The following is a 144,179-nucleotide window of genomic DNA, read 5'->3' on the forward strand; positions in this document are numbered from 1 at the left end:
TTAGGATCAAAGGAGTTGAATCACAGTGTTCTCTCAGGGTAACCCAGGGAGGGGAAAATCTGGGAGGGGGAAAGGAGGGGGAATGGTTTATTCTTCTTTGTTTTAAGACCAAGGGGTTTGGGTCTTGGGATCCCCAGGGAAAGTTTTTGGGGGACAGGGAGTGTACCAGACACTGGAATTTCTGGTTGGTGTCAGCTCTATCAGATCTAAGCTAGGAATTAAGTTTAGAGGGGTACATGCAGGTCCCCACTTTCTGGACACTAAAGTTCAAAGTGGGAATAAGACCTTGACAGCAAGCCATTCACAGTCTTTGTTTAATCTTGAGCTGATGATGTCAAATTTGCAGATGAACTGAAGCTCAGTAGTTTCTCTTTGAAGTCTAATCCTGAAGTTTTTTTGCTGTAGAATGGCCACCTTAAGGTCTGCTATAGTGTGGCCAGGGAGGTTGAAGTGTTCTCCTACAGGTTTTTGTATATTGCCATTCCTAATGTCTGATTTGTGTCCATTTATCCTTTTTCGTAGCGACTGTCCAGTTTGGCCGATGTACATAGCAGAGGGGCTTTGCTGGCATACGATGGCATATATTACACTGGTGGACGTGCAGGTGAATGAACCAGTGATGGTGTGGCTGATCTGGTAAGGTCCTGTGATGGTGTCGCTGGTGTAGATATGTGAGCAGAGTTGGCATCGAGGTTTGTTGCATGGATTGGTTCCTGAGCTAGAGTTACTACGGTGCGGTGTGCAGTTACTGGTGAGAATATGTTTCAGGTTGGCAGGTTGTCTCTGGGTGAGGACTGGCCTGCCACCCAAGGCCTGTGAAAATGTGAGATCATTGTCCAGGATGGATTGTAGATCTCTGATAATGCGTTGGAGGGGTTTTAGCTGGGGACTGTATGTGATGGTCAGTGGAGTCCTGTTGGAGAATACTTCAGCCTCCCTGGCCACATTATAGCAGACCTTAAGGTGGCCATCCTGCAGCAAAAAACTTCAGGACCAGACTTCAAAGAGAAACTGCTGAGCTTCAGTTCATCTGCAAATTTGACACCATCAGCTCAGGATTAAACAAAGACTGTGAATGGTTTGCCAACTACAAAACCAGTTTCTCCTCCCTTGGTTTTCACACCTCAACTGCTAGAACAGGGCCTCCTCCTCCCTGATTGAACTAACCTTGTTATCTCTAGCTTGCTTGCATATATATCTATATCTATATCTATATCTATATCTATATATATATATATCTGCCCCTGGAAATTTCCACTACATGCATCTGACGAAGTGGGTATTCACCCACGAAAGCTCATGCTCCAAAATGTCTGTTAGTCTATAAGGTGCCGCAGGATTCTTTGCTGCTTTCACAGACTAGACTCCTTCCTAGTGTGGGCCCAATCCTTTCCCCTGGTACAGACCTTGTTAGTTCCTGCAGACATCTTCGGTGGAAACTAGGGGTTTTCTCATGGATGGCAACCCCCTTGATTCTATTCCTCCCCCTTTTATAGCTTTGGCACAAGGTGTGAATCTTTTGTCTCTCTGGGTCCCCACCCCTCCTTCTAAATAGAAAAGCACCCTGTTTAAAATGGATTCTAGTATCAGGTGACATGTTCACATGTCCTGCGAGATCCCAGCCTCCATTCTTCCAGGGCTGGCCTGCATGGACCCAGGAAGGTTTGCAAATAAACAGAGCCATTTACAGGTCATTGATTCTGAAGCACCCATTATGCCTTCCATTTAATATGTTTATATCAGTAATACAAGTTTATATCTTATTCTCCTAATTCCAGACATGCAAATAATACATGCAAACAAATAGGATGAACACATTCAGTAGATCAGAAGCTTTGTAATGATACCTTACAAGAGATGTTTTGCCTAAAGCATATTCCACTTACATCATATTCATATCATAAGCATATTTCCATAAACATATGGAGTGCAACATCACAAATACTTTACACTATAAATGCTTTAACTAGTTTTCCTTCTTTTCTTTATTTTTAATAAAAGGTTAAGAAGGATATTAATGGTGTGTTTGCCATGCTGCTAAGCAAGCTCAGGTCTCTGTATACCCAACCTGAATCTTGTTTAAAGCATCTGACAAAGTGGGTATTCACCCATGAAAGTTTATGCTCCAATACATCTTTTAGTCTTTAGGGTGGCACAGGACTCTTTGTTTTTTTTACAGATCCAGACTAATACGACTACCTCTCTGATACTTGTTTAAAACTGTTGAATGTTGGACTGTGACAGAGTTACGTTAATACCTTTTGTCCACATATTCCAGCTAAATCAGTGGTTCTCAACCCGTGGGCCACTTGTGGCCGAATCAGCGCACAGCTACTACCCATGTGATATCCTCAGGGCCATACAGGTAGTATATATATTGTGTGGATGTGGCCCAAATAATGCATAGAGAGCTGCATTTGTGGCCCACAGTGGTAAACAGGTTGAGAACCACTGATCTACATTAATACAACATGGTTCACCTGCAATGCCAATCTCGGCCACAAGGGGGTGCACAGGGATGGCACAGTCCCTTGGGGTTTCCATTTTCACTGCAGGGCTGGAGTGACTCCTGTTAGCTTAAGTGGACAGAACTCAAACCCTGTGGAGACAGACAGTGGCTGTGGACAACACTGATGAGCAGTCTGGTCAGAGTATTAATAGGAACTGGTTACAACCTTGCTTTTGTTGCCTTTAATTTGACTCTGTGTGGAAGAAGAATATCATCATCACACTTGTGTCTGGTTAAAAATTCATAAGGAAACAGACCGTGAGCATGTTTATGAGCCACTATTAAATATGAGCTTAAAATAGCTCATGAGGTTAGCAGTGGGAGGGAGGCAGGGGGTGGTTTCCCTCCTCAAAGGGAGTGTGGATGATCTGTTACTGCAGTAGAGGTCCTAGGTGCTTATGACTCTTTCATAAGCCAAAAAATGCAAATATCAAAGTCACAAGGTTTGGCTTGCATTTCTGGGGTCCTTCTAGATTTCTTATTGTGTGAACAGGGGAAATTATAGAGGGAAGGTGTCTTGTCATTGGACCTCTGTCCGCTGTGTTGTTCTTGGTGCTCTGAGAAGTCATCTAGGCTAGAGTGCAGGTGATTTCTTCTAAGAAATGAGCAGACAGTTCAGTGTGGCAGATGGTGCTGCATTCTGGAGCTGTGTGGATACATAATGGGTGAATACGATTTGTCTGTCAGCCGTACATCTTTTAAGCAGGACACTTGAGGTGGCAGCAATCTGCTCTGTTGACCATAAGCATCTGAGCTGAGTTTACTTCAGCGATTGACATGGGGCCTGCCCTACAGCTCAGATAAGCTTGTGTGGGGTCTTTTCTTGCAGAATTCTCTTAGCAATGCGTATTGCTTTTTATGTAAAATCCACTCCCTTGTTGGTGTGGGAAGCTGGAAATAATATGATTGAAATCACACTATACCCCAAACAGTTTGATTCGGAGCTGGCAAACGGTGGCTTATTGTCAGTGATTATTTCCTCCAGAATGCCGAAGTGACAGAAGATTCCTTTCAACATGTGTATCGTGGTGGTGTAATCTAGAACATCCATTGCTATTAGGCCAAGGCATGTCACCTTTCTCCACAGGGCCTAATTAGAGCTGGTTGAAAGTGTTTGTGGGGAAAGGTTTCCCTCCAAAATATATGGTTTTATCAAACAAAATTTTTCTATCATAAAATATCAATTCTGATGAAAAGTTCTGATGAAAAATCCCACAGAAAAGATTAAAATGACAATTTTCTTTTCAATTTCATTTCAACTTAAAATGTCTTTGCATTTCATCATTTTGGCTTTAGAAAATAAAACAAAATGAAAATTGTCGAGTGTTGACTCAAAAGAAATATTTTTGCTTCAGATCAGTTTGAAACTGATGCCCTAGGAGCAGTCTGGGGAAGTGCAAGGTATCCCAAGAAGTCAGAGAAGCCAACTGCTCCATTTCATTTTGGATAAATTAAATAGAAACATATTGATTTTTCTGAAACAAATTTTATTCAGAATTTCCTTTCCTTTACACTGTCCTTACAATGGGTCAGCTGCCCACACATAGTGCTGTGACGAAATGAGCCCTCTGTGCTCATAGCCCTACAGTCACTGCTAGGGCTGAACTTCAACCCACACTGGTGACCTGGTTATTATCATTAGTGTCTAAGAGTCCCTCCAAGGACAGGAGGCAGTTTCTCATTCATTGGAACCAAGGCCAGCTCTCCTTACTGCCTGAGAACAGACACATTTGCATGTCAGTCACTGTGGAGTTACATTAAAATCACATAACTCTTGTATCAAAAGTGACACAATCCCCCTCCACAAATTGGAGAAAACAAAGGGATGGGGAGAAAAGCAAGGAATAAATGAAGCACTTCAGCTGTGGGAAGGGAGAGTTTCAGTCCCTCACCCCAAGCGCTGAGTAGGGTGGGGCTGAAAGGGGAGAGCAGAAAAAGCTCTGGGAAGGGGTCAGGAAAAGCCCCAGCCAGGGAAGTGGAGACAAGAAGCAATACAGGTAGAGCACAGAAAACTAAGCTCACTTCATTGAATCATTGAATATCAGGGTTGCACGAGACCTCAGAAGGTCATTCAGTCCAACCCCCTGCTCAAAGCAGGACCAACACCAACTAAATCAGGTTGGTCGAGCATGACTTGTCCTTGGTGAATCCATGTTGACTGTGCCTGATCACCTTCCTCTCCTCCAAGTGCTTCAAAATGGATTCCTTGAGGGCCTGCTCCATGATTTTTCCATGGACTGAGGTTAGGCTGTAGTTCCCTGGGTTCTCCTTGTTCCCTTTTTTAAAATGGGCACTATATTTGCCTTTTCCCAGTTGTCTGGGACCTCCCTCAATCGCCACGAGTTTTCAGAGATAATGGCCAATAGCTCTGCAGTCACATCAGCCAATTCCCACAGCATCCTCGGATGCATTGCATCTGGCCCCATGGACTGTGCATGGCCAGCTTTTCCAGATAGTCCTTAACCTGTTGTTTCACCACTGAGGGCTGCTCACCTCCGCCCTATACTGTGCTGCCCAGTGCAACAGTCTGGGAGCTGACCTTGTCTGTAAAGACTGAGGCAAAAAAGCATGAGTACTTCAGCTTTTTCCACATATCTGTCACTAGGTTGCCTTCCTCGTTCAGTAAGGGTCTCACACTTTCGATGACCACCTTCTTGTTGCTAACATACCTGTAGAAACCCTTCTTGTTATCCTTCACGTACCCTGTTAGCTGCAACTCCAATTGCACTTTGGCCTTCCTGATTACACCCCTGCGTGCTTGAGCAATATTTTATACCCCTCCCCCTCACAGTCATCTGTCCAAGTTTCCACTTCTTGTAGGCTTCCTTTTTGTGATTAAGCTCACCGAAGATTTCTCTGTTAAGCCAAGCTTGTCGCCTGCCATATTTGCTATTCTTTCTGCACATTGGGATGGTTTCTTCTGTCTGTTATAGCTATCCCCCTATTCCATTTTGTTTCTTACAACTGTCCCCATACTCCATTTTGTTTTTGTTCTCCTCCTGTGGCCGCCCTTCCCTGGCTGTTAAGTTGTTTACCAGGGCCACTGCCCTTCTCAAAGGGAGGGCCCCTTAAGTTGTTTACCAAGAGCCATTGCCCTTCTCAAAGGGATGGACACTTGTGCTGCGTGCTAAGTGGGACCACTACCCTGTTCAAAGGGTTAGTCCTGTTATCACCTTGTTGAACCTGGGCTTGATGTAGGGCAGGCAATGTCCAGAGCTGCAAGACCTAATGTGTTGTTAAGATCCTGGGCATGAGCCATAGGCCTCATGTGCTTTTGAGTCACCTATTGCACAGAACTCTGCCCAGGCATGTCTCTGTGCTCACCTACAGTTTTTCCCTGTGCCTTCTCCCCTGTGACAGAGGAAGCCTATCAGGGTCACTGGCGGGAAACTGCCTAAGTTTGCCTTTAAAAACAGACATTTTTAAAACAAACATCAGAAAGGTTCCTGCATTGCTGCCTGGTCTGATCAGCCAGGGGTTTTGAGGGATCCTTTCTCCGCTCTCATTTTATTTTTGAGCATACCCCTGGTTTTTAACCCCCCCCCCCCACGAAGAACGAATTGCTGCCTGAGAGATCTCCTGATTATCAAGACCGTACCGAGCCCTCCTTGCTTCTTCTGATGTTATTGCTGCTTCTGCCTTTGCTGCTGCCTTGGGGACTGGTAAGAATCCCTCTGTAAAACTTTCCATACTTTTATTTTATTACTTTAGCTGCTGGCTCTGTTTCCCCAGCACACAGACTCAAGCTAAACCTTGGTCTGTGTCTTAAAACCTCTATTAAACTTCGCGCACTTTGCTGCTAAAAATAAACTTGTGCCAGCTGCTAAGCTCTGCTCCCTGCTTTCAGCTGTATCCACTGCTGCAGCCACCATCCCTTGGCTTCCTTGGGGGCTGCCTTGGGAGCTGGATCCTGCGCACATACCACTCTGCCCTCTGTGACTTCCCCATAGCATAAGGTGCACTGTAGGTTTTGCTTTTTAGTTTAATACGTCATAGTTTGCTAAGATTGTAGAGCTTGTAAGTTTCACCTGCCTTGTTATAGTTTGCTGTTTTGTTGCTCTGTATAGTTGCTTGTTATAGTTTGCTTAGAATTGTGATATTTGTTGTTTTGCCTAGTCGTTGATTAAGATAGATTTTAAAAAACCATTGCCTGGTTGTATTCTGGACCTGTTTTATTACTTTGTATAAGCTGCTTGTAATTTATATAAGTTTAATTAAGTTAAAGGATAGATAAGGTTTTTACTGCTTGAATTCATCTTCCTGCTGTCCCAATCTCTCCCTGAACTTTCCTGTGTCTGTTTTTCCCCCGCTCCAATCTCCCCCTCTGTGTACTTCTCCATGTCTCCCTGTGGTAACCCCTTGCTGCTCCCTCCCCCATGTAACTTCTGAAACCCTTTGCCGCTTCTTTCCCTTTTTTGGGGGGTGTCCCTCTAGCCCTTCTCTACACCTCTCTGCTGCCTTTCCCTGTATCCCCTATGTTCGTGCCCCCACTCCTCCGCTGCCCTTCCCCTACCGAAGATCACCATCACACTGCTCCATTTGTCCTCACCCTGCTGCTCCGCAACTTCCCTGAAGTGCTCTCCGCTGCTGCAACCTGCTTCTTCCCTCAGCCATCTCCCTCATTCTCCACGTGCCTTCCCATCACTTACACGTTCAGCGCCCTCCCCTCTTGCTGCTCCCAGACTCCCCTTAAGTGCACTCCAGCGGCTCTTGTCTCCCGTACCTCCAGCCCGCAGGCTCCTGAAGACTGCTGCTCTGGGCTTCACCCCACAGGGCTTCAGAGTCTCTCGCTGCTTGCAGCCAGGAGTGGTGGCAGGGTTTTTGGCGCCCTAGGCAGGGGTCCTTCAACGCCCCCGGTCCTTGGCTGCAATTCTGCGGCCGGGGGGGGGAGGGTCCTTCCGCACTCCCGGTCTTCAGGGCACTTCGGCGGCAGGTCCCAGAGCGAGTGAAGGACCCACTGCAGAATTGCCACCGCCGATCCAGAGCGTGGAAGGACCCCCCGCCGCCGAATTGCCACCGAGGGCTGCAAAATGCCACCCTCCCAAATCCTGGTGCACTAGGCGACCGCCTAGGTCGCCAAAATGGAAGTGCCGGCCCTGCTTGAAGCTGCACTCTACTCTCGTTAGTTACCACTAGTCACTCACTCCCCTCCCCCTTCCCACTCTTGACCCAGCTTTTAGGTACACTCTTGCTATCACAGGCTCACAAATTAAGTCAGTAATTTTCTACATTGCATAATTTTACTTATCACCCATATTGTATTATTGCACTGTGACTCACATTTTATTTGTGGTTGTAACACCCTATTAGTTGCCTCCATTTTTCTAATATACTTTGTATACCATTTTTATATAGAAGCTACCATTTTATTTTGCATTCCACACTGTATCTAAAGTTGTTCCTATATAAAGTTGAGTTGCTTATTGACTGTACTGTATCCCATTGTGCTGAACTCCACTTACTGTACTCAACTGTTAAAACTCCCTACACTGTTCAATAAGAACCCCCCCTTATCATTGTTTATTGTAAACACATTATACACCCCATCCCATCGCATTTCATTGTTAAATTCCCACCACTTCCTTCTTCCTTTAATAAAGAAATTAATTGGCACCCCACCTGTGTGGTAATTGTTCCCCAAGATCCCATATACCTGCAGGCAGGGACATCTTCCTGCCCCCTCAATAAGGCTTTTTTAAAATTCAGCCAGGTCTCCTTTCTTCCTTTTGTCAGGGATCCTGAACTCAACTATCTCATGATCACTGCTGCCCAGGTTGCCACCCAGTTCTGCTTCCCTTACTAATTCTTCCCTGCTTGTGAGCAGCAGGTCAAGAAGAGCTCTGCCTCTAGTTGGTTCCTCCAGCACTTGCACCAGAAAATTGTCCCCAACACTCTCCATAAACTTCCTGGATTGTCTTTGCACTGCTGTATTGTTCTTCCAGGGTGATTGAGGTCCCTCATGAGAACCAGGGCCTGTGATCTGGAAATTTCTGTTAGTTGTCCAAAGAAAGCCTCTTCTACCTCATCCTCCTGGTATGGTGGTCTATAGCTGATGCCACCACGACATCCCCCTTTTTGCTCTCGCCTCTAAACTTAACCCAAAGACTTTCAACAGGCTTTTCTCCAGTTTCACACTGGAGCTCTGAGCAATCATACTGCTCTCTTACATACAGTGCAACTAATCCAGCTTTTCTCCCCTGCCTATCCTTCCTGAACAGTTTATACCCATCCATGACCATGCTCCAGTCATGAGAGCTACTCCACCAAGTCTCTGTTATTCCAATCACATCATAGTTCCTTGACTGTGCCAGGATTTCCAATTCTTCCTGCTTGTGTTTGTGTACAGGCACCTAAGATAACTAGCTGCTAATTGTCATCATCACAGCTTCCGCTGCAACTCTGCTCTCCTGCTCACCTGCAGACGCCATACCATGGCAAGCATGGCGCCCATTCATCTCACTGTCACTACTGCTGTTGTGAGCATTGTAAACACCTCACTCATTATCGTTGAGTATATGCAGAACTGACCTAAGAGATGCCAGCACGAGGAGGATTTTGATGAGGACATGGACACAAACATTCCTGAAAGCATGGGCTGTGGCAATTGGGATATCATGGTAGCACTGGGGCTGGCTGATACAGTGGAATGCTGATTCTGGGCCAGGCAAACAAGCACAGACTGGCAGGACTGCATAGTGTTGCAGGTATGGGATGATTCACAGTGGCTGCAAAATTTTCGCATGCATACGGCCACTTTCCTGGAACTCTGTGAGTTGCTTTCCCCCACCCTGAAGTGCTGGAATATAAAGATGAGAGCTGCCCTGACAGTTGAGAAGCAAGTGACGATAATCCTGTGGAAACTTGCAACGCCTGACTGCTACCAGTCAGTCGGGAATCAGTTTGGAGTGGGGAAGTCTACTTTGGGGGCTGCTGTGATCCAAGTAGCCAATGCAATCATTGGCATTCTGTTATCAAGGGTTGTAACTCTGGGAAATGTGCAGGTCATAGTGGATGGTTTTGCTGCAATGGGATTCCCTAACTGTGGTGAGGTAATAGATGGAACCCATATCCCTATCATGGTACCGGAGCACCTTGCCAACTAGTACATAAACTGCAAGGGGTACTGCTCAATGGTGCTGCAAGCACTGGTGGATCACAAGGAATGTTTCACTGACGTCAATGTGGGATGGCCAGGAAAGGTGCATGACACTCGCATCTTTAGGAACTCTGGGCTGTTCAAGCAGCTGCAAGAGGGGACTTACTTTCCAGACCAGAAAATTACCATTGGGGATGTTGAAATGCCGATAGTTATCCTTGGGGACTCAGCCTACCCCTTGCTTCCATGACTCATGAAGCGTTACACAGGCAGGCTGGACAGTAGTAAGGAGCAGTTCAACTATAGGCTGAGCATGTGCAGAATGGTGGTAGAATGTGCATTTGGACGTTCAAAAGCTCGCTGTGCTGTTTGCTGGCTAGGTCAGACCTCAGCGCAATCAACATTCTCATTGTTATTGCTGCTTGCAGTATGCTCCATAATATCTGTGAGACGTTAATGGTGGGGTGGGAGGTTAAAGCAAATTGCCTGGTGTCCAATTATAAGCAGCCAGACACCAGGGTGATTAGAAGAGCACAGCTAGGTGCTCTGCGCATCAGAGAGACTTTGAAAACCAGTTTCATGACTGGCCAGGCTACGGTGTGAGAGTTGTGTGTGTTTCTCCTTGACACAAACATGCCCCCTTTGTTGATTTTAATTCCCTGTAAGCTAACCACCCTCCTCCCCTTCGAAATAAAGTAGCTATTGTTTTGAAACCATGCATTCTTTCTTTAATAATTAAAAAAAATTAGATAATGGACAAGGTAGCGTGGGTAGGGTAGGGAAAGAGGGAAGGACAAGGCCACATTGTTTACTGTAGCCACACTAGGTGCCTGGAGCTTCCCCTCCACCCCTCCCGCACTCCCGCATTCTTGGGAGTCTGAGTGAGGAGGCTATGGAACATGGGGAGGAGGGTAGGTGGTTATACAGTGGATGCAGAGGGGGTCTGTACTCTTGTTGGCTTCCCTGCAGCTCCAACACAAGCTTCATCATGTCCGTTTGCTCCCCAACAGATGCTTCAGCATGTCTGCTTGCTCGCCTATTACCCTCAGCATTGTGTCCTGCCTCCGCTCACTCAATTCTTTCCTGGTCTCTGCCACTGAATGCCTCCATGCATTGAGCTGTGCCCTATCAGTGTAATAGAACTGCATCAGCTCAGAAAACATGTCACCATGAGTGCATTTTTTCAACTTCTAATCTGCAATAACCGCAGAGATGGAGATGATAGGAGGAGCATAGAAACATTTGCACCTGGGGGGAGATAAAAAGGGTGAGTAAAATTGGATTGTCTTCTTACACCTTCATAACATGTGGGAATGTTTCCAAACTGCAGCACCCACCTTTCCCAGAGGAAGCAATGGGTTGGGATTCACATTTAAAAGGAGGGGGTGCAGTATTTGGGTAGATGTGCAACACACAGCTACCCCCACGCCACCCCGTGGCTAGTCTCCAGAATGATCCCTTTTAGCCAAGCACAAATTGTCCAGCATGGATGGGATCCTTTCATTGTGCCCTTACAAAAATTCCACTATTTCAACCAAGTGACCGTGAACACTATTGCTTTTAAACCCTATACTGTAATTACAAATGTGCACTCACCAGAGGTGCCTTCTCCGGCTTCTGGGTTGGGGATCCCGCCTTGAGAGGCTATTGGCTCCAGGGTGATGAAAAGTTCTTGGCTGTCGGAGAGAACCTATTCACCACTTGCCTGCTGCACATTCTTCTCCTCCTCATCCTCCTCTTCCTCATCTGCAAAATCCTTCTCTGTCTTCCATGAGACTCCCCCTCTTGCAGATATTAATGGACAGTGGTGGGATAGTAGTAGCGTCCCCCCCTAGAATGGCATGCAGCTGTTCATAGAAGTGGCATGTATGGGGCTCTGACCCGGAGCAACCATTTGCCTCCTTTGTCTTTTAGTAGGCTTCCCTGAGCTCCTTAACTTTCACGCGGGACTGCTGTGTGTCCCTGGTGTAGCCTCTGTCCAACGTGCCCTGTGAGATTTTGGCAAATATATTAGCATTTCTTCTTTTGGATTAGAGTTCTGCCTGCACAGATTCTTCTCTCCATACAGCAATCAGATCCAGTGTCTCCCTTTCGGTCCATGCTGGAGCTCATTTGTGATTCTGGGACTGCATGATCACCTGAGCAGCTGAGTGCTGCTGAGCTCTCCATGCTGACCAAACAGGAAATGAAATTCAAAAGTTCACAGGGCTTTTCATATCTCCTGGCTAGTGCTTCATAGTTCAAAGTGCTGTCCAAAGCGGTCACAATGGAGCATTCTGGGATAGCTCCCGAGGCCAATACCATCGATTTGCATCTGCGCAACCGGAAATTCAATGCAGCAAGGTCAATTTTAGCACTACTCCCCTTGCCGGGAAGGAGTACAGAAGTCAATTTTAAGAGCCCTTTAGGTCGATGGAATGGGGTTTGTTGTGTGGACATGATCATTTTTAAATCGACCTAATGTGGTTACGTTTGACCTAACCCCGTAGAATCATAGAATATCAGGGTTGGAAGGAACCCCAGGAGGTCATCTAGTCTAAACTCCTGCTCAAAGTTGGACCAGTTCCCAACTAAATCATCCCAGCCAGGGCTTTGTCAAGCCTGACTTTAAACACCTCTAAGGAAGGAGATTCCACCACCTACCTAGGTAACCCATTCCAGTGCTTCACCACCTTCCTAGTGAAAATTTTTTCCTAATATCCAACCTAGACCTCACCACTGCAACCTGAGACCATTACTCCTTGTTCTGTCATCTGCTACCACTGAGAACAGTCTAGATCCATCCTCTTTGGAAGCCCCTTTCAGGTAGTTGAAAGCAGCTATCAAATCCCCCCTCGTTCTTCTCTTTTGCAGACTAAACAATCCCAGTTCCCTCAGCCTCTCCTCATATGTCATGTGCTCCAGCCCCCTAATCATTTTTGTTGCCCTCCACTGGACTCTTTCCAATTTTTCCACATCCTTCTTGTAGTGTGGAGCCCAAAACCGGGCACAGTACTCCAGATGAGGCCTCACCAATGCCAAATAGAGGGGAATGATAAGGTCCCTTGATCTGCTGCAATGCTCCTACTAATGCAGCCCAAAATGCAGTTAGTCTTCATGCAACAAGGGCACACTGTTGACTTATATCCAGCTTCTCATCCACTGTAACCCATAGGTCCTTTTCTGCAGACCTGCTGCCTAGCCACTTGTTCCCTAGTCTGTAGCAGTGCATGGGATTCTTCTGTCCTAAGTGCAGGACTCTGCACTTGTCCTTGTTGAACCTCATCAGAGTTCTTTTGGCCCAATCCTCTAATTTGTCTAGGTCCCTCTGTACCCTATCCCTACCCTCCAGCGTATCTATCACTCCTCTCAGTTTAGTATTTTTTATAGTTTTACTGTCAGGGTAGTTAAACACTGGAATAGATTGCCTAGAGAAGTTCTGGAATCTCCATCTCTGGAGATATTTAAGAGTAGGTTAGATAAATGTCTATCAGGGATGGTCTAGACAGTATTTGGTCCTGCCATGAGGGCAGGGGACTGGACTCGATGACCTCTCGAGGTTCCTTCCAGTCCTAGAGTCTATGAGTCTATGAGTATCATCTGCAAACTTGCTGAATGTGCAGTCCACACCATCCTCTAGATCATTAATGAAGATATCATTATCATTAATGGAGCAGCCTTGGGGAATCTGCCACCTGCCTACCATCAAGTGCACTTGGACAACATCCTGGTCCAGGCAGGGACCATAGAGCTAGCTCTGGAAAGGCTGAGGAATGTGCTAGAGCAGATCTGCTGAACAAACCTACAGCTCCCCCTGCAAAGTACAAATTGTTCCAAAGGGAAACTTTCCCTGGAGTCAAGTTGTCAGTGGCCATCTCATGGACCCAGGGAACATGGTTGCAGGGGCAGAGTGGCCGTACCCCATGATACCCATCAGGTCATTAAAAGAGAGTGATAGGGTCCAAACACAGCCTGAGGAGATGGGGTGTTTGTCCCCTGCTGACATGGCATTGCTCTCCATGGATTCAGCAAACTAGCCCATCAATCATGTTTCTGAAGTAGCAGATTGTTTCTCATTATGAGAACCCTCCAAGTGTGTTTTTGATGGCAGCCAGTGTGGGATGTGGGTCTTGCCAGCTAACTCCTCCCTTCTGTTTTGCATCAACCAGGGGTTCTGAAATTGGGGGTCATGACCCCTCAGGGGCTGCAAGGATATTCCATGGGGGGTCACGAGCTTCAGCCTCCACCCCAAAATCCTGCTTCGCCACCAGCATTTATAATAATGTTAAATATGAAAAAATGTTTTTAATTTATGAGGGGGGGGTCGCACTCATAGGTTTGCTGTGTGAAAGGGATCACCAATACAAAAGTTTGAGAACCACTGCCATAGACGCTGTTATAAATTCACTGTCCTGGTCTCTCTGGTGGGGGTGGGGGAGAGGTCCAGGGATGTAATAATAATATACTGACCTGGTCCAGGCTGCCTTCTCCCTGGGAAAAAAACTGGCCATTTCAGGCTACTAGGACTCAGGGCCGCTTGCTGGGGCTGCCCAACAATACAATCAGGTTTCAGGGCAGAGGCTGAACAAGTCTGCCTAGTCTGTCCAGGGCTCGAGCCCCCTAGAGTGGTATCCTGTAGGGAACCGCATGGAAACCCCTTCCAGAGCCCTGGCAGCCCCCAGTTCCTCCCTTGCCTGGGCAGCTCCATGGTGCAGGCATTATCTGCTGGAACATCTACTTTGGACCCCACCAGGGCTGCCCCAACCCCGCATAGAGCTGCTGAACAAGGCTGGGGTGCTGAGTTTCTGTGACTGTGAGGGAGGCTGAGTTCACAGTGGAGAGCTACTGGAGTGACACATGCCACTGATCCAGCATGGAGACCCCTGGCCCTGTGGTGGGGACTAAGAGTGATGAGAGGAGGCCGGGGCTGATGGGGGCTCAGGCAGATGATAGTCCCAAGAAGGGAAATCCCCCATAACTCTGTGCAATGGGGAAGCTTCCATCTGTGCCCCTAAGGAAGGGGGAATCTGTGATATGCCATTGAGCCCCCTTTGCCCAGCACAGAGGGAGCCTAGCTGCTGACCCAGAGACACTGGACACAAAATCCATTTCTGAATGAGCGTTTTAGGTGAACGTGACAACCCCAGGGAGACTCTCACACTTTCTCTTCCCCTGTGATGTGCTCAGCCCCAGGGATTCTTTCAAATGAGCCACCCCGGCCCCTCAGGAAAATTCTGGCTATTCTTCTAATTTCCTGTTTTGCTCTGATACTTAACCAGCTCAGTTTGATCCAGTTCACTTGGCCCCTGGGAGAACATGCCCTATAGCCCCACCCCAACTGCTATAAAATTGCCTTGCAAACTTGGGATTCCTGTCTCCTGACATCTCCTCCAACATGCCTGTCAGAACCCCAGGGGCCTCTGTTCCTCAAAGTCCCACTTTCCCTCCCCTGTCTGCTCCTAAATGGACTAACCCTACCTGAACCACCTGGCCCTCAGTCCCCACAATTCGAGAGATCTCTGTGGATCTCTTTAGCTACTAAAGTGCTGGGATAGGGGGTCAGGGTGGCCATACGCCCAGGATGCCCACAAACTCATTAAACCGGTGTATTGAAGATTTGTAGCGTATACTGTGTTTTACTAGAAGTGACACTGAATGGGGGAAATGAGCGGAGGGAGAGAAACCACTTTCTTCCTGGATTGGGCTCTGCTGGAGGGAGATCATGTCTCATGTTGGCAAGTTGCCATGCGCTGTGGTTTCTACACCTAAGATCTACATGTTCAGGAGCGTGATCACAACTTGAGGGGGAATATTTGGGACTTTCTTTTTAAATGCCTGAGGCAATGTCTCTGGCTCTGGGTGTTTTATTCCACCTATGTTGTTTCATAGCTTCCCGTGTGTGTGAATCAAGATCACTGGACAAACATCCCCAAAGGCTAGCCAAGGACTAGCCTTTGCATTTATTTACTTCATTTCAAATTTATAAAATACACCAAATGCCTGGTCTTGGGGGGCAGACCCAGGAATTAAGAGAATATAAATTATTTAACAAATAATAATGCACTGAGACTCTTGTTGCAGCAGACAGACCTTCACAGGCCCCACTAGCAGCATGTCAGGTAAACATGTGAGTAAACAAGGGGCCTGATTCTGTCCTGTGGGTCAGCAAATTGGGATTTATCCCATTAGTGTGAGGAATAAGCACTGGAGCTATGCTCTGTTCCCTGGGTGCACCCTGCCCTCAGACATCCAAATCCAGGAAAAGTGAGTGGGAGGATCTCAGATGTCACAAAGGGAGAGAGATGGGTCCATGATTTATCTAGGACTCAAACTACAGAAGGGTTTATAGAGAAACATCTTGACTCACACCCTGCTATGGATAAGAAGCCAATGCAGACATCAAAGAACTGGTGTGCTATGGTCTTATGACAGACAGCACTTGTGAGAGAGAAGATAAATGTAGGTCTGCAGTATGCCCATGTACAGCACAGGAAGGTAACTCAGGAGAAGATCACAGAGCCGTGGGCAACTGCAATGTGTCCATTTCACAGACAAATTGTTGCGGTGATGTAGCTAAACACACATGAATGGATCAAGGTGCTTCTTATTATGTATGCTGCCTGGGGATTTAGGAGTATCTGGGGACTCAATGGCCTGTGTGCAATCTTGTTACTGAGCCTGGGATAGCAGGACTTAAAGAAAAAAGCGTAGCTCATTGAATAAAAACAGGTAAAGCTCAGAGCTTACAGTGGGCAGCTGATTCCCCCTGTTGGTGTATGTGAGCTTGAAGTAAAGGAAAAAGGCAATGTAGAAAGAATAATGTTTGTAATTGTGCAAGAGAAAAGGGTAGCAATGCTAGGGTTGAAAATCTGTCAGACCCTGAGCCTTATAAATTCAGTGTACTCTTTAGAGAACCAGTTCTAAGACGTCTTTAAGGGGATTAAAAAGTTGTCAGCAAACTATAAGATGTAGTTGACTGAGCTCAATAGACCCACTATCCAGGAATGCAGTCCTTAGGCAGGAGTTTAAAGAGGAATTGGACATGATGTGCATGTGAACCTTCTAAGAAAATATTCCCAGTCACAGACAGAATGTGGACTGAAATTGCCAAAGCCACAGGTGAGGATAAGACTTCGCAGAGTCATCCATACTAGATGCACAGAGTGGCCTGGGCACTATATACCCAGACCATACTATCCATTTGAAGGAGATCTTTTTTTACTAGATGGAAATCTGTTCAAGGGCACCAGACTAATTGTTCCAAAAGCAGGGGTGAAAGAAACTTGAGGGACTTACTGGTATGTAGGGTGGCCAGGGTCCTGAGCAAGCTGGGAGTGTGGCTCAACTGGATGGGGCGGGGCCTCAGGCAGAAGGGCTGGGGCTGGGGCCAGACTCCCCTGGCCAGCCCTTTAGTGCTGCTGTCATGGTACAATTCCCCACTCTGAATCTTAGCGTCCAAAAGATGGGGTACCAGCATGAATTCCTCTAAGCTTAATTACCAACTTAGAACCTGTAGCGCTGCCACCAACCAGGAATTCCAGTGCCTGGTACACTCTGGTCCCCACAAAACCTTGCCCGGGGACCCCCCAAGACCCAGACCCTCTGGATCTTAACATAAGGAAAGTAAACCCTTTCCCTCACCGTTGCCTCTCCCAGGCTTCCCCTCCCTGGGTTACCCTGGAAGATCACTGTTTGATTCAAACTCCTTGAATCACAAAACAGAGAGGACAATTCATCTTCCTTCTCTTTCCCCCTCCTAGACTCTTCCTGAGACAAAGTAATCCTGGAACAGAGAGAAATCAGCCTCTCTCTCCCTCTTCCCTCCTTTCTCCCCACCAATTCCCTGGTGAATCCAGACCCAGTCCTCTGGGGTCTCACCAGAATAAAAAAACAATCAGGTTCTTAAACAAGAAAAGCTTTTAATTAAAGAGAGAAAAACAGTAAAAATGATCTTGTAAATTTAAAATGGAATAGGTACAGGGTCTTTCAGCTATAGACACTGGGAATACTCTCCCAGCCTAAGTATACAAATACAAATTAAAATCTTTTCAGCAAAATACCAATTTGAACTCCTTTCAGCCAAATACACATTTGAACTTCTTCCAACCAAATACACATTTGCAAATAAAGAAAACAACCATAAGCCTAACTCACTTTATCTACCTAGTACTCACTAGTCTGAACTTATAAGAGCCTGTATTGGAGAGACTGGAGAGAAACCTGGTTGCACGTCTGGTCCCTCTGAGCCCCCAGAGTGAACAACAACCAAAACTAACAGCACAGCACAAAAACTTCCCTCTCTCAAGATTGGAAAGTATCCTGTCCTCTGATTGGTCCTCTAGTCAGGTGACAGCCAGGCTTACTGAACTTGTTAACCCTTTATAGTCAAAGAGATATAAAGTACTTCTGTGCTATTAACTTTTCTTATCTGTTTATGACAGCTGCCCATCCTGGCCGCGATTTATAGGGCCTGGGACCCCCAGCCACCACTGCTGCTGGTGCTACCCTGGGGCTCCAGCAGTGATTTAAAGGAGCCCCAGGCCTTTTTAAATTGCCCGGCCCCAGGAAAGCTGCCCCTTTTGGCCCCCCTCATCAGTGGACCTGCCGGTGTGGTGAGTTGTGTACTGGCTATTACTGGTGTGCTATGCCGGACCGTACCGGCTTACTTTCACCTCTGTCCAAAAGCATTACAGAAAGATATGTTAAAAGACACTTCAGAACAGAAAAATGTAAAAGGAGGGTTAGCGATGTTTTATATTAGCCTCAAATGAATGCAAACATAGGAAAAAAAACATTAGAACTGGTGAAACATGCCAGAAATACAGACCTAGTCAAGTGAAGGACCTCATGATGATTACTTAGGAGCCCGTATATTGTATGAGGAGATCTAATCAATCACAGCAGATTGTGGGAAAGTAGGGAAAAAAACCAGAAACTGTCTAGAGGAATTTGCCTATGAAAATAATTTAGTAATTCTGAATGCTGGAGCAACTTCCTGGTTAAATGTAGCTGATGGAAGTTTCTCCTGTCTAGACCTGAGAAGATGATGTAGCTGGGATAGCTCAGTGGGTAAGGAGGGATAGCTCAGTGGTTTGAGTACTGGCCTGCTAAACCTGGGGTTGTAAGTTCAATCCTTGAGGGGACTATTTGGGGGTTTAGTTGGGGTTTGGCCCTGCTTTGAGCAGGGGGTTAGACTAGATGGTCCCTTCCAATCCTAATCCTCCATAAAGACTGGGAATGAGAAGGGGCCACTTCCCAACACTCAGTATATACCAAGAAAAGGATAGTATTGAAGGCAATGACTGTGTCCTTACTTGAAATCTAAAAAAAAACTAATTGGGACCTCTTTAAGTGTTGAATATGTAAATAGCTGTGTGTAAGAAAGACTATTGAAGAGTTCAGCAGAGATATCACAAAGGGAATTATAAAGGCAGCAAGCCTGGCTATACCTAGGGTACACACTTATCCTAAGCACAGAAAATGTGTATTGTGATAGACTATGAAGAGTAAAATGGAAATTATGGAAAGGAATAAGCCATATTAGATTGCAAAAAGTGCATGAATAGTGAGGATTTAATGAAATATAAAAGAAGTAAGATAGTTACACAAAGGACTATAAAAAGGCAAAAAGTGAAAGCTGGAGAAAATACTATGGAAAAATTACATAGATACCAATATATGGGAGGTGTACAAGCAAATTAGTAAACTGGAGTTTAAAAATGAGTTAAGAGAAGAATGGCAGGAAATATGGGCAGAAGAAACAAAGGGGAAAAGAGTCTGTGAAATATGCCCAAGAATCAAAAATGCTGGTATATTCCAAGGCCCTGAGAGAAAGAGTGAAGTGGATCTAGTTAGAATTGTAACTGGCAATTGTGGGTTGAATTTATGAGGGTTTTTTTCCAAAATACTTGCTGAATAATTCCTATAAACAGTTCTTGGTTTGTGAGCACTATATTGGGAGCATTCAATATATATTTGAGCTGTGTTGGTTAGTTTGAAATGTAGGATTAGTCCTCTGTGAGGTTGGGCACAGTGTCCACAGGGAAGGTAGGACTCCTGAGTTCCGCTCTGAACTCAGTCACTGAGTGGCCATTTGACCTTAGACTCATATCTTCACTTATCTCGGGCTTAGTCTCTTCATCTGTAAATGAGGGACAACAATCCTCCCTGGGGCGGGGGGGGGGGGGGAGGTGCGAAGGCAGTGACAGTTCATTCCAGAGTGTCTGTGCAGCCATTTCAACATGCTCTGCTTATAAGCAATGGAAAGCACTACAGAGGATGGACTGTTGGGAACACAGGCTTTTTCACAGCTTGTGAAGGAGATCAGGTGTAATGATTACAGCAGGGAGCTAGGAGTCAGGACTCCTGAGTTTTGGCTTTGGGGGGATTGTGGTTTCTTGGTTAGCGCAGGAATCAGGGCTATCGGCTTCTTTTTGTGGCTCTGCCATCACCTTGGGTACCTTCTCATACCTCAGTTTCCCCACCTGTCCAATGGGGATATAGACACTTCTCTACCTCCTGGCAGTAGTGCAACTTACTGAGGTAATAAATGTTAAAGTCCTTGGAGTTCAGAAGGACAATGGAGGATTGCTGTTTGGGGCACAAATCCAGATTCATTTCTTGCTGTCACCATCCAAAGACAATAAAACATCTTGGATTTGGAATCAAGGATTGGAATTTCCCAGGGATTCTCTGTCTCCTGCTGCCTTTCATTTTCTCTTGGATTTAGATGCTCTGTTGCTAACTGGACTGGAAATTGTTGTGGGGTTTCCGGTCATTGGGTGCCTTCGTGCTGTGAATCTCAGTCTGGCCTCATAGACCTGGATACTAGAGCTAGAAAGCTCTGTTAGCTCATCTTCCTACCCGGGAAGGGCTGATCCTTCTTGATCCAAATGCCATGGTTGGGCCCCTCTCTTTATACCAGGCTGAACTGAAAACCTCCAGCTCCAAACACTGCTTGCTTTGGGAATTTGGATCTAACCTTTACTGATCAGATACTGCCTAGCACTGACAGAGCAGATCTTATTGGGTAAATCTCACAGCACTTTGCAGTAGTGGGTAAGTATTAGGTCCCTATTTTACTGCTGGGAACTGAGCCACAGAGCAGGGGAATTGCTTGCCTGACATCCCACAAGACAATAAGAAACCCAGTAATAGAACCCAAGAGTCCTGACTCCCAGGCCCTTGCTCCAATAATGGCAGCCTGGACTCTCGGGTTCTGTTCAGTCTCTAGCCTGGGAGGGGGTGTTGCCTGGGCTAGAGTAAGGAGCTGCTTATGCAAATCAACTGAAGGTCCTTGTTATTGACCCCACAGCTCTGAAAGGATGGGCCCCCCGGGATCACAGCACTGGGGATGGCGAGGGGAGACTTTGGGAGCAGCTTGTCCTAGGAACTCCTGTCAGTGAGTAGTCTTCAGTCTCTCTGCTAGGGTTGCTAACTTTCTAATCGCATAAAACCAAACTCCCTTGCCTCGCCTATTGCCCCACCCCTTCTCCAAAGCCCCCTCCCCCCCATCGCTCACTCTTCCCCACCCACACTCACTTTCACTGGGATCGGGCAGGAGGTTGGGGTGAAGGAGGGGGTGAGGGCTCTGGCTGGGGGTGTGGGCTCTAGGTGGGGCCAGAAATGAGGTGTTTGGTTGCACGACAGTCTCAGGGCTGGGGCAGGGGGTTGCGGTGCAGGAGAGGGTGTGAGGTACAGCCTCAGAAAGGGAGTTTGGGTGCAGGAGGGGTTTCAAGGCTGGGGCAGCGGATTGTGGCGCAGGCTCCTGCTGGGCGGTGCTTACTTCAGGTGGCTCCCAGAAGTGACCGGTCTCTGTGCACTGTCCACGCCCTCAGGTGCAACCCCCACAGCTTGCATTGGCATGGTTCAAGTGAGAGTCACTGGCTTCTTCTTAGGAAGACTCTGAGATACAAGAGGTTCCTGGGGGAATAGACCCTTCTCTGCAACAGACTCTGAGGTGCTAGGGGGGAATTGTCCTCATAGTCACTACTTCTGCCTCATCAAGGCCTCTAGAGCTGGGGAGGAGGCAAGGGCAGTTATGGAGCCATGCTCCATACCCTGCTCCAGAGAGACACCCACCTCCTCTGTGTGTAGGGATTTTATCCCAACTGAGAAACTCCCCAACAGGGAGATGGGGTTCTAGCACAGCAGCTCCTGGGTGTCCCTATCCTGGGTAAGGGTCATGCATCTTTGGGGTCAAGGTCACACACTGGCAGGCAGAAGTAGAAAGGTCACTTCTAGGGGGCAAACTCCTGCCTCCTTCCCTACCCTAGACCCAACCCATCCCCAGAGCCCCTCACAAGAAGAATGAACCTCCTGTAGCCCTGGGAGCAGAACTGTGTCACCCCATTCAATAGGGGGAGTTGAGGCAGTCAGTGGACTGGCCCAGGTAATCCTGGTGCTGCAGGAGAGCTGGGCACTGATCTTCAAGTTTTCCCCCTGTAGCACCTTCCCCTCAGCCCTGCTCGGCCCTGAAGGCATTTCTCCTCTGCCCTCCTGCCCCTGGGCCCTTCTATGAGTCTCTGGGCAGGGAAGCATCTCTGTCCTTTCCCCCCTCGCAAGTGCTGGGATCTGTCCCAGCCCCCTGCACAGATGCAGCCTGCAGATGGCTTGGATCAGGGAGTAGTGGGGCCAGAGGACCTTTTCCCATCACACTGAGTGTGCTGAGGCAGGAGACTTGCCCCACATGGAGGTAAGAGCCATCCCCACCTGGGCAACTGAGGCACTAGGGATGGAGATCTGGGCACAAGTGCATGGACTGGCTGGGAGTTCCCCATCCCTGGATCCCAGCTCTGCTACCATGACTCTCTTTCTCATTGTGCCACCCTTGTCTTATTCCCAGGAACAGACTTTTCCAAGGCGCCTTGGACTTCTGAGAGCATTTCCTGCAGGAGTCTCCAGCCCCTCTGAGGGGAGGATACTGTCCCTGGTTCTGCTCAATCCTAGAGACCATGTTCATTGCCTGCGCCTCCCAGCTTTGCTCCCTCCAAGCAGGACTGTGGGCCCCTGAGCTCAGCTCAGATCAGACCTCAAACAAGGAGCACAGAGCCTCCAGTGTGTTGCAGAGGGGAAAGGGCCCAGCAGCCCTTTCCATCAGGCCTTAGTTGGGGGGAAAAAGAACTGAAGGAGCTTCCCCAGACGGGTGGGGCTGGGGGAAGAGGTGACAGACCCTGAGAGTCCTCGCTGTGGTCTGGGGGCCCCAAACAGGTATCATGCCAGGCCCCCATTGTGCTGCACCCAGGATGGAAGGGAACGCTGATCTAGACGGGAAACCAGGATTTGTGAACAAGCAGCCAATCACTACAGGAGTTCTGAGGGCTCCCTCATTGATGTGGCGGGAAGGCTGAGTCCAAAGTGCAGCAGATCACAGCAGGGCCTCAGCAACAGTGGTGTGGACCAGTTGTAGAGTGCCTGCTAGGCCAGGCTCAGCCACAAGGGGGCGTGCCAGCCAGTAAGTCACGTTTGGGCAGCCACACACAGCGTCTTCAGGTTGAATTTTACATGTGAATGGCCCTTCCCCAAGCCGCTTTTCCACAGGATGGAGGCAGTTGTTTCTTGGTTAATTTGCTGATGTCTCCACCTGGGGGGGCCTCATGTCCTTATGGCCAGTGCAGAGCTCTCCTCAGTACAGGAGAGTTGGGAGTCAGTTGCACTGACTACAGAACAGAAGGTCTAGTTAGACTGATGCAATCAGAAGGGACCCTGGCATTGCCTCTAGCTGCCAAACGGACTAATGCAGCTTGTGCTTCCTAGAGTTTCCGCACAGGACTGCCCTAAATCCTGGCCTGCACCGAGAGTCCTGGAGAAGGCTGCAAACTACACTACAGCTCCAGGCATGGTGACAGATAACGAACGTGGTCAAAAGTCAGAATTTTCATTCCACGGGAAATTCCCAAATCCTGAAAATAAATTGTTCTATTTTTGAACAAAAAGTTGAAATTTCCCACGAAAGGAAAAAAAAATCTTAAAAAAGAATCTGATTTGGAATTGTCTAATGGAAGCTGAGCCTGAGAGCCCAGTGTCCGAGGCTTCTGGCTCATCCATGGCTTCTAGGGCTTCTAGATGCCTGGCTCCTTGAGAGCCGTCTGGACAACCTGAAAGCCCTGCTTGAACCAAAGCTCCCAAACTCCCAGTTTAGCTGGGGCTCAGGGGAACCTGGAAGGCCTGGGGTCTCTGGCCCCAGGGCAGTCCGCATGATAGGGTCCCCCTGAGCCTTGGATCTTGAGGTTCCTGACTTCCTCCTGGTGGGGTGGCCCTGGAGCCACAGACTCTGGAAGCAGCCTGTCTGACAAGCTGGTAGCAAACCAGACAGGGTTCCATTGGAAACTGCTTGTGTTTGGTCAGAAGTTCATCAAAACTGAGACATTTCTGTAAAACACTTTGTTGCTGATTAATCAGCATTTTCTGACCCAAAAAACCCCAACCCCTGCTTCGCTGGAAAATACCACACCAGCTCTACTCTTAACCCAATCAGCGTGCACTCAGCACAAGCCTACAAGACTGCAACCACTGATGGTCACATCTGAAGAAGGAAGCTCTATGACACACTCCTACTACCAATGCACCCATGATCCTGCTCCAGTCAGGAAGCCCTGAGCAGTCTGAGTTCCACAACAGGAGCAGAGCTTGTTCTCTGTGTTTCTGATACCGATGATCCCAGAGATAACATTCCAGCTCTAGTGGCATGGCTGCAATTGGACCCGCATAGCTCGTGGGGTTGAATTTTAGAGGGTTTTTTCCCCTCAAATTTTCTAATAGGTTTATGCAATGAGCAGCATTTGAGGCTCTGCATTTATTTGCCTAATAAGGCACAACCAATTTTTGCACTGATCTGCCCTGTGCTAAGGAGGGTGGTTACATGATGATCTGAGATTGAAGCAAACATGACATCAGAAGCGGACTAGTCACTCATATATGGTTACAGCCGGAGTTTTAGAATTGTATTGGATGTTCTGGGTACATAAAGTTTTAGATAAACCCTTGGATAATGTCTAAAAAGGTGAATATTGTTTCTATTGGTTCCTTCTGGCAGCTGATGCCAGCATCTGAATCTATATATTTCCCTGCAACTGCTTTGTTGTCACTTGTCAGACACGGAGGAGCCCTGGCAGGGTGTGTAGGTGCAGCCAGGGCACTGTTAGTAGGAGACGGGGATCAGGATGGCAATGAAGGGACATCTCGCCACTCAGCTGCTTCAGCTGCTTCTCCTCTTTCTTCTGGTCACCCTGGGTAAGTGCCTGCTATTTCACTTACAGAACTGGGCAGACTGGAACTAGGAAGTCAGTTTCAGTTCCACTAGAAACAGGGTTTTAGTCCAGAAGTCAATGAGACAAAGGGCAAGAGTTAAACTAAATTTGTCTCTGATTATCTCCCGTGCATGATTCTTAGAGAGAGAGAGATTATACATGTGCAATAATCAAAGATTATTTGATTGTGAGTACTTCATAAATTCTCCCATTCTTGTAGCACTGTGAGCCCAGAGTTGGTTTTAGTGACACTAATAGCGTCAATGCTTAAAAATTCCTGATAAATAAGCCAAAGGAAGAAAAAAGAGGAGGAGGGGAAGGTCTCTGTATTGTGAACTCTAGCCTTATCCCCCTGGTCCAGCTCTGTGCCTCTGCATGGAACATGTGAATAATTCCATGTGCACAGCCCATGCAATTTAAAATAATGCTACTGTGCTGTGTGTGTTAAATGTGTTGGGCCAATTTCAGCAAGGTTTGAATGATCCATGCAGCAGCATATGTCTGTGAGTTGCTGCAGTGTGAGACACTGCTGTTCTTGAGCTGAAGTATAAACCAGCGAAGTTGAAGATGAGAATCAGATTTTAGAAACCTCAAATGCATTGCTAGAGCAAACCGTGGCATTACACCTGGTATGTACAGATCACAGATAGCTCTGCAACGTCTCTGAGCCTGGGAGGGTAGGAGCTGGGGACTTTAGAGCAAGGAATTTTCTGGAGCAGCTAATGTGGTGTTTGTATGTGAACTTCCCAAGAAATTAAACAGAATAAGATGGAGTTTGATCCCATGATAAAAGTGAATTTTTGCAAAAGAGAAACAGCAACGCATTCCACTGGGATTCCTGGGTAACCAGACTGACATGCTATAGGCGATGCTTCATGTGAAACCACGGGACCCTATTCTCCCTGCAGAGTGGAGCAAATCCAAGTAGCTTCAATGGGCATAACGCATACCCTACAGAAAGAGAAGGTGGCCACAGATTCCACTCATGAACAAGTTGTCCTGATTTTTTAGGGACAGTCTCAATATTCAGGGCTTTGTCTTACATAGGCATCTATTACCCCCCCACCTCATCCAGATTTTTCACTTGCTATCTGGTCACCCTAATCTCTTGTAACACCAGTGCTGTTTGCAACCATTGTTTCCAATTGTAGAGATGCACAGCTGGAAAGCTGGCAACTCTTTCTTGTCAAGTGTGGGGATTTTTACTTCTAAACTAGTAGCACTGTAGGGGAAGGTGGTAAAAGCCTTGATGGATTCAGGGAAGTCACTGAACTCTATTTCAAGGACATTTGTTGAAACCAGGGGCGTCTCTAGGTATATTGCTATCCCAAGCATGGAAAGCAGGCTGTCTTCGGCGGCTTGCCTGCGGGATGTCTCTGGTCCCGCGGATTTCGCAGCGGGCCTGTGGGAGGTCCGCCAAAGCCGTGGGACCAGCAGACCCTCTGCAAGCATGTCGCCGAAGGCAACCTGCCTGCCGCCCTTGCGGTGACCAGCAGAGCGTCCGCCCTAGCTTGCCGCCCCAGGCATACGCTTGGCGTGCTGGTGCCTGGAGCTGCCCCTGGTTGAAACATAACAACCCGTAAGTTCAACATCCCTTATGTGTGTCTGTGGAGACACCAAGATATGTCATATGGTGGCAATTAACGGACAAGAGATTCTTATGATGGGAGTACGGTTGAAACAACTCCTCAGTATTATTGGGGGAAAAATGTACCGCAGATTTTTTGGAGAGGGAAGGGGAATTTTCATCAGGTAGGGCCAGGGGCCACAGCCCCCCAGAAGCTCTTGGATTTTTTTGAAGTACAAAATGTAAAACTCAGTCCATTCCATAAACATCTGTTGTCATTATTTGCTATATTTTCTATATTTTAATAACAATTCATACAGTTTCACTACAACAAAATTACCAGCACAGCACAAAGTATTGGTGCATGGTATCTTAGAGAAGTAAATGGATGGTCATAGCCCCAGGAGCTTGCACTGCCAATGCCCTTTGGAGGATGATGCCAGTTCAGGTATAGTAGTAGAATTTATTTTTTGTATTTTGTATAATTTAAAATAAAAAAAACTAATAAGATAATAATGCAGCATGTATTAAATGTTTTGATGTATGTTTTGATTATATTTTTTTTAGCTTTTTTTGTTTTGTTTTTGGAATAGCAGAAAGGAATGGCTAACAGCCATTGGTAGAGATCCATCAGCCAGAAGTCCTTTGTGTCTGAACTGCATTCAAGGCAGTAACAGACCTTTGAGGTCACCACTTTGTTGCAGGTTTAGCATTTTAAAATAAGTAAAAGAATGCCATGATTGTTTTCTTTTGCATTGCAACTTGATATACTAGAGGCTGGTTCCGTGGATAGGGAAACCCAAGGAGACTGGTTATATCCAGACCTCTGGCAATATGAGACAGCCTCCTCCCAGCAATCAAAGGAGGGAGGTGGGCACACGGAAAATAAAGTTCACCGGATAGCCTGGCAAACCCTAAAACAGCACGGGGCAAACCAAGAACAGTAGCATGGAGCCCCTACATTAGAACTAGTCAGGGAAGCAATGAGGTTGCAAACACTACCAAGAGAAGTGGCTAGCATAACTCCTAGTGCACCACCCTCTTCTTCCTCGCTGCAATGCTTCCTGGATCCCACTCCCTTTTCTGGGGCAAGAATAGAGGGGCCGACTGAACGGGGAACCCCCACCACCAGTAGGGGCACAAAAGTGGAAGTTCATAGGCAAGGTCTCCTGGGATCCCGGGGGACGACCATGTGTGTATGTTCAGCAGGGTAAATATACCCCTACACTAGCTTTAATAGATACAGAAGCCACTGTATCCTTAATCAAAACAACCCAAAAAGAAAAAATAAAATAAAATAAATTAAAACAGGTAGCTTTAAAATCCTTTCAGGGAAAACCTAGTCTGGAGTGGGAATGGATCCAAGTCTCCTTTTCGGTGCAAGAGTTTGATTAGGAGATTTGATCCAAACTCCCGATATGGTTAATGAAATTATTCTGGGATCCGACTGGTTGTTCAAAAACAATGTGGTAATCAATATCCCTAATGCTACTCTTTAAAAGTTAGAAATTCCCTCTCCCCATTAAAAAAAAATGGGCAAAATGTCATATTAACAAAAGGGGGGAAAAAACCAGTAGCTGCACTTACAACTCAACAAGCTGAAAAGTGGTGCTTGAAATTCCCCTCAATATAAACTAAAAATAAAAAAAAAAACAGATTGTGGAAAAATTAATGCTTGTGTTAAAATTGTTGGGACATTTGTGCCTCCCCCAAAACAATACTCCTACCCGAGAGAGGCAAAGGCCCAACTGGTGCAAACCATCCAAAAATTAAAACAGGGGGTCATTCGAAAAATGAATTCACCCTTTAACTCCCCTGTGTGGCCAGTGCTAAAACCAAACAGCCAATCCTGGTATTTAACAACTAATTATAAAAGAATCAAAAAAGGCACCATCCCTATGGCTCCTATTGTGACTAATATAACAAAGGTGATAAAAACGTGCAAGTCACATCTGACTAGTTCTCAGTTATTCATTTGGCCAACTGTTTCTTTGCCATACTCCTACACCAGGACTCACAAGATCACAATAAAAAAGCAACAATGGGACCTTTTCTCAGTTGCCCCAGGGCTATCACAGCAGCCTAGCTATTGCCCATGGGCATGTTGTAAATATGCTAGACCAGTTGAGTCCACAGGAAAGGCCTTTTGTGTTTTTATATGTAAATGACATATTAATATTTGGGGAAACTAAAACAAAAACTCAAACACTAACGGAAAAAGTTCTGGCACTAATGGAAAAAAACAGGGTTCAAAGTAGACTCAGATGGGTTCAATTGGTGCTACCTTAGGGTACGTACCTGGGAATAGACATTAAACGACAAGAAGATAAAAAGTAAATTAAAGGAAGGTAGGGGCACTAGTAAAAATGCCGGCCTCTACCGAAGCCCACTCTTTAAAAGTACTGCTAAAAACACACATTTATAAATATGCTAAAATAACTCAACTTTTATAAAAACTGCTATAAAATAAAACAAAATAAAAATAAAAAAAGACAAAACTCTGCTTTAACCCTGCTAAAACAAAGTACTGTCACAGCTGCAGCCCTGCATTTTCCTAATGAATCACAGCCTTTTGCTATTCGTTTGGTGGCTAATAACATGGCCTTAGCTGCCGCGCTATTACAAAATAATAATAATAAAATAAAAAGCTAGAGCCTATAGCATATAAATCCAAAAAATTACAAAAAAAGCAAAAATAAATTTTAATCCCTGTGACTGTGTCTAACACCCGAATGGCTCAATGGACGCTTACTTTAGTTATCAAAGGGGTGACGACAAAAGCATTGTCCAAGCTAAAAAAAGAGACCCAACATAAATGTCCAGAGGTCACTCTGGAGCAAAAAATTGCCTTGGTAAAGGTACCCCCACTAAAAGAATTAAATATTGTGGGCCAAAAAAAAGCACATTTGATTTACTAATTAAAGTGCAATGGTGGTAAAAAAAATATGCGTAAGATACGCTGCCATTAACTTAAAAAAAAAGTCATTCAAAAGCATTTAAACCTTGAATTGGCCCAGCATGCCAAGCTCAATGTAATTTATCAGTTTTTAAAGTAATATAAAAATTCCCCACCGCCTGTGTATATTTATTCTATCAGTAATTTTTGTGTGACGGGAATACAGTTTTAAATACATGATTGTTATAAAAACAGGTAAAAAGCAGCAAATAAAAAATATTGCACATACAAAAAAATAAAAATACATTTACCCATGAGTAACAAAAAACCCTAAACAGTTAATGATGCAACATATAAAGGCACATAGTAAAAAAATAGGTATAAAAGCCACCTGGAATAATTGGGTAAATACAAAAGCCAAACAGCATAACATAGCAGTTGTAACCAAAAATAAATAAATAAATAAATAAGTCTGTGCTAAACACAGTTAAGCCAACAAATGGCACTACAGACCAACCTAACTAAGCTTCAAAAGAAAACAAAAACAATAGTTCCTTAATGTAGCACATCAGTTTATGCCTAAAAAAGTAAACATAAACTTTTAAAAGGCTAGAGCAAATAGCAAAATGAAAGTGTATAAAAAGTAATATTAAAACATGGGTGCGAAATTGTGTGTGGTGTGCTTGGGACAAGGCTCGTCCTTCACACTGGCAACCCATAATGTATCAACGAAGGCTTAGGCCTTAGCACGGGATTCAAATTACTTTAATTACTAAATTGCCAAAAAGTAAAAAAAAATCTGGTATTTATTGGTAATAACTGATTCCTTTTCAGGACGGGTAAAAGCATTTCCTACTAAAAATAATAGCACCAGGGTAATGGCCAAAAAGTTTTTTAATGAAATAGTATATATAAATATAGCACCTCCAAAATAATAGATTCTAACAATGGGGGAGACTTTATAAAAAAAAATCTTTGCAACAATAATAGAAGCCTTGGGAATTAAAGAAAAGCTCCACACACCATACCGGCCTCAGTCCCCAGGCCAAGTAAATCGCATGAATCGCACTATTAATAAAGTGCTCCAAAAATAGTAAATAACACAAAAAACGACTGGTCAAATAAACTGCCTCTAATTTTGGCTGCCATCTGCAGCAGTAATAAACTAAAAACAAAAATCCAGCCGTTCCAAATTCTGTTAGGCCATCCAGTGAACCTAATAATTAATCCTAATTACCTGGTACAAAATTAAAAAAAAAAAAAGCTGTAATATAACTCAGCATAATTATATTCAATAGCTCATATAGCTACAAAAAAATGAAACCACTCTCTAGTATAGGGTTAAGCAAGCCATCAAACACATAAACAATAAAATTCAAAAAGAAAAGCCCACAAAGGCAGTCTTATAAAAAATAAAAAAACCCAAGTCATGTACCTTAAAATAAAAAAAAGAGGTCACTCATTAAAATCAAAATAAATAGGCCCTTACTCCATAGTAAACCGCCTTAGCCCATTGGTATACCACATTATAAAAAATTAAAAACGGAATTGGTACATGTTTCACAAATGGAATTGTTTACATAAACAGTAATGTTTAAATTCTTTGCATAAAAAAAAATAATAATCCCCAAACCTAAGCACAAAGCACTGCTTAACCACCACAATATCAGTCCACAAACAATAAAACTCCAGTGTAAGGTCTGCCTATATCTGCTTCCAAAAACTTTTAGTGCCCAAATAATTAAAGCAATCATAAAAAAATGCAGCCCTCCTTATAAGCCAATATTTAAAAAATAATTCACTCCCCACCAACCAACCATAAATTCCTACCCATAATCCAGTAATCCTCATTAAATGGGATAATAAAAATAGTAGCCAACTCTTAAAATCCTTAAAAAATACCCAAAGTATGCCTAAAAAAAGAGTAAAACTTAAGGTTCACCTTATAAACACCACAAAAATATCAAACTACTAAAAAGTAGGGTCCCTATAAAAATACCACCTAAATTTCCAACTACTCACATTTATCATATCAATAAAATAAGCTTGTTAAAACAAAAACAATACTAACAGTTATTGTGGGATACTGTCCAATAACCCATAATAAATTAAAACTATGGTCCCCAAACACATGCACCAAAATCTAAACCAAAAACTGTGCATTAAAAAAGGTACCCCAATTAAAATAAAAAAAATTTTTTAACTCAAAATAATCCAGTAAAAGTCCTATTAAATTTACTATTGGTTAAAAATAAAAATTGGTATAAATTAAACTCAGTTAACCGTGTCTAAATTAAAACCCAAATGTTTCCCCTACTCCCTTCCTATTTTAACAGCCTAAATAGAAACACATCAATGCTCCAATAACAAAACAAAATAAAATGTAATAAACACCATATTTTAAAAAGTTAAATTTAAATAAAAAATATAAATACGGTAAACCTACAAGTAATTAAAAATAAATTAAGTTTCTTGTCACAACTGCAAAATAGTCTCATTCACAAGCAAGCAAATAATACTGTAAATGTAATAAAAATAAATCTAAAAAACCTAAAAGCAACATAAAATATGTGGCTGTGGCTAAACACCACCTCCTACCTGCTATATAAACAACAAATAAAATTAAAAAATAAAACTGCCTTACCCATAAAATGTACTAAAATACACATTCTTAATTTAGCATCACTAAAATATAAAATATTTTAAATAATATCTACAAATGTTCAGGTATTAACGCATCTTTTAAAACAACGGAAGAGGTCCTTATTTAACACCTACAGATATAAATCAGTGCAATATGTTTCCAGCATAGTTAAGCCTAACTTGTTATTAAATAAAATTATTATTAAAATTGCTCAACAACAATCTATAAAAACAAAAATATAAAAAATAAGCCCGCTCCCAAAATTGAATCTTTTAGCTTTACCCCGGGTTATGGGTCAATAAGCTTAAAAAAACCCCAACACGTTATTAAACAAGGGTGTACAAAATAAAGCCCTCAAAAATGTGTGTGTTTATCCCTACCTATCACCACAAAACCATGCAGCAAAAACACATAATTAAAAACGTATATAAAACAAACTAAAAATGCAACACGTTTTGTACAACAATGTATATGTGTTACATCCTAAAAAAATTTTTTTTAACAATGCAAATACTAGCCAACCACTGTAAATAAATGTCAATATAATTCCCGTGTATTACAGACTAGCAATCACAAGTACTATTTGCCAAAAATAAAAAAAAAAGCACAATGCACTATAACCACCATCCTGGTTAATTTCTCTGTTATCCTTGGCCTAAATTGGCACAATCTAACTAATCACTTGTTGTCAAAAATAAAGATGACTCAGTTTTTACAACAAACACAAAAATATAAAGAAATGTGTCATTCAGATATTACATGCAAATAAAAACATGCTAAAAATTGTTAATCTAAAAAAAACCTAATAGCCTATCACTGGTACATTTTTACAAGCTGATCTCCGAGCTCTAAAAGCATTTTGTCTATTATGTTTCACCTATTATTAGTTGTATTAATATCATCCTATGTTTGCTTGCTAAAAATGTGTTATATATGCTGTTAAACGAAAAAAAAAGTTTATTAAATTACAACCACAAGCCCAAATTGTCACTTTGTGTGTGTGTGTGTGTGTATGTGTGTGTGTATATATATATATAAAAATAAAAAATAAAGACTAATAATATAATAATGTAGCATGTATTAAATGTATTAAAGTATGATTTGACCATATCCTGCCAGCCACCCTTTTTGGATAGCAGAAAGGAATGGCCTAACAGTCATTGGTAGATATGCATCAGCCAGAATTTCTTTGTGTCTAAACTAATTTCAAGACAGTAACAGACCTTTAATGTCACCACTTTGTTGTAGACTTATCATTTTAAAATAAGTTTAAAAATGCTATAATTGTTTTCTTTTGCATTGAAACTTAATGTTCCTATTCAAAATGATCTATATAAATTAAATCTATTTTATATATAAATAAAATATATATATTAAGAATAAATATTAAAGCCATTGCTAAACCAAATATGGTAAAAAACAAACAAAGGCAAAAATGCCAAAAAGCTATATCACACCTCTATTAAAATATCAAAAAAGCAAATTAACAACTCTAAAAATAAAACAAATACCTATCAATTAAAACAAAATAGTTATAATCAAAGCCAGCACAAAATAACTCATTTAAAAACTTAATAAAAAAATAAAATAAAAAAGAGCTTAAAAAAACAAACACTCATCAAATAACAATGAATTACAACATAACAATGCAAAACTCATTAATCTCAATTAAAAAATCACTGTATAAACAAAATACCTTGCCATAAAACTTTGGGTCCATCCTACTTAAACTCCTGCAATTCATCATGTCACAACCAATAAAACCCAGCTCCTCCCTACCCATAATCAACCTAGCTAGCCATTAAATTAATCCAAACTCTAAACTAATAACTATAATATCAATTAGCAAAACAATGTATGTATGTATATAGTATAATTAAATGCATATGCTAATTGTTATATCTTCAATAAATGCAGCATATAGCTTTTTCCCCTAAAAGAAAATTCTATGTGCTTCTTATAAGCATAACAGGGTGTTGATGCTAAAGGGAGCAGAAGTAGGCTTTGAATTACTGGCAAAAACAGATCTTCTAACACCCGTGCCCAGTGCAGTGGCCTGAATGCCACATGAGGGGAAGTTATGAGTTTTCACCTGCCATATTCTGTGCATGTAATTAACCTGTCTGTGTCCAGGGAGCTTCTGTGGTCTGAAGTGTCTTTCTAACAATATACTGAAGTACAGTGCTATAAAGTAACATTTTATATCCTTGAAATTCCAAAAGGAATTTTTCTCTGCTCATGTGCTGAGACATTTCAGCAATGAACACCTGTGCCTTGTCTACTTCCATGCCCATCTGCCTCAACAGTGCATTCACACTCCAGTAGAAGCCTGTGTCATCATACTGTTGCAGACCCATTCAAGAGGAATTATATCCATGATGAACTTATGGTTGATATCCTGGACAGGGCCAACAAACAGGTCCAGTACCAAATAGAGAGGGACTTGCATCAAGTGGAAAGGCAAGATGAGAGGCAAATGGAAAGGCTCAGGCTGGCTATACAGCTTGAGGACAAAATTTTAGCGTGGGAGCGGACACGAGCTTTTCAGTTCCTGGAAGAGGAACAGCGTCTGAGGGAGGAAGACAGCAGAAAGAACTCTTTGAGTCACTGTTTTTGCTTATGGCTGCCACCCTGCAGGCTCCTGATGAGCCCATCCCACGGCATGAGTCTCCTGCTCAGTACAATGTGCTGCAGACCAGGAACAGTCTGGACAATTCCATGTCTGGGTGGGCCACGCAATTGGGCCCTAACAATAGATGTACAGGCCAAATGTTCCCCATGCAGTCCCCCAAACTGAACCCTTCACTGTGGATGACTTCTCCCGTCTGCCCAAGCACCCAGTGTGCAGGAAATATGTAAGGTAGGGAGAAGAAAACAGGGACTAGGGGACTCATCACAATAAGGAATTTTTTGTCTTGGAAATTGTTTCACTTTTTGCCCTTGTTCATGCACCTTGTGCCTGGTCTGGGTTTGCTGTTCCTGGTTTGGTGTGCTAATGGCAGCTGGCCTGCCCAGCAATAGTTTAATACTGTGGTTTTCTAATAAATGTTCAGAAACAAAGATTTTTATTTTATAAAGAAATCATACTACCAGACCTCATCACATCATATAATGTGTATTTCAAATAATAAAGATAAACACATAAGGGACAACTCTGAAGTTTTATAGAAATACCATTTATTTCTCAATACAGACATCTAAATTCACAGTTCATCTCCCCTCACCCACAATTCCAGTTTCCTAAGTGGTCATCTCATTCATAAGGTACAATTCATGAGAATCAATCCTGCTCTCCCTTACCTAATGTACAGGAAGCATTGCACAAGCACATTCGTAACGCTACTGTTCTTCCTCTTCCATTGGCCCCTGCAAATCCATTATGTGGGAGCAAAGAGCACCCCTAATTTCTGTTGCCTGGGTGCATAGCTGCAGTATCTGCACTTTCTGGCTGAGAGTACTGGCTCAGCAGGATGTGTTGGTGAACTGCTCAAACTACCTATGATGCACAGGGACGGACAGTCAAGTTATCTCACAGTGCACTGTGACGAGGGGTACACCTGGAGCGAAGCCTGGAAGCTGTTGGAACCACTGTGCCCCCAAATCATTCAGCTGGGTTGGCCTCCCACATTGCTCTGCTGGTGACCCACAACCAGATATCTGGGCCCTGTTGTCACCCAACATGATAGCAGGTGGCACCACGCACCCAAATGAGTCACTTGAGTGCTTTCACTCATGGACCAACAATGGAGGCACCAGCCAATTTCACAGCTCCCCAGCCTTGCACCCCTACTGGAATATAAACCCAAAATTATACCATCTTGCACAGCACGGGGATCTATATGGTGCAAGCCCATTGATTAGTCTGCTCCCCCCTCGATGTGGGGCAGATATGCACAAGCCTTTGTTAACAGAGCTAAGGTTCCCTAACACTTCACTCAAAAACACACTGGTTAAGATAAAACAGGTTTATTAACTACAGAAAGATAGATTTTAAGTGATTATAAGTGATAACAAACAGATCAAAGCAGGTTACCTACAAAAACAAATAAAATCCAATCTAACACTTACACAAACTAGATAGGATTTAAATCAGCAATATCTTATCTTGACTGATGATACAAGCAGAATTACAGATTCTTGAGGCACAGGCTGCATCTGCTTTGCAAACTGGGTTCCCTTCCCCCGTTCAAAGTCCTTTTTCTTCCAGAGGTTCTTTCAGGTGTTGAGTTGTGGGGAAGTGAAGACAAGTGATGATGTCACTACCCATCTTTTATAGTTTCTTCCAGCTTGCTGGAAAGTCTATGTATGTGATGTGGGGGTTCACCTCCATTGGCCAAACATTCTCCATGGTCTGGGTGCTCCTGCTGAGGAGGCTTCCTTATACAGAGTTCCTGAGCTAGTAGATTCTTCCTTTGATGAGTGTTGATGACAGCAATTAACACTGTCTGGTTACTCCATTGTTGTACCTGAAAGGCTGGTTTTGTGTTTCCAGTCACACACACATCACACTTTAGTAGCTCACACATAGCAAGGTTTCATGACTTCACATATAATGATAGAAAATACAATCCACTGACATATTAATGTTTAGCAGATCAAAACTTTTAGAATGATACCTCACAAGGCATACTTTGTACAAAACATATCATAATTACATCACCATGGTAAATATATGGTGTTCTGGGGTGCAGAATGTCACATGTATCACAAATAAAGAGCTAGAGTGGCCACATTTCAGAAGGGCACTAGGAAATCTGGAATATTATTAGTTTGACTCAGGACTGCGTGCTGCAATACAGGTGCTGGAGCCCCAGGTTGGGGCCCAGGTTGAAATATTCTCAGCCAGAGGTCAGTAATGAGTGTAGATGCTCAAGACCTGGGTTCTCATACCCAAAGTTTGCTGACTCCAATTCCACTAACCTTGGGCTTACATTACAGTGTACATATGCTAAGTGGTTAAGGGCCACTGGCATCCATATAGACAATGTGAAAGAAACTATGGATGTTGCTGAATATCAAAAGAAGACATTATCATCAGACTTTCTATAAAAGGCTGTCTGAGGAGGATCTTGGTCAAACTTCTGCAAAAATTTTATTTATTAAGAAGGAGCTGAATGGTGTCAGTCCTGCCCAGAATGTTAGATGGTGGACCAGAAACAATAAAAACAGACATCAGTTGACTTAAGTTCTTATCATAGGTACACGATTTGAAAGGATTGAAATGAGTATCATGAGTCCATTAGAACAGAATTACCAAATGACTCAATACATTTTAATTATTTGTGACTACATGATTCAATATCCAGAGGCAGTCCCTTTACAGTGCTACTGCCATGAGAATTGCAGAGGAAGTGATGATACTCTTTAGTAGGGTGGACATCCATAGAATGTTCCTGTCAGATCATGGAACTAATTTCCAAGCATCCCTATTAAAAGAGTTTTACCAACTCTTAGGCATTAAAGCCATCTGAACTATCCTTTATCCAAATGATCCCTAATCCACTGGTGGATGGGCTAGTGGAAAGGATGGACAAATCCCTGAAATGAACATTAAAAATATATGCATAGTCTGTACCCAGACAGTGGGATTTTATCTTTCATTTGCTTATTGAAAAACCACACAGGCTTCAATGTAATTCTCTCCATTCGAGTTGTATGGCTGACAGCCTAGTGATCCATAGATGTGATCAAAGAAAGTTTGCAGAAATGAACCACTGATTCCCTCAATATTACTGATTATATTATAAACCTAAAGGACAATTTGCGAGGTCTCTCACATAGCTGAAGAAAATCTAGAAGAGGAGGCATAAACAAGATGATATAATAAACAAATTCAGGAATGGCAGCTTAGGGTGCACCCGATGAAGTGACTATTCACCCATGCAAGCTCATGCTCCAATATGTCTGTTGGTCTATAAGGTGCCACACGACTCTTTGCAGCTTAGGATGAGAAGTAAAGTTCTCTTATTGTTATCCACCACTACGAAAGATAAGCTGCTAGCCAAATGGCACGGTCTGTTTGTAGTATCAAGGCAGGTAGGAGTGACATATTGTGAAATCGAATTATTTGAAGAAAAGAGAAAGAACTTTCATATGAATATATTAAGACCCTGGATTGAAAGGAAAACAAGGAATTTATCATTGACCATGCCCGCAGAATTAGGTAATAATGTATCAGAGGAGGCATGTGCCAGAAAGTCATTTTTGTTGCCCTCCACTGGACTCTCTCCAATTTGTCCACATCCCACTACAGAAGCTCCCATTGGCTGGGAATGGCAAACTGCAACCACTGGGAGCTGAGAATGGCCGTACCTGTGGATAATCAGGTAAAAAAATGTCTCACGGCCCGCCAGGGGCTTACCCTGAACAGGCCATGAATCAAGTTTGGGAAATCCTGATCTAGTCTGAGCTCCTGTATATCACAGGCTGCCAGCACCCACACACTAAACCCAACAACCAGAGTGAGATTAAAGTATTGCAGCCCAGTATAGAGGCATCTCTGTGACAAGACTAATCAAGTCATCTCTCAAACTTCTTTCTGATAAGATAAACAAATGGATCTCTTCAAGTGTCTCATTATAAGGCATTTTCTCCAGCCCCAAATCATTGTAGAGGCTCTTCTCTGCACCCTCTCCAGTTTTTCAACATCATTTAAAATATATGGACAACAGAACTGCTATATACAAAGGTAAAATCAACTCCTTACTCCTACTTACTACTCGTTGTTTACCACTCTGCCAATCGTTGTGTCAACTCCAAATATTATCAGCAGTGATTTATATAACTACTTCCAGATCATTGCTGATCAGCACAGTATGAGTACAGAAGCCCATTACTAAGACACATTTCAATCATGATTCCTCATTAAGAACCACTTTTAGAGATCTTAGTGTACTTTATTATTATTGTATAGTGCTCATTTTTAATCAGAATGATGTACAATACTAAATCAAACATCAAAGTATCTTACATTTACAGTTACTTGTATCAACCTGTGACACTGAGTCAAAAATGGTTAAGCAACTAGGAGGCTACATAACCCAAATTCAACCTTTAGAGACATACTAAATATATGTAAATGATAATTAGGGCCATTCCATATTAGATAAACTTGAGCTTTGAAATATAGACTTGTAATGATAGAGAATTAGGAAATGTTTACCCTGTATCTTGTTAGAGGTTAACAATGTAACCAGATGGTTCCTGTCTGTCACTATGTTCTATTAATTCAGCGATCAAAAGGAAATGTTAAAATTTAGATGAACCATGACTGTAATGATATCATTGTCTTTATTTCTCTTTGAAGTTTGTAGTAAACTACCTGTAACTGGGGGAAGATGGGCAGTTGCCTTATTCTAATCCATGCAGCTAATTACTGGTGGTGCTTAGGAAATAGAAGGTCTGACTTCAAAGCCACGATGATGTGATTGGAATAACAGAGACTTGGTTGGATAAATCACATGACTGGAGTACTGTCATGGATGGATATAAACTGTTCAGGAAGGACACGCAGGGCAGTAAAGGTGGAGGAGTTGCATTGTATGTAAGAGAGCAGTATGACTGCTCAGAGCTCCAGTATGACGCTGCAGGAAAACCTGAGAGTCTCTGGGTTAAGTTTAGAAGTGTGAGCAACAAAGGTGATTTCATAGTGGGAGTCTCCCATAGACCACCAGACCAGGGTGATGAGCTGGACGAGGCTTTCTTCCAGCAACTAACTGAAGTTACAAGATCACAGGCCCTGGTTCTCATAGGGGACTTCAATCACCCCAATATCTGCTGGGAAAGCAATACAGCAGTGCACAGATAATCCAAGAAGTTTTTGGAAAGTGTAGGGGACAATTTCCTGGTGCAAATGCTGGAGGAACCAACTAGGGGCAGAGTTCTTCTTGATCTGCTGCTAACAAACAGAGAAGAATTAGTAGGGGAAGAGAAGTGGATGGGAACCTGGGAGGCAGTGACCATGAGATAGTTGAGTTCAGGATCCTGACAAAAGGAAGAAAGGAGAGCAGCAGAATACGGACCCTGGACTTCAGAAAAGCAGACCTTGACTCTCTCAAGGAACTGATGGGCAGGATCCTCTGGGAGAATAACATGAGGGGAAAAGGAGTCCAGGAGAGCAGGCTGTATTTTAAAGAATCCTTATTAAGGTTGCAGGAACAAACCATCCCTATGTGTAGAAAGAATCCTTGCTGATTTTAAACAAAAAAAGAACCTTACAAGAAGTGGAAGCTTGGACAAATGACCAGGGAGGTGGCTAGATCGTCGGGTTCAATGGGTAGTGATCAATGGCTCCATGTCTAGTTGGCAAGTGGTATCAAGCCGAGTGCCCCAAGGGCCAGTCCTGGGGCCAGTTTGTTCAATATCATCATTAATGATCTGGAAGATTGCATGGACTGCCCTCTCAGCAAATTTGCAGATAACACTAAACTGGGAGGAGTGGTGGATACCGTTGATAAGATAGGATACAGAAGGACCTAGACAAATTAGTGGATTGGGTCAAAAGAAATCTGATGGGGCTCAACAAGGACAGGTGCAGAGTCCTGCACTTAGGACAGAAGAATCCCATGCACTTCTATACACTAGGGACCGAGTAGCTAGGCAGGAGTTCTACAGAAAAGGATGTAGGGGTTACAGTGGATGAGAAGCTGGATATGAGTCAACAGTGTGCCCTTGTTGCCAAGAAAGCTAACAGCATTTTGGGCTGTATAAGTAGGAGCATTGCCAGTAGATCGAGGGACGTGATCATTCCCCTCTATTCGACATTGGTGAGGCTCATCTGGAGTACTGTGTCCAGTTTTGGGCCCCACACTACAAGAAGCATGTGGAAAAATTGGAAAGAGTCCAGTATAGGGCAACAAAAATGATTAGGGGGCTGGACTACATGATTTAAGAGGAAAGGCTGAGGGAACTGGGGTAGTTTAGTCTGCAGAAGAGAAGAATGAGGGGGGATTTGATACCTGTTTTCAACTACTTGAAAGGGGGTTCCAAAGAGGATGAATCTAGACTGTTCTCAGTGGTAGCAGATGACAGAACAAGGAGTAATGGTCTCAAGTTGCAGTGGGGGAGCTTTAGATTGGATATTAGGAAACATTATTTCACTAGGAGGTTGATGAAGCACTGGAATGGGTTACCTAAGGATGTGGTGGAATCTCCATCCTTAGAGATTTTTAAGGTCCGTCTTGACAAAGCCTTGGCTGGGTTGATTTAGTTGGGGATTGGCCTTGCTTTGAGCAGGGGATTGGACTAGATGACCTCCTGAAGTCCCTTCCAACCCTGATATTCTATGATTCTATGATTCTATCATCGCCTATTGTTCACCCAAGGTCTATACGCTGTCAAGAGGCTGCCAGAGATCTATAAAAGGAACTCTAGGGCCCTGATACTATTATCTCAGATCTCCTTAAGCTTTGTCGGGAAGTTTTAGTCACAAGATTGAGGTCTGCAGTCTTGGATCACCCTGATATTGGACAGTGGACTATAACCAGTTAAACTAATTCTGTTTCAACCAAACTAATTCTGTTTCAACTAATCTAATTCCTTTCAACTCTAAGCTCACAATATCTGTTATGAAATTGACCTAAGACCCTTTTTCATATCTGTATGTGTAATGATCTTTTAACCAATTCTCTTTCTTCTTTTTAAATAAATTTAAGTTTAGTAATAAGAATTGGCTGTAAGCATGTATTTGGATAACATCTGAAATACTCATTGACCTGGAAGGTAATGTGTCTGATCTGTTGAGATTGGTACAACTTTTTATATGATGAACAACATTTTCAGTAATCCCCTCATCATATTTGATTTGGCTGTCTGGGTGGGAGCCCAAGTCTGTGTTGCTTTAAGGGAACTGTATTTTTAGTTTCTGGGTAACCAGTAGGTATTGTAGAAGCTATTTTGTTGCTGGCTTGGTGAATCTAATACCAATTTTGGGAATTGTCTGCGCCATTCTTTGCAGTTTTTCCTGATTAAACAATCTCACCGTTCCCTCCCTGGAATCCCGATCACACAGCCATTCTAGTAATCTCAACCGTATTCTGGGAATTTCCCCAGTATTCAAAGATTTATTAAAAATGAACATCAGCAGGCTAGAAATCTTCTCAGCCTCCTCTTGGGTGAAAGTTATCAAGCCCTGCTGATTTTAAAATGTTTATCCCCAGTAGATAGTTTAACATCCTCTTTAATTACTAATGGACTAGAAGGTATTTCATCATCCTTATGTGATGTGACTACAATATCCTGATTTTTTTTCAATATACAACAAACATATTTATTGAACACTCCTGCCTTTTTTGTATCATTATTAACAATTTTACCATCTCCATCTAGTGCCACAGAAATATTTTGAAATAGATAATATAGCATATTTTAGAAAAAAATTGGGACTTGATTCGCAAAAGATTCACAAAGCATTAACCACTGCTGTTTGCAAATATTATATTTATTGAATACTATTTGACCAGCTCCATTCATAATGATGATGGGGATGTAGCTCAGTGCTCTCTCTGGTAATTCTTTCCTGATTGTGTTTGAAGGTGGAGCTGCTGATCTCAGGTTGTTCAACGGAAGCAACCCATGTGTTGGGAGAGTGGAGATTGAACATAATGGTCAGTGGATGAAAATGTGTTTTACTGCTTCACGTGCTGCAGACATTTGCCAACATTTGAGATGTGGAGACCAAGTTGGTGTCCATAATGCTGGCTATTTTGGAGAAGATTCCAGACCGTACTTGATGGTAGGAGATGTATGTTATCAATCAACAATCTGGGACTGCATACTGGAAAATCTGAATATAGAGTCAACATGCTCTCATCCTTCCTATTCTGGAGTGACCTGCTCAGGTAAGAAATCAGCCATCCTGCTACTTGGCATGAGAGAAAAGAGATTGAATCCCAAACTTGTTCCATTCCTGCAAACTAATGTAGAAGTGGGTAAATATGATCAAATCCTGAAACTATGCTGGAGTGACCTGTGTAGGTAAGAAACCAGCCATCCTGCCACTTGTATATTTCCAGCCACAATAATTTCTTCTTGGAAATGACAGGTTTATTTGGATTCTGGGAAAGGGTGAGCCTAGGCCCAGCCAAAACTAAATGCTGGACCCCTAGCTTGAGGGGAGAGACCATAAGGCCCAGAACACAACTGAGTATGTGGGACAACAAATGCAAAACCAAGAAGGGAGTATGGGTGCTGGAAGGTACAGGCCTGACTGAAGCAGTAAGGGATTAAACCCCACCTCACCTACCTTGTGTCAGAAAGACATTAGGAGATTTGTTCAAATATGTGTGTTCAACTTTGAATTCATGTGTATGAACTAATATAACCAAGGCTCTAGTCTCCAGACAATCTATCCTGGGCCTTGGTGACCTAGCTGTGTAGGAGTAGGAGAGGTAGTATCAGGGGCGGCTCCAGGCACCAGCACGCCAAGCTCTGCCTGTCGCCGCAATGGTGGCAGGCAGGCTGCCTTCGATGGCATGCCTGTGGAGGGTCCGCCAAAGCCGCGGGACCAGTGGACTCTCCACAGGCAAGCTGCAAAGGCAGCCTGCCTGCCGTGCTTGGGGTGACAAAATAACTAGAGCCGCCCCTGGGTAGTATATAGCTGCTGCAATTATAGGTACTGCAGAAAAGCCTACACTAGGCTAGAATAGATAGAGTTAGGTAGGGAATCAAATTCACAAATTTACACCAATTTTCTAATAACTAGTAACTCTCTTCCCTTCACAATGGATCACATACTCCACTCCCTCCCCAGCCCCAGTATCCCAACATTTTTTATTGGACCAACTTCTGTTGGTGGAAGATAAAAGTTTTTGTGCTTCACAGAGGTCTTCGCCAGGTCTGAGGAAGGTCACCAGAGTGTCTACTTAGATTTCTGAATGTTCCTGAAGTTGGCATTATTAAGGAACTGAGATATGATTGAAACAATATGCGAATAATTCACCCACTTCATTTTTTAGTATTTGATCAGCTATAGATACTGCTTTGTTACTGTCCTGCAGATAATCCTTCATCATTCAGAAGGACTTGGCTTCCACAGAATGCTCATGTAGCTGCAGGGGTGGCCCATCTGTATAGGCGAAGTAGAGGTTCATAGACTCATAGACTCATAGACTTTAAGGTTAGAAGGGACCATTATGATCATCTAGTCTGACCTCCTGCACAACACAGGCCACAGAATCTCACCCACCCACTCCTGTAACAAACCCCTAACCTATGTCTGAGTTACTGAAGTTCTCAAATTGTAGTTTAAAGACCTCGAGGTGCAGCGAATCCTCCAGCCAGTGACCCGTGCCCCACGCTGCAGAGGAAGGCGAAAAACCTCCAGGGCCTCTGCCAATCTGTCCTGGAGGAAAATTCCTTCCTGCCCTACGTATGGCGATCAGTTAAATCCTGAGCATGTGGGCAAGACTCATCAGCCAGCACCCAGGAAAGAATTCTCTGTAGTAACTCAGATCCCACCCCATCTAACATCCCATCACAGACCACTGGGCATACTTACCTGCTAATAATCAAAGATCAGTTGCCAAATTAATTGCCAAAATTAGGCTATCCCATCATACTATCCCCTCCTCCATAAACTTATCAAGCTTAGTCTTAAAACCAGATATGTCTTTTGCCCCCACTACACCCCTTGGAAGGCTGTACCAGAACTTCACTCCTCTAATGGTTAGAAACCTTCTTCTTATTTCAAGTCTAAACTTCCTAGTGTCCAGTTTGTATCCATTTGTTCTTGTGTCCACATTGGTACTAAGCTTAAATAATTCCTCTCTCTCTCTAATATTTATCCCTCTGATATGTTTATAAAGAGCAATCATATCCCCCCTCAACCTTTTTTTGGTTATGCTAAACAATCCATGCTCTTTGAGTCTCCTTTCATAAGACAGATTTTCCATTCCTCGGATCATCCTAGTAGCCTGTCTCTGAACCTGTTCCAGTTTGAATTCATCCTTCTTAAACATGGGAGACCAGAACTGCACACAATATTCCAGATGAGGAATAAATTTCAGGTTCAAATCAAGTCTCTGGAGTACATCCACAGCTGAGATGGGTCATTCAGTACTTTGTTCAGAGGTTCAGTTTGTAGCAAGGTTCCTCCAGAAGTAAGAAGAAGGATTGAAGACAAACTGAAGGGGTTTCCAGGGCCTTTTATATTCTTTCTCTTGTGGGTGGAAATCAGTTTTTTCTCTTGTGCAAAATCACAGTAATAAAATGGAGTTTGTAGCCACCTGGGCAAGTCACATATCCATGCATGACTCAGTTCTTTTACAGGGAGATCAGCCATTGCTCACATGCTACCTTGAATGTCCCAGGAAGACTTTTCATGGGGATTGCAGTCTCCCAAGGTCCATTGTCAGTTAAGTGTTTCTTGATTGGTCACTTAATTTGCAAATTCCTTTCTCAAGAAGCTGACCAAATGCTTCACTAATGCTACACATTGAGATACAAGTATATAGCCAATATTCATAACTTCAAATAAAAAAAGATACACACATGCAGATAGCATAATCATAACCAGCAAATCATTACCTTTTCATAGACACGTCACACAACACCCTTTGTACAATATTTGCTGCAAATCATGGAATCATAGAATATTAGGGTTGGAACAGATGTCAGGTGCTCATGTAGTCCAATCCCCTGCTCAAAGCAGGACCAACACCAGTTAAATCATCCCAGCCAAGGCTTTGTCAAGCCTGGCCTTAAAAACCTCTAAGGATGGAGATTCCACCACCTTCCTAGGTAACCCATTCAAGTCATTCATCAACCTCCTAGTGAAATAGTGTTTCCTAATATCCAACCTAGACCTCCCACACTGCAACTTGAGACCATTGCTTCTTGTTCTGTCATCTGCCACCATTGAGAACAGCCTAGCTCCATCCTCTTTGGAATCCCCTCAGGTGGTTGAAGGATGCTATCAAATCCCCCCTCACTCTTCTCTTCTGCAGACTAAATAACCCCAGGTCCCTCAACCTCTTCTCATAAGTCATGTACACCAGCCAACTAATCATTTTTGTTGCCCTCCGCTGGACTCTTTCCAATTTGTCCACATCCCTTCTGTAGTGAGAGGACCAAAACTGGACACAATACTCCAGGTGTGGCCTCACCAGTGCCAAATAGAGGGGAATAATCACTTCCCTCAATCTGCTGGCAATGCTCCTACTCATACAGCCCAGTAGGCTGTTGGCCTTCTTGGCAATGAGGGCACACTGTTGACTCCCATCCAGCTTCTTGTCCACTGTAATTCCCAGGTCCTTTTCTGCAGAACTGCTGCTTAACTAGTCAGTCCCCAGCCTGTAGTGATGTGTGGGATTCTTTCTTCCTAATTGCAGGACTCTGCACTTGTTCTTGTTGAACTTCATCAAATTTCTTTTAGCCCAATCCTCCAATTTGTCTAGGTCTCTCTGGACCCTTTCCCTACCCTCCAGTGTATCTACCTCTCCCCCCAGCTTAGTGTCATCTGTGAACTTGCTGAGGGTGCAATTCATCGCATCATCCAGTTCATTAATGAAGATGTTGAACAAAACCGGCCCCAGGACTGACCCCGGGGGCACTCTGCTTGATTCTGGCTGCCAACTAGACATTGAGCCATTGATCACTACCTGTTGAGCCGGACAATATAGCCAGCTTTCCATACACCTGATAGTCCATTCATCCAATCCATACTTTTTTAACTTGCTGGCAAGAATACTGTGGGAGACTGTATCAAAAGCTCTGCTAAAGTCAAGATATATCACATCTACCGCTTTCCCCAAATCCACAGAGCCAGTTATCTCATCATAGAAGGCAATCAGGTTGGTCAAGCATGACTTGCCCTTGGTGAGTCCATGTTTACTGTTCCTGATCACCTTCCTCTCCTCGAAGTCCTTCAAAATGGATTCCTTGAGGACCTGCTCAGTGATTTTGCAAGGGACAGAAGTGAGACTGACCAGTCTGTAGTTGCCTGGGTTCTCTTTCTTCCCATTTTAAATTATGGGAACTATATTTGCCTTTTTCCAGTCACCTCCCCCTATTGCCAAGAATTTTCAAAGATAATGGGGGGAAGAAGGGTGCTACTGTCAGGGTGTCTCCTTTCCCGTTCTCTCTGCTCCTGCCCCCAATCTCCGCAGAGCAGGGGGACACATGACAGGGATCAGGACAGAGGGAGCTTGCTGGCAGCAGCTGCTGTCTCAACTTGCTGATCTACTTAAAAAGGCAGTGTACTTAGAGTGGGGTCAGCATACTTAAAGGGGCAATGCTTGTCTTTCTCTCTCACACACATGGTGTGTGTCTCTGTCTCTCTCTGCCATGCTGCATCTCCTCCCTCCATCCCTGCTGCCTTGTAGAGTGTGAGGCTACATTAACAATGATGTGTTAACCCTTGAGGGCTCAGCCGAGTGCTAGTTCATTATTTAGCAGTAAGGCATTCCCTCGGAAATATCCCTGCCTCTGACTTCACCACCTCAACCAAGCTTCACATTCATCATTGCTGTGTACAGTATTAAATTGTGTGTTTAAAACTTATACTGTGTATATATATATTCTTTTGTCTGGTGAAAAAAATTTCCTTGGAACTTAACCTAACCGCTAACCTCCCCTCCCCCCAATTTACATTAATTATTATGGGGAAATTGGATTCACTTAACATCATTTCGCTTAAAGTAGAATTTTTCAGGAACATAACAACAATTTTAAGTGAGGAGTTACAGTATTATATTCTTCAAATACTATATGACCAATCCATTAGTAATAATAATGGGGATGTGGCTCAGTGCTCTCTCCAATAACTCTCTCCTGTTTCTGTTTGAAGGTGGAGCTACTGATCTGAAGCTGATCAACGGAAGCAACCCATGTGCTGGGAGAGCGATGATTAAGATTGGTGAACTGAGTCTCATTCTGTGTTCTACTGTCTCACCTATGAAACATGCTGCAGTAGCTTGCAGACACTTGGGATGTGGTTCTTCAGTTAGTGTTCATAGTGCTGCCCATTTTGGAGAAGATTCCACACCATACTTGGTGATAGGAGATGTTTGTCATGGGAGTGAGTCAACAATCTGGGACTGCAGATTTGAAACCCGGACTATAAAGTCAACATGCTCTCATCCTTTCATTGCTGGAGTGACCTGCTCAGGTAAGAAATCAGCCATCCTTGCCATGTGCAAAAAGGGATTGAATCCAGAGTTTGTTCATTCCGACAAACTAATGTAGAAGTGGCCAAATATGATCAAATCCTGAAATTATTACTCTCATGTTATAGTGAGCAAATCCCTAAGTATTTCCCAACCCAGATATCTTTAGAGTCCCCTTTATTAATCTCACCACAGTTGTCTCAATGCCATATTTTCCATTTTCCTTTTATGGGTTTCAAATTTATTTTGTATATCCAAACTAAGGAAATAATTGATATTTAATAAGCTATTCTATCTACATATTTAAATTGCACCTATCACCATGGCATTGGAGAGTCTATACTGGAAACATCATAAAATCCTGTTGAGTAATAATGTTTTCAAAGGAAACAGACTCATATTTTTCTCTATGCAGCCATTTGAGAGCTTAGAAAGTATCAGACAATAAGAACTTTTAGTGGCAGAGAGTAGCCAAATTCAACTACTGCATTACTACAAGGCATTTCCCACTAGAGTCTTGTCTAACCTCATGTCACTCATCTAGTGGTATATCTGTTACCTCCCACAGTGTTTATTCCCAAACACCAGAGTGAAATTTAGATTTTTCATTTTTGGGCATGTTGTCTATGAATGTAAAATGCTACCAAACCGGAAATCACTCTGTCAGACTGGTCCTGGCATTATACATTCATATTGTAGTCATGGAGTACAGGTATAGATGACATAAGCTGCACAGAAGTGAGGAATCAGGCCCTGAATTTTTAGTTCTTGGCCATTGCTTCTTGTCTTCCTCCTTTTCTTTCCGTGTCTCCTTTCTTCCTCCCTGATCTTTTCACTCTCATATTTTCATTAGTTTCTGTGACATTCAGGGTGCAATCCTGACTAGTGAGAGGCCTAATAATGCCTCTCTGCAGTAGCTCCCACCTGGGCTGCTCACTAACAGCCTGCCAGCATGCAGGTAACAACCTGACTGTGTGTGTGTAACTGCAGACAACCAGCCACTTTTGGGTTACACTCTGGCTTTTAACAGCCTTCATATTTCTGCAAGGTGACCCCAATACACTCCCAGTCATGGATTTTCCCCAAAAATGTATGTTCTGTACTGTCAAGCCTTCTCTTGGACAGTCCAGAGATATTTGGTCCATTGTCTCTTTTAGGGATCAATACACAACAACTTGCCACCTTCTATGGAGTTACCCAGACAATTTAACTTAAACACACTGAAGTAGATTCAATTAAAGAAAAAACAAATTCATTAACTACAAAGAGATTTTAAGTGAGTACAGGTAATGAGGCATAAAAGCTAGAAATGATTACAAGAAAATAAAGAAAGAAACTCTTTGTAGTGCCTAATGTAACAAACTACACTTGATTCAAAATCAGGTCCTCACCACATACTTCTGATGGCATTACAGACCAAACTTTTCAGGTTAGAACCCCTCCCCCAAAGTTCAACGGCTGTTTGTTTTTCTTCTTAGGTACAAAGAGGGAGATGGACAGGAAGAGAGATACTCAGGGGTATTTGCCCTTCACTTATGTAGTTCAGCCCCCCTCATAAAATTCTGGCCAGCTGAGCAGAAGGAGACATGGAGTCTAGTGAGGAAAGAAGCTTCATGTTGTTTTTTTCACCTGTGTGTTCTGAGATGCAGATTTTGTCTCCTTTATTTTTTCCTCTGCTGTCTCAGGACTCTGCTTACAGCTTATATGTTAAATTGAGGTAACTGCACATCCCTTTGTTTAAGACTTACTTGACCAGTTGTGCCTAATTGGACCACAGGAATTTGAACATGTCCCTTTAACATCATACAGGGGGAGTTTCATAACTTCACACATAATCATGCTACACACATTTCACCATGGTATTATTGCCCAGCGAGTTATTAGTTTCAAAATGATACCTCAGAAGGCATATTTTATACAAAGATTATTACAGTAGAGTGTAGGGTGTGATTACAAGGGTGCATTTGGCCACAGTTTCCCTTTCCTGCAGTCCACAGTGTGTCTGCATAGTCTCACTCCTTATAACATTTTCTGATTTATCAGTATCTATCATAAAATGGAGTGATCAGAATTCACCAAATTCCTGTTGTGGTTGTGCAAGGATTGAGTAAAATTGCATAATTACATCTAGTATGGGAAGGGTCTCCTGTGCAATACACCGTCCGCTGGACATAGACATATTTTTTGAGTACACAATGTGACAGACAAAGACATTGGCACTTGATGTTGTACTAACTCATGTGGCCTTTCTCCTGAGGTATGGCCTTTTCTCTCCCTGACACTTACTATCACCAATATTTTGAGTGGTTTTCCCCCTCTCCTAGCATAGGTTGGGTCCTGGATTCTTTTTCTTGGTGCCTGGTGGCACCACTCAGATGACTGCTCACTGTACCAGGTACACAAGAGTGCTGTCCTTTGAGAAAATCAGCGCTAATACCACTACCTGGAAAGGAGTATAAAGCCCAGTGCACAGGAAACAATCAAGTAAATAAAACAAATCCCAGCAAAGGAAGGACACATAAAAAATAACAGCACAGCAGTGATGGTAACTTTATTGTGAACAGAAAACTAGGATCAAGGGAAGGAAAAGGTTAAGGTTAACTAATCTATATATAATATAACAGTAACATACCCATCTATGCCATGCCAAGAGTCCTACACCATTGTGATTATAGAGTTAACTCAACCAATTACCAACCCTACTCTACAGCTAATTTTCATGCAATAATTTAATTGGTTGTAATGAGTCAGTGATACAAGAGGGACAGCATAGATAGTGGGTTCCTTGGCCCAAATGCTGCTGTTCTTCAGAAGTTGATTTGCCACCCATACAACTCACCACAAACTCCCCAAGGAAACTGATACACCCAAAGAAATCAACACAGATTTCCTAGCACAACACAACCCACGCACAAATCAACACAACCACCTACAGAACACACAACAACATCAAACACACATAACTCCTCACCTTAGCACACACCCCTCATTCACCACCCACACAAATCAGTACAAATCTCCCAGCACAACATTCATACTCACCCACCCTCATTCATACTTACTATAAAACTAGTAACTTGAGTGGCAAAATTGCTGGTCATCTCTAGTAGTAAGTAAGCCTATTCTCCAGAATTTAACACTCATAAGTTCCTCCAAACCCCAGCTGTCTGCCTGGCACCTTCCCAAGGCAGACAGTATGGCTGAGTTTGTGAATCCTGGTATAGTGTGTTCACCACTGCAGCACTGGACAGTTCACACAAAAGTCCCTTTAACTTTTCTTCATCCCTGAATGGGGCAGAATTATGTCCTGGATCCAACCAGGCTTGCTATTCCCTGGTCTGGAATCCTCCTAAAGTCTCAGTTGGCTATCGATAGCCAGCCCTGGCCTGGATCTCTCTCTCCAGATGCTGGTGCTGCCTCTCTTTCAGCTTCCAAACTAAAACTCTGTGTAAAATCAGTCTGCCTCATCGCTGGGACTGTGCAGCTGTGGCTTGTCATAGGTTCAGTGGACTGCTCATCCAGATCCCTCATGCAGAAGCCTCCCTGTTGGCCTTGGCGAAGGTTTTTAGTTCCTTTTGTCCTGACCCCAAACTCCAAGCAGGCTGGGAATGGGGTCAGGGGGCTCTAGTAGCCATTAAGCTGTAGTCCTTTAGGATAAGGCTCTCCAGAGGCTGACTCCTGAACTCCAGGAGCTGACAACGGTAAGTGGGGGTTAAACTCAAATAAACACCTGCAGGACTCTGTGAGCTGCTAGTGCTGCTGCTAGGTGAGCAGGAAGCTGGCAGCTCAGTGATCTCCTGCCTGACGGGACCCTTTGCACAACTCATGCTCTAAAGCCAGACATGGGCAAAGCAGGAGCTGGTCCGGATCCCAGAAAGAGAAACAGGTGCGATGGATGGAAGAGGAGATTCAGGCTCCAGCAGCTCTGGTAGGCCAGGCTCAGATTCCAAAACACGACCTCTGTGCCGGCTAGAGCTGTAGGCGAGGGGTGGGACCAAAAATATCATTCTCTCCTCACAGCTGCAGTGGTACCAACTCTTGCCATTTTGTTTTGTGTCATAGTTTTAAAAGGAAGTTTCTAGTCTTTGTGGGTGGGTTGAAAAGTTTGAACAAGTGACCCCTAAAGGCTCAGAAACAAAAAGCAAAGCAGAAAAAAACCCATGTTCTATTTTCTAAAATCGCGGTGCCTTTCACTACATGTCTCTCTGCACATGCTATCACCTCGAGGATCTCATCTGCAAGAGCCCTGCCCCCTCCACATTTAGTCCCTGTTAGAGCCCAGAGTTGCACACCGTACATACTACCATAACTTAATAATAATAATAATAATAAATAATAATAAATAAATACATTTGCACCCTCAATTCACACTTGGGGAGAGGAGTGTTCTCGGTTTCCTAAAATAATGCCCATTCTTGCAATTAAAGTTTGCCTCCCCTGATGTTAGGCTCTGACCCATTCATATTGCCAAATCCTGAGGCTCTTACACATTTTTTCTTCTCAGTCTTTACTCTGGTAACATTTCTTTTGGCTTTAATACAAATTTGCCTTTGTTTTCAGTAAGGACTGAGCAAGAACAAAGTCAGGAGTTTAGGTTGTAGCTCATGGTGAAAGACGGCAAATTGACAGCCAAAGCATAATTATGAAGGTGTTGGTAGCAACTCCACAGTTGTTATTATTAGTTACTTGTATAGCTTCTTGAGGCCCCAGATGAGATCAGAGCACGATGTACTTGGCACTGTACAAATGCAAAGTAATAGTCAGTCTCTGCCTCACAGTCTGAATGGAAAAGACAGACAAAAACCAGAGGAAGAAGTTGAGGCCCATAAAGGTGAAATGAGTAGTCCAAGGTCAGACAGCAGGCTAGTGGCAGAGCTAACCTGGAGCATGGGGCCACAGAACAAAAGTGCAACCTCCCTGAGGGAATATCTCCAATGCAGAGTGCCCTTACATCAGGGACAGAGCCAGCTAGTTATTCACTACCACCGCCTCTGTATCAGCATTATTTAATCGCAGCAGCAGGAATAAGGCAGAAACAAGTTTTTACACAACAAATATGCTTCTATCTTACCTAAAGCTTAGCATATCCCTAAAAGCTTAGGCAGGTCCAGCTGCTTAAAAGTTAAGACCCATCCTCCAGGGCCTGTCTCTGTGCCAGTTTGCTCCCCTTGAGCAGTAACTTGACCACTTCCTCTGCCTACTCTTCAGGAACACTCTTTTTATCCATTTCAAAGCATTTTGTTCCAGTTTCCCACCTGGATCTCCCCCCACTTCACTAGCCAACAAGCTGATCGCAGCATGGACAGTATTAAAACTTCAAAGGTGTTGTCAGGTGTATAATCCTCTGAACATCAGTAAATGAGTTATCTAAAACACTGTCTATTTTCTTGTGGAAACAAACCACCCAGGTCTGATATAACCCTCAGGGTATGCATAGGCAGCAAAAAAGTGTATTCTTAACATGGGTTAGCTAGCCCCCATTAGTTAACTCTAATTAAAAATATCAGTGAAAACATGTCAATTTGCCTTTTAACTCAGGTTAGCAGCTCAAATTCAACCTCTGGCTGCCCTAGGCTTGATTTGAACTGCTAATCTGAGGCCAGGTCTATACTACGAGTATAACTACATCATTCATAGATGTGAAAAATCCACATCCCTGAGAGACCTAGTTATACCAACCTTAACCCTCCGTGTAGACAGTGCTATGTTGGTGGGAGAGCTTCTCCTGCTGATGTAGCTATCACCTCTTGTGGAGGTGACGTAACTAAGCTGACAGGAGAGCTCTCTCCCTTCAGCTCAGAGTGTCTTCATCAAAGTACTACAGCTGCATCGGTGCAGTTGTGCTGATGCAGCATTTGTAGTATAGACCTGCCCTGAGTTAAAAGCTGAACTGGTGTGTCCTCACTGCTATTTAACCCAAGTTAGCTAAACTGAATTAAGAACACACCTCTTCTTGTAGTACCCTTAGTAATTCTGTAGCAGACAACACAACAAACAAACAAGCAAAGCTTCATAAAATAACACAAGCCTCTCTCACATCCTTCACAATTAGTTAAAAACAAGTGACAGTAGCGTTCCTATCTAAACAGTGAGACAAAGGTCCATATTTCAAGAACAGATATTTAATTACAGGACTTAATTTTTTTAATGTACTCATATCTATAATCCATGATTTCTAAACATTGTTATGAAAAAGTCTGAAAAATATGTCTATCTACTGAAAGGTATAGTGGCGAGTATGGAGTGTAAATGTAACATTCACTGATGGATTAATTGACTCTCTAGGCTACTCACAGCCTCGGCTGGTGGGAGGAGACAATCCCTGCTCAGGACGTGTGGAAATAAGACATGGTGAAACATGGGCTACACTCTGTGATGCACATTTTGATTTCAAAGCTGCCAGTGTTATCTGTAATGAATTAGAGTGTGGAAGATCTTTATCTACCCCAGGAGGAGCTCACTTTGGAGAAGGACATGGGCTGATCTGGACTGAAGAGTTGCAGTGTGTGGGGAATGAGTCACACCTTGCGTACTGTCCCAGGATATCACATGTAAATCAGACGTGCTCACATGCAAATGATGCCAGTGCCATATGTTCACGTAAGAATTCAGCATGATGCCTTTAAAATCCCAGTGTTGTGTATTCTAGAGTAGGGTGCAACAATAAAACAATGTCAATCTGTAGGGAGCTGGGAAAATAGGTTGCCATCAGCTTCTGGTAAAACTCAAACAATAAGAAAGGGATCATTCACCCCTGACTTCCTGTACAGAAAGCTGGCTAGATTGTCAGGCTCAATGGGTAGTGATCAATGGCTCCATATCTAGTTGGCAGCTGGTATCAAGCGAATGCCCCAAGGGTTGGTCCTGGGGCCAGTTTTGTTCAATATATTCATTAATGATTTAGAGGATGGTATGGACTGCACCCTCAGCAAGTTTGCAGATGACACTAAACTGGGAGGAGATATGCTGGAGGGTAGGGATAGGATACAGAGGGACCTAGACAAATTAGAGGATTGGGCCAAAAGAAATCTGATGAGGTTCAACAAGGACAAGTGCCAAGAAGGCTAACGGCACTTTGGTCTGTATCAGTAGGGGCCTTGCCAACAGATCGAGGGACATGATAATTCCCCTCTATTCGACATTGGTGAGGCCTCATCTGGAGTACTGTGTCCAGTTTTGGGCCCCATGCTACAAGAAGAATGTGGAAAAATTGGAGAAAGTCCAACGTAGGGCAACGAAAATGATTAGGGGACTGCAGCACATGACTTATGAGTAGAGGCGGAGGGAATTGGGATAATTTAGTCTGCAGAAGAGATAAATGAGGGGGGATTTGATAGCTGCTTTCAACTACCTGAAAGGGAGTTCCAAAGAGGATGGCTCCAAACTCTTCTCAGTGGTTGCAGATGACAAAACAAGGAGTAATTATCTCAAGTTGCAATGGAGGAGGTTTAAGTTGACTATTGGGAAAAACTTTTTCACTAGGAGGATGGTGAAGCACTGGAATGGGTTACCTAGGGAGGTGGTGGAATCTCCTTCCTTAGAGGTTTTTAAGGTCAGGCTTGACAAAGCCTTGGCTGGGATGATTTAGTTGGGGATTGGCCCTGCTTTGAGCAGGAGGTTGGACTAAATGACCTCCTGAGGTCCCTTCTAAGCCTGATATTCTATGATTCTATGATTCTTAGCGATTTAGTATAAAATTGCTCCAAGTCTCCCTTTTTAAACTCCTTCTCCCTTCTCCCCAGGGCACACAGGGTTCCAGCTGGTGAACGGCAGCACAGTGTGCTCAGGGAGGGTGGAGATCAAGGTTCGTGATGCCTGGGGAACTGTCTGTGACTCACACTGGGATCTATCGGATGCCAACGTTCTCTGTCATCAGCTCAACTGTGGGTTTGCAGTATCAGCTCCAGGAGGAGGGCATTTTGGGAAAGGAACAGGCTTTGTCTGGACAGACACATTTCACTGTAAAGGGACTGAATCCCATTTGGACCATTGCCCTGTGACTGCCCTGGGGGCCTCTCAGTGCTCACACGACAATGATGCTAGTGTGATTTGCTCAGGTAAGTGCAGCAGAAATGCTGGATTAATGACACCTGCCGCTCAGTGTCCAACACTGCCCTCCAGTGCACAGGGAGAGGAAGAATGATCTAGGATCAAGGATTATGCAATGAAATAGAAATCTCTGTATTGCCAAGTTCAGCAACATTGCCTACTAGACTATTTATCATGGAAGATACTAAGACTGAACAAGAAGAATAGGAACATTGGCCTCCAACAGAAAGGAGCAGCTAGGACAGAGCTAGAATTCACGAGACTGGTACAGAGAGTGCCCCAGTGGCTGCCTCACTGTACTGGGTAAGATGATTTCAGCCCCAGCTGCAGGAGCTCTCACCCTCATCTACCTGTCCCCTGCCCAGAAAATAGTTCTGTCCCGACCCAGCCACCCATCAGTCTGTTCCCTCCCAGGTGCCAGCCTTCAGGTCAGTCCCCCAGCCTCAACTCTGCTCCTCTTCGTGATGCGGAGTGAATCATCTAGTCCAATCCCCTGCTAAAAGCAGGACCAAAACCAACTAAATCCTCCCAGCCAGGGTTTTGTCAAGCCAGGTCTTAAAAACCTCTAAGGAAGGAGATTCCACTACCTCCCTAGGTAACCCATTCCAGTGCGTCACCACCCTCCTAGTGAAATAGTGTTTCCTTATATCCAACCTAAACCACTCCCACTGCAAGTTGAGACCATTGCTTCTTGTTCTGTCAAGAAACAAAGCAATGAAACATTAAATGATTTTTAGACTGGTGAACCCCTTTGGACTTTAAGGTGCACCTTCAACTGGTTTTCTTTAAATTAGACAGTGAAAATGGTCCTTTACCACAGATTGAATGGGCAACGTAGAAGCCAATACTCCTTTATTAGGATAAGTTAGGAGGGTGGCCAAAATTATAAAAGAAACTCAGTCCCAACCGTAAGCATGCAGTGGCTGCCACCGCACCATATTTTGGATCTATTAATTCATTTCTTTGTGTTAAAATCAAGACTAACAAACAAAACAAACTATATGGGACCATGTACTAGAGTTTCCCCATCATTAAGAGTGTGTCTCTCGCCAACTCTTTCTCTCTCTTCTATTTCTAGAGATTTTGGCATAAAGACTCACTGGTCACTGATCTCCAGAGCACCTTGGGTTGTTTCCTTAATCACCACAAGCCATTAACGTCCCTTGGCCAAACTCCCTTAGATCAGTCACAACACCCATTTACCTACTCAGGTGCCATTCTCTGTCTTCAAGGTATTTAAGTCTCACTGAGACCATAGACCTGATTCTCAGTCACTCCATTCCTGCACTTTGGTGGCAGGGAAGGCAGATTTAAGCCACATTTACATTCTTTATTCTGGTGCCATGTAGGGCCTTGCCCAGACCCTGGTGTAACTAAGAGCAGATTCAGGGCTGTTCTAAGTTGTACTTTTCTCCCCATAGTCTACAAGAGAGAATAGCTGTATTGTTGTGCATTGTGGGCATACTGTGGGCGCACTCTGCTTAAACTGTGAGGATTGTCGAGGAACCCAGGGCACCTAGTGGCCTCTTGCCTCTAGCAAGAGGTTGCCTTGCCCATGGTGGATGGGTGTTAGATCCCTAACACCAGCCTGTTAGTCACTCAAACACTGTCTTCTAGGCTATGTCAGCCATGTCTTTGCCTTGCAGATTAACAAGAGATGCATCCTAGTCTCCAAGTCCCTTTGAATCATTCCCCTGGGATATCCAGCCCCTGACACTGACTACTCATAGAAGTCCCAGATTCCCCAAAAGTGCAATGTGTCCCAGGTTACTGGTTTTAATGTAAACTCCTGTATAACACACAGCACTTGTAAGCACTTATAATAAAACAGGAGAAAATGTATTTAAGAAAGAAATTTCACTAAAAACAAGAGAGAGTGATGAAAACAAATGGTTACAATAGAAAACAAAATCATAAAACACAACCTAAGGCCTACACTTATCAACAGTTACCTTTCCTATCTAAAAAATAGGTTTTCCGGAAAAGTTAAGTCTGTTGCAGTGCTATCTGGCTTCACAGGAATCAGGATCCAAACTTGAACAAACACACCCCTGCTCCAAAAAGTATCTCCTCAGTGACAGGATCCAGAATGCCTCTCCCACTCTGTGTTATACTGAACCAGTCTTTTGTCTGTATTGATAGGCAGGATGATTCCCTGCTGTTGTATTGTTCCTTTTTTTTACCTCTGTATTGGTTTTGATTGTTTGCAGTTGTCTCTGATAGTTTTCCATTGATAGTCTGGCAATGGAGCAATTGAGCCTTGCATTACCTCACCGGCTAACCAGGGAGGGGTGACAGCTCCTGCCTGCTTGAATGGGCTGTCACTGAGACCTGTTAGCTATGGTGACTAACTTTTACTGACAGTCTGTAAAGTCTACATTCAATATAACTTCCATGATTTCTTAAATGTTACCTGCACATACATCTCATAATGGTTCTGAGTCATGATAAGTTACGAGCTTTCTGTAGATATTTAGCTGTTACCCCTTATGGATAAATTCCCTACAGGATGTATGTTCGGTATAGTGAGTTTGTCAGGTCTGAGGACAGAATTTCAAAGGACTGGGGAGCCTTTGCCAAGGGATCTCTGTGTCTCACACACCACTGCCATACATGATCACTACCTCCTTGTGACACATGCAGATGCCTGTATCAATGCAATGATTTGAATATGGGTCATTTAATTCACTGAGCTACTATAATTTGTATTGTTCCTAACGAGCACAGTCTATTACCCATCTCTCCTGAGCCCAGGTCATTCGGAATCACTCAGACTGCTGAGTGGAGAGAGCCGGTGCGATGGGAGAGTTGAGATTTCCCTCCATGGTGTGTGGGGCAGAGTGCTGGATGACCAGTGGGACATGAACGATGCCAGTGTGGTGTGCAGGCAGCTCCAGTGCGGAGTTGCTGAGAAAGCTTATAACCCCCCCAAGTCTGGGCGAGGAACGGGCCCTGTGGAGCTGAGAAGTGTCCAGTGTGCAGGAAATGAGACTCGTCTGACTCTCTGCAACATCTCCGTATTTGAGACAGCCCAGGCAGGAATTACTGAGGATGTCGGTGTCGTTTGCTCAGGTGACTTACTGTAAACATTTTACAAACAGCGTACCCTTGTCCAATAGGAATATGACCCACCCCGGGGCCTTCCTCCACCCTACCTTGTGTGAGATCTCAAACAGACATGGATTTGAGGTTCATATTATGGACCATCTCCAGTCAAAGTATGTGTTTTACATGCAGAAACGAGTATAACTACATTAGCAATCAAGTGCAGATGCAAATCAGCAAATCAGCAATTCTGCACAATCCAGCCTGTGCACTGAATGAGGCAGAAGGTCTGTGAAAAGGATAGTATGTGATCACATACTCCACATCTGTATCATAATACACACGCACAAAGAGCCCATATTAAGGTTGAATTAGCAAACGTAAATCTATATCCTAACTTTTGACAACTTGAATCTGCAACCCAAATAATGTTTTTTTAAATGTAGTTTTATGTGAAATTTCCTATGAAAAAGAGAAAGGTAAAACCAAATTCTATTATATGCACCCTACCACTCACCTCCCCCTGTGACTCCTCAGTGGGGTTTGACCCCTACTTCATACCTTTGGAACTGGAGCCCAGATTGCTGCTACTATTTAACCTGCAGAACTAACAATATTAGGTAGCAGCAGGAGAAGGCTGTTATCCAAGAGTAGGGATGGGTTGCTGGGTCTGCATGATGGTTGTGGGGAAATCCAGCCCTATCTGGCTCTCTCTCCCTCACCTCCAAAATTGGGGGAACTCCCATTCCATATATTACCCCAGTTTGTGTGATTTTTCTGTTGGACCAGTGCTGAGCAAGCAGGATGGCTGGGGGAAATCCACTCTGTGTCTCTTTTAGTCCATAGCCAGGTTCTTGGGCTTCTAGTCCCATGTTCTGCCCTCAGAGTTTGGGGTGTGGTGGTAAATGAGCCACTGAGGCCAAGTGCTGGGTTCGGGGATTTACAGAGGAGTGGGCAGGAATCCAGTCCTACTCTCTTCCCCTTCTACAGCTGCTCTGGTAACTCTATGCTGGTCACAGTACAGTGAATGCTGCTAGTGTTGCTTTGATGTTAGTTATTAGAGGGGTAGCCGTGTTAATCTGGATCTGTAAAAGCAGCAAAGAGTCCTGTGGCACCTTATTGACTAACAGACATTTTGGAGCACGAGCTTTCGAAGGATGAATACCCACTTCGTCAGATGCATGTAGTGGAAATTTCCTGGGGCAGGTATATATATGCAGGCTTGTGTGAGATCTCAAACAGACATGGATTTGAGGTTCATATTATGGCTTGCCTGCATATATCTACCTGCCCCTGGAAATTTCCACTAGATGCATCTGACGAAGTGGGTATTCACCCACGAAAGCTCGTGCTCCAAAACGTCTGTTAGTCTATAAGGTGCCACAGGACTCTTTGCTGCTTTTGATGTTAGTGTTAGCCTGACATGGGAAGGGTCAGTGATTTTGACAGGCTGCCAACATTTTCCTGAGGAACTCAAATGAGAGAAGGGAAATGGCAATTTGAACACTGTATATCTTATCCAAAGCTGAATAGAGTTTCATGGGACAAAGAAAAGGCAGTGCTGTAGCCACAGGAGATTCCCTCTGCTGAATAGTCAAGACCTGTTGCAAACAATAGAAATGTGAGAGCTCAAAGAAAGATCACTAAAGCCCGGACCCACAAAGGGAAATAGGCATTGCAAAACATATCTTTTAAGAGCTTAGAAAATCACAAGAATGACGTGATTTACAACATCTGAGTTAGGCACCCTATACAGTGAGCGGGAATGAGATAGACGCCTTAGAATGGGACTCACAAAAGCCAGCTCACTAGGCAGGGAGCCTTGTAAACTAATCAATGGGAGAAGCTAGTGAGAGGGGTGTGTCCTAAACTCTATCCCTCCCACAGAGACAGGCACCTACACAGCAATTAAACATCTGTGATTGGTCCAGGTCAGGTGTTGCAAGGATACCAGAGCCTGGGCCTCAAGCCAAGCCCAAAGGTCTACACAGGAATTTTTAGCCCTGAAGCCTGAGCCCCATGAGCCTGAGTCAGCTGACCCAGGCCAGCTGCAGCCATGTCACAAATCTTTTATTCCAGTGTGGATGTACCCTAAGTCTGAGCTGCAGGGAGGCACCAGTCTCAGATTGTGCTCCAGGAACTGGGGGAAGAGAGGCATTTCTGTGCCTAATTCTGGTCCAGAGTCCGATCTGGTAGACATGCTCAGAGGACACCTAACTCAATGAACAGCAAAAGGGAGCGTGAGGAGGAAGGAAACAGAAAAGCAGAGTGCCACTTTTATCCCAATAGTTAACACACTCACCTAGGATGTGGGAAATCCCCAGTTCAAGTCCCCTCTTTCCCTGATGAGGAGGAGGGATTTGAACAGAGACCACCTGCCTCTAGGATGAGCATGCTAGGCAATAGAATGAGTCTTTCTCAGCCCATTTATATTTATTTAATTAAAGTGGAACAATGTCAATGAGAGAGAGACCCACATCGGGATGTCTCATAGCCCACCGATGAAAGCCCTGTCCTGAGTGGCAGTAGATCCCTGGAAATAGATAACTTTAATTCTGCCCTGTAATTACAGGGCAAGAGAAGGAGGGATAGCTCAGTGATTTGAGTATTGCCTTGCTAAGCCTAGGCTTGAGGGGGCCACTTAGGGAACTGAGGTAAAAATCTGTCTGAGGATTGGTCTTGCTTTGAGCAAGGCGTTAGACTAGATGATCTCCTGAGGTTCCTTCCATCCCCAATATTTTATGACACCACATAATAACTTCCATTTATGGTTAATTCATAATGGTATTTGCTGTCCCAAAGTAGATTAAACAGATTTCATATTTTCCCCTCATGGTGTCAAGGGAGTAGCATCAGGCAGGGGTGTTCACGGGTGTGCTTCTCAGAACTCAAGTGAGTCAGAAACCAGAAATCCCATTCCACAGGAAACTGGGAAATTTTGATTTTTTCCCTCCAAATTAAAATTAAAATTTGAAATTTCATACAAGCAAAAATTCCAAAATTTTGTTTCAGAAAAATTAAAACATTCTGTTTTGACCCCATTGTCTTGACTTTTATGTTTATTATAATTGTAATATTACATAATGGAACATAAAAGTAGAAATGATAAAGCATAAATGAATCATTTCAGCATTATCAAAACAATAGATTTTGATAATTTTGATTTAAAACCGAAAAAAATCAATACAATTGTTGCAATTTTGTCAAATCATCATTTTCCAATGGAAAATGTTTCTGTCTGAAAAATTCAACTAGTTCTTCTCAGAACCATACTGGGAACAACTCTCCTCTCCTGGCTCTCTGATATGATGCCTCTATGCATGCAGCCAAGAGTAGACAGCTTACTTTCTTGCGGTTATATCACATTGCACACATGGGTGGCTGGTGATCTGGCCGTTGGGGAGAGGCTAGCCCCCAGCCTCTCCCATTGTGCCCAAAGCCCCTTTCTCCCTCCCCTTGTGCCTAAGGCCCTGCCTCTTCTCTTCTACCCCATCACCCCTAGGAGCCCAGAGCATCCCTCCATGACCTCCAGCCCTAGGGCCAGGGAGCGGAGGGGCAAGGTTGCAGCCTCAGTGCTCCAGACAGCCAAGTGGTGTGGCTGCAGCACCTCCAGGCAGCCAGTCCCATAGTGCCAGGCTGTGTGGCTGCAGCGCCCTCAGCCCCAGTGCACTGGGCAGTGCGGCCCCAGCACCAGCCAGCCAGCTTGGGACAGCCAGGGCAGAGCACTGCGAACCGCAGGAGGGAGTCTGGCCTGGAGGTGGAGTGTGGGCAGAACCACGCTAGACTGTTTGGGGAGGCACAGCCTCCCCCTGCCTTTGATACTTGCTGCCTATGATTGCAGACTCATATCTTTTCTATTTTCCTTTCTTGCCACTAGTTCTCTTTCACTTTTGCTCCTTCTCAGCTGATCCCAGTGATAATACGTGCTTCATAATATTTTTCCTCAAACATATTCACTTCCATTTTCCTGAACTGAATCTCATTTTGATTTCCTTATCCAAGGGCCATATAGCAAGGGTGGCTAAACATACTGGCCCACTAAGCCACTGTACGATGGGCTTCAGAAGTTCGAGAGCCAGAGCGCACCTGTCGGGAGCCAGGGCTTGCGACTTCAGTCCCACTGCTGCAGAAGCTCTGAGCCTTGGCAGGTGCACCCCACAAGGCTGAGGTCCCGAGACCCGTCTCCCTGCTGGACAGAAGCTCCTACCCCACCACTGCACTGCAAGGCAGAGGTCCTGAGCTCCCCGCCCCGCTTGGTCTGGTAGGCAGAGAAGGGAGGGTAGAAGGGGCTTGTGAGCCATAATTTAAGAGTAAAAGAGCTTCATTTGTCTTGTGAGTCACAGTTTGGCCACCCCTGCCATATAGTGTCATCAGGATATAAGCACAATTCCCCTTTGACTTTAGTGTGGGTTTATACTTAAAAGTTAATAGTATAGAATGGGGCTTTATATTTTTGCTTATGATTTGCCACTTTTCAGTGTTCACAGTCTCTCTCGGTTTTGTATAATCTGAGACTTTCATTATACATAACACAGTGCCATTTTATCATTGCATTTTGTTTTCAGCCCTGCAGCGATCACATCCTAGCCAAAATCATATCTAAGTCAGAATGCTGAATGCTGAAAGCTTGATTTTGTGAGAAACTTTATCATATGCTTTACTAAAATGAAGAATTATTACATCAATTGTATTCTTATCATCCATTGATGTGATAGCTATTAAAAAGCAGTATAAGGTACTTAGCATGACTTGTTTCTTCATAAAGTTCAGCTGTAAATGGCTTATGGTTACATTGGATTCAGGATAGGAATACAAATTACAGGACTGTAGTAATCAGATCACTTGTCTTTCTTACATAATTGTTAAAATAAATTGGTGCCATATTTGCTTTCCTCTAATCTGCTATTACCTCCTAATTCTTCAGCATTTACAAACATAATTATTAGTACTTAAGGAAACTTGTGAGCTAATAATTCCTCGAATGCCCTCTAAGCTTATTTTCAAATACATGTTTGAAAAGATGTGTGTTTTAAAGGCACAACTGATTCTGCAAATCCACAAACTCTCAGCTAGTTCTTTCTCCTAGGAGAAAGCATTCGGGATTAAACCTTATTCCCTTCTGCACTTTTAAGATCTCTTTTCCATGCCTTAATCACTTTCTAACTCTGCAGACTTCTCTTTATGTTTCTTGTTAAAGATAGACTTTTAAAAGCATTTGACTATTTCATCTATTGGAGCAGTGTCAATGATTTGTGTGGAAGCTGTTCAGTTATCATTATATTACATATTACCCATTGGGATTCATCCTTGTAGGGAGCAGGCAGATCAGGCTGGCGAATGGGCCAGGTCGCTGTGCCGGGAGAGTGGAGATTTATTACAATGGCACTTGGGGAACAGTCTGTGATGATTCCTGGGACCTTCCAGACTCCAGTGTTGTTTGCAATCAACTGGGATGTGGACACGCCATCGATGCAACTGTCTCTGCTCATTATGGGCAAGGATCTGGGCAGATCTGGCTGGATGATGTGAACTGCTCTGGGAATGAATCTGATCTCTGGGACTGTCCTTCCAGGGGCTGGGACCAGCACAACTGCAGACATAAAGAGGACGCAGGAGTTCTCTGCTCAGGTCTGTTCTGTGAATGATCTCAGGAGTTTCGTTACCAGGGGATTTAATGAAGTATATGGGGGTTTGAGGAGAGAGATGAGGAGAACAGAAAGTTTATCTCTCTTTCCTTTTCTCTGTCTGTCTTTCTTCCTGATCTATCCACCTGAAATGGTCACCATTAAAAAGTCTATACTGACAACAGTTAATATCAAGGGGTACTGGAAATATTGCATTATTACCTTAGCTTTAGAACATGTATTAAATTCTGGATCTTGGGTAACACTGTGTGTAACTGTTGGTGAATGGTGTATTTTAAATAACAATTCCATTGTTAATATGTCTGTCACTGGTCTCCAGAAAAGTCTCTCTGACTCGTGAAATTTATCTTGCTTCTGTAGAAGAAGAATATGCAGGTTTGGTAGCAATCTCAGGGATTCAGCCTTGAAACCACATTGTGTTTCAGAATCCGAAAATGTCACAGCCAACTTCTGCATTTCCTTCTAGAGTTCACAGATCTGAGGCTGGTGAGCAACAGTGACTGTGCTGGGCTGCTGGAAGTTTTCTACAATGGGACATGGGGCAGTGTTTGCCACAGTCCTATGGATGCAGCCACCAGGGCACTTATATGCAAACATTTGGACTGTGGAGACAGTGGGATTCTTGAAAAAGACTTTACATATGGAATAGGCTCTGGCCCGACTTGGGTGGATGGTATTCGGTGCGATAAGCAGCACAGTTCCCTGTGGGAATGCCCATCAGATCCATGGAATCAGCAGTCATGTAACAGAGGACAAGAAACCCACATCTCTTGTGAAGGTAAATAGTAAACTATTTGTACTATATAAACACTCAAACCACAAGTCTAACTTACTGACAGGTTTTGATATAATTATGGTATTTTATATTTTCACTATATTTTATGAAATACATAGTTATATTCTTTTAACATACTCAGCAATGGCACAAACTTGTTTTCAGTTTCTGAGGTTATAGAGATAGGAATGTAGTCTGTTAATAACAAACATGGAAATCAATTATTAAAAAATTCACATTACGCAGAATGATCAGTTGTGACCTAATCCAACACCCAGTGAAGTAATCAAATTGTAGATTTTAAGGTCCGAAGAGCCTGCTAAAATAATTGAATCTGGCAGGCCATAGAGAATTAACCAGTAATTTCTGCATCTAGCCTATACATTCTGGTTTAGCTACAGCATGTCTTTTAGAAAAACCTCTCATCCTGAATTAAAGACTTCAAGTAATGGAGAATCCACCACAACCTGTGGTAAAATGTTTCAATGGTTAATTATGGTGACTGTTAAAAAAACTGTTCTGAATTTGTCCAGCTTCCCCTTGCAGCCGCTGGATCGTGTTAGGCTTTTGTGTACTATATAAAAAAGCTATCTGCTCTCAGAAATCTTCTCGTGTAGGTACGTAAACACTATTAACAAATAAAGCCCTTCACTGCCAAAGTGAGTAGGCAGTGTTTCATACTCCACTTCAGAGCTGCAAAAACTGGGATCAGAATCTTGCTGTCTGCTGTGGCAAACTCAAGTGTCACCCATACAAGAACACTGCTTTCCGGAAAGCATTATTGACCCCATTTTATAGATAGAGACCAGACATAAAAACTGTCTCAAGGAGTCTGTAGTATAACAAGGCACTGACGGCAAATCACTTGCAAATCTAGGCCAATGTCTTAACCTCAAGACCACCTTTTTCACCTGTTGACTTCCATGGGTATTGGATCCATCCCCTAGTGAGATCCAGTAAATGTTATCCACTAAATACTCCTAGGGGAATTCTGCACCACGGCGCAATGCAGAATTTTGCAGAAATGAACGTTATGCATACAGCATTGGCTTTCCCCCCACAGAAATGGGTTGCAGTGCTGCTGGCCACCACTAGAGACCACTGGACACAGCAAAGCCCAGCTCGCACATAGAAGACACTACTGGGGGGAGGGGAAGGGAGCTAGAGGGTTCCCAGGAACTGCAGTTCCCAGCACATTCTGAGGGAAGAAGACGTCAGCACACAGGAAACTCCACACAATCCTGGGACTGAGCATCAGGCTCTTTCTCCCTTTGGATCCCTGGCTTTGAGGGGTAGGGAGGAGCAGGTGTCTGGGCTGTGTGGGGGCATGGCTGAGCTCTGGGGGGAGAGAGCATGTATCTTGGCAAGGGGGGCCACCGAAGCTGGGCTTGGGGAGGGAGAAGGTCTGGGTATCTGGGCCAGGAGACCCCTGCGGCTGGGCTCTGAGTGGGAAGGGGTTTGGGTGTACTGGCTGGGGGAAGGCTGTGGCTGGCCCGGGGGAGAGAGGTTGTGGATGTCTAACCTCCCAGCTAATGTCTAGGGGGCGGCGAGGGGGCAGAGAAACAGAAACTGGGTTGTCATAGGGGTTTCTTTAACTCACTGCTCCTGGGGGAATATTTGTGTGTCTGTATTGTTACAAACATACTTGCTGACAGATATTTTGAAATAAATTACCAAAATAATTGAAACTGGCATGATTATATAGTGTTATTTTGAAAAATAAAATTTTGCAGAATTTTAAAATATTGTGCACAGAATTTTTAATATTTTGGTTCAGAATTCCCTCAGGAGTAGACTGAAGAACAGTAGTAGAGTGGTTTTATGGTTAAAAATCTTCCTGGGAATAATGATCAGAGGTCTGGGCTGTGAAGTCCCTCGACAGGTCCGTGTCTGAAGCATTATTTACATTACTGTAACACCTAAAGTCCCCAAGGCCTCAATGCACCGGGCATTGTAAAAACACAGACTGAGAAAGGCACTGCCATAAGAAGTTTACAGCCGAGACAGACAAGGCAGGTGGGAGGAGATGCAGAGGGACATGGAGATGAAGTAACTTGCCCAAGGTCACACAGCAGATTGAGGGCAGGGGCAAAGATAGAAGACAGGTCTTCTAAGTCCTAATCTAGTGCTATAACCAGTATCAATACACTGCCTCTCAGTGTGGGAAGGTACAGACCTGTAACTCCTATATAGGCTATTCTTAATATTAACAATCCTCTTCTGTTGGTTCCTGCAGGGTGAGGGTGCATTTCAATTCATATGTCTGTTTATATTCCATTCACCTTTCAGGGGATTCAATGATGTTGTCTGAGTGGGGAACTGGAGTAAATTCCAAGCTGGTCTACACTACAAAATTATGCCGACCCTGCTAATTTGCACCAGGGAAATCCACACCGTAGAGCGATGTCATTAAGCCAACCTAAATCCCATGTAAACAGCTCTAGGTCAGGGATGTGGATTATCTACACTGAGAACCCCTCCCTTCAGCATAGTGTCCACACTGAACATAAGAACACAAAAATGGCCATACTGGGTCAGACCAAAGGTCTACCGATAGTGGTTAATGCCAGGTGCCCGCAGAGGGAATGAACCTAACAGGCAATGATCAAGTGATCTCTTTCCTGCCATCCAGCTCCACTCTCTGACAAACAGAAGCTAGGGACACCATTCCTTACCCATCCTGGCTAATAACCATTAATGGACTTCATCTCCATGAATTTATCCAGTTCTCTTTTAACCTTGTTATAGTCCTAGCCTTCACAACCTCCTAAGGCAAGGAGGGCCACAGGTTGACTGTGTGCTGTGTGAAGAACTCCCTTTTATTTGTTTTAAACCTGCTGCCCATTAATTTCATTTGGTGGCCCCTAGTTCTTATATTATGGGAACAAGTACATAACTTTTCCTTATTCACTTTCTCCACATCACTCATGGTTTTATATACCTCTATCATATCCCCCCCAGTCTCCTCTTTTCCAAGCTGAAAAGTCCTAGCCTCTTTAATCTCTCCTCATATGGGACCCATTCCCAACCTGTACTCATTTTAGTTGCCCTTTTCTGAACCTTTTCTAGTGCAGTATATCTTTTTTGAGATAAGGAGACCACATCTGTATGCAGTATTCAAGATGTGGGCGTACTATGGATTTATATAAGGGCAATAAGATATTCCCTGTCTTATTCTCTATCCCCTTTCTAAATGATTCCTAACATCCTGTTTGCTTTTTTGACTGCTGCTGCACACTGCGTGGACGTCTTCAGAGAACTATCCACCATGACTCCAAGATCTCTTTCCTGATTAGTTGTAGCTAAATTAGCCCTCATCATATTGTATGTACAGTTGGGGTTATTTTTTCCGATGTGCATTACTTTACATTTATCCACATTAAATTTCATATGCCATTTTGTTGCCCAATCACTTTGTTTTTTGAGATCTTTTTGAAGTTCTTCACAGTCTGTTTTGGTCTTAACTATCTTGAGCAGTTTAGTATCATCTGCAAACTTTGCCACCTCACTGTTTACCCCTTTCTCCAGATCATTTATGAATACATTGAATAGGATTGGTACTAGGACTGATCCTTGGGGAACACCACTAGTTATCTCTCTCCATTCTGAAAATTTACCATTTATTCCTACCCTTTGTTCCCTGTCTTTTAACCAGTTCTCAATCCATGAAAGGATCTTTCCTCTTATCCCATGACAACTTAATTTACGTAAGAGTCTTTGGTGAGGGACCTTGTCAAAGGCTTTCTGGACATCTAAGTACAATATGTCCACTGGATCCCCCTTGTCCACATGTTTGTTGACCCCTTCAAAGAACTTTAATAAGTTTAGTAAGACACAATTTCTCTTTACAGAAACCATGTTGACTTTTCCCAACAATTTATGTTCTTCTATGTGTCTGACAATTTTATTCTTTACTATTGTTTCAACTAATTTTCCAGTACTGACATTAGACTTACCGGTCTGTAATTGCTGGGATCACCTGTAGAGCCCTTTTTAAATATTAGTGTTACATTAGCTATCTTCCAGTCATCGGGTACAGAAGCTGACTTAAAGGACAGGTTACAAACCATAGTTAATAGTTCCACAATTTCACATTTGAGTTCTTTCAGAACTCTTGGGTGAATGCCATCTGGTCCCGATGACTTTTTACTGTTAAGTTTATCAATTAATTTCAAAACCTCCTCTAGTGATACTTCAGTCTGTGACAATTCCTCTGATTTGTCATCCACAAAGGACGGCTCAGGTTGGGAAATCTCCCTAACATCCTCATCCGTGAAGACAGAAGCAAAGAATTCATTGCAATGACTTTATCGTCTTTAAGTGCTCCTTTTGTATCTCGATCGTCCAGGGGCCCCACTGGTTGTTTAGCGGGCTTCCTGCTTCAGATGTACTTAAAAAACATTTTGTTATTACCTGAAGTGGTGCAGTTGCACCACTGTAGCATTTCAAGTGTAGACAAACTCTTAGATACACTGTCCTGCCAGTTACATAAAGACACATGCGTGCCAGCTGGGAACTGATCAAAGCCTTCAAAATCTAGAGAAACACTGGAAGAGCTAATTATCGAAATTACCAGATTTTAGTTTTGGCCAATTTATAAAGTGCTGCAGCACACATGCACACAGTCCATTCACCCCAGCATTTTATTTCCACAGGTAGGAGAAGGAAACCATCTCAGAATCCATTTGCTGAATGCCTGAACTCTACGAGCTGCACAGGTATCTCTGCCTCTCTGTGTCTCCTCCTCAGTCTCTAAGGACATTCCCAGCTGTCCCAGTAACACGTGAGGTTTCTGCATTTCCAGGCCAGGAGAAGTTACGCATCATGGGAGGAAACAGATGCTCGGGCAGAGTGGAGGTTTGGTACCGTGGTTCCTGGGGAACAGTTTGTGATGACTTCTGGGACATGGCAGATGCTAACGTTGTGTGTAAACAACTGGGCTGTGGATCTGCTGTATCTGCCCCAGGCGAGGCTGCATTTGGCAAGGGGACTGGTCCCATCTGGGTGGAGAAGGTGAACTGCAGAGGAACAGAGTCATCTCTCTGGGACTGTCCTGCCATGCCATGGGGTGAGAGTAACTGTGATCATAAGGAAGATGCTGCTGTGAATTGCTCGGGTGAGTGACAGGAGATGTTTCAGCTTTATTATATAATTTTTAAGGGGGAGCAAATGTCACAGCAGCTGGGTCTCCATTCCTGCCCACAGACTAGGCCTCCTTTTTCCTTAATGGATGGGATGTCTTGGGACTTCTTGTATTCTAATGTGCTATGGCATCAGACCATGTCACTTCCTTTATCCAGCACAGGCTAAGCCACTAAGCCTGTGCTGCTCTGAGGAAGATATCATGGGTGAAACGTAGGTGATGTGCAGAGGCGCATGGGGACTCAGAGGAACAATCATGTAATAGCATGTCACCATCCCCTCACTCCACACTCCAGTTCTCCTTCTTTTTCCCCTTGCAGGTGTGACAGAAACAACAGCTTCACCAGCTACAACAGGTAAGACATTCTCTTCCAATCAAGGGTTAAATTTACCTAGTGCCAGGCTAACAGGGGGATGAGTTAGAACCTCCAGCCTGGGATAATGAGTGTGAAATCTAAGGGTGATTGACACCCGGGTGGGAGCTGCAGGCAATGTTGAGCAGGACAATTCCTGTCTATTGGTTCTAGCTACCAGGGCCATGATTTAAACAGCAGCCTGTGAGCTGCCCCCATGGTGCACAGACCGTGTCCCAGCCCATTACCCTGCTTCCTAAGTGGTTCAGTCAGACACTGGTGAGCTCCTCTTGGGCCCCCTGACTCTTATAGATTAATCTCTCCCTGTTGCATGTTCATTTCCATCCAGCTACCCCACGCCTCCCTCTGACGGACAGTGGGAGAGTCACGGTGCCTGTTGTCATCTGCATTATCCTGGGAGTCCTTCTCTGTCTGCTGTTAATCATTCTGGTTGTGCAGGTGCAGAGGGCCAGGGCACAGCACAGAGGTGGGTCCTGATTAGTGTCACTGTCTGAAATGTCTCTGCAATAGCAGGGGGAGCTGTGGCTGTGGAGAGCTGTGGGCACTGGCAGAGCTGTGAGGGGGCCTCAGGTCTATGCTAAGTCTTGTCTTATTTAATATTGTCATTGATGACCTGGCTGTAGAAATAACCAGGAGAGCCACAACACTTTCAGATGACACTAACCTGGGTGAATTTGAGAGCAGTGGTGACAGAGAAATAATAAATAGAGGATTAGAGCGATGGTAAATATTAGCAAAAAATAGAGATCACGTTAGGGGAGAGTACAAGGAAGTGCATGTGAGGGAGGGCACTGAACAGAGAGACTCAGTAGGAGGGAAGAAATTCTGGAACAGAGATTGGGTGATAATTGCCAAAAAATCAAAGACAATTCCAATATTTGGTACTTTTCATTTTTTAAAAAGCGCAAAAACATCCGCTAGTTAATACCTACACAGTCCCTAGGCAGCATATGTGGAAGTACTAAGTCTATAAATATATCTATATGTAAGTGCTGTTTTGCTCATAGCTGTGAACATCAGTTTGGGAGAGGAATTATTTGGGGTGATACCAGGGAGAATAACAAAGCTTAATGAGATTAATGTATAGTGGGAATTTTTAGGCTAAATATGAGGAGAGATTTGTGACAGGGAACTAGCCCATGGGAACCATCATCAAAGAGTTGTTGTGGAAAGGGACGTGGTCTCTGTCACCTGGCACATTCAAATGTAGGCTGGACTGAGTATTGGGAATGTGCTGTAGAGACTGGTCCTGTACTGGCCCCAGAGCACAGGTCTGGATGATCTAATAGGGTTTCCTATCTATAGTTTCTATGACCCTATGCAAACATTGTCCTTTTTTTTCAGGTGCCACAAGACCCTCAGATCCCGTGTATGAGGAGATTGATTATAACCTGATGGGAGAGAAGCAGATATTGGGTCACTCAGGTATGTGTTTCTCATTCCTACTGAGCTTTCCATCTTGAGGCCATGACCCACAGATAGATATCCTCAGCCACCAACTTTGTGAACCCTGGACAGCTGTGGGCATTGGGCTTGTGGAAAGACCAGTTACTGAACTCATGTAGGTGCAGTGATGGATTATTCACTGGACCAATGGGGCCTGTGTCCAGGGTTCCCAGCCAATTGGGGGGCCCTGGAAAAATCAGTGCTCCCACACCCCGACCTGCTCAGACTGCCTCTCCTGTCCGGGAGTGGGATCAGGGTGCGGGGCAGGCCTCACCCTGTATGCCTGCCCTGCACTCCTGCCAGGGAGAGGGGGAAGCCCCCACAACCTGACCCTGCTTCTCGGAAGGAGCGCTGGGGCAGGGGACTATTGAGAGAAAGAGTGGAGAGGGGCTCCCACTTGCTCTGGCTCAGGGCCCCACAAAACAGTAATCCACATCTGGTCAGGTGAGCCTCCCCCCCAGCAGACTCTACTAGACCCCATTCTCAGGACAGCCAGTCTCATCTGCCCATCTTGTAGCCTTGGAGTGTAACTAACTGTGGGTCAGCAAAGTGACTGTCTCTGGGCACAAGCTATACTATCACTGGGGGGAGGGATAGCTCAGTGGTTTGAGCATTGGCCTGAACTGGACTGTGAGTTCAGTCCTTGAGGGGGCCATTTAGGGAACTGGGGTAAAAATGTGTCTAGGGATTGGTCCTGCTTTGAGCAGAGGGTTGGACCAGATGACCTTCTGAGATCTCTTCCAACCCTAATCTTCTATGATTTGAAAACTGCTGGAGCAGGGGATGTTCTGTGCCCCCCTCCCACTACAGCCTCTGATCTGCTCAGTTGGCTCCCTCCTGTCCTAGGGTCAGAGTTCAGCTCAGGAGATGTGGGTAACTTTGAGTCATGGCCCTTTATACCATTTTGACTCAATATCAATCAGTTGGGAACATGCTACTCTCAGTTTAGGACATTGTGAGGCTCTTTTGAGCATGGTAAGGGCATCCAGTTGGTCACAGGCTGTCATCCTGGGAGGCGAGGGGCCTAATCTTTCAACAAGGTGGGGGTGTCAGGGTTCACCCCCAACTCTGAACTCTGGGGTACAGATGTGGGGACCTGCATGAAAGACCCCCTAAGCTTATATTCTACCACTTTAGGTTAAAACTTCTCCAAGGCACACATTTGTTTCCTTGTCTTTGGACAGAATATTGCTGCCACCACCAAGTGATTTACACAAAAATTCAGGGAAGGATCACTCGGAATCCCTATCCCACCACTATATCCCCCCAAGACCTTTACCCCCTTTCCTGGGGAGGTTTGAGACTAAAATACCAACCAGTTGACTTTTACCAACATGAGTTCAACCAGATCCTTTGTCTTTAGGATCTTGAAATCAATCAGATTCTTAAAAGAAGAACTTTTATTGTAAAGAAAAAGTAAAAGAATCACACCTGCAAAATCAGGGTGGAGGGTAACTTTAACACACAGAGGATTCCCCTCTGGGCTCAGCTTCCCAGTTACAAAAATAGGAATGAAACTACCTCTGTAGCATAGTGAAATTCACAAGCCAAAGCAAGAAATAACCTAACACATCTCCTTGCCTTCCTCACAGTTTCTGTGGTTTTAGATGGATTATTCCAGGTATATTTTTTAGGTGATATTGTACATGCTTGTCTTCCTCCTCTGTCTGGAGAGAGAACAACAAACAAATCCTTCCCCCCTAGCTTTGAAAGTATCTTCTTTCCTTATTGGTCCTTCTGGTCATGTGCCAACTAGGTTATTTGAACTGCTTAACCCTTTACAGATAAGGCAATCCAGTACAGCTGCCAAGGAGAGATTCTATGCTACTGCATACAGAAAGGTTGCTACCCTTCCTCATATATTCGTGACAGGGGAAGAAGGAGTATTTTGCTTTAAGAAGTGGTGTTACTTGTACAATTTATAACTCTGCCCCTACCATCCTCATGGATACTCAGGGCATAATATAGGGCTGCCTCCATCCTCATGGGTACTCAGGGCATAAGGGACCTAACTTTATCCTTCTGTGGGCTCAGCGCTAACACCATTCTGGATGGTTTCAGAACACAGTCAATTCCTTAAACATGTACAATAATTTATTAACAATTAGCAACAAATCAACAGAATACACACACCAAGCATCGTATGCTCTCCAGTTCCTATAAAACAGACGGACGTCTTCTGATGGCTAGTCAGAGTCGTGGCATCTGTGCTCTGGCTTCTGCACAGTCTGGTCCTGCAGGGTTAAAAGGTCTTGAGCTGTAGCCTAGAGTTAAGTTCCAACAAGCTTGTCTTTTGACCCTCATTATGTAGTTAAAATAAGGATTTCTCTTATCTATGCCTTAACCAATTGTTTTACTTGAAACATAGCTATGCAAAAACATTAACCAATCATCTGCACTATACAGGGGTTCACACAAGTGAGCCTGTGTGCTATTCCGTGCCATAACAAAGCTAGCTTTGGTTGGTGTATCAGTTTCTTTACTGAATGCTGAAAGTAGTGTCTGTTGACTGTTTAAGTGTATTTTAATGTAGCTATCTTGCTTTCCTTAATTCTGATTCAGAAGGGTATTTAGATGAAAATTTATTGTGATTCATTTCATAATGACTTTTCAAGTTGCTTGCTTTGTAGTGACCAAGCAATGCACTGCAGATAAGGCCCAGGGGTTTGCCATCTTTAACAGTGAATCAAAATCTTCCTTCCATTCTGATTTAAAACTTTGTGTTTTTTTCTTCATGCTTGTGTTTCTTACAATCTGAAGACGTCATTGTTATCCACGAAATTAACGTAGGGTTAAAACTTAAATCTAAAACTGTTCAAATGTGACATATGAACAGTAAACACAGCCTGTATTCTGTGGAATGCAGGGAGATCACGAGCACCTGAGGTCCACACAGCACAACTTTTGAGTACAGAATGATGCAATTTCCTGATATAATGCACATGTGAGTGAGAGCCTCTTTTTCTATCAATCTCACTCTCACACTATCAGGTTCACTCAGTAGGAGCAAAAACAAAATTTGAAATTCTTTCACCAATTTGTATAGCTTTTTAAAAAAAATGATGTTAATATTAATTTTAGCCACAACTTGTGTTAGACCGTAGTTTCTCCACGAGCTGCACTTTAACTGTAGAAGAGCTATGCCTGGAATATATGGATGCTATAAATCCTGCTCTAGGACCGGGTGCATCAGCCAACAGTCAGTTTAGCTGCTATCATTATGATAACATCTCATTTGTTGTCTTTCCTGTCTCCTATGCAGAGGATTCAGTGACGAAACTGCAGTATTACATCGGGGACAGTGAGGGGGGAAACGATTCTGGATCAGAACAAGGTAATGGGGTAAGGTGGCAGACAAAGACAAAGACTCAAATTTGGGTGGAGAATTTAATTTCCAAGGCCCATGGAAGGGCTTTACATTGCTATTGGATTCAGTGGGGTCTTCATTTATTCACTCTAATTTAAGGTTTCGTGTGCCAGTAATACATTTTAACATTTTTAAGGTCTTTTTCTATAAGTCTATAATATATAACTAAACTCTTGTTGTATGTAAAGTTAAAAAGGTTTTAAAAATGTTTAAGAAGCTTCATTTAAAATTAAATTAAAATGCAGAGCCCCCGGGACTGGTAGCCAGGACCCAGGCAGTGTGAGTGCCACTGAAAATCAGCTTGCGTGCCACCTTTGGCACGCATGCCATAGATTGCCTACCCCGTTCTAGTAGGTTAAGCTTAATTTGTATTTTTGTTTATTTGATAGGTAATCTGATTTGATCTCTTTGTTATCACGTATGATCACTTAAAATCTATCTTTTGTAGTTAGTAAACTTGTTTTTTCTTTATCTAAATGAGTGAGTTGGAATGAAGTGCTTGGAAATCTTAGCTTAAGGAGAAAAGGCTGTTGCATTTCCTCTGCACATTGAGAGAGAGAAAAACTGATAATAAATTCATACTGGTAGGGGTTTTAACCAGGGCAGGACAGTACAGCTCTGGGGTCCTAGACTGGGAAACTGGCAGTTGTTTTGGCTATAATCTCTCTATTGTTGATGTGACGGGTTGGATCACAGAACCCCCCTTGGGAGCAGCCTCCCTATGTTCCAAGACTACTTCTATCCCTGCTTTCCTGCCAGCTCGGGACTCCAGAACCCTGTCTTGCTGAGCTAGTCACTCCCATCTGCTCCAACAAAGACCCAGGGTCTGAATTACTTGCCCCAAAAGTTGCAGGTTTACCTGAAAGCAGCTCACAGAAGTGTTCTTGTCTTTAACACCCAGATGCCCAACTCCCTATGGGGTCTAAACCCAAATAAATCCGTTTTACCCTGTATAAAGCTTATGCAGGATAAACCCATACATTGTTCACCCTCTATAACACTGATAGAGAGATATGCACAGTTGTTTGCTCCTCCAGGTATTAATACATACTCTGAGTTAATTAATAAATACAAAGTGATTTTATTAAATACAGAAAGTAGGATTTAAGTGGTTCCAAGTAGTTACAGACAGAACAAAATAAGTCACCAAGCAAAATAAAATAAAATGTGCAAATCTATATCTAATCAAATTGAATACAGATAATCTCACCCTCAGAGATGCTTCAGTAAGTTTTTTCTCAGACTGGACCCCTTCCAGGCCCAGGCACAATTCTTTCCCTGGTACAGCTCTTGTTCCAGCTCAGGTGGTAGCTAGGGGGTTCTTCATGATGGCTCCTCTTTCAGCCAGTGGAAGACGAAATGGAGGGGTCTCCTCGGGGTTTAAATAGACTTTCTCTTGTGGGTGGAGACCCCCTCCTCACCCCTATGCAAAGTCCCGCTCCAAGTCACATGTCCATGCATAACTCTTAGCTTTTACAGATAGCATCCATTGTTTACATGCTAACTTGAACGTCCTCAAGTAGGCTTCTTATGTGGATTGGAGCATTCCAAGATCCATTGTCCTTTTAAGTGTTTCTTGATTAGGTACTTAACTTCAACATTCCTTTCCCCAGGAGCTGACCAAATGCCCTACTAAGGTTATTTAGAAATCAAGCCAGTACACAGCCAATATTCATAACATTCATAACTTCGAAAACAAAAATGATACATGCATACAAATAGGATTAGTACATTCAGTAGATCATAACCTTTACATAGATATGTTACATGGCATATGTAGCATAAAACACATTCTAAGCTTATTTCCATAAAGCCTTATTGGAGGTATCATCACCGCTGGTTCATACAGTGACTGGTCAGAGAGCCTGCATGTAACTGCAGCTGGGTGTGTCCCTACCTGTGTGAATGCTGGTGGAAGTGTAGGACTGCGAGTGGGTCTGCAGCTTGTCGCAGCAGCACAGTGTGAAACGGAGCCTAGGCAGGTGAGTCAGAGGGCTCAGTGGTACCCTAGTTCCAGGTGGCACCCTGGGGGGAATCTGTCACAGTGACACCACTCCTAGTTTACAGAATGTCCATGACTTTCCCTTTTCTCCTTGATCACCCTGTGACTTCTCCTACAAACGCTAGGATAAATAGCCTGGGCTCCCATGCAACAGGCACTTAATGGGGAACTAGAAACTTGCTCAGGAACTGGGTGTGTTCAGAGGGAGCTGAGTGTTGTGTTTGCTGTTCCAGAGGGAGCTTCCCCTGGGGGGTCTCAGTTGGATTACGATAACGTGGAGGAGCCTGCATTGAATGATGACCCCCAGACTCCAGACGACCAAGGTGAGGAGTGAAACTGCCTTCTGGGAGCAGCGTTAGCTCAGGAAAAAGCTAATAATATTGTCTTTGTAGAGACAAAAATTGTGCTTTATGGGTTTGCTCTTGTAAGGTGCTGAGCATCTTCAGTCCTGCTGTGACCAATGGGAGCTCAGAGTGCTCAGCACTTCACAGGATCAAGTCTTCTGCAAGCAGCTGTTTGACAAACTCTTCTCCCATAAAACATGCTGTGTGCACTGGTTTAGTCCAGAGATGCACTAAGAGAACCAAGAAATAGCAAAGCATGTGGTGACACAAGTCAGAATAGAGGCACGTTAGCCAACTAGTGTGACTCTAGAAGGAGGTTGTTCACCCCCATGACTCTAGAAGAAGCTTGTTCTCCCCCTGCCCACACTGCCTGATCCTAGTCACTGATCCCTGCCCTCACTTTCACATACACTAACATTACTCACAATATTAGGGGACAATCTCTCTGTGCACAGCCCTCTGATTTGCAGCAATGGTCCCTCTTCACCATTCCTGCCTGTGGTGAATCCACTGATCTAGACATGAGTTTCATATGCACTATGATAGGTGAATGGATGTACAGATTTCACACATAGACCCATATCTTGTTCTGAACTGGTGATGCAGCTTCCAGAGACTGCAGACTGAGGGTGGTTTATGGGCCAGACTAGTTCAGGGAAATGGAACAAAACAAGATTTTAACCATAATTGAAAATTTAGGAAGTAGGTTATAAACAGAAGAAATTAAAGTGTCATTTATCTGTTGCTAATTACTAATTGATATATAATTAGTATAACAACAAATTACAGTGAAGAAATCTTCCTCTGACATAGACCCTACCCCCAGCCACCTCTTTCCAGATCTCCCACACCCTCACGTGGGTTTCTGCTTTAGGTTCCGTCCAGCAATTTACAGACACGTCAAGTCCTTAAAATGTGTCAGATAAATGTGACCTGTATAAAATTCCTCTGACACGGAGCTTGCAGGGGAGAAGGGGACTTTTGATCTCTTATCATTGTGGGAGTATCAGTACCTCAGGGCCCTTCCTACCTGGTGTATAATTTATTTCTATATTCAGTGGAAGATCATTTCTCATTACCATTCATTCCTGTCTTTGTTTCAGAGAGCCATGCCTTGCCTGGAGATGTCCCTGGGGATAGTTATGATGATGTCAGAGAAGTTTCTGACCCTGAAGATGATCCTGGTTCAGGGCAGTGTGCCCAAGAAGTTAATTGGGCCCCTCGGGAGAGTGACAGGAATAGGGACTCACAGAGAGGTGAATGGGGAAAAGTCCTGTTGCAATTCTTGCAGTTTGATTGCTAGTCTCATTATGGCTTGGTCTATACTACAGACTTAGGTCAATGTAAGGCAGCTTACAGTGACCTAATTCTGACATTGTACACACTACAACCTTGCTCCTGCTGATGTAAGTGCCCTACCACAACAACATCATAACTCCACCTCAACGCGAGTCATGGGGCTTATGTCAGTGCAGTTGCGGTGACACAATGTCTGTGTAGACACTGCCTTACTTACTTCAGCTGTTGACTGTCATTCTTGTCAATTTCATGGCTGCAAGCTAGAGCCATGAAATTGACAAAAAAGAGAGTTTGGAGTGGGGGGCTCCAGCTAGAGCCTGGTTGCTCCCAGGCTCTCTGCTCCCAGCCAGGCTATACTTGCCCTGTTCCCCACTCAGAGGTAGGTGGTGCCTCCCAGGCTCCCCTGCTCCCTACTCCCAGCCGGGCTGCACCTGCCTGGCTCCCCACTCCCAGCTGGGCTGCTGCCTGGGCTCCCAGGAGCCGCCCAGACTACAGGCACAGAGCTCCACGCCAGGAGCCCAGGGGGCCAGCCACACTCCTGGCAGCAGGAAGCGGGGATCTGGCTCCCAGCAGAGGGAAGTCAAGAGATCAGGGGTAGCCAGGCTCCTCACGGGGAGCTGCATGGCTCTCAGCCCCCCACACTGCCCTTCTTAAGTCAGTGGAAGAGCTCTTGGTGAGGACCCACACAACAGGCAGAAGGAGGGCTGTGGGTACATGAACCATTGCAGGAATTACTGCGATGGCGTAAGTGACCTAAAATAGGCCAGCTTAAGTTTCTAGTGTAGACTTTCCCGATATTTGGTAAAAGACACAGCTCCTAGACTTAGATGGTTACATGAAAATCTGAGCTTTCAGTTTAAGAAAGGAAGATTTCTAGCTCTCATGGTTGCAGAAAGAAGCCTCAAATCATGAACCAAGTTTAACCTAAAGGCTTAGGAACCAGAAGACAAACAGAAACCAAAAGGACACCAAAATGTTTGTTTTAATCTCCAGATTTTTAAGCCAATCTCTTGATATTTGAGGCTTTACTCCCGATTTCCAAACACTTAGGAGATGGCAGTGCTGGAAATGTCTGTGTTTCCCAGTGACCCACAGGAACAATCTCGGAGTGAGGGGGATGTGGGTTATGCAGCAAAGAAGTGACACTGGCCAAAGCGATGGTTGTGAGGAGTCTCCTCTCCTTGTAGAGCTCTTTGCATGAACACATTTGAGATAGCAATTGCAGAAAGGGTTGCTGAGCAAATAACCTGGAGCAGCCTTTACTGACCACTAGAAGTCACTGTCACTTCACTAAAATACAGCTATTGTTAAACTAACCTTCTCAGCTGTATCCCCACCCTGACTTCTGCTAAACACTGTTAAATGGACTGAGATACCTGATGATTCCTAGATAAGGCCCTAATCCTGCAAACACTGGAGCCCACCTGTCACTCTCATCACATGAATATTCTCACTGACTCAAGGGTGACACCAGCCTCTTCCTAGTAGGGGGACTGAAGTGAGCCAGACAGAAAACTAGGGGGGGGTGTGTGCTCCTCCTCTCCATGAGGTCCCACGCCCCTCTGTGGCCCTGCCCCCTGCCCAGGTTGCAGGCTGGAAGCCAGAGCCAGGCAATGACAGGCACTGGCTGATTGCAGCTGTTAAAAACTGTCCAGGCAGGGGAACCTGGCTCCGGGCTAACAGAGCCCTTAGGGGGCGGGGCCTAGGAGCCTGGGCCAGAGCAGGTCAGTCTAGGCCACTGTGAGGAGCCCCAGACTGTCCACCTGCCCTGGATGATGCATTTCGGCAGGCAGGGACATGAGCTGGGGGCTACTGTTGGGCACCCGGCACCCGGCCTGGGCTAACTTCTCTGCTGCTGCTGGAGCTGGGCAGCCAGCCAGCAGCCACCACTCTCTCTTCAGAGCGAGTTGACTGGAGAGCATCTGCTACTGGGTGGCTGTGGGGCTGCCAAGACAAATTTTGGGGTGGCTATAGCCCCTAGAAGCCCCACCCTAGTGCCAACTTCAGTGGGACTGTCCAGATCAGCAAAGTTACATGAGTGGATTTGCAGGATCAGGGCCCAAACAAGGTGGCAGTGCCCTGGATGGTAATGGGAAGAACAGGGCCCTGTGATGGGGTTAATTAGTGGCCTGGCTTCAGGTTTGAAATCACTCTCTTCAGTGCACATATGGACCCAATTGTACCAGAGCACTTCACAGTCTGAGGCTGAGCTCCCACTTTGCACCTGAGGGGAAAGTGGGTTGGGATGAAATGTGCATTTCATTGTACTTGATGAAAATAACATGCAAATGCATATTGTGTGGGCAGGATGAAGCCTGTGACATCCTCCCCTTTTGGGTTCCTTGCCCTTGCATGTCCCCTGGGGTAGGACCTCTGCCCTGCTCCTCCCCACCCAGTCTCACCTGGCACATGTCCCCTTAGGGACTATGCTAGCCATTGGGAGTTAGAGCAGCCCCTACTGAAGCATCAAGGAGGTGTCACCAAGTCAATGGCATTCCCACCCTTAAATTATGGAGATATCCTATCTCCTAGAGCTGGAAGAGACCCTGAAGGGTTATGGAGTCCAGTCCCCTGCCTTCACTAGAAAGACCAAATATTGATTTTGCCACAGGTCCCAAAGTGGATTCCTCAAGGATTGAACTCACAACCCTGGGTTTGACAGGGTAATGCTCAGACCACTTAGCTATCCCTCCCCTGCACATTTCAACATGGAGAGAATCTACTCCCAGATGTTTTCTTTATGGGACATAATGGATTAAATTTGGCAGAATCCCAATCAGAGGAACAGAGGAGATAATTCACAGCCCATACTATAGGCTGCTCACCCATGTTAGGTGAGTGCACACAGATGTAGAATAGATATATTGGCTGTAATGTGCCTCCTTTGATATTTTTAGATTGGAATCTGCACTCCCTAAGAAATGCAGGGGCCTCAGGGACTGAGAGAGAGAGCCCATTCCCGCCTCCTGGAGACCCAGGTTATGATGACGTTGAAGCTGGCATCCCTGAGACATCAATATAAGAATGACTGAGTTCCAATCAAATATCATGTGAGGATGTAAATGCTGTATGATTAGACTCTTTCTCTTCTGAATGCTAACTGGGCATGGGGGCATCAGAGATAGTCCCTGCCACGGATCTAGTTCAGTCGCCTTTTATATTGGGGTTTTATGTAGTTGAAAGAAATATAAGTGTGACTGAGACAAGGTCTTTGTTTTTGCCTGTAATTTCTCATTGATATGATTGCCTGAAACTTGCCCTGCTTTTTTATTCCTAATATTTTCTTCTTCGTGCATTTTTGCTTTTTCATATTGAATCCTTTTTAAAAGTTTATTCCAGGAACAGTGCTTCTCTCACAAGGTGCATAAGGGATCATAAGAAAGTGAGTCTTTGGAGTCTGAACCACCAAAAAATAATAATTGCAAAATGTCACCTCTCGGTATTGCAGGTTGTTCAATAGGATGCTGGATGAAGAATGAACATTCCGTCCGTTGTGTGGTAACGGTTAAAAAATCCAGTAACAGAATAATCCTAACTCCAGAGATGGCCCTAACTACCATTCAAACTCCAGACTTTCCTTTAAAATCCGGGAGGATAAATGGACATTATTTATAGGAACCTTAATGCACACACACAATTAGATAACAGTTAAAAGATACCTCCATCCCATCCTCTTCTCTTCTCCTCTGTACAGATTCATATACCATGCCCATTACTGTAGCATTGGAGCATCTTTCAGTGGTGCACTAAGTGTAAGGACTTTCATCTTTGGTTTATACTGATTTTTTAATGAACATTTGCTGAGTTTTACAAAAATCGTTATTCTGTTTTAAACAATTTTTACCCAAATTTTAGATGTGCTGGATCCATCTCCCTGCTCCAGGAGAAATGGCAGCTTGGTAACCTGAATGACCAGGTTACCATGCCATCATCTCTCTTTCCAGAGCCAGGTCAAAAGCACTGGAACAACCTGAGTGGTGGTGTATATACTGGTGTCAATCCCACACCCACCACACACCACATACAGAATACCAGCTTTACAGATAGTGCAGATTGTCATCAGCAGTCAAAGCAAAATAAAGGTAGTTATGATATGATAAAATGGGTGGAAAACAAAAAACTGTATCTGCTTCCATTTCAGAACATACAGAGGGTGAGGGGGGCTTGAAAGTTAGAAAACAAATAGACAAAAAAAATCCTAGGAGAAGAGAGTCATATTTCCCTGATATTTCCCCCCAAAAACTGCCAAGTTATTTTTTTCTACTGATTGTCCACCTTTTTTTAAAATTTTGAGATAAACACTGAGGCATTCCCCAGAAATTTCAAACAAAATAAAAATCTAAAAAGAAGGCCCTTAATTAAGTGACATTATTGTCTTTCATCATGTGTGTTCATTCTGCCTCCATCCTGTGATCCAGGGAGCCAGTAGAGAGAGGGCACACCATTCCAGAACTCTCATGAGGCCTGACACTCTCATTGTCCCAATTCACTCATATAATCTATATCTAAAAGGTGTTGTGTAAGATGTTCTATGCAAACTGCTAAGATGCTGCTCATTAATATAATGGCATGATATATGTACAGGTGCTGTATAAAGAAATAGAGATGTGTGCTGGAAATGTATTTCTAAAATGTGTTAGGCAGACTGTGCCTAAGCTCTGCCTTTCTCAGACAAAGGAATGTGTTTTTGCAGCTTGCCTGTGTCTCCAGTGTAAATTAAGCAAGGTGTGACCAAAGACAATGAAATGGACTTTTACAAACAATGTAGAGAGAGCCATCATGGGGGAAATGACCAATTAAACCATCTTGATGGGGGATGGAGGCTACACCCCAGAAAGCCTCCCTACCTCTTGAAACAGGGTCAATGGACTTTGAGAAGATATAAGCAGAGGCAAAAAGTTGTTCTGTCATCCATCCCAGGCAACAGGTCACAGCACCTTCAAGCCTATAACAGTTGGGTCCTGTGGTGTGAGGGTCCAGGGATGTTGATGACTTGATGTAAGTTAGGAAACTGACCAGGCAAAGATTGTAACTTTCTAGTATTAAATTTCAGTCACTTGACAGTATGTTTTGCTTTATTTGTAACCTTTCCTATCTGTTACTAGTAATCACTCCAACTTATGCCCTTATTAATAAACATTTTTTTAATTTAGTTACAGAAACATCTCAGAGTTGTGCATTAAGTTGGAGCATGGGTTTTAGCCAAACTATCAGGCTTCTGTGTGTCCTCTGTCTCTGTGGAGGCAGGAAATGCAATCATTTATGTGCGGGTACAGTGAGAGGTACTGGGCACTGCAGGGGAGATGACTTTGGGAGTCTCAGGACTGGAAGGGTGACATTGGTGTCACCCTCCAAGGAGTATATAGGGGGGTGGAAGCCAGGGTGAGGTCACTGTGCTGTGAACGGGCTGCTGGTGTCAGGGCCCTGAGCCAAAGCTGCACAGGACAGAGATATCCAGGGTTACAGGACAGGCAGTGACACAACTCCTTACTGGTCTGAATGAAACCCCAAAATGTCAGAAAAGGGCCTTAGTTAAGTGGCATTATTTTCTGTCATCATGTGTGGTTCATTCTCCCTCCTCCCCTAGGGGCAAAAGCACATATGGATTTTTATGGAGTTTTACAGGCAGTTATTGGTGGTTTTGTTTTATGATGTGCTACAAATTTCTGTTAATGAAGACAGATTGAAGTAGCCCCCTGGCAAGTGGAACAGAGTTGTCAGGTGATTTTTTTTTTAGATCCTGTGGGGCCTAATTACCTCTGAGGCTCTTGGTTGAATGTATGAACTGAGACCTTGAATTAGAGTTGATATTCTACGGGAATATCTAAGAGAAGGTTAAAATGCCTCTGTATATGTGATATGATTGTGTTGTCTGTGTAACCGCCTTGGGGTTTAGAGAGTGCGGTCCCTTGAAAATCTTGTGTGTGGCCCTTTTAAAACCAGAGTGTGTGTGTCTGTAGTTCCAGACAAGAGGACTACAGTGAGCAGGCCATCACATAGTGAAGCAGCCTAGAACCTGCCTTAAGCCTGGAAGGGACAGAGTGACTGACTGGAGAAACCCCAGAACAGGAGCCAGAAGGAGCACCCTGCCAGGGAGCAATCCCCTGAGAAGAACAAACCAGAGCTGGACCCACTATCACGGTTGCCCAGAGCTATATGGGGCTGTGTGACCTTGCACTGGGAATAAGGAAAGAGGCTGTATTTAGCTAAGTGGGGAAGTTGTTGCTCTGTTGGCTTTGCAGACAGCAGCAGAAGAGGGCACCAGAGGAGTTTGCTGGGGAAAGGTCACTGGCACCAAAGATGACCAGGAGCACCCAAGACTCATTGCCAGACTAGAACTCTGTCCAGCATTCCTGAACTCTGAGTGGAGATGCAGTGCTAGGTATCTGCCCTGTCATGTTGTGGCACTGCTGGGTCTGTGGGGCCTCGTGTTGGATATAGGGTGACCAGGTGTCCAGTTTTCAACCAGAACACTCAGTCAAAAAGGGACCCTAGCACCCCTGGTTAGCACTGTGGACTAGGCCGTTAAAAGTCTGGTCTCCGGTGCTGCAGCTCTAAGGCAGGCTAGTCCCTACCTATCCTGGCTCTGCGCTGCACCTCAGATGCAGCCATCAGCAGGTCCGGCTCCTAGGCAGGGGGGCCATGGGGCTCTGCTCGCTGCTTCTGCCCTGAGCACTGGCTCCGCAGTGCAATTGGAACCGTGGCCAATGGGAGCTGGGGGTGATACCTGTGGGCTAGGGCATTATGCAGAGCCAGCTGTGCACCTCCGTCTAGGTGCTAGACCTGCTGGCCACTTCAGCCCAGGTGCAGCGCAATGCCAGGACAGGCAGGCAGCCTGTCTTAGCCCCTCCGCTGCACCACTGACTGGAAACCGCCAGAGGTAAGCCAGTGCCCCAACTTCATGCCCCAGCCCTGAGCCTCCCGAAATCTGGAGCCCTCTCCTGCATCCCAAACCCATCATCTACTGCCCCTCCCCAGAGCCTGCAGCCCCAGCTGAAGCCCTCAGCCCTGCCCCAGTCCAGAGCTCCATCCCATACCCTGAACCCCTCAGCCCCACTCCCCAGCCTGGAGCCCCCTTCTGAACCCCAAATCCTCATGCCCGGCCCCACCTCAGAGCCTGCAACCCCAGACAGAGCCCTCACTATCCTGCACCTCAACCCTCTGCCTCAATGTGCAACCCCCTCCCACACCATGAACCCCTCTGCCCCACCCTTCAGTCTGGATCCCACTTCCACATCCCAACCCCCTCATCCCTGGCTGCATGCCAGAGCCCACAATCCCAGTGGGATTCCTCACTCCCTTCTGCACCCCAACCCCCGCCTCAGCCCAGAGCCCCCTCCTGCACCCCAAACCCCTCACCCCCAGCCCTACCTCAGAGTTCACATTTCCAGCCAGAGCCCTCACCCGCTCCTGCACCCCAACCTCCTGCCCCAGCCCAGACCCCCTTCCCATAACCTTAGCCCCTCATTTCTGGCCCTACCCCTGAGCCCGTATCCCCAGTTAGAGCCCTCACCCCCTCCTGGACCCCAACTCCCTGCCCTAGCCCAGTGAAAGTGAGTGAGTGTGAGGGAGAGCAAGCCACCAAGGGAGAGGGAATGTAGTGAGTGGGAGGCAGGGTCTCAGGAAAGGGGTGTGGCAAGGGCATGGCCTTGAGGAAGGAGAGGGCCTAGGGTGTTTGGTTTTGTGCAATTAGAAAGTTGGCAACCCTAGTTGGATGTAACCCCGTCTTACTACTCCCTCTTCTTCTCAACCGTTGTTTCTCATTATTCTTCACTCTGTGAATAAATATTTCCCTTTCCTATATTCATTGTATTATTCCAGTGTGTTCACTTCACGTGGTGTTGAACAGAGGGCCCTGAGATGGAAGGGGATTTCCTTGCTGTGTTCCTGCACATGCTTTTACGTGGCCAGAGCTGCCTGCACAGTGAACTCCATATTGGCCATGAAGGCTTTAAATTTACATGTGTGTTGTCCTGGTGCATGTGATGGTGTATATGTGTTTGTGTATGTGTCTGACAGTGGGTGTGCGGGTACTAGATGAGTGTTGGGTGTGGAGTGTTTTATGAAGTGTGTGATGGTGGTGTAGTGTATGTTGTCTATGTGTTGGGTGTGGCTTGGGTGATGTCTGAGGAGTGTGAATTGAGTGTGATGTGTGTGGAGGGTGTTGAGCATGTGTTGGTTTTGTGTGTGATAGGGTGAGGTGTTGGTGGAATGTGTATATGTCAGGTGTTGTGATGACATTGTGTGTGTGGGGATATTGTGTGTTGTTATAATACAATTAAGTAATTTCCTGTCCAAAATTTTGCTGAAATAGATACTTCCTGTGAAATATTTGTTTTGTCAATCAATATTTTCTGACAGAAAAAGGTTTAGCTGGAAAATTTTCAACTAGTTCTCTTTCCATCTTTCTAAAAGACACCCTATAACTCAACCAAAAGTCATGGATTTAATGCAGGAATCACTGGGTGAAATTCTGTGGTCTATAGTATGCAGGAGGTCAGTGTCACGGAGGATGGGGAAGTCCGGCCCTGCACCCTTCTTCCTGGGACTCACAGTGACTCTCAGCCAGTCAGTAAAACAGAAGGTTTATTGGACAAGAGGAATGCAGGTTACAGCAGAACTTGGAGGCACAACCAGGACCCCTCAAGCAAGTCCTGGGGTTCAGGAAGCTTAGTTCCCAGCTTGGGATTCCCTGAATTCCAACTACCCAGCCCAAAAACAGACACTGAACTCACTCCCTCCAGCCAGCTCCTTCCTTTTTCCAGCTTCCCAGGCAAAGGTGCTGACACCCCTCCCCACTGCCTAGCTCAGGTTACAAGCTAAGGTCCTGTCCCTCACCTAAAGTCACCTCCTGCTCTCCCATCCCCCACACAGACAGTCCCTACTCCATCACAGTCAGACTAAATGATCACAATAGTCCCTTCTGGCCTCAAAAATCTAAGAATGTGAATCTATGTTCTGAGATATTAGAACAAAAACCAGGCACCCAAAATAACATGGGGTGCAACATGCACACATGCACATATACATACACACACGCACATACAGACTAAGATATTCAGACAATTGTCCTACTATCACTAATGAAAGTGAAAACAAACAGCAGAACTTCTAATGACACTAACATAGCCCTACTGAGCTTTGTTTACATGGTCATGTCCATTCTGAGTGTAATAGAAGGAGGCGGTATGGAAGCAGAAACATACTGAGACAAATAACATCCCTGGCTGAGTTTTACAATATCTGTCAATATCTGTCAACTGAATGGTCTGTCTTTCTAGGTATTCTTATGGTCTCCGCCATTGTAGTATCTGAGCATCTCCCAGACATTTATCAATTTACCATCACATCATCTCTGTGAGTCAGGTGTCATTAATTCCAGTGTAAGGGAAGAGCTAAGGCACAGAGTGCTTAGTACCTTAGCTATATAACTGCAAGCATATTCCCATAGGGACATCTGGGGCACTGGCACAGAATCTGTTGGGAGTGCAGAGGGCACAAAGAGAAAACATAGCTGAGGTTCTTTTGTGGACAAACTCCTCCTAATCTCTTCCTAGCTGGACAGAGCAAGGGGCTGGAATGAGCAGTGGTGGTGCGATCCCATGATTCCCCCACAGAAGAATAAGGACACCAAGAACTAATTGAAACAAAACTTTCTTTGCACCCACACTGGACTTTTGCCTGCAGAAGCCCAGCACAGGTGACAGGGGCCTGTATCTTGCCTAGGATGTAACTGGCATTAGTCACACACCTTACTGTACTGCCCCACTAAGACCTACATCATTGCTGAGGCATTTCAAAAAGGCAGCTATGGAGGTCATGTGCTGCAGGAGAATGGCTGACATGCCTCTTACTGACCAGCTTTTACTTTGATCCTGCTGCAGAGCCAGACAGGGCCCCTGTCACAGGAACTGTGGAAAAGGTCCAAGAGACAGGCCAAGGTCAGAAGCAGTCCAGGGAGGCAGCAAGAAGTTTGAGGAAACAGACTCCAGCGGTTTGCTACAGAGTCCCTTGACTGGAACCGAGAGCAGAGGAAGGGCCAGAGATCCCTAGTGGCCACCGAGAAAGGTGGCATGAAACCTCTGATATAAGGGGTAAGGACTAGTGCAGACAAAGAGTGTAAGGAACACTGGGCCCAGAGTCAGGGGCCAAAGACCTGACATGAAATCAGTGGACCATTGTTTGTGGGACTCACTGCTACTGAATGTGACTTGGTCAGAGTCATGAGGAAAAGCAGACCACAGGCCAGGGGAAGGGGAAGCCAAAGAAGGAGAGCCTGCTACCCCACGCTCAGCCATGTGGGGCACACCAGCCAGTGAGTCACCATTCTACAGTCCCCAAGTCTACTCCTAAAACCTCAGGTAGCATCTGTGACAAGAAATGCCTTTATCCATTTGAGTTTAGCTACATCACTGGAATGATTAGTCTGTGAAGTGGACTCAGCACAGTTCTCCACGGCTCTGTAATCTTCCAGTTGCATTACCTTTTTGTGCTGTACATGAGCACACTGCAGCCCCATGTTTATCTTCTCTCTCACTCGAGTTGTAGGTCATGGGATCATAGCACACCAGTTCTCTGATGTCTGAATTGGCTTCTCATTCATTGCATGGTGCAATTCAGGGAGTTAGTCTATAATCTCCCCTGTAGTTTGGACCCACCTCTCTCCCTTCATGACATCTGAGATCTTCCCACTCACTTTTCCTGGATTTGGATGTCTGGGGGCTCATTCCTCACATTGGTTGGAATTAAATCCTGATTTGCTGACCTACAGGACAGAATCAGGCCCCTTGTTTACTCACACGTTTACCTAAGATGCTGCTAGCGGGGCCTGTGAAGGTCTGTCTGCTGTGACAAGAGTGTCAGTGCATTATTATTTGTTTATAAAAAAAAATGATTTTCCTGATTCCTGTGTCTGCCCCCTAAGACCAGGCAACAGATGCATTTTATCAACCTTAAACAAAGTAAGTAAATGAAAGTTAGTTCTTGCCCCTGGCAATCCTGTAGCAGTGCATGGGATTCTTCTATCCTAAGTGCAGGACTCTGCACTTGTCCTTGTTGAACCTCATCAGATTTCTTTTGGCCCAATCCTCTAATTTGTCTTAGGTCCCTCTATATCCTATCCCTACCCTCCAGCGTATCTACCACTCCTCCCAGTTTAGTGTCATCTGCAAACTTGCTGAGATGCAAATCATGCCATCTTCGAGATCATTAATGAAGATATTGAACAAAACTGGCCCCAGGACCAACCCTCGGGGAACTTCGCCAACAGGGAGACTACAGTAATAGAACAACACAGAAATGAGGATTTTACACCCCAGCTATTGATAAGTGAATTCTTGCCAGACAGGATGCTATCAAACTAAGTTTTCTTTACATTTTTTAGGCTTTTTCCTTTCTCTGGAGGTGATAGATCGGCTCACCTTCCTAACAGCCGCAAATTGCCTTATTTCAATGTGACTAGTTTGGCATATGAGGATGTGACCGTTCACTTCCCAGTTTATGGCTGCCTCTGCTGCTTAGCCAAAGACCTCAGCCTAAGAACACGACCTTAAACTATCATAGTGAGAGAAGGCCTATAAACAGGCAGATAGTGATTTCGATTCTTTCTTTTATACCTCTACAACTAGCCAAATGATAAACATATACCTAAATTCTGAAAGTATAGACTTTTGCAGTCAGGCCTAAATAACTATATCTTAACAACGTGCTATTAAACAACAGAAGCAGAAATGTTGATAGAAAATAGTTTTACATATAAGGACTGAGATATCATGCTGAAAGGAGCCTTTGGATTCTCCATGTCTTGGAGTATTCAAATCAAGACTGGGTGTCTTTTTGGAAGATGTGCTTCAGTCAGACACAAATTATTGGGGCAACTGGATGAAATTATCTGGTTGGTGTTATGCAGGAAGTCAGACTAGTTGATCTAATGGTCCCTTCTGGCCTTGGAATTTACAAAATATTAAAACAGATTAGTATAGATTAGAGAGAGACAGAAAGAAGTTAGACAGGTAGAACAGGTTTCAGAGTAGCAGCCATGTTAGTCTGTATCCACAAAAAGAACAGGAGTACTTGTGGCACCTTAGAGACTAACAAATTTATTTGAGCACAAGCTTTTGTAGGCTACAGCCCACTACAATGGATGCATAGACTGGAACATACAGCAAGAAGCTATTTATACGTACAGAGAACATGAAAAGGTGGAAGTAGCCATACCAATTGAGATGAGCTATCATCAGCAGGAGAAAAAAAAACTTTTGAAGTGATAATCAAGATGACCCATAGAAGATGTGAGGCTATTTAACATGAGGAAATAGATTCAATTAATGTAATGGCCCAACCGTTCCCAGTCTCTGCTCAAACCTAAGTTAATTGTATCTAATTTATTAATTCAAGTCCAGCAGTCTCTCTTTGGAATCTGTTTTTGAAGTTTTTTTGTTGTAAAACTGCCACCTTCAAGTCTGTCACTGAGTGGTTAGAGAGATTGAAGTGTTCTCCCACTGCTTTTTGATGTTATAATTCCTGATGTCAGATTTGTGTCCATTTATTCTTTTGCGTAGAGACTGTCCGGTTTGGCCAATGTACATGGCAGAGGGGCATTGCAGGCACATGATGGCATATAACACATTGGTAGATGTGCAGGTGAACGAGCCCCTGATGGCATGGCTGATGTGATTAGGTCCTATGATGGTGTCGCTTGAGTAGATATGTAGACAGAGCTGGCATTGGGCTTTGTTGCAAGGATAGGTTCCTGGGTTAGTGTTTATGTTGTATGGTATGTGGTTGCTGGTGAGAATTTGCTTCAGGTTGGGCGGCTGTCTGTAAGCGAGGACTGGCCTGTCTCCCAAGATCTGTGAGAGTAAGGGATCATCTTTCAGGAAAGATTGTAGATCTTTGATGATGCACTGGAGAGGTAAAACAGTTGTGTTTATATAACATTTTATGTGACCAAAGTCATATAAGAAATATTACTCTCCAAAGACAGGGGCTGGCTTATGGTCTGTCTCTTTGCTAGGAGATTGCTTGATGCCTCAGAGGGTACCCAAGGCTTCCTGTTTCAGACTGGGGTTACTGGGTATCGGGGTGATGGCCTGTGCAAGCAGGAGTATGGGAAATGAGGCAATGCAAATTAAGAACCAGGTGTGGTCATATGAAAAAAATATCCCAAAGGATTAAACTCTTAGGCACGTAATAGAAAATATAGACAATGAGGAGAGAAGTCAAGGTTTGGATGGCATGATTGTGGGCATTCAGGTTAGATTTGCCAAAGACCATGGTCTACTCCAGATACCTGTTGTGCTGGCAGACGGTCTTCATGAGCTTTATTAAAAAAGTGATGCTACTCTAAATGGCCAAGGACAGACCAGGAGAAAGAGGATGAGATAGAAGGAAATGTAGCTGTTAAAAAGAAGTGATGGCTTGTTCTAACTGATGCTGAAATTGGTCATCATGCCTGAAGAGGTTTCTTTACAGACAACCCAGACTGCAGTAAGACTGAATCTGAAGGCTTTCACCATTTCATACAGGAGTATCTAGGATGTCTGCCTGGAGTTTCTCATCTTCATCCTGAGGAAAACGCAATGGATGCCATTAATTGTCTTCACATAATAGAAGATGCTTCAGCAACTGGTAAACCAAAAGCTTCTGACACTGCCAAAAATCAGGAAAAAGTAGAAAACATGAGTCTTGAATCACAAGGAGAATAGTTCTACTTAGAAGAAAAAGCAGAAGTCAGCTGCTGTGGCCGGGCACTGCACACAAATATTAAACAGTCCCAGAGAGAGATCAAGATTTGATCATTTGAGGACAGGTTGATGCCTTTATCTCAGTGACATTCACAGTCACTATAAATGATAATGCCCACAGGTGAGACATGCCTATATGCTGCCTATATGAGAATGCCTATGTGTTAAGAAAAATGATAACAGGGATGGCATATTTACCCTTCCCTAGTTCTCCTCCACATAGCTCTCTAGAGTACTCTGATTATGTTGCCCGTGTAAACTGACAGATGCTGTACTGAAGAAGGGGAGATCAGGGCAGGCTGTATCTTACAAATGAAGGCTAGAAATGTTTGGAGATGGATCTTTATTTTTGCCAGAATTTTTTTCCTTCTAGAATGATGCAAGCACCCTAATTATTCATTTACCGTTTCCATAACTCACTCATGCAATGAATTCTTAACATCTGGCTAAGAAATCACAGCCCAGCCACTCCACACACTACAGTACTTGACAGCTTTAATGGCAAACAAAACCATCACAATTTGTTAAATAGCTAATGCATAACAAAAACTCTACTATAGAACCCCATCATCTGAGGCTGCTAAATAAAATATGGGGCCTGAGCCTTGGGTCTGATGAAGCACCACTGGATGCAGTACCCATGGAATGCAGAATTGGGCAAACATAGCCTTACATCAACATCATAATCCTTCTATTCCCATACTTGCCAGTAGCTACAGTGCAAAGAAGCTGAAAGGAGGGTCAGGATCTGGCCCACTAAAAGCAGCAGTGAAAGCAGCCAGGAAGTGAAACTTGATGATCCAGAGAATGATGGAGAGAAATCCAATTTCCATACTCTTTGGAAATCAGACTTCCACAGCTGTAAGGAGTAATTTGATAGACTATTAGGGTTGGAAGAGACGTCAGATCATCTAATCCATTCCTCTGCTCAAAGCAGGACCAGCACCAAGTAAATCATCGCAACTAGGGCTTTGTCAAGCCAGGCATCAAAACTCTCTAAGGAGGGAGATCCTACCACTTCCCAGATAACCCATTCCAGTGCTTCACCACCCTACTAGTGAAATAGCATTTCCTAATATCCAACCTAGATCTTTCACACTGCAACTTGAGATCATTGCTCCTTGTTCTGTCATTTACCACCACTGAGAAAAACCTAGCTCCATCTGCTTTGAAACTCCCTTTAGGTATTTGAAAGCTGCTATCAAATCCCCCCTCACTCTTCTCTTCTGCAGACTAAATAACCCCAGGTCCATCAGCTTCTCCTCATAAGTCATGTACCCCAGTCCACTAATCATTTTCATTGCCTTCTGCTGGACTCTCCAATTTGTCCACATCTCTTCTGTAGTGGGATGATCAAAACTGGACACAATACTCCAGGTGTGGCCTCACCAGTGCTGAATAGAGGGGAATAATCACTCCCCTTGATCTGCTGGCAATGCTCCTACTAATGCAGCTCAATATGCCATTGGCCTTTTTGGCAACAAGGGTGCACTGCTTACTCATATGTAGTTTCTTGTCCACTGTAATCTCCATGTCCTTTTCTGCAGAACTGCTGCTTAGTCAGTCAGTCCCCAGCCTGTAGCAGTGCATGGGATTCTTCCTTCCTAAATATAGGACTCTGCAGTCATTTCAGCCAGTCTCCTTACTGCAAACTAGAGCCTAGAGGAGAGCCCCTTTTGAGTGGGGGGTGGGAAGGAATGCAGAACTGTCTGCAGCCTGACTGGAGGAGGAGGGAGGAGATGAGAAACCAATGTGACAGTGAGTTTTCCCCTTCAACCTGCTTTTATTAGCTCTGGATTTAAGCTATGCCACCAAATGCTTGTATTTGTTGTGTATATTAGTACTGGAGAGATCCCCTCACCCTGGGGGCAGAAAAGGACTGCCCCTGCTATGGTCAAACACACTCTCCCCCCGACTCCCTCCCCCCAGTTACTGTGAGTGAAATTAACAAGGATGCCAGAAACTGCTCCTAACCCCGGGGGCTGAACCGCTCAGGGAACAGCTGAGTTTAAACTATTCTTATGCAGGGGGCAGGCTTCTCCCTCCCTCAGCGAGTCTCCTTTTCTTACCAGTCCTCCATACTGGCCCGTACCTGCTTACTTTCACCTCAGTATCTACCTCTCCCCCCACCCCATCTTAGTGTCATCTGCAAACTTGCTGGCGGTGCAATTCATCCCATCATCCAGATCATTAATGAAGATGTTGAACACAACCAGCCCCAGGACTGACCCCCAGCGCACTCTGCTTGATACTGGCTGCCAACTAGATATCAAGCTGTTGATCACTATCCACTGAGCCCGACGATCAAGCCAGCTTTCTATCCACCTTATAGTCCATTCATCCAATCTATACTTCTTTAACTTGCTGGCAAGTATACTGTTGGAGACTGTATCAAAAACTTTGCTAAAATCAAGATATATCACATCCACTGCTTTCCTCATATCCACAGAGCCAGTTATCTCATCACAGAAGGCAATCAGGTTGATCAGGCATGACTTGCCCTTGGTGAATCCATGTTGACTGTTCCTGATCAGCTTCCTCTCCTCCAAGTGCTTCAAAATGGAATCCTCGAGGACCTGCTCCATGATTTTGCTGGGAAGTGAAGTGAAGTTGTAGTTCCCCAGGTTCTCTGTCTTCCCTTTTTTAAATATGAGCCCTATATTTGTCTTTTACCAATTGTCTGGGACCTCCTCCGATCACAACGAATTTTCAGAGATAATGGCCAATGGCTCAATCACATCAGCCAAGTCTGTTAGCACCCTTGGATGCATTAGATCTTGCACTCGTTCAGCTTTTCTAAACAGTCCTTAACCTGTTCTTTCACCACTCAGGGCTGCTCACCTCCTTCCCAGCAGCAGTTTGGGAGCTGGCCTTGTCTGTGAAGACCGAGGCAAAAAAAGCATTGAGTACTTCAACTTTTTCCACATCATCTGTCATTAGGTTGCCTTGCCCATTCAGTAAGGGTTCTACACTTTTCCTGGCCTTCTTGTTGCTAACATACCTGTAGAAACCCTTCTTGTTACCCTTCACATACATTGCTAGCTGCAACTCCAGTCGTCCCTTGGCCTTCCTGATTACACCTCTGCATGCTCTACCAATATTTTTATACTCCTCCCTAGTTGTCTGTCCAAATTTCCACTTCTTGTAAGATTCCTTTTTTGAGCTTAAGTTCGCCAAAGATTTCACTGTTAAGCCATATTTGCTATTCTTTCTGCACTTTGGGATGGTTTGTTCCTGTGCTGTCAACAAGGTTTCTTTAAAATACAGCCATTTCTCCTGGACTTCTTTCCCCCTCATATTAGCCTCCCAGGAGATCCTGCCCATCAGTTCCCTAAGGGAATCTAAGTCTGCTTCTCTGAAAATAGGATCCATATTTAGCTACACTCCTTTCTTCTTTTTGTCAGGATTCTGAACTTGACTATCTCATGATCACTGCTGCCTAAGTTGCCACCCACTTCTACTTCCCCTACCAATTCTTCCCTCTTTGTCAGCAGCAGGTCAAGAGGAGCAGGGCCCCTAGTTGGTTCTTCCAGAACTTGTACCAGAAGTTGTCTCCAACACACTCCAACACACTCTGCAGATAAACTTTTGAATTCGGGAGTGGCATTGACCAGAGACTTTCAGGTTGTTGGACTTGGGGGGGGAAAGGACATTGCCAAACGTACTTGGAGGTGGGTTTTTTTTTGCTTATGATTTGTGTTATAATCCAGTTTGTGGTGTTTCTCCAACGTGATGCCGCATAGTTTCCCTCCTTTATTAAAAGGATTTTGCTACACTCAGACTTCATGCTTGTGAGTGGGGAAGTATTGTCTGCTAGAGGCACCTGAGGATGGTGGTATGTAATTGTCCCAGGTCACTGGGTGGGGGCTCGAGCCGGTTTTGCATTGCGTAATTGAAACGGAACCCCTGGAAACTGAACCCAGCCCTTGTTGCTGACAACTCAGAGGGGCAGAAGGATTACATTTATAAGGAAATTACTCTTGGTGATTGTCACAGAGTGTGGGGAGTCCGGCCCTGAACCCCTCTTCCTGGGACCCACAGTGACTCTTAGCCAGCCAGTAAAACAGAAGGTTTATTGGACAAGAGGAACACAGGTTACAGCAGAGCTTGCAGGCACAGTCAGGACCCCTCCACCGAGTCCTTCTGGGCTTTTAGGGTGCTTGGATCCTAGCTAGGATACCCTGAATTCCGCCCACACAGCCCCAAGCCCAAACTCAAACTGCTTCCCTCCTGCCACTCCCTTCCTTTTGTTCCCTGTTCCGAGGCAAAGGTGTTGATCTTTCCCCTGCCTTACCTAGCTCAGGTTACAGCTCCGGTGTGGTCCATCAACTAAAGTCCTTCCATGCTCTCCCATTCCCCACACAGACAGCCCCTACCCCATCACAGTGATGCCTTGACTTGGCCCTGTACACACATCTTGGGAGCCTCCAGCAACAAAACTGAGCTAATCTATTCAATGACTCTGACTCAAACCTCCCAATTATAACCCCCATGCAAACAATATACTCTTAGAATTAACACACATTTATTTAACAATTTTAAAAAATGATATAAGAGATTGAGATTAATTAAAATGCAGGAAAATTATTCAGGTTCCTGAAGTAACCCATTGACAGTCACTGGGTAACAATCCATTTTAACAAGGTAGTTTTGGGACAGATATAAAGTAAAATATGTGGAGTTCTAGTATATCCAGTGATTCATTTGTCAGAAAATATTAATGTATTTTGATTATATCTGGTCAGAAGATGATTTTTTTTCCTCATCCAAATTTTTTTGGGGGAGAGTGTTGTGAAAATTCAAATAAAATATATTTTGGCTGAAAATCAGCAACTTTTGGCAGCAAAATGAGCAGGGGCGGCTCTAGGTATTTTGCCGCCCCAAGCACGCTGCCTTTGGCAGCCTGCCTGCAGGAGGTCCCTGGTCCCGTGGATTCGGATGCATGCCTGAGGAAGGTCTGCCGAAGACGCAGGACCAGTGGACCCTCCGCTGGCATGCCACCAAAGGCAATCTGCCTGCCGCCCTCACGGCAATGGCAGACCACCCCCCGTTGCTTGCCGCCCCAGGCATGCGCTTGGCATGCTGGTGCCTGGAGCTGCCCCTGAAAATAAGATATTTTGGTTTTTTGGCCAAAATATCTGATTCAGAAATATTGCCATGGTGCCTTACAGGAGCAATATTTTGGTTGCCTCATGCTTCAGTTCTCCTCTAGGCTAGGGTAAATTGATGTAGCTCAACTGATTTCTAGCTGGCCTCAAATCTGCCTTTAATGGAGAGATAAACCATGATCTCTATCTCTTTTTTCCAGAGGTCCTTTGTTTAACAAAACAGTGATTTGCTTTTAATCACTTACTGAACAGACCAGATGGAGAAATGCAAAAAAGTGTTTCCTATATGTAATGGAAAATGAGCAAGAGGATCCACCCTGAATTTGCATCCCGATAGAATGCAGCTGGATAGTTAATGAAAAACAAACGGAAAAATTAGTAAATGTTTGTATGGTACTTTGAATGTGTAAAAAAACACTGTGGAAATACTAAGCTTTGTAGTTAATATTAAAAATATCACCATTTTTTTCTTTAGTGTAAGGACATATATTGTATGTTTGGACTAACTCACAGGAAGCATTAATGCTGTAAACCAGGGGTCCCACAAAGATGAGCTTGTTTCAGGTACATCTCCACTCCCATTTGTTGCCATGTGGGCCATCTATCCTCCTATTAACAATCAAATAGCATCCCCTTGGCAACTACGGTAACTAATTCAATTAATTAATATCTAAGAAGGACATTGTGTTGCTTGTCCCCCTCATGGCTTGTTATTCCTGGTCCTACTCTTGGTCTAGTGTTCTCGGACGATCTCCTCTGGGAACAAAGTTGACAATTCCTCACAGGGAGAGGTGCTGTGTTCTAGGGTTAAGTGGAAGCAGCCTGGCATAATTAAGAGATTTATTGTCCAGAAAGGTTCTGCAGGGCATAGCTACTGCCAAACTGGCAGAGGGCAGATAGGAACTCAGAACTGAATGCAAAAAAAGGAGTTATCAAGATGCCCAGATTAGTCTTGTCTCTGAAATCATTCCAAGGATTCTGATATCAGCTGTAGCAGAAAGAGAGAGCTTGAGACATGAGGCCTGGTATAAGGGGCCTGGTATAAGGTCAGGCCCTGCTGGTATAAAGCAGAGTTAGCAAGAGTCAAGCTATGAGCAGAAATCAGGCCCTGTAACAAAACATGCCAACTTGCAAGTTCACAGCACCTGGCAAGAACAGGGCTGGTATTGCGAAAACAAAAGCATTCCTAAGCTAGGCACAGCGCACTCACATATGCAGGTCCCAGAAGCGTAGTACTAGAACACCATGATACAAGGTTATGGTGTAAACACACTCTCCAAAGATAATATAGGACACACTGACCCCTCCTAAAAATAAGGTCAGGATGACAGTTTTGGTCTTCACTGAGAAGTCTGAAGGAATGTCTAGTATAGTGAATGCTTACGGGAAGAGGGTAGGTTTAGAAGAGAAAATAATAAAAGAGCAAGTAAAAAATCACTTAGAAAAGTTAGATGCCTGCAAGTCACCAGGGCCTGATGAAATGCATCCTAGAATACTCAAGGAGTTAATAGAAGAGGTATCTGAGCCTCTAGCTATTATCTTTGGGAAATCATGGGAGACGGGGGAGATTCCAGAAGACTGGAAGGGGGCAAATATAGTGCCTATCTATAAAAAGGGAAATAAAAACAACCCAGGAAACTACAGACCTGTTAGTTTAACTTCTGTGCCAGGGAAGATAATGGAGCAGGTAATCAAAGAAATCATCTGCAAACACTTGGAAGGTGGAAAGGTGATAGGGAATAGCCAGCATGGATTTGTAAAGAACAAATCATGTCAAACTAATCTGATAGCGTTCTTTGATAGGATAACGAGCCTTGTGGATAAGGGAGAAGCGGTGGATGTGATATACCCAGACTTTAGTAAGGCATGTGATACAGTCTCGCATGATATTCTTATAGATAAACTAGGAAAGTACAATTCAGATGGGGCTACTATAAGGTGGGTGCATAACTGGCTGGATAACCGTACTCAGAGGGTAGTTGTTAATGGCTCCCAATCCTGTTGGAAAGGTATAACAAGCAGGGTTCCGCAGGGCTCTGTTTTGGGATCGGTTCTGTTCAATATCTTCATCAACGATTTAGATGTTGACATAGAAAGTACGCTTATTAAGTTTGCGTATGATACCAAACTGGGAGGGATTGCAACTGCTTTGGAGGACAGGGTCAAAATTCAAAATGATCTGGACAAATTGGAGAAAAGGTCTGAGGTAAACAGGATGAAGTTCAATAAAGATAAATGCAAAGTGCTCCACTTAGGAAGGAACAATCAGTTTCACACATACAGAATGGGAAGAGACTGTCTAGGAAGGAGTATGGCAGAAAGAGATCTAGGGGTCATAGTGGACCACAAGCTTAATACGAGTCAACAGTGTGATACTGTTGCAAAAAAAGCAAACATGATTCTGGGATGCATTAACAGGTGTGTTGTAAACAAGACACGAGAAGTCATTCTTCCGCTTTATTCTGTGCTGGTTAGGCCTCAACTGGAGTATTGTGTCCAGTTCTGGGCACCACATTTCAAGAAAGATGTGGAGAAATTGGAGAGGGTCCAGAGAAGAGCAACAAGAATGATTAAAGGTCTTGAGAACATGACCTATGAAGGAAGGCTGAAGGAATTGGGTTTGTTTAGTTTGGAAAAGAGAAGACTGAGAGGGGACATGATAGCAGTTTTCAGGTATCTAAAAGGGTGTCATCAGGAGGAGGGAGAAAACTTGTTCACCTTAGCCTCCAATGATAGAACAAGAAACAATGGGTTTAAACTGCAGCAAGGGAGATTTAGGTTGGACATTAGGAAAAAGTTCCTAACTGTCAGGGTAGTTAAACACTGGAATAGATTGCCTAGGGAAGTTGTGGAATCTCCATCTCTGGAGATGTTTAAGAGTAGGTTAGATAAATATCTATTAGGGATGCTCTAGACAGTATTTGGTCCTGCCATGAGGGCAGGGGACTGGACTCGATGATCTCTCGAGGTCCCTTCCAGTCCTAGAGTCTATGAGTCTATGAATTGAAATGTTTTGATCAAACCAACAGGTTTTAAAAAAGAAATATGGAGATATACCTGTCTCACAGAACTGGAAGGAACCTTGAAAGGTCATTGAGTCCAGTCCCCTGCCTTCACCAATAGGACCAAATACTGTCCCTGACAGGTTGTTTTTATTGACTTCCCTGCCCCCAATCCCTAAATAACCTCCTCAAGGGTTGAGCTTATAACCCTGGGTTTAGGAGGCCAATGCTCAAACCACTGAGCTATCCCTCCCCCCCCCCAGGTGCAAGTTAAAGGGTGTTAACTAATCAAGTCAGAGGGGCAATACGTAATGTTTGTATCAGTGTATAAAAAGAAGTCTCAGATGCCCGGCTGAGGGGGGAATGGAAAGTCCTGCCATTCACTGAGCTGAGTCCATTGCAACGAGCAGATGTGTTAATGTAACTGTAACCATTGAGTCAGGACATTAGGACTGTGCTTCTTTGTCAATAAACCTGGCCAAGTACCTTTGCTATGAACTGAGTCTGTGGTATTATTGGGCAGTTCGACTGGAGCCTGCTGTACAAACTAGTTGGCTACAGCCAGTGCAGCATACAGCATGAACACACATGCAGTCAACAACTGACTACACTGGTGACCTTGACCACTAATCTGGGAACTAGGTGATCTGTCCTCTGTAGGAATAGTGATCTGATATGGCAGAAAGCTATGGACTAGGGAAAGAAACTCCTCCCTGCAAATTCCCACAGAGTTTGATAATGCATGGGTTGCCAGCGAAGGGGAAGAAACATGGAATGGAATCTGTAAGGCCAGAGCACAGACTGTAGCTTTGGAAAATAATATGAGTTAGAAATGTACACAACAGAGCACAAAACTGGCAGGGCAATTAACAGAAACAAAGGGTTAAAAGAATTAAGAGAAGCAACAGAGCACTGGAATGCTCCTGCTCTCCTAGCAGGGTGGCAAGCAGTCCAGAGATATTATACGTTACAGAAAGCACAAGGACAGAATAAAACATTGGAAACAACTGTAAAGGATCCACAGAAAAGAGAAGTGCTGTCTGGTTATAAATATTGGTGGTCAGCAACAAGCTTTGGGTACCTATACAGTACCTGAAAAATGGGGACAGAAATGGAAAAAGGTGACCTGAGCAAAATTAAAAGCTGTAACATGGAATGATTGGAAAGGGTGCTGCAATGGGGACATTGGTAATGACCCAAACCAGCCATGTAACAACCCATGAGCAGAGGCCACTGCATTGCATCCACCATTATAAAGTAAAAACCTGATTCCGGTATAACCTAAACCGAGACCTAAACTGGTGCCTTTCAGAACGGGAGAAGTAAGTGCACGGGAGGGAGAAGCAGCAAACAGTACTTTCACTGGATTGGTAAATCAGATGAAGGAAAAAATGCAGTGGTTCACAGAGCACATTAGGAGACAAGAGCGAGTGGATAAAAGAAGAATTTCAAAGTGAAAAGCTGATAGTGAGGGGTTTAATACCTAAAACTGATGCATTAACATGGGGAGTTCACCCAAAAAAGTTAACTGTAGCAGGCACTCCTGCAGTCTATTTGTCATGCAGACAAAAGTAACAGACATCGGAGGGACAAATTTGGGTTTTACAAGAGTACGTAATGACCCCCACTCTCCTTCCAGAGCCAGGATAAAAACCGGGGCTTCAGGTTCCCAAAAGCTTTAACTCACAGATCCCCACTTCTCACTCAGAGGTAATAATTGAATCATAGGACTGGAAGGGACCTCGAGAGGTCATTTAGTTCAGTCTCCTGCACTCCTGGCAGGATTCAGTATTATATAGACCATTCCTGACAGGTGTTTGTCTAACCTGCTCTTAAAAATCTCCAGTGATGGAGATTCCACAACCATCAAAGGCAATTTGTTCCAGTGCTTAACTACTCTGCCAGTTAGGAAGTTTTTCCTAACATCCAACCTAAATCTCCCTTGCTGCAACTTAAGCCCATTGCTTCTTGTCCTATCCTCAGAAGTTAAGAAAAACAATTCATCTTCCTCCCCCTTGTAACAACCTTTTATGTACTTGAAAAAATCATCATGTCCCCTCTCAGTCTTCTCTTTTTCAAACTTAATTTTTTCATTCTTCTCTCATAGGTCATGTTTTCAAGACCTTTAGTCACTTTTGTTGCTCTTCTCTGGACTTTCTCCAATTTGTGCACATCTTTCCTGGAATGTGGCACCTGGAACTGGACACAATACTCCAGTTGAGGCCTAACCAGTATGCAGTAGAGTGGAAGAATTACTTCTTGTGTCTTGCTTACAACACTCCTGCTAATATATCCCAGAACGATGTTTGCTTTTTTTGCAACAATGTTACACTGTTGACACATATTTAGCTTGTGGTCAACTATGACATCCAGATCCTTTTTCACAGTACTCCTTCCTAGGCAGTCATTTCCCATTTTGTATGTGTGCTACTGATTGTTCCTTTCTAAGTGCAGTAGGCTACATTTGTCCTTATTGAATTTCATCCTTTTTATTTCAGACTATTTTTCCAGTTTGTCCAGATCATTTTGAATTTTAATCCTATCCTCCAAAGCACTTGCAACTCCTCCCAATTTGGTATCATCCACAAACTTTATAAGTGTACTGTCTATGTTATTATCTAAATCATTGAGGAAGATATTGAATCGAACCAGATTGAGAACTGATCCCTGTGGGACTCCACTTGTTATACCCTTCCAGCATGACTGCGAACCACTGATGACTACTCTCTGGGAATGGTTTTCCAACCAGTTTTGCACTCCTCTTGTAGTAGCTCCATATAGGTTGTATTTCCATGGTTTGTTTACTACAATCAAGATATACCACATCTACCGCTTTCCCCCTATCCACAAGGCTTGTTTCCCTGTCAAAGAAAGCTGTCAGGTTGGTTTGACATGATTTGTTCTTGACAAATCCATGCTGACTGTTACTTATCACCATATTAACTTCCAGATGTTTATAAAATGATTGCTTAATTATTTGCTCCATTATCTTTCCAGGTACAGAAGTTAAGCTGACTGGTTTGTAATTCCCCAGGTTGTCCTTATTTCCTTTTTTATAGATAGGCACTATATTTGCCCTTTTCTAGTCTTCTGGAATCTCTCCCATCTTCCACGACTTTCGCTAATGGCACAGATGTCTCCTCAGTCAGCTCCTTGAGTATTCTAGGATGCATTTCATCAGGCCCTGTAACTTAAAGACATCTAATTTGTCTGAGTAATTTTTAACTTGTTGTCTTCCTATTCTAGCTTCTGATCCTACCTCATTTTCACTGGCATTCACTATGTTAGACATCCAATCACCACCAACCTTCTTGGTGAAAACCGAAACAAATAAGTCCTTAAGCACCTTTGCCATTTCCACATTTTCTATTATTGTTTTTTCCCCCTCATTGAGTAATGGGCCTACCTTGTCCTTAGTCTTACTCTTGCTTTGAATGTATTTGTAGAATGTTTTCTGGTTACCCTTTATGTCTCTAGCTAGTTTGATCTCATTTTGTGCCTTGGCCTTTCTAATTTTGTCCTTACATATTTCTGTTATTTGTTTTTATTCATCCTTTGAATTTGGCCTAATTTTCACTTTTGTAGGATTCTTTTTTGATATTTAGGTCAATGATTTTTAGGTCATTTAGATTAAGTCAGGGTGGTCTCTTGCCATACTTCCAATCTTTCCTACACAGTGGGATAGTTTGCTCTTGTGCACTTAATAATGTCTCTTTGAAAAACTGCAAACTGTCCTCAACTGTTTTTCACCCTAGACTTGCTTCCCTTGGGATCTTAGCTACCAACTCCTCCAGTTTGCTAAGACTGCCTTAGAATCATAGAATCATAGAGTATCAGGGTTGGAAGGGACCTCAGGAGGTCATCTAGTCCAACTCCCTGTTTAACGCAGTACCAATCCCCAACTGCCTTCTTGAAATCCATTGTCTTTATTTTGCTGTTCTCCCTCCTATCATTCCTTAGAATCATGAACTCTACCATTGCATGATCACTTTCACCCAAGATGCCTTCCATTTTCAAATTCTCAACCAGTTCCTCCCTATTTGTCAAAATCAAATCTAAAACAGCCTCTCCCCTCGTAGCTTTCTCCACTTTCTGAAATAAAAACTTGTCTCTGATACATTCTAAGAATTTGTTGGATAAACTGTGCCCTGCTCTGTTATTTTCCCAACAGATGTCCAAGTAGCTGAAGTCCCCCATCACCACCAAGTTCTGTGCTTTGGATGATTTTGTTAGTTGTTTAAAAAAAGCTGCATCCACTGCTTCTTCCTGGTTAGGTGGCCTGTAGTAGACCCCTACCATGACACCACCCTTGTTTTTTACCCCTTTAATCCTTACCCAGAGACTTTCAACCAGTCTGCCTCCTATTTCCATCTCAACCTCAGTCCACGTGTGTACATTTTTATATATAGGGCAACACCTCCTATCTTTTTCCTCTGCCTGTCCTTGTTGAGCAAGCTGTACCCTTCTATACCAATATTCCAGTCATGCATATTATCCCACCAAGTCTCTGTGATGCCAACTATGTTATAGTTGTGTTTATTTACTAGCATTTTGAGTTCTTTCTGCTTATTCCCCATACTTCTTGCATTAGTATATAGACATCTAAGATACCGATTTGATTCCCCTCTGCAGTTCCATTTTGTCTCTCCTTTATCCCTGCTGTAACAGCCCATGCTCTCTGCAAAACTGACCTTTCTCCCTGGTCTCCATGTTTTTTACTTACCTGTGGGCTTTGGTCAGCTGCCCCCTTCAAACTTAGTTTAAAGCACTCCTCACTAGATTAGCCAGTCTGTATCCAAATATGCTCTTCCTTGATAGGTGGACCTCATCTCTGCTTAGCAGTCCTTCTTCCAGGAACAGCATCCCATGGTCAAGGAGGCTGAAGTCCTTCTGATGACACCATCTTCACAGGCATTCATTTCCTTTCCTCAAATATTTTTATGTCCCAATTACATTATCCTTTATATCCTCTCTCAATTTGCTAAACTTGCTGCTGCTGCCTGCATTTTAAGATACACCTCTACCTCGATATAACACTGTCCTTGGAAGCCAAAAATCTTACTACGTTGTAGGTGAAATCGCATTATATCAAACTTGATTTGATCTGCGAGAGTGTGCAGCCCCCACCCCTCCCGGGAGTACTGCTTTACTGCGTTATGTCGGGTGTCGTTATAACGGGGTAGAGGTGTACCTTGTGTGACAGACCCGAACCAGTGGGGTACAGGAGTCTGGTAGAGGGCAAATATACTGGTCATTGGGTGAGTAGTTTTCTGTTCCCTGAGCGACTAGAGCAGGGGCTGCACTAGAGTAATCAAGAACTTGCTAGAACCAATTAAGGCAGACAGGCTGATTAGATCACCTACAGTCAATCAAGGCGGGCTAATCAGAGCACCTGGGTTTAAAAAGGAGCTCACTCTAGTCAGGTGGGGAGGAGCTAGAGGAAAGGAAGAGCGTGTGAGGAGCTGGGAGCAAGAGGCACAAGAGCTGAGAGTGAGAGGGTGTGCTGCTGGAGAACTATGACATTCAAGTGTTATCAGACACCAGGAGGAAGGTCCTGTGGTGAGGCTAAAGAAGGTGTTTGGAGGAGGCCATGGGAAAGGAGCCCAAGAAGTTGTAGCTGTGATGCAGCTGTTACAAGAGGCACTATAGACAGCTGCAATCTACAGGGCCCCGGGCTGGAACCTGGAGTAGAGGGTGGGCCCGGGTTCCCCCCAAACCTCCCAACTCCTGATCAGACACAGGAGAAGCTGATCCAGACTGTGGGGAAGATCACTTAGGTGAGCAAATCTACCAATAAGTGCAGGACCCACCAAGGTAGAGGAGGAACTTTGTAAGTTTGTCACAACTGGTGTTTGAAGTGGGATCTGGTGTGCAGAAGAAGGAGGATGATTTTAAAAAAAAAGGGTAGAGGGTTTATTTTTTTTTCACCACAATGGATGACTTAGTACAGGCATTGATACAAGCTACAGCAGCACAGCAGAAGGCTACCTGTGTCCAGGCAGCTGCCCAACAGGAGGCAGTGTGGCTGCAGCAAGAGACTAATCACCTGCTGATGGACCAGGCTTCTCAAGACCGAGCTATGTTTCGAGAACTGGTGAACCAGGTAAAGACCCTGACAGAGCTGAACCACGGCCATGATAGGACGCAGATCATATAGGGCAGCCATTGGCTTCAGAAAATGACACGAGAGGATGATGTAGAGGTATACTTCCTGGCCTTTGAGAGGACAGCCCTATGGGAGGCCTGGCCTAGAGATCAGTGGTCTGGCATCCTTGCCTCATTCCTGTGTGGGAAGGCCCAGAAGGCTTACCGTGATCTGCCTGAAGAGGCTGCAGCAGACTACCTCCAGCTGAAAGCGGAGATCCTGGCTAGATCTCGGGTAACAACTTCAGTGCGGGCTCAGCGGTATCACGAGTGGAGGTACCAGGAAAATAAAACCCCGCGGTCCCAATTGTATGACCTCATCCATCTCTCACGAAAGTGGTTGCAAATGGAGTCCCGGAGTCCAGAAGAGATACTAGAGGTTTTGGTCATTGACGGATACATGAGGGGACTACTGCCAGACCTTCGTGCCCGGGTAAGCCAGAACTAACCCTCCACCTATGATGAGGTTGTTGCACTGGTAGAAAGGTGAAGGACAGTGAGGGAGCTGACCCGACCAGTTAAGGAAGAGGCTCCCCGGGTTAAACTAGCAGCACTAGGCCCTAGAGCTCGGGTGACGGGGTGACTAGGAGAGACCAGGTGGAAAAAGAGAGGGGCTGAAGTCTCACTAGAAGCCACAAAGAGCCAGAGCACTGAGAGAGAAGAGGATTGTGATATTAGATTGCCTAAACCAAGAGACCGAGGAATGCCTAGGGCTCCATACAGATGTTATGCCTGTGGGGAGTGGGGACATATAGCTGCACAGTGTCCCAATGCTGAGGAGCCGATGCAGTGTAACCTGGGGAACTGAGCAGACCCATGCTCCCTAATCCACCTTGTGGGGCTCTCACTAACCCCACATATGTACATCAGACCAGTGAAACTAAATGGGATAGAGACTACTGCACTGATTGATTCGGGGACTGCTATCACGCTTGTCTCGGGGAAGCTTGTGAAGTGTAGTCAGCTGCTGCGGGCTAAGTGTATAGGGATAACATGCATCCATGGGACAGTTGGTTATTACCCCACCATCCCAGTAAAACTCGAGATTCAGGGGAACACTACTGAGGTAGCAGTAGGTGTAGTCTCTAAACTCCCATACCCGGTGCTCATAGGGAGGGACTTCCCAGGGTTTGGAAACTTACTCCCAGTAGGAGAATTGGAGGAAAAGGGGAACCCTGAAGTTAATGTGGCCTCCATAGTAGACCGTCAACCCCCAGTTTTCTCTGAAATATCTCCAGATTTATTTTTCATTCCCAGACAGGGTAGAAAGTCAAAAAGGGAAAGGAGGGCAGCTAAGGCCTTGGGAACCTGAATATTGACTCAAAGCCGGAGGGTCATTCTCGTAGATAGGCGGACCCGAACAGCTGAAAAGGAGGCCACCCAGGAGGGAGAAGAACCTGAATCTGACCCCCACTCTAACGCATCTGAACCAATAGAGGCAGCAAAGACTAGGCCCCTAGATGTCGGGAAGATTAGCCCAGGGATAGGAAATTCTGGGTGGGACCAGGCCGAAGACCCAAGGTACGACAACATTAGGAAGGAGGTGACTGAAATAGATGTGGTCCCCATGGAAGGGAAAATCGAGGGATCAAGACCCTACTTCATAATGAAGAAGAATCTCTTATACCGGGTTGCACCAGTACAGGGGCAGAATATACAGCAGATCCTAGTAACTCAAAAATACCAGAACACTGTATTAAGTCTTGCTCATAGTCATCTTTTTGGGGGGCATTTGGGGGTAAAGAAGACCCTGGCACGAGTCCTATGATGGTTCTTCTGGTCTGGAGTACATGAAGAAGTAAGGAGGTCCTGTGTGTCCTGCCCAGAGTGTCAGCAGCACAGTCCCCATTCCTATCTGAGTGTACCTTTAGTACCCCTTCCCATCATAGAGGTCCCCTTTGAGCAAATAGCCATAGACCTAGTGGGACCCCTGGAGAAGACGGCTTTGGGCCACCAATATATACTTGTTGTTTTGGACTATGCTACTCGCTACCCAGAAGCCGTCCCCCTGCAGAACACAGCCTCTAAAATGATAGCCAAAGAGCGGTGGGGATCTTTGCCCAAGTGGGGCTACCAAAGGAGATATTAACAAACCAAAGTATCCCATTTATGTCAAAGCTAATGAAGGACCTCTGTACGCTGCTCCATATACATATCCTGAGAACTTCAGTCTACCATCCGCAGACTGATGGATTGGTAGAAAGGTTTCACCGAACCCTCAAGGCTATGACATGGAAGGTGGTAAGTCGGGACGGGAACGATTCGGACTTTCTACTACCCTACCTTATGTTCGCTATCAAAAAGGTACCGCAGGCCTCAACTGAATTTTCCCCCTTCGAGTTATTATACGGACATCACCCCCGGGGCATACTAGACATCTCCAAAGATATCTGGGAAGAGGAACCCAATGAGGGGAGAAATATAATAGAACATGTAATACAGATGCGAGACCAGATAGCCCGTGTCACCCCTATTGTACGGGAACATTTGGAAAAGGCCCAGAAGGCCCAGAGAACCAATTACAATCACCAGACAAAAGTCCAACAGTTCCAACCAGGGGATTGGGTGATGGTGTTGGTACCCACGGCAGAAAGCAAGCTTCTGGTCCAATGGCAGGGTCCCTATGAGGTGGTTGAACCCATGGGAGGAGTAACCTACAAGGTGTGGCAGCCAGGACACCGAAAACAAGAACAGATTTATCACATGAACCTTCTGAAACCCTGGCATGCAAAAAAGGCATGTGCCACTCTCCAGAAAGACCTAACCCAGGAAAACAAGCCTTCCAAACAGGTGAGAGTGTCTCCTGATTTAACACCAGACCAGAAGAATGAGGTGTCTGAGATGATCTTCCGGAACCAAGATGTGTTCTCAACAAAACCGGGTCGAACAACTGAGACGTATCACCGCATCGTCTTGAACCCTGGGGCCAGAATAACAATGAGACCCTATCTGGTGCCAGCGGCCAAAAGGGAGGAAATAAAAGCAGAAGTAAAAAAAAATGCTGGAGTTGGGGATCATCGAAGAATCCCACAGTCAGTGGTCCAGCCCAATTGTGCTGATGCCCAAAACTGATGGCACCACAAAGTTTAGCAACGACTTCTGGCGACTAAACTAAGTATCCCAGTTTGACGCATGCCCCATACCTCGCATAGGTGAGCTAGTGGACTGGCTGGGTAATGCCCGGTACTTGACTACTCTAGACTTGACAAAGGGGTACTGGCAGACTCCTCTTACGGAAGACACAAAGGAGAAGACTGCGTTCTGTACTCCAGAGGGCCTTTTTCAATACACTGTCCTCCCTTTTGGACTACATGGGGTCCCGCTACCTTCCAGTGCCTCATGGACAACCTATTACGCCCGCATAACAGTTATGCTGCTGTTTACTTGGACGATGTGGTCATTCATACCCTAGACTGGGAAACTTACCTAGAGAAGGTAGAGGCCGTCCTTGATACCTTCAGGTGAGCTGGCCTTAAAGCAAACCCTGCCAAGTGTGCTGTAGGGGTTACAGAGGTCAAATATCTTGGCTACATTGTGGGAAAAGGTCTGGTAAAACCCCAAGTGAACAAGTTGGAGACCATCCAAAATTGGCCCTGACCACGTTGCAAGAAACAAGTAAGGGCATTCCTAGTCTAGTGGGGTATTACAGAGAAATTATCCCCCACTTTGCCACAAGGGCAAGCCCCCTGACTGACCTAGTAAAAGCCCATGGGCCTGATCTGGTAAGGTGGTCTGACGCAGCAGAGGAAGCATTCACAGACCTAAGGACTGCCCTCTGCAGTAACCCTGTCCAAATAGCCCCTGATTTCACCAAGGAATTTATCCTGCAGACGGATGCATCGGAAGTAGGGTTGGGGGCCGTTCTATCACAGATGGTTGGGGAAGAGAAACACCCAATTCTCTACCTCAGTAGGAAACTCCTTCCGAGGGAACAAAAATATGCAGTGGTGGAGAGGGAGTTCCTTGCCGTAAAGTGGGCCATGGAAGCATTGCGCTACTACTTGCTAGGGCACAGATTTGTCCTCGTGACCGACCATGCCCCTCTTCAATGGATGCAGAGGAACAAGGAAAAGAACACACGGGTGACCAGGTGGTTGTTATCCCTCCAACCTTTCCAGTTTCGTGTGCAATACAGAGCAGGGAGACATCATGGCAATGTCGATGGCTTCTCACGTGTGCACTGTCTGGCATCCCTAGCTGAGGGGGGGAGGGATATGTGACAGACCCAAACCAGTGGGGTACAGGAGTCTGGTAGAGGGCAAATATATTGGTCACTGGGTGAGTAGTTTTCTGTTCCCTGAGTGGCCAGAGCAGGGGCTGCACTAGAGTAATCAAGAACTTGCTAGAACCAATTAAGGCAGACAGGCTGATTAGATCACCTGCAGCCAATCAAGGCAGGCTAATCAGGGCACCTGGGTTTAAAAAGGAGCTCACTCCAGTCAGGTGGGGAGGAGCTAGAGGAGAGGAAGTGCGTGTGAGGAGCTGGGAGCAAGAGGCACAAGGAGCTGAGAGTGAGATGCTGTGCTGCTGGAGGACTATGACATTCAAGTGTTATCAGACACCAGGAGGAAGGTCCTGTGGTGAGGCTAAAGAAGGTGTTTGGAGGAGGCCATGGGGAAGGAGCCCAAGGAGTAGTAGCTGTGATGCAGCTGTTACAAGAGGCACTATAGACAGCTGCAATCTACAGGGCCCTGGGCTGGAACCCAGAGTAGAGGGCAGGTCCGGGTTCCCCCCAAACCTCCCAACTCTTGCTTTTTTTAAAAAAAATAGCGAATCTTCAAAAAGGTCTCAGTTATAAATGTATGTACATGTATGTTTGCCTAAACAATGCAATTGCACACCAGAATAAATCAATCAATAAATAAATAAATTCTCTTTTATTAATCACAGTTTTGTTTTGTTTTGCTTTTTTTTATTAAAGAAAGAAAAAAATAAAGGGAAACCTCAACAGTAGTGCAACGGTAATATTAGCAAAATGTCAGTTTCATGTTTGGGTTTTTATATACTTGTTTGCAACTTTATTAAGTTTAAAATATAAGAACATAAGAATGGCCCTACTGGGTCAGACCAAAAGTCCATGTAACCCAGTATCCTGTCTTCCAATAGTGGCCAGTGCCAGGTGCCCCAGAGGGAATGAACAGAACAGGTAATCATCAAGTGATCCATTCCCTGTCACTCATTCCCAGCTTCTGGCAAACAGGGGCTAGGGACACCATCCCTGCCTATCCTGCCTAATAGCAATTGATGGACTTATTCTCCATGAATTTATCTAGCTCTTTTTTGAACCCTGTTATGGTCTTGGCCTTCACAACATCCTCTGGCAAGGAGTTCCACAGATTGTGTGAAGAAATACTTCCTTTTATTTGTTTTAAACCTGCTGCCTATTAATTTCACTTGGTGACCCCTAGTTCCTCTGTTGTGAGAAGTAGTAAACAACACTTCCTTATCTACTTTCTCGACACCAGCCATGATTTTATAGACCTCAATCATATCTCTCCTTAGCCATCTCTTCTCCAAGCTGAAAAGCCCCAGTCTTATCAATCTCTCCTCATATGGAAGCTGTTTCATACCCCTAATAATTTTTGTTGCCCTTTTCTGAACCTTTTCCAATTCCAATATATCTCTTTTGAGATGGGGCTACCACATCTTCATACAGTATTCAAGATATGGGTGTACTATGGATTTATATAGAGGCAACATGATATTTTCTGTCCTATTATCTATCCCTTTCTTAATTATTCCCAACATTCTGTTAGCTTTTTTGACTGCCACCGCACATTGAGTGGATGTTTTCAGAGACCTATCCACAATGACTCCAAGATCTCGTTCTTGAGTGGTAACAGCTAATTTGGACTCCATCATTGTATATGTATAGTTGGGATTATGTTTTCCAATGTGCATTGCTTTGCATTTATCAACACTGAATTTCATCTGCCATTTTGCTACCCAGTCACCCAGTTTTGAGAGACCATTTCGTAGCTCTTCGCAGTCTGCCTGGATCTTTTGTAATTTTGTATCATCTACGAATTTTGCCACCTCACTGTTTACCCCCTTTTCCAGATCATTTATGAATAGGTTAAATAGGACTGAGCCCAGTACAGATCCCTGGGGACACCACTATTTACCACTCTCCATTCTGAAACGGACCATTTATTTCTACCCTTTGTTTTCTACTTTTTAACCTGTTACCAATCCATGAGAGAACCTTCCCTCTTATCCCAGGACAGCTTACGTTGCACAAGAGCCTTTGGTGAGGGATCTTGTCAAAGGCATTCTGAAAATCTAAGTACACTATATCCACTGGATCTCCTTGATCCACATGCTTGTTGACCCCCTTAAATAATTCTAGTAGATTGATGAGGCATGATTTCCCTTTATTAAAACCATGTTGACTCTTCAAAAAATTATGTTCATCTACACGTCTGACAATATTGTTCTTTATTATAGTTTCAACCAGTTTGCCCAGTACTGAAGTCAGGCTTGCCGGCTTATAACTGCCAGGATCACCTCTGGAGCCCTTTTTAAAAATTGGTGTCACCTTAGCTATCCACCAGTTACTTGGTACAGAAACTGATTTAAATGATAGATTACGGATTACAGTTAGTAGTTCTGCAATTTCACATTTGAGTTCCTTCAGAACTCTTGGGTGAATACCATTTGGTCCTGCTGACTTATTGCTGTTTAATTTATCAATTTGTTCCAAAACCTCCTCTAATGATACCTCAATCTGGGACAGTTCCTCAGATTTGTCACCTAAAAAGAATGGCTCTGGTTTGGGAATCTCGCTCACATCCTCAGCCGTGAAGACTGATGCAAAGAATTCATTTAGTTTATCTGCAATGGCCTTACAGTCCTTGAGTGCATCTTTAGCACCTCAACCAGTGGCCCCTCTGGTTGTTTAGCAGGCTTCCTGCTTCTGATGTACTTTAAAAAAATTGCTATTACTTTTTGAATCTTTGGCAAGCTGTTCTTCAAAAAAAAAAATTGGCCTTCCTAATTGTATTTTTACACTTTATTTGCCAGTGTTTATGCTCCTTACTATTTTCCTCAATAGTATTTAACTTCCACTTTTTAAAGGATGCCTTTTTGCCTCTCACTGCTTTTCTTTACTTTGTTGTTTAGCCACGGTGGTTCTTTTTTGATTCTCTTACTTTTTTTTTTAATTTGGGGTTTACACTTAAGTTGAGCCTCTACAATGGTGTCTTTAAAAAGTTTCCACGCAGTCTGCAGAGATTTCACTTTTGACATTGTACCCTTTAATTTCTGTTTCACTAACCTCCTCAGTTTTGTGTAGTTCCCCTTTCTGAAATTAAATGCTACAGTGTTGGGCCACCGTGATGTTTTCCCTTCCTCAGGGCTGTTAAATTTAATTATGTTATGGTCACTACTACCAAGTGGTCCAGCTATATTCAACTCATGGACCAGATCCTGTGCTTCACTTAGGACTTGCCCTTCGTGAATCTATGCTGACTGTTCCTGATCACTTTCCTGATGACCATTCTGGTCAGGTGGTCGGTAATAGATCTCTACCACTATATTCTTATTATTAGAGCATGGAATTTCTATCCATAGAGATTCTATGGTACAATTTGATTCATTTACAATTTTTACTGCATTTGATTCTATGCTTTCTTTCATATATAGTGCCACTTCCCCACCAGCTCGACCTGTTCTGTACTTCCGATATATTTTGTACCCTGGTATTACTGTATTCCATTGATTATCCTCATTCCACCAAGTTTCTGTGATGCCTATTATATCAATATCCTTATTTAAAATAAAGCATTCTACTTCACTCATCTTATTAGTTAGACTTCTAGCATTGGTATATAAGTACTTTAAAAACTTGTCTCCTTTTAGCTGTCTGCCATTACACGATACAATTGAATGGGACTCTTTTTTATTTGACTGTTTCTAATCAGACTCTGCCTTTATTTTATCATTTTCCATCCTCTTGTCCTCCCTTGGACATAGAGATTTTCTATTAATAGATCCTCCCCTAAGGGATGTCCAGACCTTGTGCTCCTCTGCACCTGTTGGCTTTCCTCAACCTTTAGTTTAAAATTTGCTCTATGACCTTTTGAATGTTAAGTGCCAGTAATCTGGTTCCATTTTGGTTTAGGTGGAGCCCATCGTTCCTGTATAGGCTGCCCCTTTCCCAAAAGTTTCCCGAGCTCCTAATAAATCTAAACCCTCCTTCCTACACCGTCATTTCATCCATGCCTTAAGACTCTGCAGTTCTGCCCAGTTGCAAGAGTTCAATGATTTTCCTCCAACGTAAATTTTAAAATTTAGATGGGGTGTTCAAGCCTGAATACGAGATACTGTTCTATGAGCTACTGTTCTATGTTCTACTGTTCTATTTACATTTTTCCTCACAAACAAAACATGCACTTTCAGTCTATATGATGTTTACTTGAGATAAAAGAAAAGAGCAAAGGAAAGAAACCCACAAAGAGCACATGAAGAGCCTATTTCTGACACAAGGATGGTCTAGTGGTGTAAGGATTGGTGAGGGAGTCAGGGGATCAGGGTTTGGTTCTTTTCTCTTTCAAAGACTTGCTCTGTGACCTGGTGTAAGGTACTGAGTCTCTCAGGCCTCAGTTTCCCCATTATTAAAATAATACTCTTCCATTTCAGAGGAGTGGATGTGAGGAAAAATTCACTCATATTTGTGAGGAGCTTGGATGCTATGGGGATGAGTGCTGTAGGAAAGACTACAAGTAAATAGTTACTGCTGATTTTAACTAGTGTAAGTTAATGGAAACACATGGGTGTGAGAGGCAAAGTCAGGCTCAAAATCTTCATGTTAGGCCTGTTCTACATTACGAGTTTATATAGAATTTAGCAGCGTTAAATCACATTAACCCTGCACCCGTCCACACAACGAAGCCCTTTATATCAACAGAAAGGGCTCTTAATACAGATATCAATACTCCTCCCTGATGAAGGGAGTAGCACTGAAATCAATATTGCCATTTCGGATTAGGGTTAGTGTGGCCGCAATTCAACGGTATTGTCCTTCAGGCACTATCCCACAGTGCACCATTGTGTCTGCTCTGGGCAGCAATCTGAATTAGGATGCACTGGCGAGGTAGACAGGAAAAGCCCCATGAACTTTTGAATTTCATTTCCTGTTTGCCCAGCGTGGAGAGCTAATCAACACAGGTGACCACGCAGAGCTCATCAGGACAGGTAAGCATGCAGTCTGAGAATCGAAAAAGAGCTCCAGCATGGACCACAAGGGAGGTACTGGATCTGACCGCTATAAGGGGAGAGGATTCCATGCTAGCAGAACTCCGTTCCAAAAGATGAAATGAAAAAACATTTGAAAAAATCTCCAAGGCAGAGATGGAGAGATGCCACACCAGGGACTCAGTACAGTGCTGTGTGAAAGTTAAGGAGCTCAGACAAGCCTACCAGAAAACCAAAGAAGCAAATGGAAGGTCCGGGGCTTGGCCAAAAACATGCCACTTCTATGCTCAGCTGCATGCAATTCTATGAGGGTCCACCACCACTACCCCACCCCTGACTGTGGATTCCAAGGAGGGGGTAATCTCAGCCATGCCTGAGGATTCTGAGGACGAGGAAGATAAGGAGGAAGAGGAGGACGAGCTTGTGGAGAGCACGCAGCACTCGTTCTCCCCAACAGCCAGAACCTTCTTCTCAGCTTGACGAAAGTACCCTCCCAGCCTTCCCAAGGGGGTATCCCAGATAATGAAGCGATGGAAGGGACGTCTGGTGAGTGTACCTTTGTAAATATAAAACATAGTTTAAAAGCTAGCATTTTTTAATGATTAATTTGCCCTGAGGACTTGGGATGCATTCATGGCCAGTACAGCTACTGGAAAAGTTTGTTAACATGTCTGGGGATGGAACGGAAATCCTCCAGGGACATCTCCATGAAGCTCTCCTGCAGGTACCCCAAAAGCCTTTGTAGAAGGTTTCTTGGCAGCGCAGCCTTATTCCGTCCTCCATGGTAGGACATTTGACCACGCCATGCTAGTAGCAAGCAATCTGGTATCATTGCATGACAAAGCCTGGCAGCGTATGGTCCCAGTGTTTGCTGGCATTCAAGCAACATCTGTTCTTTATCACTCTGTGTTATCCTCAGGAGAATGATATCGTTCATGGTAACCTGATTGAAATATGGGAATTGAATTAAAGGGACAAAGATGGCTATTCCTACTGGGCTGTTTGCCTGTGGCTGAAAAGAAATCATTCCCTGCAGTTAGCCAAGTGGGGGGAAGAGAGGGGTGATTGGTGCCGAGCTTTTTCATGTTTGGCTAGCAGGAATCTTTCCTGATATCAGCCACGGGGTGGGGGGAGGGGTAAAGTGATCATCCCAGAGAATAGGATGGGGGGAGTTTGATTTCTGCTGCTGCATGTTAACAGGAAAGCCATAGCACTCAATGGGCTTTGCTTGGTATGTGGGAAAGGAGGGTGCTGGATATATGAAGGCTGCAGAAGCCGAAAGACAATGGCTTACCATGGCCGCATGTAAGCCAAATTCTGTTGCCTGGACCTGCATCTGTGATCTCTAACACCAAAGCTGCAGGCACTCAATATTAATATGCAAAATGTGACCTTGTACTGAAATCATATGTGCTATGTAATGTGAATAGTGTTGTTCACTGTGAAAGAGTATAAGCATTGTTCTGTAAAATGTATCTTTTTAAATATTTCTCTCCCTTTTTATCCTTCCCTCCCTCCCACAGCTGCAAATTTTTCAAGCCTCCCTCCTCCGTCCCAAAGGCTATCTCAGATAAGGTGGTGAAAAAAAAGGACGTGAGATGAAATGTTCACTGAAGTCATGGAATTGACCCACAGTGAAAGAGCTCATCTGATTGAGGGGAAGGATGCAGTTTCAAAGTACAGGAAAGATACCAGTGAATGTGAGGACAGGAGGGACCAATGTGAGGACAGAAGGGATGCACGTGAAGAAAGTAGAGATGCTCAAGATGAGAGAGGCGCCAGGAAGATCAGAGGTGTTGACAGGAAGATCAGCGGTGGCAGGATGCAACGCTGGGGCTGCTGTGGGATCAAACTGACATGCTCCAGGAACTTCAGGAACAGCAGGAGGATCACAGAATGATGCTACAGGCCCTGTATAACCACCCTCCCCCCTCACCATGTTCCATAGCCTCCTCATTCAGACATGTAAGAACGTGTGGAAGGACGCTCCATACACCTCCCACTCCACCCCAGTGGACAGCCCAAGCAAAAGGCTGTCATTATTTTGAACTTTTTAGTAGCCTTTTCCTTCCCTCCTATCCTCGTCCCAACCCCCGCCTGGGCTACCTTGTCAGTTCTCTCCTTCTTTTTTTATAATCAATTAATAAATAATACATGATTTTTAAACTATAGTGACTTTATTTCCTTAGAAAGCAAGCTGTGATCGAAGGGGAAGGGTGGGCAGTTTACACGGAATAAGTCAATCAAGGGTGCCGGTTTTCATCAAGGAGAAACAAACAGAACAGTCACAGCGTAGCCTGGCCAGTCATGAAACTGGTTTTCAAAGCTTCTCTGATGTGCACCACTTCCCGGTGTGCTCTTCTAATCGCCCTAGTGTCTGGCTGTGCCTAATCAGTGGCCACCTAATTTGCCTCAGCCTCCCACCACACCATAAAGGTCTCCCCCTTACTCTCACAGAGATTGGGGAGCACACAGCAAGCAGAAATAACAATGGGGATATTGGTTTGGCTGAGGTCTAAGTGAGTAAGTAATATGTGCCAGCGTCCCTTTAAAGGTCCAAACGCACATTCTACCACCGTTCTGCACTTGCTCAGTCTATAGCTGAACAACTCCTGACTACTGTCCAGGCTGCTTGTGTATGGCTTCATGAGCCATGGCATCAAGGGATAAGCTGAGTCCCCCAGGATAACAACAGGCATTTCAACATCTCCAACTGTTATTTTCTGATCTGGGAAGTAATTCCCTTGCTGCATTCGTTTAAACAGAGTAGTGTTCCTGAAGACGTGAGCATCATGAACCCTTCCTGGCCATCCCACATTGATGTTGGTGAAACGTCCCTTGTGATCCACCAGTGTTTGCAGCACCATTGAAAAGTACCCCTTGCAGTTTATGTACTGGGTGCTCTGGTGCTCCATTCCAAGATAGGAATATGGGTTCCATCTATCGCCCCACCACAGTTAGGGAATCCCATTGTAGCAAAGCCATCCAATATGACCTGCACATTTCCCATAGTCACCAAGTTTCGTAGCAGCAGCTTAGTGATTGTTTTGGCTACTTGCATGACAGCAGCCCCCACAGTAGATTTCCCCACTCCAAATTGATTCCCGACTGACTGTTAGCTGTCTGGCGTTGCAAGCTTCCAGAGGGCTATCGCCTCACTTCTCAACTGTGAGGGCTGCTCTCATCTTGGTATTCTGGCATTTCAGGGCAGGGGAAAGCAAGTCAAAAGTTCCATGAAGGTGCCCTTATGCATGTGAAAGTTTTACAACCACTGGGAATCGTCCCACACCTGCAACACTATGCAGTCTCACCAGTCTGTGCTTGTTTCCGGGCCCAAAATCGGCATTCAGTGGCTAGAACCTGCCCCATTACCAGCATGATCTCCAAAGCGCCGGGGCCCGCGGTTTGAGAGAATTCTGTGTCCATGTCTGCATCACTCTCGTTTCTGCGCTGCTGTAGCTGCCTCCTCCTCACCTGGTTTTTCAGGTCCTGGTTCAGCATAACTACACGAGAATGTGTGAGATGTTTACAACGTCCATGACTGCTGTCTTGAGCTGAGCAGGCTCCATGCTTTCTGTGGTATGGCATTTGCACAGTTCATCCAGGAAAAAAGGCGTGAAACGGTTGTCTGCTGTTGATTTCACAGTGGGAGAGGTGAGGCTGTACCCAGAACCACCAGAAACAATGTTTTTTGCCCCATCAGGCACTGGGATCTCAACCCAGAATTCCAATGGGCGGGGGAGACTGTAGGAACTATGGGATAGCTATCCACAGTGCAACACTCCAGAAATCGATGCTGGACTTGGTACATGGACGCACACCACCAAATTAATGTGCTTAGTGTGACTGTATGCACTTGACTTTATACAATCTGTTTCCAAATATCGGTTTCTGCAAAATCAGAATAATCCCGTAGTGTAGACATACTCATAGAGAAAGCAAAGTGCCTCTCTCATATTCTGTGAATTCTCCATCTTGATTTGCCTCACAGCCATGCCCCAGGGACCATGTAGACTTTGGGCTTGTCTGTCCACAAAATTTGTACTGCTTTAACTGTACTGGCATAGATAAAGTGGTACAACACCACTATGTTGTTTCAGTTATAGTGATATAAAAGTGCTTTATAACAGTATCGGTATTCCCACATGGTACCTGGTATAACTTTGTTCACACTAGGGGTTGTATCAGTATTAATATTTCAGTAAAGAATAAGTCTTCTAACTCAAATAGTACACTGATACAAAAACTGTGTGTATACCAGGCCTTACATTTAAAGGTTGAAGAAGCTGAAAGACTGTGTCTTACCATGGCTGCCTGCAAGCTGAATTCTGTTGCCCGGCCCTGTGTGTGTGATCTCTCACATCAAATCAGCAGGTCCTCAATATAAGAGGAAAAATGCAACCTTATACCGAAAGCACATGTGCTATGTAATGTTAACAGCTTGGTTCACTGTGAAAGAATCTACCCATTGTTCTCTAAAATGTGTCTTTTTCAATACTACTTTCCCTTTTTTTCCTTCCGCAGCTGCAAATGTTTCAACGCTCCTCCTATCATCTCCATCCCAGAGGCTACCGCATATAAGAAGGTGAAAAAAAAGCACTTGCGATGAAATGTTCTCTGAGCTCATGCAGTCCTTCCGCACTGAAAGAGCTCAGCAAAATGCATGGAGGCAAACAATGCCAGAGTCCAGGAAAGCAGAAAATGAACGCAAGGACAGGAGGGAAGAGCTAGATGAAAGGTGGCAGCAATGCGATGAGAGGAGGCAGGATGCAATGCTGAGGCTACTGGGGGATCAAACTGATATGCTCTGGCATCTGGTGGAGTTGCAGAAAAGGCAGCAGGAGCACAGACTGCTGCTGCTGCCCCTGGGTAACTGTGTAACTGCCCACTTTCCTCCTCAAGTTCCATAGCCTTCTCATCCACATGGCCAAGAATGCGTGGGTGGTGGCTCCGGGCACCCAACCGCTCCACCCCAGAGGACCGTCCAAGCAACAGAAAGCTGGCATTCAATAAGTTTTGAAGTGCAGTGTGGCCTTGTCCTTCCCTCCTCCCCTTATCCACCACCCACCTGGTGCTTTCCTCCTCCCCCACCCCTCCTGGGCTACCTTGGCAGTTATCCCCTTATTTGTGTGATGAATCAATAAAGAATTCATGATTTTAAAATGATAATGACTTTATTGCCTCTGTAAGTGGTGATTGAAGGGGCGAGGGGGGCTGGCATACTGGGAAGTAGAGTGAACCAAGGGGAGGGTTTTCGTCAAGGAGAAACAAACAGAACAGTCACAGCGTAGCCTGGCCAGTCATGAAACTGGTTTTCAAAGCTTCTCTGATGCACAGCGCACCCTGCTGTGCTCTTCTAATCATCCTGGTATCTGGCTGAGCATAATCAGCAGCCAGGCAATTTCTCTCAACCTCCTACCCCACGATAAACATCTCCCCCTTACTTTCACAGATATTGCGGAGCACACAGCAAGCAGTAATAACAATGGGAATATTGGTTTTGCTGAGGTCTAACCAAATCAGTAAACTGTGCCAGCGTGCTTTTAAATGTCCAAATGCACATTCTACCACCATTCTGCACTTGCTCAGCCTATAGTTGAATAACTCCTTACTACTGTCCAGGATGCCTGTGTACAGCTTCATAAGCCATGGCATTAAGGGGTAGGCTGGGTCCACAAGGATAACTATAGGCATTTCAACATCCCCAACTGTTATTTTCTGGTCTGGGTAGTGTGACAGACCCAGACCAGTGGGATACAGGAGTCTGGTAGAGGGCAAATATACTGGTCACTGGAAAAGTAGTTTTCTGTTCCCTGAGTGACCAGAGCAGGGGCTGCATTAGAGTAATCAGGAACCTGCTAGAACCAACTAAGACAGACAGGCTGATTAGATCCCCTGCAGGCAATCAAGGCAGACTAATCAGAGCACCTGGGTTTAAAAAGGAACTCACTCCAGTCAGACGAGGAGGAACCAGGGGAGAAGAAGTGTGTGTGAGGAGCTGGTAGCAAGAGGCACAAGGAGTTGAGAGTGAGAGGGTGTGCTGCTGGAGGACTAAGGAGTACAAGCATTATCAGACACCAGGAGGAAGGTCCTGTGGTGAGGATAAAGAAGGTATTTGGAGGAATCCATGGGGAAGTAGCCCAGGGAGTTGTAGCTGTCATGCAGTTGTTACAAGAGGCACTCTAGACAGCTGCAATCCACAGGGCCCTGTGCTGAAACCCGGAGTAGAGGGTGGGCCCAGGTTCCCCCCAAACCTCCCAACTCCTTATCAGACACAGGAGAATTTGACCCAGACTGTGGAGAAGATCACTGAGGTGAACAAATCTGCCAAATAAGTGCAGGACCCACCAAGGTAGAGGAGGAACTTTGTCACAACTGGAGCCAAGGAGGGGATTTGATGTGCACAGCATGGTAGAAGAAGGAGAGTGATTAAAAAAAAAAGCAGAGGGTTTATTTTTATTGTTTTTCACCACAATGGATGACTTGGTATGGGCATTGATACAAGCTATGGCGGCCCAGCAGGAGGCTACCCATGTCCAGGCAGCTGCCCAACAGGAGGCAGTGCAATTGCAGCAAGAGACTAATCGCCTGCTGATGGATCAGGCTTCTCAAGACCGAGCTATGTTGTGGGAACTGGTAAACCAGGTAAAGACCCTTACAGAGCTGAACCGCAGCCATGATGGGACACAAATCATATGGGCCAGCCATTGGCTGCAGAAAATGACACAGGAGGATGATGTAGAGGCATACCTTCTCGCCTTTGAGAGGACAGCCCTATGGGAGTCCTGGCCTTGAGATCAATGGTCTGGCATCCATGCTCCATTCCTGTGTGGAGAGGCCCAGAAGGCTTACTATGATCTGCCTGAAGAGGCTGCAAGAGACTACCCCCAGCTGAAAGCGGAGAACCTGGCCAGATCTAGGGTAATGACCGCAGTTAGAGCCCAAAGGTATCACGAGTGGAAGTACCAGGAAAACAAAACCCCATGGTCCCAATTGTATGACCTCATCCATCTGGCACGAAAGTGGTTGCAAACAGAGTCCCGGAGTCCAGAAGAGATACTAGAGGTTCTGGTCATTGACGGATACATGAGGGGACTACTGCCAGACCTTCGTGCCTGGCTAAGCCAGAACGAACCCTCCACCTATGATGAGGTTGTTGCACTAGTAGAGAGGCCAAGGACAGTAAGGGAGCTACACCTGCTGCAACCTCAGTAGTGTTCCCCTGAATCTCGAGTTTTACTGGGATGGTGGGGTAACAACCAACTGTCCCATGGACGCATGTTATCCCTGTACACTTAGCCCGCAGCAGTTAAGGAAGACGCACCCTGGGTTAAACTAGCAGCACTAAGCCTTAGAGCTCAGGTGACTGGGCCACCAGGAGGGCCCAAGTGGAAAAAAAGAGGGGCTGAAGGCCCACAAGAGGCCACAAAGAGTCGGAGCACTGAGGGAGAGGAGGATCATGATGTTAGATTGCTCAAACCAAGAGACCGGAAATGCCTAGGGCCCCATACAGATATTATGCCTGCGGGGAGTGGGGACATATAGCTGCACAGTGTCCCAATGCTGAGGAGCTGATGCAGTGTAACCTGGGGAACTGAGCAGACCCATGCTCCCTAATCCACCTTGTGGGGGTCTCACCAACCCCACATATGTACATCAGACTAGTGAAACTAATGAAGTAGAGACCACGGCACTGGTTGATTCGGGAACTGCTATCACGCTTGTCTCGGGGAAGCTTGTGAAGTGTAGTCAGCTGCTGCGGGCTAAGTGTACAGGGATAACATGCGTCCATGGGACAGTTGGTTATTACCCCACCATCCCAGTAAAACTTGAGATTCAGGGGAACACTACTGAGGTAGTAGCAGGTGCAGTCTCTAAACTCCAATATCCGGTGCTTATAGGAAGGGACTCCCCAGGGTTTGGAAACTTATTCCCAGTAGGAGGATTGGAGGAAAAAGGGAATCCTGAATTTAGTGAGGCATCCACAGCAGACTGTCAATCCCCAGTCTTCTCTGAAATATCTCCAGATTTATTTTTCATTCCCAGACAGGGTAGAAAGTCAAAAAGAGAAAGGAGGGCAGCTAAGGACTTGGGAACCCGACTACTGACTCAAAGACAGAGGGTTGCTCTCGTAGGTAGGCGGACCCAAGCAGCTGAAAAGGAGGCCACCCAGGAGGGAGAAGCACCTGAGTCTGACCCCCACCCTAACGCTTCTGAACCAGTAGAGGGAACAGAGACTGGGCCCATAGATGTCGGGCAGATTAGCCCAGGGAGAGGAAATTTTGGACAGGACCAGGCTGAAGATCCAAGGTACAACAACATTAGAGGAGGTGATTGACATAGATGGGGTCCTCGTGGAAGGGAAAACCCAGGGACCAGGACCCTACTTCATGATGAAGAAGAATCTCTTATACTGGGTTGCACCAGTCAGGGGCAGAAGGTACAGCAGATCCTAGTATCTCAAAAACACCAGAACACTTTATTAACTCTTGCTCATAGTCATCTTTTTGGGGGGCATTTGGGGGTAGGGAAGACCCTGGCACGAGTCCTATGATGGTTCTTCTGGCCCAGAGTCCATGAAGAAGTGAGGAGGTACTGTGTATCCTGCCCAGAATGTCAGCTGCACAGTCCTCATCCCCACCTGAGGGCACCTTTAGTACCCTTTCCCATTATAGAGGTCCCCTTTGAGCGAATAACCATAGACCTAGTGGGACCCCTGGAGAAGATGGCTTGGGGCCACCAATATATACTTGTTGTTTTGGACTATGCTACTCGCTACCCAGAAGCTGTCCCGCTGCAGAACACAGCCTCTAAAACGATAGCCAAAGAGCTAGTGGGGATCTTTTCCCAAGTGAAGCTACCAAAGGAGATATTAACAAACCAAAGAATCCCATTTATGTCAAAGCTAATGAAGGACCTCTGTATGCTTCTCCATATACATACCTTGAGAACTTCAGTCTACCATCTGCAGAGTGATGGGTTGGTAGAAAGGTTTAACCAAACCCTCAAGGCTATGACAGGGAAGGTGGTAAGTTGGGAAAAGAAGGATTGGGACACCCTACTACCATATCTTATGTTCGCTATCCGGGAGATACCTCAGGCCTCAACTGGGTTTTCCCCCTTCGAATTATTATACAGGCATGACCCCCGTGGCATACTAGATATGGCCAAAGAGATCTGAGAAGAAGAACCCAATGAGGGGAGAAATATAATAGAACATATAATACAGATGCAAGACCAGATAGCCCATGTCACCCCTATTGTACCAGAACATTTGGAAAAGGCCCAGGAGGCCCAGAGAACCTATTACAATTCCCAGACAAATGTCCGACAGTTCCAACCAGGGGATCGGGTGATGGTGTTGGTATCCATTGCAGAAAACAAGCTTCTGTCCCAGTGGCAGGGACACTATGAGGTGGTTGAACCCATGGGGGAAGTAACCTACAAAGTGCGCCAGCCAGGACTCCGAAAACAAGAACAGATTTATCACATCAACCTTCTGAAACCCTGGCATACACAAGAGGCATGCGCAACTCTCCAAAAAGACCTAACCCAGGAAAACAAGCCTTCCAAACAGGTGAGAGTGTCTCCCAATTTAACACCAGACCAGAAGAATGAGGTGTCTGAGATGATCTTCTGGATCCAAGATGTGTTCTCGACAAAACCTGGTCGAACAACCAAAATGTATTACCACATCATCTTGAACCCTGGGACCAGAATAACAATGACACCCTATCGCATGCCAGCGGCCAAAAGGGAGGAAATAAAAGCAGAAGTAAAGAAAATGCTGGAGCTGGGGATCATCGAAGAATCCCACAGTCAGTGGTCCAGCCCTATCGTGCTGGTGCCCAAACCTGATGGTACCACAAAGTTTTGCAACAACTTCTCGCGACTAAACAAAGTATCCCAGTTTTACACATACCCCATACCTCGCATAGATGAGCTAGGGGACCGTCTGGGTAATGCCTGGTATTTGACTACTCTAGACTTGACAAAGGGGTACTGGCAGATTCCTCTTGCGGAAGATGCAAAGAAAACACTGTGTTCTCTACATCAGAGGGTCTTTTTCAATATACTGTCCTCCCTTTTGGACTACATGGGGCCCCAGCTACCTTCCAGCACCTCTTGGACAAGTTATTACGCCAGCATAACAGTTATGCTGCTGCCTACTTGGATGATGTGGTCATTCATACCCCAGACTGGGAAACTCACCTAAAGAAGGTGGAGGCAGTCCTTCATACCATCAGGCGAGCTGGCCTTACAGCAAACCCTGCCAAGTGCATTGTAGGGTTTACAGAGGCCTAATATCTTGCCTACATTGTGGGAAAAGGTCTGGTAAAACCCCAAGTGAACTAGTTGGAGGCCATCCAAAACTGGTCCCGATCACGTAGCAAGAAACAAGTCCGGGTATTCCTAGATGTAGTGGTATATTACTGACGATTTATCCCCCACTTTACCACAAGTGCAAGCCCCCTGACAGACCTAGTGAAAGCCCATGGACCTGATCTGGTGAGATGGTCTGACGCAGCAGAGGAAGCATTCACTGATCTACGGGCTGACCTCTACAGTAACCCCGTACTGATAGCCCCTGATTTCATCAAGGAATTTATTCTACAGACGGATGCATCGGAAGTAGGGTTTGGTGCCGTTCTATCACACATGGTCGGGGAGGAGGAACATCCAATTCTCTATCTCAGTAGGAAACTCCCGTGGTGGAGAGAGAGTGCCTCATTGTAAAATAGGCCATGGAAGCATTGCGTTACTACCAGGACTGGTGCTAGTATTTTTAGCGCCCTAGGTGCATGGCCATTTCGCCGCCTCGCGCTCTGGTCTCGCGGCTCCAGTGGACCTGCCGCAGTCGTGCCTGCAGAGGGTTGCCTGGTCCTCAGCTCCGGTGGAGCTGCCACATTCGTTCCTGCGGAAGGTCCACCGGAGCCGCGGGAGCAGTGGACCATCCGCAGAAATGCCTGCAGCAGCTCGATTGGAGCCCTGGGACCGGGGACCTTCCGCAGGCACGACTGCAGGAGGTCAATCAGAGCAGCCTGCCGCACCCCCTCCCGGCCAAAATGGTGCCCCCCAATAATCCTGGTGCCCTAGGCAATTGCCTAGGCCACCTAAATGGAAGCGCCGGCCCTGGTTACTACTTGCTCAGGCGCAGATTTGTCCTCCTGACCGACCATGCCCCTCTTCAATGGATACAGCAGAACAAGGAGAAGAACATAAGGGAGACCAGCTGGTTCTTATCCCTCCAACCTTTCCAGTTCCATGCGCAACACAGAGCAGGGAGCAGTCACAGCAATGCCGATGACTTGTCACGTGTGCACTGTCTGGCTTCCCAAGCTGTCCAACCCCTTGGTTGAGTGAGGGGGGAGGGATTTGTGACAGACCCAAACCAGTGGGGTACAAGAGTCTGGTAGAGGGCAAATATACTGGTCACTGGATGAATAGTTTTCTGTTCCCTGAGTGACCAGAGCAGGGGCTGCACTAGAGTAATCAGGAACCTGCTAGAACCAATTAAGAGAGACAGGCTGATTAGATCACCTGCAGCCAATCAAGGCAAGCTAATCAGGGCACCTGGGTTTAAAAAGGAACTCACTCCAGTCAGGTGAGGAGGAGCCAGAGGAAAGGAAGTGCCTGTGAGGAACTGGGACCAAAGGCACAAGGAGCTGAGAGTGAGAGGGTGTGCTGCTGGAGGACTAAGGAGTATAAGCATTATCAGACACCAGGAGGAAGGTCCTGTGGTGAGGCTAAAGAAGGTGTTTGGAGAAGGCCATGGGGAAGTAGCCCAAGGAGTTGTAGCTGTCATGCAGCTGTTGCAAGAGGCATTCTAGACAGCTGCAATCCACAGGGCCCTCAGCTGGAACCTGGAGTAGAGGGCGGGCCCGGGTTCCCCGCACACCTCCCAATTCCTGATCAGACACAGGAGAAGTTGACCCAGACTGTGGGGAAGATCACTGAGGTGAGCAAATCTGCCAAATAAGAGCAGGACCCACCACAGTTAGGGAATCCCATTGCAGCAAAGCCATCCACTATGACCTGCACATTTCCCAGAGTCACTACCCTTGATAGCAGCAGCTCAGTGATTGCATTGGTTACTTGGATGAAAGCAGTCCCCACAGTAGATTTGCCCACTCCAAATTGATTCCCGACTGACCGGTAACTATCTGGTGTTGCAAGCTTCCAGAGGGCTATCACCACTCGCTTCTCAACTGTGAGGGCTGCTCTCATCTTGGTATTCTTGTGCTTCAGGGCAGGGGAAAGCAAGTCACAAAGTTCCGTGAAAGTTTCTTTAAGCATGCGAAAGTTTCGCAGCAACTGGGAATCATCCCAGACCTGCAACACCATGCTGTCTCACCAGCTTGTGCTTGTTTCCCAGGCCCAAAATTGGCGTTCAGTGGCATGAACCTGCTCCATTACCACCATGATGTCCAAATTGCCAGGGCGCGTGCTTTGAGAGAAGTTTGTGTCCATGTCCTCATCACTATTGTGATCACACTGTAATAGCCTCCTAGCCTGCTTTTGCAGGTTCTGGTTCTGCACATACTGCAGGATAATGTGTGAGGTGTTTACAATGCTCACAACAGCAGCAGTGAGCTGAGTGGGCTCCATGCTTGCTGTGGTATGGCTTCTGTGGGAAAGCAGAAGAACAGAGTTGCAGTGGAAGCAGGGGATGATGATGGATGCCACGAGAATAGATATTTATATCGAATGACAAGAGGACCTGCACAGTGGATTCATGGGAGCAGGAGAGCAGGGGAAGAGATTTGCAGTGGAAGCGGTGGAGGACAATGGATGCCACGAGAATAGATATTTATACTGAATGATGAGAGAACTTGCAAGGTGGATTCATGGGAGCAGGAGAGCAGAGTTGCAGCGGAAGTGGTGGAGGACAATGGTTAGCACTGCGCACATTTGCCCACGAAGAACACACGTTCCCGGGAGCCCATGACAGACAACATGGAGAAATTCGCTATCGAGACACAAGGAGGAGAGCAGAGTTGCAGTGGAAGCAGTAGAAGACAACGGGATACCAAGAGAATAGATATTTATAAAGAACATTGAGAGGACCTGAGAGGTGGATTCATGGTACCAGGGAGCAGGAGAGCAGAGTTGCAGCGGAAGCGATGCTTGGATGACGATGGTTAGCAGTCCTACTGCACCGTCTGCTGAAAGAAGTATGGTGTCTGTATGGAAAAAAGCCACAAAACGATTGTCTGCTGTTGCTTTCACGGAGGAAGGGGTGACTGATGACATTTACCCAAAACCACTTGCGACAATGTTTTTGCCTCATCAGGCATTGGGATCTCAATCCAGAATTCCAATTCCAGTGGAAACTGCAGGAACTGTGGGATAGCTATCCACAGTGCAACGATCCGAAAGTCGATGCTAGCCCCGGTACTGTGGATGCACTCCGCCAACTTAATGCACTTAGTAGGGACATACACACTATCAACTGTACAAAATCGCTTCCTAAAAATCAACTTCTATAAATTCGATCTAATTTAGTAGTGTAGACATACCCTTTGAGTACTGCATGAAGTTCTGGTTGTCCCATCTCAAAAAATATATATTAGAATTGGAAAAAGTACAGAGAAAGGAAATAAAAATGATTAAGGGTATGGAACAGCTTCCATATGAGATGATAAGAAGACTGGGACCTTTCAGCTTGGAAAAGAGATGACTAATGGGGGATATAATAGAGATATATAAAATCATGAACGGTGTGGGGAAAATGAATAAGGAAGTGTTATTTACCCCTTCACATAACAGAAGAATCATCACTCAATGAAAGTAATAGGCAGTGAGTAAGTAAGTAAGACAAACATAAGGAAGTACTTCTTCACACAATGCACAGTCAATCTGTGGAACTCATTGTCAGGGGATGTTGTGAAGCCAAAAAGTATGACAGAGTTAAAAAAAATGAGATAAGTTCATGGAGGACATGTCCATCTATGGCTATTAGTCAAGATTGTCAGGGATTCAACCCCATGCTCTGAGTGTTCCTAAACTGCTGACTGCTAGAACCTGGGATTGGATGAGAGGATTTATCACTTGATAAACTGCCCTTTTCTGTTCACTCTCTCTCACTAGCCACTGTCAGAAGACAAGATACAATGCTAGATGGACCATTGGTATGTCCCAGCCTGGCCATTTTTATGTTCTTATTTTCGTAAGGGGAGCGAGACCTCGGATCTCTCTTCCAGCCAGAGGGCAGAACTGAAAGGAGGAGCAATAAGTAGCTCTATCAGAATTTGATCAATATACTAGGCTGGAAGCTGAGGTGTATTGAATAGTCCACCAGCAGCAAATCCCCAGTCAGTTGCTTTGATTCCAAACCAGGTCAAATCATGCAGTTTTGATTGTGTTTTCCTTTGACTTTTGTGTTTTCGAACCCCAAGTTCAAGGCTGCAAACACACACAAAGCAAAATAAAACCAAAACACACCAAGGACTGGCATAAAAACCATTCAAAGTGAAATAAAAGAGATCCAAAACATCTAGCTGTGTGTTTGTGTGTAGAAAAGGAAAGGATTGAAAGTTCTGGATAAAAAAAAATTAAATACTCTCTCAGGTTGATAGGATCTGTCCCTCAACTCCTCCAAAATAAAAGGTTCCAATCAGTGAAAGAAGAGAGGGTTCAGGGTCCAGTGCTGGGATAAAAAAAGGTACACACATTGTAGGGATATGAATCCAGGGAGAACTTTGTGAACTTATAAAAAGTAAGATTTTCAAACTGCTTTTCAAGCCCTTCTGTCTGAGAAGTAAATAGGAAGTAATTTAAGCCTTCCCCAATTTGCATGGCCAGAAAACATAGCTGGACTTTTGATCATCAAATAATGCAAGAAATAAACAAAATAAATGAGAAATGATCTATTGCAGTGTTCTTCTTCTGAGATAAATAGGCAGGAATTTTGGGGACAGCAGCCAGCTGACACCAGAATCTATATGCAGGCATATTCCTACATGTCCAGAGCTTTTAGGAGCCCACAAGGATGTCAGGTGAAGACTGTGCTTCCGGGAGGGCAGACAAGCCAATTCAAATTTCTCTCTTCTATCTGATCGTTTTAGCCATTGAATCCATCATAGAAATTGGGGGAAATGGAGTCATTTTGTGGCTATCAATCTCACCAGCTGGGTCATGATCAGGAGACTGTCCTACTGTGATATGATCTTGATCTTCCTGAGCTTATCCAGACTCTGCCTGCAGACCTGGTTCATGCTGATGGTGGTTTGCAGCATGTTCTATCCAGCCTTTTATAATGAGGATAAGATATACAACATTTTCAATACTCTTATCATGTTTCTGAATTACTCCAGCCTCTGATTTGCTGCTTGGCTCAGTGTCTTCTACTGTGCCAAGATTGCCAGCTTCACCCAGACCCTGTTCATCTGGCTGAAGTGAAAAATGTCCTTTCTGGTTCAATGGATGTGGTAGAATCATCTCTTTTCTCCTTACTGAGCAGTTTTCCTTTCTTGTGGAACATCTACAATGTGCACTGCAACAACTCCATGGCAAACAGCACAAAGGGGACAGTTGCGAAGGAGATCAATTTGTTTCCCCAGATTCTTCTCAACAACATTGGGATATGTCTGCCTTTACTAGTGTTTGTTGCTTCCACTGTCCTGTTGATCACCCCTCTGTGGAGACACACCAGGAAGATGGAAAACAAGGCAAGTGACATCACAGATCCCAACATGGAGGCCCACATGGGTGCCATCAAATCCATCTTCTCCTTCCTTATCCTATATCTTTTCAATTTTGTTGCTTTGATTCTCACATTAGCTAACATCTTCCCAACTAACAGCAGCTGGGATGTCATCTGTACAGTTGTGATGGCTGCCTATTCCATGGGACACTCTATGATCTTGATCTTGGGCAATCCCAAACTGAAACAGGTATCAGCCAGGATTCTGCACTGTGCCAAGTGTCACTTGAGAAGTAGATCCATATAAAAGAGCATAGACCAAATTGTGCTTTCTGGAGTAAATCTAGAGTAATTCCACTGAAGTCAAAGGAGTTATTATGAATTTACATACATGTAAATGACTGCAGAATCTGGTTCTGTATGTGGAATCATGTAGAGAAGCTCAGAAAATAGAGCTTTGTTTTGTTTAAACAAGATCACTTTCCTGGAAAATTCCAGGGGTCCTCTCCTATTTTTAAAGATAAATATCCCACAGTCCTATACAACTGTTTCTACAAGTGCCAGCTCAGAAGAATGCACAGCCTTTCTTAAGAGGTGTGGAAAATATACCTACTGCACACTGAAGTGTCTCTGAAAACTCAGAATTGTTTCTTTGTGTGAGTTGATAGGAAGTCATGCCCAGCACTCAAACAGCAGCATAACCAGTTATCTAAAAGCTACAGGGGTTAGCTTTTTGGCTACCAACACAGGCCACATCAGACATGCCTCAGTATAGGCATGCTCAAATGCTTAGTGTAGGTGCTGGTCTGGGGGTTGTGGCTCCTAGCTGCAGGATCAGTGTTTAGGCAAAATTGCTACTTCTGAAACTTTTGCATCAGTCCTACCAGAGAGTTTCTCTGCCCTGGCAAGTCACAAAACATTGAGCATTTAAAACTACTTGCCACCTAATTCACTCAATTATATTTTGTCCATATTTTTGTTGTTATTGAGTTATGTAACACTTCAGTCACTCCACAGATCAGAAGGAAAAGATCATAGCTGTCCCTTGGCTGGTTCTCTCTCTCAGCAATGACTGAGAGTCTGTTTGAGTCTCAGGATGCTGAATGCTATCAGTCAGTTCCTGTCTCCATGTCTGAGAAAAGGTAGAGAGGCTCAGTGAATCACCTCAAAAGATGTAATAAAGTCTAAGGTATGATCTAATACCCACTGTAATCAAGAACCATCTTTCCTTTGATTTTAGTGAAAATGGGATCAGGCCCTTACTCTGGCTGTCAGATAAGTAATTATAATTTTTATTTCTTTTTTGATGTTATCACTCTTAATCTTGTGGAAGCAGCTTTTTTACTCTAACTTAATAAATATATATTTCATTGGCATTTGAGTGTGAGTATGTGAATTTTTTGGATCTTAAAAATGTCACAGATGGAGGAATGAAAAGCCTTGGTTTCACCCTTTCTTCTCCTGAAGATTTGATAGATTACTCAGCTAAAATGTCCACACAATCATCTCTGTAACAATGACTGCCAGAGTATGGGTATTTCTTCACTACCAGCCGTATTGGCGGGTAGCAATCGATTTCTCGGGGATCGATATATCGCGTCTCATCTAGATGCAATATATCGATCCCTGAACGTGCTCCTGTCGACTCTGGAACTCCACTAAAGTGGATGGCAGTAGCGGAGTCGACATGGAGAGCTGCGGACATCGATCCCGTGCCGTGAGGATGGTAGGTAACTCAATCTATGATACTTTGACTTCAGCTACACTATTAAGGTAGCTGAAGTTGCGTATCTTAGATCGATCCCCCCGTAGTGTAGACCAGCCCTTAGACTCTGAAAATCATGTGACTGACACACTCTCTTTCCCCTGAGGTTTATTTGTGAGCAGATATTAGCTATTTCCCACTCACGTTTGTCTGTTCCCTTTAGTAGTTTGCTAGGTCAGGAGCATCAGAGACTCATCCTTCCTTTCAGAGCCTTTCCAAAAGGTCCAACCACTCCCACCCCAAATTATCCTGCTCCACGGGATGTAGTACTCTCAATTTTGTATTTGAAGTACAGTATGTGAGGTGAAGTAAAATACCGAGCCTTGGGACACATATTTAGTTCTAACACTAGAGGGCAGTACTAAAGGGAAAGGTAGTATTAGAGTGTGCTGTTTTAAACCATGTTCTGTGCCCATGTGTGAGGGGAACCCAGGAAAGGTAAGGATTCTCAGGAAACTCTTTGAAAACATTCAGAGAAAAAATTCCAGGGTCTGGGCTAACACTCACATTTTTGAAAGAAACAGGCTTAGGTTTTCTGAAAAGTATTTGAGATTGGAATTCTCTTGTTTACCTGCATAGTTACAGCACTACTGGTTTCTGACTCACTGTTTCAAAAAGTGATTTTGGTTACCTGAAGGAGAAGAGTTGCTATGTAAACACAAAAGTGTTAATGTATCTTAATACGGTATATGAAAAGCTCTAGGGAATATCCCAGTATCCATTTGTAAAGGACACACAGGAAATTACCTCTGTTGTGTAGCCTGTGACTGTGGAAAGTTGATGTATTATGTGTCCAAGAAAGGCCAGGACACAAAGTAGCTGAGCTAAGGAGCCACATTTTAGCAGCTGGAATTAGATATCTTATCTTTTAATAATAATACCAATATACTTCACTTGTTTAGACATTTACATCTGTCCATGTTAAAGTGCTTTATAATGATAGGAAGGAAGCATTGTCATCACCAGAGTAACTGAGGCACAGAAAGAATTAACAGACTTTTGGGGAATGACATAGGAATTAAACCCATGCGTCTTGACTCCTAACCATAAGAGTAATCCAGCCGACCACAGCTGTCCCTTATTTCAGGGTGGGGCCATATGCTATTACCTATGATTCCTCTTGATTCTCTCTGTCTTGGAATCACATTTCAATGTGTTTTCTGTCTAGTGAAATAGTGATTTGTTTACAGGCATGAGCTCTCAGGCAGGGGATGCAAAACTGTGTCTGTGTAATTGATAGCTTGTAACAGAATCCTTTCCTGATATCCATCCTCATAAACACAGATGGATTTTTCAGGACTGAGATGAGGAAGGACAACCCAAGGACTCCTGTTTCAGAGCTCATGGGATTGTAAATTAGCCATAGAAGAAAACTACTATGCTTCACTTGCATTGGGGACACACCCTGGCCTCCACTGAGTGTGTGAACAACTTTGTGTGCACACACTCCTGCTTCCACACTTTCTCAGCTCTAAAATCTGTGCACAGAGTTGATATCTTCTAACACCTGTATATTCAAGTGGTACTGCTGGAGAAGGGCACTGCATGCGGGTGGGTGCATGTGCAGAGTTGCAGGTGGGTGCATGTGCAGGCCTGGGTTTCAAATCAGATCCATTAGATCAGTTAAACTAAGATTTTGAAAAAATAGGAATTTTGAGGTAGACTCCTAAATCTATAGATGTGCCTGCGTTTCAGAAAGCCCCAAAATCCCACTGATCGTCAATGACAAAGGGCTTAATTTTATTTATCGTATACATTTTCTTGCTTTGTATAGTCACTTAGGTATATCAACGATGGAGCTTACCTCAATCAACTTCAGCTACACCTCACAACAGGACAGTGAGCAGTCAAGTGGGGAAGGGCACCTTCCAAACCAGATGCTTATAGAAACTGGCTTCAAGTAACTCCAGCCAGGAAAAGACAATGATGGGCCATTAGAGTTAGTGGAAAGACATTGAGACATCTCAAAACTGAACAGAACATCTGGGCTGTCGGGTCAAGAAGGAGTTTACCTACTCTGACTAACCATGAGTCACCATGAATTTAGAGAGGCAGAAAAACCTTTTAAAAGCAGTCTTGGAATTGAGGTGTTTTTTTAAACCAGTACTTGGGGGGACAGTCTCGAGGCAGTAAGCCATTCATGAATGCTAGTTCCCTGCTACACCTAGGAGATATGGAAGGAAATGTTTTAAGGCAATAGGTAACTCTTATTAGAAAAGGAATTTGATCTAATATGAAAGTGCAAAGTCTGAGGTTACATCTGTAAGCAGAGTCAGGATGAGCTCGACCCTGACATCTGCTGGTGAATTATGGGGAGTGTGGAAAGGAATTTCAGGTATTTGCATTGTCACACCCACTCCACCTAGCATAGCCCATGGCAGCCTGGGATGGTTATTTTGACAGCTCTGGGATCCCCAATTTCTTTGTTATTGGGGCAGGAGGAATAAAGTGTTGTCATCCTGATTATGTGAATGAGGAACTATGAGACTGCCTCATGACAGAGATGTTTCAACATCAATTAAGTAGAACTTGCTAGACAAGGGACATGACTGCCAAAACCCATTGAAATGAGAGAGGCTGGGGATTGGTGTGTGTACCTGATGGTATGTGCTGACTGCCCTTGTAGGCCTAGCACACCAATTACACATCTTCCTCTCTCTACTGTTGAAGAGTAGAGCTAATTTTGATTCCATTAGGAGTCCATCTAGAGGCTGCTGAGCTGAATTCATGTTAGGTCTATGGTGCACCAGCACTGGGGCTCCCCTACTAGAAGCTGAAATCACTAAGAGCCAGAATCACTAAAAGAGCTGAGCTTACTGAGCTGAGGTCACTGAGTGCTGTGTTAACTAGTGGGGGAGCCTGAAGCTCTATCGCTAAGCATCTGACAGAGCGGAGCAGTTTGCAGCATGTTAGAGCAGCCCATGGAACAGTGAGTGGAGTGGTTTGTGGGCATGGCCGAAGTGGCTCACTGGTCGGCTGGAGGAGTAGCACAGCTGGTGTAGTGGAGCTGGTCGTAGTGAAGACTACAGCAGAACTCCATGGAGAGGCGGAGCAGTTGACCCTGGCCCACGTAAGGTGCCCTTTAACACCCTGTGTGTGCCCTCCCACATTTCCACCCAGGCTGGGGGGGATAAAACTCAGCAGATAAACTTTTGAACTCTGGGTTGGCACTGACTAGAGACTTTTGGGCTGTTGGACTTTGGGGTGATTGGACTTAAGACCCTAAGAGGGAAAGGACATTGCCAAACGTACTTAGAGATGGGTTTTTTGCTTATGGTTTGTGTTATATCCCTGTTTGTGGTGTTTCTCCAACGTGATGCCGCATTGTTTCCCTCCTTTATTGCTATACTCGGACTTCGTGCTTGCAAATGGGGTAGTATTGCCTCCTAGAGGTGCCCAGGGGGGTGGTATGTAATTTTCCCAGGTCACTGGGTGGGGGCTCGAGTTGGTTTTGCATTGTGTTATTAAAACAGAACCCCTGGATACTGAACCCGGCCCTTGTTGCTGCCAACTCAGAGGGGCAGAAGGGTTACACATCTTTAGGTTTATTTTCTGTATAACTTGTATATATTTGCTTTCAATATGGGGATTATCAATTAAAGTTTCTGTTTATTTTCATCTGAAGCAGCTCTCTGGTGTACAAACTGCCTGGAGTGTTTATGTGAAATAAACTGGTTTCTGGGGGACTGGTTTCACATCTTTGGGGGGGGGGTGTGATGAACCTGAGGGGAATGCTGCAAGTGTCTGGTAGTGAATAATAAAATCATAGTGTGACGTTATTGACATGAACTGTGACTGTATAGATCATTGTTGCAACCAGGGTCCTATGGTTGCACCAGGTCTTGTACAGAGGAGGTCAAGTGTGGCATCTATGGAAAGGTTGTAGTTTGCTGGTTATGATTATGCTGTTCGTATGTGTGTGCCATTTTTGTATTTGAAGTTATGAATATTGGCTATGTACTTGTATCTCAATCTGTTTGATTCTAAGTAGCCTCAGGACATGTCTACTCTACAAAATTAGATCAATTTTATAGAAGTTGATCTTTAGCAAATGATTTTATATGGTCAGTCGTGCATGTCTCGACTAAGCAAGTTAGATCAGCAGAGTGTGTCCTCAATACTGTGGCTAGAATCAACTCACAGAGTGTTGCGCTGCTTGTATTTGTATTTGTAGAGGCTGGCAGGGGAAGTGTGCTGGGAGAGAAGCTGAGCCCTGATTAGGGGGCGGGGCTTCTCTTCTTAGGGGTCCTATAAAGGTAGCCAGCCAGTCAGGCAGCGGCATAGACAGCTGTAGTGGCACATGAGCCAGCAAACAGAGCTGTAAACAGGGGAGTTTGAGTGGGAGTTTGAGGGGAAGATTAAGAGAGCCAGGCAGAGGAACAGACAGGCTAATGAAGGGAGTGTGTGGTGGTCTGGCAGTGTTCTGGTGCCTGTTGGGGGTTTGTGTTGCTGTGTGTTGTGGTGTTTTAGTTTGGTTTGTGTTTCCTGGACTAACAGGAATTAGGTGAGAAGGCTATGACAGATACAGAGGCAGCAGTGACCCAAGCTGTGGAAGACACAATGAAGATGACTGGATGTGTAAGCTGCAGTATGTACATGATCCTGGAGGAGGTACCTGAAAAGAGTTTCGTCTGCATGAAGTGCCGCCTGATAGACCTTTTGGAAGAAAGGATCCAAGGATTGGAGATTCGGGTGGAAACTCTGGCTGAGCTTAGAAGGGGGTTCGAGTGGATGATGGAGCAAAGACATGACGAGGCTGAAGGGAAAAGCTCAGACTTGCAGATGGAAGCAGGACCAAAGAACTCTGAGAGAAGACTGTAGGTAAGGAAAGTGGACAGTGGAAGCATGTGACTAAGAGAACCAGGCAGAGGAAAAGATGGGCTAGTTAAGGAGAAATAGAGCTCAGGGACAGGTTTGCAGAGTTGGAAAATGAAGAAGGGGCACAGCAGGTGGTCACTGAAGGTGAGAGGGCAAGGAAGAAGAGAAGAGCAGCTAGTCCTATAGGAAGAGGGGAAGAGTCAATGGAGATGACACCAAATATGAGCCCCAGGAAGATACAGGATGGGTTGCGGAGGATTGCAAGGGACAATAGAAATCGAGAGGACTTGGAGCCAGAGGGAACAGGGGATAGACCGGAGAATCGTGCCATCACCAGCAAAAGGCAGGTCTATGTGACGGGGGACTCCTTCCTGAGAAGAATAGACAGGCCTGTAACTAGAGCTGATCCAGAGAACAGAAGGGTGTGCTGTCTGCTGGGTGGTAAGATACGGGATGTGGACCTGAGGCTGAAAAGGATCCTAATGGGAGCAGGAAAGAATCCACTGATTGTCCTTTATGTGGAAACAAATGATACAGCTAGATTCTCGCTGGAACGTATCAAGGGAGACTATGCCAGGCTGGGGAAGAGGCTTAAGGAAATCAAGGCTCAGGTGATCTTCAGTGGGATTCTGCCTGTTCCTAGAGGTGGGCAACAAAGATGTGATAAGAATATGATGATCAACGGATGGCTCAGGCAGTGGTGCTATAAGGAGGGGTTTGGAATATATGGCCACTGGGAAGCATTCATGGACAGAGGACTGTTCTCTTGGGATGGACTTCACCTGAGTAGGGAGAGAAATAGACTTCTAGGATGGAGGCTGACACAACTGATTAAGAGAGCTTTAAACTAGGAATTTGGGGGAGATGGTTGGGATATGTCCAGGTAATCTCCACACCAGAATTTAACATTGAGAGGGAAGAAAACAAAGTAAGAAAGGATAGAGCTGTGGGTATGAGAATGGACATAAGGAGGAAGGGTAGTATAGATACCAGTCTAATAGTTGATACTAGCAGTAGAATGTCTGTGCCTAATCAGGTAAAGAATGTGAGAGAAGCCAAATAGTAAAAATTAAGATATTAGTACACTAATGAGAGAAGCCTAGGTAACACAGTGGAGGAACTAGAGCTATTGGTGCAGGAAGTGAAACCAGATATTATCTGGATAACAGAAACATGGTGGAACAGTAGTCATGACTGGAGTACAGGTATTGAAGGGTATGTGCTGTTTAGGAAAGAGAGAAATAAACGCAAAGACGCTGGAGTAGCATTGTATATCAATGATGAGGTAGACTGTAAAGAAATAAGAAGGGATGGAATGGATAAGACAGAGTCTGTCTGGGCAAAAATCACAGTGGGGAAGAAAGCTACTGTAGTCTCCCCTGGGATAGTGCTTGGGGTATGCTATAGACTGCTGGGATCCGATTTGGATATGGATAGAGACCTCTTTAATGTTTTTAATGAAGTAAATACTAATAGGAATTGTGTGATCACGGGAGACTTTAACTTCCCAGATATAGACTGTAAGACAAGTGCTAATAGTAATAATAGGGCTCAGATTTTCCTGGATGCGATAGCTGATGGATTCCTTTACCATGTAGTTGATGAACCAACAAGAGGGAATGCTATTTTAGATTTGGTTTTGGTGAGTAGTGAGGACCTCACAGAAGAAATGGCTGTAGGGGACAACCATTGGTACGAGCGATCATGAGCTAATTCAGTTCAAACTAGATGGAAGGATAAACAAAAATAGATCTGTGACTAGGGTATTTGATTTTAAAAAGGCTAACTTAAAAAAATTAAGGAAATTAGTTAAGGAAGTGGATTGGACTGAAGAACTTGGGAATCTAAAGGTGAAGGAGGGCTGGACTTACTTCAAGTCAAGGTTGCAGAAACTGTCAGAAGCCTGCATCCCAAGAAAGGGGAAAAAACTCATAGGCAGGAGTTGTAGACCAATTTGGATGAGCAAGCATCTCAGAGAGGTGACTAAGAAAAAGCAGAAAGCCTATAAGGAGTGGAAGATGGGAGGAATCAGCAAGGAAAGCTACCTTATTGAGGTCAGAACATGTAGGGATAAAGTGAGAAAGGCCAAAAGTCATGTAGAGTTGGACCTTGCAAAGGGAATTAAAACCAATAGTAAAAGCTTCTATAGCCATATAAATAAGAAGAAAACAAAGAAATAAGAAATGGGAACGCTAAATACTGAGGTTGGAGTGGAAGTTAAGGATAATTTATTCATGACCCAGTATCTAAACAAATTCTTTGCCTCAGTCTTTAATGAGGCTAATGAGGCGCTTAGAGATAATGATAGGATGACAAATGGGAATGAGGATATGGAGGTAGATATTACCACATCCGAGGTAGAAGCCAAACTCGAACAGCTTAATGGGACTAAATCAGGGTGGGAGGAGGAAGGCAGATAATCTTTACAGAAGAATATTAAAGGAACTGGCACATGAAATTGCAAGCTCGTTAGCAAGAATTTTTAATGCATCTGTAAACTCAGGGGTTGTACCGTATGACTGGAGAATTGCTAACACAGTTCCTATTTTTAAGAAAGGAAAGAAAAGTGATCCAGGTAACTACAGGCCTGTTAGTTTGACATCTGTAGTATGCAAGGTCTTGGAAAAAAAATTGAAGGGGAAAGTAGTTAAGGACATTGAGGTCAATGGTAATTGGGACAAAATACAACATGGTTTTACAAAAGATAGATCATGCCAAACCAACCCAATCTCCTTCTTTGAGAAGGTAACAGATTTTTTAGACAAAGGAAACACAGTGGATCTAATTTACCTCGATTTCAGTAAGGCATTTGATATAGTTTCACATAGGGAATTATTAGCTAAATTGGAAAAGATGGAGATCAATATGAAAATTGAAATGTGGATAAGGAACTGGTTAAAGGAGAGACTACAATGGGTCATATTGAAAGGTGAACTGTCAGGCTGGAAGGAGGTTACTAGTGGAGTTCCTCGGGGATCAGTTTTGGGACCAATCTTATTTAATCTTTTTATTACTGACCTTGGCACAAAAGTGAGAGTTTGCTATTAAAGTTTGTGGATCACATGAAGCTGGGCGGTTTTGCCAATACAGAAAGGGACTGGGATATCCTACAGGAAGATCTGGATGACCTTGTAAACTGTAGTAATAGTAATAGGATGAAATTTAGTAGTTAAAAAAAAGCAGCCTGGGCGTCAGTAAGGAGCAATTCAACTGTAGGCTGAGCAAGTACAGAATGGTGGTAGAATGTGCCTTTAGATGTTTAAAAGGGTGCTGGCACAGTTTGCTGAGTAGGTTAGACCTCAGCTAAACCAATATTCCTATCATTATTGCTGCTTGCTGTGTGCTCCATAATATCTGTGAGAGTAAGAGGGAGATGTTTGTGGAGGTTGAGGCAGATCACCTGGCAGCCAATTTTGAACAGCCAGACACCAGGGCAAATAGAAGAGCACACCGAGGCATGCTGAGCATCAGAGATGCTTTGAAAATCAGTTTCATGAATGACCAGGCTACGGTGTGACAGATGTGTGTGTTTGTCCTTGGTGTAAAGTGACCACCTTTGGTGAATGTACTTCCTTGTAAGCCAATACCTCTCCCTCCTTTGACCACAGCTGGCACAGAAAATAAAGTCCCTATTGTTCTGAATGCATTCATTCTTTATTTATTTAAAAAAAACCCTTGAGATCGCTGACAATGCTGATTAGTAAAAGGAAGCCCGGGTGTACAAAGGATTTGATAATGGGGTGGGTTGGGAGAGGAGGGAAGGACAAGGCCTCATTGCTTATTGGTCACACTACAGATCAAAGCTGTTTGAATGACAGCCTTATGTTATTTGGGCCTGGAGCCTCCCCCACTGTGGGTGTCTGGGTGAGGAGGATATGGAACTTTGCGAGGAGGGCAGGCAATTACACAATGGCTGCAGCAGCAGTCTTTAATCTAATTGTCTTTCCTTCAGCTCCACCAGATGTCTCATCATGTACGTTTGCTCCCCCATTAGCCTCAGCATCTCCTCCTGCCAGTGGCATAGGCAGGTGGAGAAAACAGGGGGAGCAATAAAAAAAAAAGTGCCACCCGCTGCGGCGCTTTTACTCACCCAGCGGCGCTCCGGGTCTTCGGTGGCGGGTCCTTCACTCACTCCGGGAGTTTTCAGCAGCACTGAAGGTCCCGCCACCAAAATGCCGCAGAAGACCCAGAGAAAGTGATGGTCCCACTGCTGAATTGCCGCCCAAGACCCGGAGCGAGTGAAGGTCCTGCCGCCGAAGACCCGGAGCACCTCAGGGTGAGTAAAATAAAAGTGCCTCAGCCGGTGCCTTTTTTTTTATCGCTCCCCCGGGTGAGTAAAAAGGCACCAAAAATTGACAAGGTGCCACTTGTGCTCAGAGGGGGAGCGGCTGCTCCCTCGCTCTCCCCCATCTATGCTACTGTCTCCTGCATGTTCTGATCACGCTCACTGTATGCTTTCTTAGCCCGGCCTCTGCCACCAAATGCCTCCATGCATTCAGTTGTGGCCTATCACTGCATGAGCTCTGAAAACATGTAATTGTAAGTGTATTTTTTTCACCTTCTAATCTGTGATAACCTCAGGGATGGAGTTGATGCGGGGAGCATAGAAGCATTTGCAGCTGCATGGCGGAGAAAAGGGAGAGTCGACCTTAAAGAAGATACATTTCTGAAAAAAAAGGGAGACTTTCACAGTGAATCAAGCAATTCACAGCAGACAGCACATGTGTTTTAGGTACAAGGTCTCATATTGCCTTTTATATTGAGTGCTTGCTGGTATGGTGACACATCACACATGGCTGGGCAACAGAATTCAATTTGTAGGCAGCCGTGGTAAACCAATGGGTACGTGGGGTTGGCTTGTTCCACGTTCATAACATGTGGGAATGGTTTCAAACTGCAGCGCCCTCCTTCCCCATAGCAACCAATGCCAGTTGTATTTGCCATTTAAAAGAGGGACTGTGGTTTTGGGGTGGATGTGCAGCATCCCCCCCCACACACACACGTGGCTTTTCTCTGGGATGATCCCTTTTAGCCAAGCAGAAACAGCCCAGCATGCCCAGGGTCTAATGTGTCGGGAATCAGCAAACAGAGGGGATTATTGTTCCCTTACAAAACTTCCCCTATTTCAATCAGGTAATGATATCACTCTCCTGAAGCTGACACAGAAAGATAAAGACTGAATGTTGCATGCATGCCACCAAAAGCTAGGACCATTCGCTGCCATGC

General features: G+C 44.6%; 1 protein-coding gene, 1 long non-coding RNA gene and 1 pseudogene across 5 annotated transcripts; 2 read left to right on the forward strand and 1 right to left on the reverse strand.

Annotated features, from left to right (window-relative positions):
* The first annotated feature begins 24,693 nt into the window (after window positions 1-24,693).
* LOC115636421 (antigen WC1.1-like) lies at window positions 24,694-84,630 on the forward strand. 4 transcript variants are annotated; one of them, XM_030536497.1, is made up of 18 exons: window positions 24,694-24,815; window positions 42,472-42,777; window positions 47,724-48,044; window positions 54,328-54,642; window positions 55,785-56,099; window positions 58,846-59,163; window positions 64,450-64,764; window positions 65,248-65,559; window positions 70,212-70,274; window positions 70,361-70,672; window positions 71,019-71,054; window positions 71,401-71,538; window positions 72,417-72,497; window positions 75,781-75,852; window positions 78,121-78,210; window positions 79,335-79,487; window positions 82,428-82,580; window positions 82,979-84,630. In XM_030536497.1, the coding sequence occupies exons 1-17, from the start codon at window positions 24,746-24,748 to the stop codon at window positions 82,550-82,552; spliced, it is 3,342 nt and encodes a 1,113-aa protein (XP_030392357.1). In that variant the 5' UTR covers window positions 24,694-24,745; the 3' UTR covers window positions 82,553-82,580; window positions 82,979-84,630. The 4 variants fall into 4 exon arrangements, with proteins under 4 accessions (XP_030392357.1, XP_030392352.1, XP_030392365.1 ...); XM_030536492.1 differs by having other exon boundaries at window positions 82,428-84,630; XM_030536505.1 differs by having other exon boundaries at window positions 75,790-75,852; window positions 82,428-84,630.
* LOC115636468 lies at window positions 77,227-96,288 on the reverse strand. Its single transcript, XR_003996950.1, has 4 exons — window positions 96,277-96,288; window positions 87,044-87,046; window positions 86,839-86,850; window positions 77,227-77,298 (listed from the first exon to the last, which is right to left on the reverse strand). It is a non-coding gene; the product is annotated as an uncharacterized LOC115636468 (long non-coding RNA).
* Window positions 96,289-131,716: 35,428 nt separating this feature from the next.
* On the forward strand, window positions 131,717-132,677 carry LOC115644392 (annotated as a pseudogene).
* The last annotated feature ends 11,502 nt before the right edge of the window (window positions 132,678-144,179 follow it).

This window comes from Gopherus evgoodei, chromosome 1, assembly GCF_007399415.2.
Source record: "Gopherus evgoodei ecotype Sinaloan lineage chromosome 1, rGopEvg1_v1.p, whole genome shotgun sequence".
Classification (NCBI taxonomy): Eukaryota; Metazoa; Chordata; order Testudines; family Testudinidae; genus Gopherus; species Gopherus evgoodei.

Coding starts and splice junctions, on each gene's coding strand:
- LOC115636421 (XM_030536492.1), top strand. CDS start 24,746: ATGGCAATGAAGGGACATCTCGCCACTCAGCTGCTTCAGCTGCTTCTC. Junction 65,560..70,211: donor AACCCACATCTCTTGTGAAG/GTAAATAGTAAA, acceptor TTATTTCCACAG/GTAGGAGAAGGAAACCATCT. Junction 79,488..82,427: donor GAATAGGGACTCACAGAGAG/GTGAATGGGGAA, acceptor TGATATTTTTAG/ATTGGAATCTGCACTCCCTA.